Source organism: Leptosomus discolor, chromosome 24 (genome assembly GCF_034619465.1).
Source record: "Leptosomus discolor isolate bLepDis1 chromosome 24, bLepDis1.hap2, whole genome shotgun sequence".
In the NCBI taxonomy this organism is placed as follows: domain Eukaryota; kingdom Metazoa; phylum Chordata; class Aves; order Leptosomiformes; family Leptosomidae; genus Leptosomus; species Leptosomus discolor.
Genome location: NC_141414.1, coordinates 3,235,181 through 3,357,076, shown reverse-complemented (window position 1 = coordinate 3,357,076; position 121,896 = coordinate 3,235,181). Strand labels below are relative to the sequence as shown.

Here is a 121,896-nt window from a genome sequence, read left to right as displayed (position 1 = left end):
CCAAGTCCGACCATGTCCTCTCCAAGACAAGAGGAACAGAGAACTGCCTGCCATCAGTGTCCAAAGCACAGGCAAACCACTGTCATTATACAAAATAGCAGCATGAGGTTTTCTGCCTTCTATTTTTGTTCTTAATGTCTAAGATTTGGTACTGCTCAGCACCATCATAAACTCCAAAATTTTGCTCCTGAGTAGTGGTAGCCAGTGCAGCTCCCCATATTGCAGAAAATCTAGGACAGTTTTCTTCCAAGGTTTATTTTTGTACATTAACTATTCAGTCATGCATAAAGTCTTCCTATAATTCCTCATGTTCTACCCTAAATAACATGAGATTATATCACCTCACTGGTGGTTTTTTTTTTCAAACAATGAATATACTGACCCACACTTCACTCTGCAAAGTTTAAAAACACACGGCGTGACTCCTGCCACACTGTGTTGCCAGTACAGTCTGCTATAATCTGGCAGAAAACATCTCCTTACACAAGAGAAGAATTTCAACATACGACCAAACAGATAACCCCCAAATCTCTTCATCTCCAACCAATTCATTCCAAATTTCACTGCAGTTCTAACTGACAGTAATGAACAGAGACAATTGTGCACTGGATCCCAGCACCTCCTACAGCCAGGAAATTCTGTGAGTGATACAGGTACTCTGAGGAAAAAAAATACATACAATTCTGTTTTCCTAATGGTCCATGAAAACTGTGAGAGCTGCATGGTCTTCGGCATCAGAAGTGACTTCTCCCTGCATGAACCATGCTGTTTATTCCAAGAGCTAATCTGGTGGCCCCCGTAACTCTCACCCTCATCTACAGCAGGTACCTCCAGCATCTCCAACAACCAAAAGCTTGAACACTTCTAGGTTAAAAAGCTTACTGACAATCTCAGTTTGAGGTAAGAATAAAAAAAGCAGCAGTTATGTTCAGGTCTACAGACTTGCTGACACTCGTATTAAACATTGACCAGCAAAAAAGTTGCCACTGTGGGCAAGGAGGGTTTATAATTGCGAAGCTTGCTTATTACGGGAGGTGGATAATGGTCCTGTTCTCCCTCTGTCCCCTGCAGAATGGCTCATCACTTCTGTTACCATGGAGCGTCTAGCAAGGATTATCAGTATTTTCTGCTCAAGCATGAGCATGTCTACGTTTGACTTGAGCTCCCTGGCAGCTCACAAAGACTCCTTCCTCCTTCAAACATCCTGCACCGGGCAGTAATTCGAGATTTGCCCCCACAAATGCATCCTTCGGGTTAGGACAAACGCCTAAACTGTATTTTCCTTTTATTTTACTTCTTGTTATAACTCCACCATGTCATCTTCATGACAAAAGATGAATTAGGTCATAAATAAGTTTATCAGATGCTAATGATGGAACGGGTTGGAGATGCTACTGCACAGTTTGTACTGATGGTCAGTTTAGGAAGTTTTCTACACTCCCAAAGCTTCACAAGTTAACTTTTTTCTTCAAGATGTCAAATCTACTCCTTTATCAGAGCTACCAATCTGCACCCAGTGCAGATCAGTCTCACTTTTTCAGTAGGAGAATAAAACGTTGATGTATCCGTATAGACTAAAAGGTGCTGATGAATCCATTCATCCTTGATGCCAAAGCAGAAGTACACCTATAAAAATAAACAATCAGAAAGGTCCCATGAGCTCCATTGTCTGCTGAAGTGTTCTCAGTGCATAGATTAAAGAAATAAATCAAAGTAACTCCCAAGTTAAGCAAACTCCCAACCAGCCTCTTAGTTCAAAGCCACAAGTCTGAACAAAAAAAAAATGTGCTTTTCCTCGGAAAGCATTAGCGATGTGTCTATAATAAACCACATGAGATGTAAAGACAATGACTCACTTCATTATCTGTAAAGCATGAGAACAGAATACTCTACTGAGACAAAAGTCCCTCGGAAATGCTGATATCAGCTGCACTTTGCTCTCTGGTAGCAGCCTCAGCAAGCAAGGAACAATAAAACGATGCTGACATACCGCAGAAACAGGGCTGCAGAGATTGTATGATCTTAGTCTCAATTTCTGAGTTGTACACGCTCATTTTACAGTTACAAAAAAGCTCCCTTTAAGGAGCAGGCCTGCAAATTCAACCTAAAGTCTCAAAATTAAATACAGTGCAGAGTCAAGGAACAAACATGCCAGCAAAACAAGTTCTGACGGCCAGAAAGAAGGAACCTCCTGGGATGTAGTAATTGTTTCTGTTGACAAATCAGAGTGTTTAGCTCAATATATTCCAACACTGACACTTCTACTACGAGTAATAAAACACTGCAAAATCTACATAACTTGATACTGTGCCAAACTAGGAAATTCCTAATTTAATTCACCCACAGCCCTCACTGCTACAATCCACATCCCTTTTTTTTTCCTGATACAGCCTGAGTCCTTATGGTGGACAGGTCTGTTGTGTCTGCTCTATCAGGCAGACTAATAGCCACAGGTGACTGGAACCAATTTCTCCTAAAATGATCAAAAATCCTGACTCTAATCCAGGCAATAAACATAGCTGATGAACAGTCAGGAACATCATCATAATTCTGTACGCACACGTGCCACATAGCCACTGCCCGAGACGCAGTGCTGCTGGCGAGGCATTCCCTGTCAGGAGTCCTGGAGAATTACTTGCCATAGCCTAGACCAAAAGCTCAGATTTATTAGTCCTGGTGCACTGCCTATTACTTCCGGAGTTACCTGAGGAGGAATATTCAGCAGTAAAATCTACGTTCCATTAAACTGTTGTGTGGCAAAGGAAGCTCCAGAACTGGGTTTTCTTTTCACTATCCCATCACCCGAAATCCACATTTGAATGCCTAAATGAACTGTGTAGGCATGAAGGAAAGCAAAGGTAGTGACGACTGAGTCCTTTCAAGTAAAGATTAGACACACAGATCATAAAGAATCTTACTCATTACTGTCCTGACTGTGCAATTAGCCTAAGCAAACACCATCAATACAGGCTGTCAGCTACAACCTCCCCAGGTATTAATCCATGTCCCCTTCCCGACGGTCGGTGTTAGAACCGGCTGGGGAGTCAGTTCCCACAGCCGAGAGCCACGGCCACAGCCTTGCCCCGACTGCGGCCGACACGGTCCAGAGCAACCGTTCAGCCGTCTGACAGCCCATGCTGCAGGAGATGCTCTGCGGCACAGCTCGCTCCACTGACGGGACATGATGAAAGTGTAGATGGCTGAGTGCTTTAAAAAAAAAAGAAACAACTAAGAAAAAGTTTTATTTTACAGACCCAGCTTCCACGCTGTCACGGTTTGAGCCTACCCAGCTGGCAACAAAAGCCCCCTGCAGCCGGAGAAGAAAATACAACCAAAAGGCTTGAGGGTCAGATACAGGACAGGAGGGCTCACTCACCAGTTACAGTCACAGGCAAAAGACAGACTCAACTTGTGCATAACGACACAAATTTAACACAACCAACCACCCCCATCAAGGATAACGAGAGATACAACCTAGTCTTGAAAACAACCCACCTTCCCCCCACCCCTCCGGGCTCAGCTCTGCTCCCTCTTCCCCCCCAGCAGCGCAGGGACAGGGAATGGGGGTCCCAGCCCGTCCGGCACAAGGGGTCTCTGCTTCTCCTTCCCCCTCACGGAGAGGGGCCCTCGCAGCCGTCCCCTGCCCCACCACGGGGTCCCTCTCCCGGCAGACATTCCCCCACCAACTGCCCCAACACGAGTCCTTCCCGCGGGGCCGCAGCTCCCCAGAACCCCCCAGCGCGGGGCCCTCCCGGGGCTGCCGCCCTCCCATCCAGCACGGGCAGAGTTGTGGCTGCTCCAGGCCCAGGCCCTGCTCCTCCGGCCTGGGGTCCTCCGTGGGCTGCAAGGCCACCGCTGGGCCACCGCTGGGCTCCAGGGGCTGCAAGGGCTCAGCCGCCACCCCACCGCGGGCCGCAGGGGAACCCCTGCTCCGGCACAGCTCCCCCTCTCCTCCCTCACTGACCCGGGTGTCCGCAGGGATGTCTCTCTCCCATCCTCCTCCTCTCTCCCCCTCACCAACACAGACAGACAAAACAACAGCCGAGAATCAACAGGCTCTTTCGTTGTTCAACAGTTATCTGCAGAGGCGCCATTGCCCTGGTCTTGGCCAGAGCCGGGTCCGAAAGTGGAGCCGGGGGAGCTTCTCGATGCCTCTTGCTGGAGCCCCCTCTGCAGCCCCTTGCCCACCACCAAAACCCCGCCGGACACCCCAACCACCATCTGGATGCAGGATTTACTGGGACCACATTTTGGTGTCACCCTGCAGGCCAGCCAGCTTATGAAGACTGACTAATGCAGGTCAAGTTCGTGATATAAAGTTAAGGCCACGACTGATTAAACATGGAACTAAGATAAAGTCACGCAAAAAAAAGCCAGAAAATGCCAATCAATAAAGAAATAGCTGTTGATTTCCTAGTAATTAAGCATTAGTGCTGCTTAAAATTGCTAAAGGGCTTCTGCCCAGTGACAAGCCCAACACTGTTCTCTTAGTATCCTATAAGTTAACAATTAAAGACTGAATTTTTGTAGGTTATTTTAATCACAAAAACGCTGTTCTTTTGTCTATGTGGTCAAAGCAGCAGTAGCTCAGACCCGATGAGATACTATAGCCAATGCTGATCTCTCTTGAAAGAAAATACAAGCCTTTGATTTCTGCCTTGCAAGTTTTATTGCAGACCTGATTTAGAAAGCAAATAAATTATCTTTTCATATGTCCTTAAGCCACCAGCTTACACCCTATTTCTGCACGCAGAAGTTTTAGTTTGCTGTTAGATTTAAGTTAAAGCATGAGCCGTGCACTGCAGATAAGCTAGTTTACTGCAGCAGGGAAGCTTACGCCACAGAGACCCAAAAATGAAGGGAGAAAAAATGTTAAGGTTCATTACTTGCCACAGCTAACAGAACAAGTTCCCTAAATGACACTGTTCAATTGCATGAGGAAAATTGACTGAAGAACTTGCTTTAAAAGCCTTTATCAGATCATACACTTCCTCTCCTTACCAAGGAAGGCAGAAAACTATTAGAGCATTCCTCCTCTTGTTATAGCTCCGTTGCTTGTGCGTTCACCTTGACATCCAAATATAGAACTTTTGTTTTTAAAAAGTCGACATTTGCAAAGATTTTTTTAATAGTTTATAGTGCCACTTGTTGCCACACTTAAGCGAAGTTACTTTTTCCAGCTTCAGAAACTATTAAAATGGAAAGTCACTGGCAACACCTCACATTTAAACTAAAACATTTCAAAATTCAATGCTAGTATTACTTTAATAATTATAAGCATTAGTTTCCATTCAGTGAGAAGAGTCTTGAAGACAGAAGCAAGAACCATCATGCCTTGTAAAGAGACTTCAAAAAGATACCAAAGAATTCCTACACTCAAAAATTCATAAACTCAAAAGCATCGTGCTCAGAAACAGCTTCCCATCCTCACCAGAAGCAGAATTGTGTCATTCAAAAAGAAAGCTGAATCTACATCATGGCCTTGACTTATCAGATTTAGCTCTTCAGATAAACCAAACCTTTGAAGTGTGGGCATCTTCTAGAGAGCAGGTGAACACTTTAAAAAAAAAAGGAAGTAACGCAGAGGTGAACATTTTGGATTTTATCAAAGTCACATTGGCTTTTTTTTTTTATACATAGTACTGTTCTTAAAAGATATTTTAGAGTATTATCTTAGAGGGAGTTAACTAGCAAACATAAAAAGCACTGAGTGCACAAGTTTAACCCATAAAGTAGGGAAAAAATATTCTTTATTGCTATCAGGTAGATCCTAAAGCCTGAAGCATCATGATTTCACAGGAGAGAGACTTACTTTCTTCAAAAGCTTACTGCTCACCCGGTTCAAACTACATTGAGCCTTTTCCCACTATATCATACAGGCAGTAGAAGTAACGCCTACATCTGCTGAACATAAGACGTCACGTTAGAACACGACAGACCGTAGTTACAGGACAACCAATCACCAAGTCATGTAAGACAGCTTAAATGTACACATACTACAGCAAACTCAGCGGGGCTGGGGGAGGGAGGGTAGGAAGAGACCATACTGGGATGGAATGACATCATCTGAAGGCCATGCTTCGTATGCCTGGAGCCATTCTGAACTGGTTTCAGTCATACCTGACTGATTGCTCACACATGACTGTGATGGCTGATAAGCCTGAATTTAAACGCGGTGTGAATTTTCCCCAGGTCAGTTTTGACTCCGGTGCTTTTCAGCACCTCTAAGCCGTTTTTGGGAGGGATTTTTGAAAGACAGTGCTGGGGTGGTTGTTACCATGCTGCTGATATGAATCTCCTGACAGTTTTAACACCGAAGATACCCAGGACTAGATGATTAGAATTTCTGAAGTTAAGCCCTTTAAAAGGCACAGATAACGTGGATCTGCGGGAGCAGACATTCTCATACATCCCACCTATTCAGAAAAGCGTTCAGCATATAAACATACACAAGGTGTAAAGTTGGAAACAGGAAAAAAACCCCAAACAACTGTCAGACATACTGCTGGGCAGCCACAAATCAGCCAGCACTTTGATCAGTTGCCTGGCAGACAATCCCTGAAGACAGATCTTGCACTTCATTGTGTAATGTATTAAGCTAAAGGATTATCTAAAGCACTTACCTTGAAAATGCAAAACTCTACATGTTTGGGGATAAAAACAGATCAAGACTACATGTTGCTTCGCTATTTGCTGCAAACGGCTATGCTTGGCACAGCTTTTCAGCTAGGGTTCTGATCTAATTTGATGCTCAAGCTTTCACTAAACTGTGGTGCCCTGTACAGGCTCATGTTACTACAGCGCAAGACTCACCAGAGCTTTGATGTTTCAAACTTTCAAATATCTTTCGGTACAGTCATGCCTCCCTCCATAAAGCGTGAGGAATTCTTTTTGTTGATGTCAGTGACATTTGTGAAACGAACGTGTATTTTAATGATAATGAGACTTTACAAAGCCTCTTTTCAAATTTTGAAATACATCCTTTAAGTATGAAGACAAAGCCCGATAACGCAGTAATTCCGTAGTGTTTTATGACTTCCAAGGTGGTGATAAGAGACACTTCAGGCTTGTGCAAGTGCCATCAACGTTCAAGCCAACCAATTACTTCCTAACCCCCAGGTGATTCCTTCAGTATTGTGGCGTTCATATGCAACGGGTCTGCACATGGCAAGGTTTTGGTAGCGGGGTGGGGGTGGGGGGGGGGTGGGTGGGGGGGTGTTACAGGGGTGGCTTCTGTACGAAGCTGCTAGAAGTTTCCCCTTTGTCAGATGCAGCCCATGCCAGCCGGCTTTAAGACGGACCCGCCGCTGGCCAAGGCCGAGCCCATCAGCGACAGCGTTTTTCACCTCTGGGATAACGTATTTAAGAAAGTGAAAAAAGTTGTTGCGCAGCGGTAATTGCTGCAAGTGAGAGGAGTGAGAATATGGGAGAGAAACATCCTGCAGACACCCAGGTCAGTGAAGAAGGAGGGGGAGGAGATGCTCCAGGCGCCGGAGCAGCGATTCCCCTGAGGCCTGTGGTGAAGACCACGGTGAGGCAGGCTGTCCCCCTGCAGCCCATGGGCGGTGGAGCAGACGACTGCCTGCACCCCGTGGAGGACCCCACGCCGGAGTAGGTGGATGCCTGAAGGAGGCTGTGACCCCGTGGGAAGCCTGCACCGGAGCAGGCTCCTGGCAGGACCTGTGGCCCGTGGAGAGAGAGAAGCCCACGCTGGAGCAGGTTTGCTGCTGGTGACCCCGTGAGGGGGCTCACGCTAGAGCAGTCGGTTCCTGAAGGACAGCACCCCATGGAGGAGACCCACGCTGGAGCAGTTCATGAAGGACTGAACCCGTGGGAAGACTCACGTTGGAGAAGTCATGGAGGACTTTCTCCCGTGAGGGGGACCCCACATTGGAGCAGGGGAAACGCGTGAGGAGTCCTCCCCCTGAGGAGGAAGAAGCGGCAGAAAACAACAGTGTGATGAACTGACCCCAACCCCCATTCCCTGTTTTCCCCCTGTGCTGCTGGGGGGAAGGAGGGAGGAAAATCGGGATCAAGGTTACGCCCAGGAAAGGAGGGAGGGGTGGGGGGAAGGTGTTTTAAGATTTGGTTTTATTTCTCATTACTCCTCTCTGAGTTAATTGGTACTAAATCACATTTCCTTTCAGTTGAGTCTGTTTTGCCCGTGACGGTAAATGCCGAGTGACCTCCCTGTCCTTATCTCAACCCCACGAGCCTGTTGTTATTTTTTTTTTTCCTCTCCTCTCTCCTGTCCAGTTAAGGAGGGGGAGTGATAGAGTGGCTTTGGTGGGCACCTGGCATTTTGGCCAGGGTCAACCCACCACATCATACCACCGCGTTTTCTGTGTTTAAGACCCTCGCGAACACACGCTCTGGGAACCACACGCCTCCGGCAGCCAGAGCAAACCATTCACACCAAACGCGCGTGCGACTGCCGCCGGCCAAACCAACGCGGTGCCAGGTTGGGCAGCAGCACCCGCGGGCCCGCCGGGCTGCCGCACGCAGCCCGTGCCCACCCCGAGCCCGTTCCGCCCCGCAGCCATCCCCCCCGCCCCCGCACGGGGCCCGGCCCCGCAGCCCAACGCCGCCCCGGCCGGGCCGGGCCGCGCCGCCATCTCAGCCACCCCGGGGCCGCCGGGGAGGAAGCGGAGCGGAGAGGGGCGGGGCTTGCCCGGGGGCGGGGTGGGGACCAGCCGCGCCCCGCCCCCGGCCGGGCCCCGCCCCGCCGCTACCTGCCCCGCGGCTCCCGCCGCCCCTGGCCGCCATTTTACGCGAGCCCCGCGGAGGGGGCGGGTTGGCTGCGGGAGGCCGCTGCTGCGGCCCCGGGAAAGAGAACCCGGTGGTATTGAAAGTAGCGGGGTTTGATAACGGCGGGAACAACCTCAAAACAGGGAGGTTAGGGCTGCTGTCCGGAGGCTCACGGGCGAGCCTGCGGGGGCCTGGAGCCCGCTGGCTGCCGGGGTGTGGGCCTGCCCGGGGTGGCTGCTGCTCCGACGCCCCCTTCCCGCAGCTGCTGTTGGCTGCTGTTACACCGGGAGAGCTCTCCCGAGGTCAGACGGGCTCCTGGAGCCTTCCTGCTGTCCGTGTGCCCTTGGCGCCGTTAGAAAGCCGTGCACAATCCCTCCCTTGGCAACCTGAGGTTTCCAGTTGATGTTTATTCGCGGCCGGTTATAACCCTTTGGCCTTGTAGCAACCGCTTCAGTAATTCGCTTCACGCTGCTCGTTTCCCTGCTCTGTAAGAACCACGGTGACAGTATTGCCCTGTCTGCGGTGAGCTGTTCCCATGTTTCAACATACCTCAAGAAAGAGCGTGACTGAACATACCTGTGAAGAGCCTGATGTCATTTATGTTGCATCATGGCAAGAAAATTTCACCCGGAGACCTAGCTTCACATTTCTAAAATTCCACATTCTCATGAAACCTTCAGACTGATGTGTTTTTGTATTGAACTGAAACACTGCAACAGACAATTAATATATTTCAGCAAAACGAGATAATTTCCTTAAAAACTGACATACAGTTTAATAGGATAATACCTTCTAATTGCCATCACAGTTTAAAATAACATAGTGTTTGTGGTGATAAATGAAATGATGAGATTGCAAATAGCTGTTACAAGATAACGACATCAAAGCTCTGTGCAGTGTTGTCTTGTACCCGTGGCCTCAATTTGTGGAGATCTGAGGCCCATCTTAGGCCCGAGAATGAGATTGCTTAATTAAAACCTGGATGACACAAGGAAAACACAAAATTTACAGGAACAGAAAGCTGCCATTGATGTGAATGACAAAATTGTGATATTGTGGCTGGCATGCATAGCAGCATGAGCAAATAACAGATGCACAAACATCTTTCATGTTTTATGAGGCCTTGAAGGATATTTCCAGACCTGTCAGGCTTGGAGTTTACATGTGAGGATTCCCCATCTGGCACTGGAAGCTATGCTAAAGAAAAAGGAAAATGGGAACATTTTTAACATCTCTCTCCATCATTAAACTCCTCGATAGACTCTTCATTTAATGATGCTGACCGCTATGTTTTCTTTGATACTGTGCTCTTGGGACAGAGGCAGGGCTGTTCCTGGCCATACCATAGAGCAGACTAGGAGCCTGCACATAATGGCCCAGTATAACAGAACCACTGGAAGGGGGTTCTGAAATGGGTCTCTGGGCAGATAACCCAAATATCATCAGTGCAATGATGCTGGGAATTTGCTATACAAGGCCTCGCCAGAGGCCACTTCAAGGTAGAAGAAAGATACTTGCATTTTCATGGTGTGATTTTCCGTGTGTTCCAGTCTAATTATGACCAGGTACAGAGTATTTCCTCACCCACGTGGCAAAGAACACATACTGCTGTGCACGGGTTTGCTGCTACATTGCAAGTTCCTGTCCTTCAGGTGAGAGCTCATGTTCTAGTCTTGAGAAAGGTGCATTCACTTGATTTTCAGTTATGTTACTCAACGAAGTAAAACTCAAATTATGAGTTGTCTGTGAATGAAAAATAACATAATGCAGCAATATTCTGAATTTTGGGGCAATGTTGAGTACCTTGGCAGGTGTAGAGGATTTGTAGACTCGCAAGCTTATGAGTATGTCACACGCTACATGTACTGCTTTGTACCGTGGGTATTATTGCAGAACACAGTGTTAATGACAAAAAGACATTTGTTTCCTGCAGAGTAGTGGAATTTTACATTCACAGATGACTCCTGCGCAGTGGAAATGGGTTCAGGTACAAAGGGGATGCCCTTGGCTACCAAAAAATTCCTGGGAGTGGACAGAGGGAAAACTTGACCAGCAGGTCCCTTAAGGTCATTGCAGCAGGACTTCTTTGAGCACAGAAAAGCGCTGACCACCATGGCTTCTCCTGCAGATCGTCACTTGCATCTCGTTTACCCAGGAACAAGTTCTCTCAACCAGTCACAAGCGTTCCTTTGTGTTCTCGCTCAGGGAGGCTCCCCTGTTTGCCTGAGGTACAGCTGGCACTTGACACCCACAGAAAGCAGACTGCTGCTAACGGGAGGTGCTGACCACAAACACCCCGGAGCCTGGGGCTGTTCTGCTGCACCTTCTGCTCAAGCCTGGCTTTTGCCACAGGGAAAAAACTTGCGTTTCTCTTTCTACGAGAGCAGCGTGGAAGGATTCGGACATATGAGATCCACGCTCGCCTCCCTAGCTCCTTCCCGCGACTGCAGCAGGCCGCCGCAGGGCAGGCCGAGGCTCCGCGCCCGGCCCTTTCTGCAGCCCCGAGCCGTCCCAGGGGGGCCCGCTGGGGTCACGCTGCCTGCCGCCCGCCCGCACCCTCCGCCAACCGCCGCTCCGGGAGCTCCCCTCAGGCCCGCTGACGAAGCAGGCCGGGGCAGGCCCCCTGCTCCCCCGCAGAGGCTGCCTGGAGCCCCCGGCCTCGCCGCCGCGACAGGGGGCGACGGCGACGCCCTCGGCGCCGGGCGGGCTCGGGCGGAGGCCGCGGGCCCGCGCGTAGGGCCCGGCTCCCCGCGCCAGGCCGCCGGCGCCGCACGCGCAGCGCCCCTCCCCCCCCCCGGCGCGCCGCGAGAGGCCGCCCCCGGACGGCCCTTGACGGGCGGGCCGCCGGGCCAACGGGCCGCGGGACACGTGCGCGCGGCAGCCAACGGGGCTCGGCGGGCGGGGCGGGGGCGTGGCCGGCGGCGCTGCGAACGGCTTGTTGTGCGCGCTGCGGAGCCGTTAGCCTCCCGCTGCCCAGGCCCTGCCGAGCCGGCGACAGGTGAGGCCGGGCCGCTGCGGGCTGCGGGGCGGCGCTCGCGGAGCCCCCGGGGGCTCCTGTGAGGCTGGCGCGGGCAGGAGCGGGCGGCGAGGGCCGCGCCAGCGAGGCCGAGGCCTGGGCCTGCAGGGGGAGAGCTGGGGCCTGCGGGGGGGAGGGGCCAGCCGGAGGGGGAGCGCGGGCCTGGGGCGGCCGGGCGGCGAGCCGGGGCCGCGGCCTGCGAGCCGGGGCCTGCGGGCACGCGGCGTGCGGGGCTTTGAGGGCCTGCGTGAGGTGGATGGGGCGCGGGAGGTGGAGGAGGGGCCCGAGGCCTCCGCGCTCGTGGGCGAGAAGGCCGTGGGTCTGGCTCCCGAGTGCTGCCGCGGAGGGGCCGGCCCGGGGTGGCAGATGCGCCGCCTGGGGCCGTGCCTCCTCTTGGGGCCTTTCGTCTTCGGGGTAACGTCGTTGTCTTTCGTATTTATTTTGCCTGCGTCTGCACGGGCGCAGCTTTTGAATCTCCCACCTTCGTTAAGACTGGCGCGTCTTTATTGACTGGCAGTATTTGAGGGTGGGTTTCCTCACGCGGTCAGTACGGGTTAATATTAACGCTAATTTGGGACTTCCACGAACAGGGTTCAGCAATGTTCTGCTGAGTGCTTTTGGCCGGAAGAAATCATGACTAAAGTAGTAGCCCACTATTGTTAGTACTTGTGGGAGGCTTTTCAAAAAAGTAGAGCCCTTACCCTTTTTAGAAGAAACAAGAATGTGCTAGGGGGGCCACTCAGCGGGAGGACGTGGGTGAGAGGAACGTGCATAGAGATAGCCTGGAGAAAGGGCCACTGAGCTCTGGTGGAATAGTTGTGTGGAAGTGTGTGCTGGCTACCATGTCCTGTGGTGCTGGGTAGTGGAGCAGATTATCTGTTGGGCAGAGGCTTACATCTGAGGCTTGCTGAGAAGGGAAGCCCGTTTTGTTGCATGAAGGACTTGTGCTGGGATCCTGTGATCCACTTGATGAGGTGTCTGTGGAAAATAAAGGAGGAAAGAAATGGGAAGGGTAGAGATTCTTTCCCTTTATTAATGCTTGCTGTTGGTGTTTGATCACTTCTTGTGGTCTGTGTTTTTCTGTTCCTTTTTCCTTTTATTCCCTGAATGTGGATGTTGACTGCTCACATCGCTCACCTTTTCCCTCTTTCCAGCCTGCTGTTCCCCAGTACTCATGTTTTAACCATTTTTCTTTCTAGATCCATGTGAACAGAGTTCTTGGACTTGTGTATCCCTCTCTAAAACTGGGGCGATGCATGTGTTCCATAGGCTTTATCGAGGCCATATGATTGCTAATGATTTCTTAGATTTCTGTTGACTCTCCGGTTGTGCCTGTGTCGTGTGATGGATAACAAAGTCTAGATTCCCGAGCTTCTAAGTCTGCGCAGCATGATACATCATGCTGTGACTGTCCTAGTTTTTGTTCTGAAGCAGTGTAACTGTATGTGTATAATGATGCAAATGAGTATGTGGTTTCCTGATTCAAAGTGTCGAGCAGTCCTGAGTTACGGAGCGGCGACCTGCGCTTGCAGGAGGCTCTGCCCTTGGCTTGGCTGGGTTATGGGCAGGAGCACCGTAAGCTGGCGCGGTGGTTGGGTTGTACAGGGAGTTTGTGGCCTTGGTCATTTCACCCTGATGCGAGTGGTTCTGCGGCACAAGATAAATGTGCTTTCCTCTGTGAGTTGTCTCGTGCAGTGCCAGGTTGGTGGGAGCAACAGTAGTAGTAAGCAGAGTTTAAATGGAAATGTGAATATTGCGTATAGCATCTTTCTTCACTTAATCGTGGCTGTTGAATGTGGCCAGTGTCTAATCTGACATTAGCTTACTGTGAAATGTGCCCTGTGCTCCTAATTAAAGCACTCTGTTTTCTGTGTGCTGGTTCTTGCATGTTCTGTCACTTTTTTTACTCTTGGAAAAAACCCTCCTTGTCTTGACCTGTCAGAGACATGTCATTTTATTTTCAGAATGTATTTTTTAAGCTGTCGTGCCAGCCTGCTTTCTGTCCTGAAGCTTTGGACTCTCACTTGTTTCTTGGTTATTTGTTGGGAGCGCTCTGTGACTTGATTGCGGGAAAACGTTACTACGTGTTGCACTGACCACATGTCTTGTGCATAAGGTCCCTCTGAAGCCGGTAGGCTTTTGGTTACAGAAAACTCAAGCTTGCTGTATTTGCAGACTTCAAAAAGTTGTTTAGAGCAGCTGTTCTGTCTGCACTTACAAGTCCTTTAGCAAAAGCATGGGAGGCAGCTGCAGGAGATTCCCTCTGATATAAGCATTTAGGAAGAGTGACGTAGTTCAGTGAAGCAGAGGTGTTAAATTTTGCCTTTTATTGGAAATTGGTTGGGGCACTTCTTTTTGATGTGCAATTCCGTCATCTAGGCACCTGTAAGCTTCAAACCGCTGGCCTGAATGATCCATTTGATTATACAGCCTTGTTACCTGTAGGTGGTGTTTGCAAGAATAGATTTAAAACTACTTTTGTTTTGGTTTTGTTTGGGGGCTGGGGTGGAAATAGCTGTGCTGAGAAGGCAGAGACGTTCTTCATTGCGTGGTTTGGCTGCTTTTTTTTTTTTTAATATTAGTAGTAGTGGCATAGTAAGTAAAAAGTGTAATTTTCCTCTTGCCGACTGCTACCGTGTCCCCCTTGGAGGAGTGCAGTAGCAAGCCGTGGTGTCTCATCAAGCCTTCGGAGATGCATTTCCAGCTGCTTGGTTTGTGCTGGTGAACCAGTAGGATGCCGTCTCCTCCTTTTGCTTCACTTGCCTTCCTGTCCTGTCCAAGTGAAAGTACCAGCTGCTAATCCAAGGATGGATCGATGTGTGGGGCAGCTGTTGGCAGGATGTGTCTGGAATCTGCAGTTCTTATGTCCACTTCTCACCTACTGCAAGTGCGTGGGAAAGGAGTTCATCCCTCACAGCACAGCTCTTTGACTCCAGAGGTGTCTTTGTAGGTGAAAAAAATTGCTGGAAGTGATTACTGGACAATCTGACACTGTCTAGAACAAGGAAGATGATAATGTTTCTTTTTTTTATGTCTGTTTATTGTAAACCTGTAGTTTTTAAAATACCAGTGCAGAAGGTGAGATAATCCTAACTGCAAAAAGTTGCCCAGCTGTCTCTTCTCCGCTGAAGAGCGCTGTTCTGTTAACTGGTGCCATCTTTGACCCAGGGACAAAGCAACTGGGGAAGGTGTTGATGCGAAGCTCGGAGCAGAGCTTTGTAGCCTGCTCTCCGCAAGACTGGCTGTTCCCCTGGAGAGATGGAGAGATCTCGGCTCCAGCTGCAGATGTTCATGTCTTGGCCGCACGGTTTCTGGTTGCCCTTGTTCATCCGTATCCAGCTGGGAAGCTGTTGGGAGGCCCCGATCCCCCCTTGGTGGCAGAGCAGCAGTGCATGGTTGTTATGGCCAGTCTGTATCTGAATTCTGACCGCATCCAAACTGGGATTGGTTTTGTTCCTATGAGTTGAGTGTAGTTCATCAGACTGGTGGTGAAATGAGGTCATTCCTCTGAAGAATGCGGCTTATTTTTTGGCCTCAAATATTTCTGTCTCTGAATGGCAGTATAAGCATTGAGAAAAACATTTACCTTGATGATGTCATTAGATGGACATGAATAAAAACGATGAAGAGAAGCACTAAAAAGCTTTTTAGACTAATGTGATTGTTAAAAAATATGTAAAACTACTTTGTTAAAATATAAAAATTATGGCAGTTGAGATTTGTTAGAGTAGTAATATGCTTAAAACAAAGTTTATGCCCAATGTTATAAAACCAACAAACAAACAAGCTTAAAATACGTTCTATTAGAAATCATTGATTTAGCATCCAGAAATAAAGTTTGTTGAAATGCAGCAGCAGATTTTTAGTAAAAGCCACTTCTGGTGCAGAGATATTTTCATTGTCAGAACTGACAAAAATGTTGGAACCTTAAAGTTAGTGAGGCTAAGGAGAAAAGGGCAGCGTCCTTGTTCCAGGTTTGCCAAGGGGGAGAGCAGTCAGTGCAAAGATGAGATCTATTAACTCTGAAAAATCTGAAGGACTGATAAGCAGAAAGGGTCTGTTTGGTCGCCAGATTTACAGACAGAACTTACACATTAGTGTGGAAGGAACATACATGTATGAGTTAAGCAACTGACGTGGCTTCACACTCAAAGTTTCAGTGTAAGAGAATCTTCCTGTCTAAAGACAGACTTTTTCTTTTAAGTGACCTTCTTTAGCACATTTCAGTAGACAGAGTTGGTTTCATTGAGGAGTGGGAGGGAGAGTACAAATGCAAATAAATCAAAATGAATATTGAATTTAAATGTCTTCTGTTTGCTGATTTGAAATATTGCAGCTGTGAGGGAGAGGAATTCAGATGGGACAGCTATGCGGGAGAGCATACCAACCTTCTTGAGTGCTGTGGGACAATAAAAAGAGAAATAGGGTGACAGTACAGTTTGGAGGAAGGAGCCTGTGATGCCTCACTTGCTGCCTTTAAGTTTTCATATGTACCCAAACATGATGTCTCAAAGTTCAGGATGGCTCTTCCAACAAAACGCCAGATTCATGCTCATGAAATCAGTAGCTGTCAATTAGCCTGAGCACACGTTACAAGCAAGAAAAGGTGAGATCAAGATTCTTCCTTTGCGGTCATGGATTTGCTTTTTGGAAACAGCATCGGGCAACTCTCCAACATAAGCACACTACTTCATATCTAAATTATTTTTATTCGTAAGGAAAGCGTTATTACCTGCCTTTGCAAGTGTACATTGCAATAAAAGCTTGTAGCTCAGATCTGAGTGGAGCTTTTGAAATGTGTGACCTGTACTGTGCATGTATGTACATGCTGGGATAACCCTTTGTGTTAATGTGTTTTCCCCTCATATGCTGTATAAATGTTATTTTTAAATTGAAGAGAATCTGTGGATTTTATGATTTCCCTTTCCCACCCTCTCCCCAGTTGGCTTTTGGTGTTTGGTTGAGGTCAGAATCCTTTGCTACTTGGAGTAATGTACAAATGCACGGCGAGGCAAACAGCAGTGGCTCTGGCGCTGCATTGTCCTTGACCTGAAGTCTGTGGGTGTTCGTGGAGAGGTCTGTGCTCCTGGGGTGCGATGTGGAGAGCTGTTGGGGACATGAAAGGGTTTTTTTTGGAGATTATGGGGAAAGAATCTATGGCATATGTGAAGTAGAGGGGTCTGTATTAAGAAAGATGTATTCTGGCTGTGGAGCACTGGGGAACTTTTTTCTGTTTTTCTGGGAGTCAGGTAGGCCTAGTGGCGGGTTTTCTGCTGCTGTGGCTTCTGTTCTTTACACTCGTTTCTGAGAAGATGTGGTGGTTTTCCCCAGTCTCTGTCCCTTCCTATGTCTTAATTAAACTCTTGCTTCTCAGTCCTGCCTTGACAACTGGCTGCAAAAGCAAGTGTTTGTGTGGCAGTGCTGTGTTGGACCACTCTTGAATACTGGTTTTCTGAAACGGTTAAGACTGGTGAGACTGTCTGCAGGCCCTTCTGTGGGTGTGGCATTGCTTTTGGCGTGTGTTCAAATCCAGACATCTCAGCACCTCCCCATCTGCTTCTTGCAGCTGCCTGGATTGGTTTGGCGCTTCCCTTGATGTAGCGGTGTCGCTTTTGTTCTGCTTCAGGTGTGATCTCCAAGGCAGACTGCTCAGCAGCTTTCAAATCGGGTGGTAGAGCAGTGTCCAAGACAGACAGCCGAACTGATTGTTTGCCTCCGAGTCAGCCATGACATAGGTTTGAGATAGCTCTGACCTTGTGTTCAGCACAGCTCGTGCTAGTGCTCACCTGGGTACCTGCAGGGCCCCGTGGCTTTCTCTGTCTGGGGAACTACAGTGCATGGACGAGGTCACTGCGGGAGCGGTAAGCCCTGTTGCCTAGATTTTTAAGGAAGGTGCTAATTGTTGGCATGAAGGAGCACAGAGCTCATTGCTCCTGGAAGCATTTCCCATCTTAAGTTCTGCAGTAGCTGAAACACTCGCACTATCGTCTGTTGGCTGTTTACGTGTCTACAGGCACGTTTGTGACCCCATTAGTGGTCTAATGCCTTTGCAGACCTGTGAACAGGGTGCAGGTGTACTAAGCCTCTTGCCTGGTCTTGAAAACAGAGTTACCTTTCTTGCCAGTGATCCCGTTTCAGATTATCTCAGATTTGCATAGGTCTGCCTTCTTAGCAAACCTCTCGCAGTGAGAGATGCACTGTATCCTGGAGTTCTGGATGGAGATACTGAGTGTCATTTGGAAAAAGATTTATTGGTCTGTTGCCAGAACCAGTTGTGTCATTTTTCTTTCAGATCTTCTGGGATCTTGTGCACTTCTGTGAGAAGGTCTGTCATGGTCAGTGTAACAGCTCTGGAAAAAAAAAAAAAAAAGCCTTGGAGAGCTTTTCAGTCCAGCCCTGGCTGTTGGTGAAGGAGCAGTCTCTGCAGCAGGTAGCAAAGCGTTGGGCTGTCTGAATTTGAGCACCTCCAGAATTAATGGAAGATTTGGGCGCAGTATGTGTGGTTCCCATTGGTTGCCCTACGCATCCATCCTCGGCATCGTAAGCTTGAGGGCATCTTGCACAAGGAAGGCGGTGGCTGTCTTTTAAAAGAAGCTGTTATAGGGTTTGGGTATTTAAAAAAAAAAATATCTCATTTTAGGAACTGCAGTGCAATGGAACTTAGTCTTAAAATTTCCCTTTTTTTGGGACCTAGAATTGAAGGCCTTTTTTGGAAAGGCTGCAAAGTACCAGTCTCATTACAGGCAGCCTTCCTGGATGGAGCTGTTAGGCCTTCTTTCCATCCTTGACCTGTCTGCTGAGAATGTAAGTTCTGATTTATGTCAACGTGGATTGACAAGTGTCAGTTAATGAAGTTATAGATGCAAGTTAGTTTCTAGGCCTGATTCTCAAGTCTGGAATATTTACTGATATAATTTGATTGTTCCCTCTTTGGTAAGGAAAGATCAGGAGATTCCCTCAACATATTTCAGGGAAAGCAGAACAAAAACTTGGTTTGTTATGTAGCATTTCTCGTTTCATCCATACTGACCGTCTTACACTGCCTTTTCTTTCTCGAATTCCTTTCAGGATGCAAAGGTTGAACAGTTCTTCAGGGGCAGTTTTTATTCCCACTGGCATGAGAACTGGTCACCACCAGTGGAGGAAGTGGTTCCCTACTGACTTCCAGGATGGCCAGAAAGCGTTAGTCTTGCAGTAGATTGTGCAAGTGCTGGATAAAAGATTGGTAGGAAGGAAGCGTCGTCTTTATGAGCACCCGGCTCCTTTTCCCCTTCTCTCCTGTGCCTTTATCGCTTCCGCGTGCTTTGTTCTGGTATCCCTTGGAAATGTTTGCCAGGCTTTTACGCAAGGGCTTCCTGTAGTATGTTTCTAATGTCTGAAGAAAAGCAGATGGAAGGTTTCCTTCACAGTTCTAATTGCTTCTGAATCAACAGTGCCCCAGGCACTCCTTGTTTATCACGGGGAGATAGATACGGATGGTAAGTATTGCAGACAGTGAGATTAGAGGCTGTGGTAAAATGATTTAAAGTTGATACCCACTTGCCAAACTCCTGTCAATTTTGCTTAATGGCAGATAAAAGTCTGGTAACGTGCCATCATGGTGTGCTGGGGAGTTTGCTGTGCTTGGTGTCTAGCTGTGGTGCCTCCTTTTTAGGCAGCAGATACACCTTGGAGAATAAGGAAGATAGGGGTTTTGGGGGGTTTTTAAGTTTTTTTTTTTTGGAAAGTGTTAAAATATACATCAGCTTCTTAAACTTGGCAGGAGAATCTTGGCAGCAGAAAGGATTTGTGTCAGATGTTGGGCAAACTTGGTTAAAGTGAAAGAAATGTGAACTTTTGTCTTGTAAATCTCCGTGTTTCTTCCTTTGCTTACTAAATACTCTAATTGTACTGGACAACTTCCATGTTCGTCAACATTGGAGTGTTGTGCTTGTAAGGCTTGAATTTTATACGGGACAAAGGCAAGTAAAGTTGCCTTCCATGAAAACAATTTTGAAAAGGTAAGTCATCTGGTTTTATAGCTCAGGTATGTTGGACAAAGAAGGTTCAGCTGTTTGGGTGTCAGAACAGGAAACTTCTGAGGTTGTGCTCAGACAGTTCTGACAGAGCTGGAAGGGAACGTGTATTTAATGACATAATTTCACAGTACGATTGAGACAACTTGGCAGCATAAAACGGTCCAATGGGTGATCTTCCCCTGCTTCTAGCTGTGCAGTTTCTCCTGCTCTCCTGTCCTCTGGCACTAGCTCTGGCGCTTACCGTGCTGTAAGGAAAGCAGGTTAAAACAAAAAGTGCTTCACTCCTGGTGTAGTTTTCCATTGCTTTCATGGTACAAATGGGTTATCCTGTGGGCAGAAGGGTGCTGGGGCTTGCTTGTGTTGGCCCTTGAAACGCAGAAGTGGGGAGTAGAAGGCTAATCAGTGGGTGAGGGGGAGCAAGACTCTCGTATAGGCTGCCAGCTGTTAATGCTTCAATACGTTAAGAAAAGGATTCAGTTTAAGTCTTTACCGTGCTAAATCTCACATTAACGTAAGACTAGTCATGGTTTATTCTAAAATGGTGTTCTCTCTTATCGCCATTTCAAAAAACCTGACCTTCACAAGAAGAAAGTGTGAGATAAATGCCAAAGGAGACTTCACAGGAGCTGCTGGTGAAGGGACCGAAAGTCCCTTCCTGCAGGCAGCGTTCCCATTCTAGACTTGAGATTTCCAGTTGCTGTTCCTGACTCTCTGTTACTGAATGGTTGTCAGTAGCGGGGCGGTCCCTGGAGAGGCTCAGCCTTGAGCAGATCCTAACCTGTAAGACAAAGCAGCGTACCTGCCATCGCTGCTCAGCCCTCAGCACAGAGGGCAGCGGTGTCTGTAGCTTCACAAAAATCTACAAGCTGATGCTATGTAGTTGTCTCGTGGTGTTAATGGTTGTAGCTCAAAATCACTTTATTTGAGAAGCAAATGTGCTTCTCAGGGAATGCTCCTGACTCATCTTAATGCAACAATAAATTGGCAAACGTAGCCAGTGTTAACTACGTGGTACTGTAGGGCTTGCTGGCTCGCTCTGCGTTGAGATGAGCTGGAAGCTTTCACATCCTCTGAACACCTGAGCTCATGGTTTACTGGTGGCTGAGAAGCAATAATATCTTCAACTGTTGCAATTCAGCTTGGATTGATTGTCCTCTCGGGCAAGATTTGCACTGTGCTAGTGCTGCCTGCTTCAGATAATGTGCTTGGTTCTCAATCAAACTGCAACGAGAGGAATTTTAATAGTAGTTGCTTGTGTATAGTGTCTTACGTTGTTCTTTTGGCCAAATGAGTGCGTTAGCCAGAAGTTCTATTAAAGTAAACACAAAGTTCATCTCTGAGCCTGTGGTAATTTTTCTGTGGTGGCACTGAGAGATTCCATGAGAGGCAGATTTCACGTTGAAATGGGAAGATTTACATTAAGAGTTGCAAATCTGCTGCTAAATTTCTGGTGCTTGAATTTGTCAGGAGGTGTTTCTCTTGCATCAGGTGAAGCCTTCATTTACCTCTGTTCTGGAAATACAGTGGTGTGGCCCTGACTTTACAGAGTTGGTAAACCCAGTATAGCAAGAACAGATCACTAGCTAAGCAAGCAGTGCTGGTTTGACTATATGCAGCCAAACTTGTGATGGAAATCAGAAGTAGTGAGAACTCTGGATTAAAGAAAAAAACTTGATCCTCTTGGATTAGCCTTAATTTCATCCAAAAATAAAAGTGTTTGGTGTTATGCCTCTTACTGGTGGAATCTGAATTGGGAACACATTCATACTTAAACATTATTGCAACTTTATGATGTAAATTGACATGTCTGTCTGCTGCTTATAGGTTTGGGTTCTGTGGTAAAATATATAAACAGCAGTGATTTAACAGACAGTGAACTGAGTGTCAGGAGACCATGAATTCACTTCAGGTTTTCAGCAGCTTTTCTGCTAATTCTGTGTGCTGCTCAGCTGTTTTTAAGAGCTGTTAAACAAAAATTGTTGGTTTGGAGCTAGAGATGTTTAGTGCTCTCAAACTGAGGAGAACAAAGCAGCAGCAGCAAACAGGCTTGAGACCCAGAGTCTGGAACCATACAAGGCATTAGCTTCTTGTGAATTTGAGTTGTAGATGTCCTCTGCATCCGAAGCATCAGGATTTGGTCCATGCTGGTGACTGACTAAGGCAGAGAGTATCTTCATGTGGTGAGATTTCTGGATGTTTTCTCAAGGCTTTCTTTAAAAAGGTGCGAAACAGAAACTCTCTCAAATACTCGCTAGGCACTGAAGTTAGTGTTCCAGTGCAGATTCATCTGTTTCATATATGCACTTGAGCAGTCGCCCAAAGGCAACCGTTTAACAATAACAGGGCCTTGAGATGCAGCAGGGTAAGCAAGGTGTGAAGGAGAAGACATCTAGAAAACAAATAGTCCCCAGTTGAAATACTGAACTGGGTCTAGTACATCTGGTGCTGCTCTTCTTTCTGTCTTTTGAGAGTTCTGGGCAGAAGGCTGGAATTAAGGGTGAGGTGGCAGTTGCTTCTGGCTAGTCAAGTGCTTGGACACGGGGAACCTGATTCTTAACTCGAGTGTTGTGAATACTTTGGTGTTCACAGGAATGTGTACCAAGTCTGTCTTGGTGCTTTTTTTTTTTTTTAATGTCAAACTCAGCCCTTAAGAGCTCTTTAATGGTACATAGTTTTGTAAAATGCCTTGCTTGTTAGTTTGAAAGAATGAATTGTTCTGGAATTTTCAACAAAAATGTATTGTTTTGTGAGTGGAAAAAATGCATAGTTGAAACAGTTGCTTGTTCTCAGTTTTTTAAAATGAACGTTCAAATTTATTTCAGGTGGAGAAAGTTTGGCCTGTTGAAACGCAAAGATCTAGAACTTATTTTGGATTTTTGTCTTTGCAGATATATTATAAAATGTCTAATGGTTATGAAGATCACATGGCTGAAGATTGCAGGGATGATATTGGTCGAACAAATTTAATTGTGAACTACCTCCCTCAGAACATGACGCAAGATGAGTTACGGAGTCTATTTAGCAGCATTGGTGAAGTTGAATCTGCAAAACTTATTCGGGACAAAGTTGCAGGTATGATCTAGTATATAAGACATTTTTATTTTATGGTGGACTGCTCAAGCAAATACTTAATTGAATGCAGTTTATGTAGAAATATTAAATATCTGTGTGTGTAATCAAATGACTGACAAGTATGCCTATTAGTACAGTAATGTGAAGTCTAGATATTGAGTATTAGGAAGATAGAATACTTAAGGCTAAAATAATGACTATTTTATATGTGCTTAAGAATTCCAAGAAGTACAGTTCCTAAATTTAAACATCAATAGGCATGTCTAAAACTAGTTTTAATTTGGTCCTCAGCTTGCTTATTCTTCCTGCAGTCAGCATTTTTGACTCTACCAGAGCTCTGAATATGCAAACAAACCTTTTGGTCTGATTTTGATCAGTAAAATAAAGGTGTGGCATGTGTCTGAAACGGTTGTGGGCCTTATCACTCTTCAGGAATTTAACTTGTAAGTTCTTTAAATAGGGTTGTTAGTAGCTTTAAAAAATGAGAGAATTGTTCATATTTGTGAAACTTAATGTTTCCTTGAAAACCAAACAAGTGCTGGTAGAGCAACTGGTTCCATAAGCCGTATCTATTTAGTTGCAGGAGCTTTCAGTCTGCTCTGTGAAGATGTTTTAATCATTGCACTATTAATCTTCATTTACAGATTCCAGTTATTCTTGTTAAGAATTCCTGGAATCTTGGATTTTAGTGCGAGAGCTTGGTGGTTTCTATAAATAAAAGTAATTGTGCTGCTCACTAGCTATGTGTGCTTGTTCTCAGCCTGCAGATAGTTGCCTCGTGGAATTTTCTGCTGCACATCCTTAATCTTGTAATTCAGAATCTAGCAATACTAACTTAGATGATAATCTAATCCATAACAAAACAGATCTGAAACTACTTCACTGTCTGTAAAAACTGCATGAAAGCTGGTGAAACACATGAGAATTCTTCGTGTGTTACCTTAACTGTCTTCAATAAGTTTAGATGCTTGAGAATAGACATGAGAACTGAATAATTAAAAACTTTAGAATTTACATTCAGAATGGCTTCTTTGGTTTCCATGTCTAGTTTTCCCAGTTTCTTTCAGATGAAGTTGCAAGTGATAGTTGTCTGTCTAAATCTGTACTTACAGAATGTATATGTAAAATCATCATGTAAAATACTGATTTCTTTGAATATTGTGCTAGCTGAGTATTGAGCCTAGATGTTGGCATGGAGTTTGAGATGCTTCGAAGTAGAGGTTTGCTCTGGAGGCTTTTGCAAGGAAATAAGACCACTTGTTTAACGATCGCAAGCCATTCATCAAATGTCATGGCTGATCCACACCTTAAACTTTCAAATAAGCACAAAATCGTCTGCATGGGAGGTAAGGCTGTTGTAAATGGGAAGCAAGACATGTCATTACCTGAAGCTTGAGAGTCTACTTCACACTGTTCCCTGTAGCATCAAATACTCTGGTAAAGTCTGGTTAACTTTAACTTGGAACTTGACAGTGTTGGGTAGTTTAAAGTACCATAACTTATGCTTGTGTGTGTTAGGTTTTTCTTAACAGCCCTCTGAAGAATCAAAAGTGACATTCCTGTTAGCATTGCATAGAGTCCTTGGGTGCCTGTGGACAAAATGCTTGCTTTTCTTTGAAGTGATCACCAGTGTTTAATTCTGCATGGCTGTGTTGGTCAGGCCACTTTATTTTGTTGCTACCTACTTTTTCATTCGCTTGCAACGCTGTTAGGAGCAATTCCCAGTCTTCTCCGTGCTCACTGATAGCTTTGGGTATCAGTAACTAAGAATTGGCTTCTTCAGGAACCTTCTGAAAGTACCAGGTTTTTTCCTTCCTTTTTGCTTTTCTTTCTGCCCCTTCATGTTTGCATTAAGATTTCTGTATTGTAAAACTCTACTGTAAGCAGATCTGATGTTTGGCTGCCCCTGAGAAGAACAGTCTTGTAGCAGAGTTCTGCTTCCCTGTGCCACCACTTGTTTTTTGACCCCGTGGCAGACTAGCAGGAAACTAGAGCTGCAGAAAAACCTGTTTAGCTGCCTGACCTTGGTTCCTGTGAGGTCAGATAAGTCATAATATTGGCATGTAAGACTTAGTGGGGTTGAGTGGCCTGGACAGGAGGGAGGGAACTTCTTCTGTTGGAATTATTCCCCTCAGTATAGTTCTCTTCAGTGAAATCAGAGCTTTGGTGCCCCCATGGCTTTCTATTAAATCAAAGCATTTTGTATTTGGAGTTGCCTTTATTGCCTGTATTTGCAGAGTTAAGATCAATGTTTGTTTGATAATGCTTATATTTCATAAAGCAATGACTAATATGTATATTTTTCTCAATTAATTCTCTGTTAATGAAACATGTAGGACAGAAAATGTCTTCTGCCTGGAATGCAGTTTTTAATGGCTTATTGAACCAGCCTTAGCTTTTTGGAGATGGATGACTTTGGCTTTCAAATCCATTCTTGGATCAAAGTGTTTTGTTGTGTTTTTTCTGTTTGAGCAAAGTATTTTGTTACGATCAGGGTATATATGTCATTGAGTTTTGTTTCAAATACAGCGTGGTACTGAACAATCTTATGCTCCATGTGTTAGATTTTGTTTGTAAAATTTAGAGAAACTCTTTGAAACCACTAAACTACACATTCTTTATTTTGTTCCTGATGAATGCTATAGGAAGTTGAAAGTAGCAGCGACCTATAGTGTCAGTTTACGCTCCTTGCTATGAATTTTGTGCTTTACGTACGCATGGATTATAGCAGTTGGTAAAAGTGTGACTATGCATTTGTTTTGCTGTTTGAGAGGTGATAACTTCTTTTTCTTTTTTTTTTTCCAGTAACTGTAAAGAGGAGCTTGTGCAGGTGCACAGTAGGTGAACACTAAACAGGGTGCAGCTCTTCCTGATTGTACTGGAAAGACAGGGTGCTGGTCTCTTCCTTCTCCAGTCTGTATTGCATTGCATTCTTAAGTGCTTCCAGACGTGGCTTTGCTTATCACTTGCTGACAAGTCATTGGTACTCGGGGTCAGTGGGAAAATGTTGGATTGTGGCTCTGTTGCTCCCTGTCTTGTGTTTGTGGCGAGTGTCTTGGACATTCAGGATTTCTGTGGGAGAACTACAGAACCCTATTGGATGTGGTTCTTTGTCAGATCTTAAGACTAGCGCTAGCCGTACCTTGGGGCTTGGGGCCCTGGGGAAATGCAAGAAGGTCCCTTCCCAATATAGCGCGGCACAGTGTCAAGTCTGAGATGTAACTTTTCACTGCTGCATCTCCTGTGGTGATTGCCATTGGCCCAAATCAGTTGGCAAAATCCTCTCTTCCTGTGGCTGTGGTTCACAAGGCTGGGAGCGAGTAAGAGCGCTGGGGTTTGATCAATCTGCGCTGATTAGACTGGAGCCCTCTAGCACTGATTTCAGACACAACGGTGCCAAACTTGTGCTCAGTACCGATTTCCCACCGGCAATATGCGTGGTGTAAATGTCCTCTTTCTTGGAGCAACTCCCTCCTACCACAGATGACTCAACAGAAGAGATAGGTCCTGTACCATATTTTTGCATTGGGGGTGCTTGACTTTGCTGAGGAGTCCAGATTTTGGGGTCTGGGTTTCCAGCCAATCTGCTGTGCTGGACTCCTTTTTACAGGTGAACATTTTTAAAGCATTTCTCCTTCTTCGGTGTCTGTTAATGCAGAAATCCAGGCCTTTGTGCCACTCTAGTCTTGATGAATTTCTTGCAGCACGGATGTGGGTGGCTCATCGTGTCAGGGTGTCTGATTGTGCACGGTGTGGATGGTTCTAATCAATAGCTGTAAACTTTCTGAGAGAACCTGGTTGTCTTTAGTCTGCTGTTCTTGCAAATGTACGTAGACTTCTAGTCCTTTTTGTCCAAACGCTAAAGTTGAAAGTCTGCCGGGAGTGTAAGTTGTATTTAGTTTGTGTCTTCCCCTTACCTTGCTGAAGTGTTGGTACTTTCCAATCCGATTGTCCTAAAGCTCTGAAAAGGTTGGGTTAAACTTTTCCCATGGGTTTCAGGTCTTGGACTGCTGTAGGATCTGTTTATTGCTGAGGACACCCATAGCCCTGCTCTGAGTACCTGGTGACAAGTTTGCTGCGTGCACCTCTCTGTGAGTGGTCTGTCTGACGGCAGCTCATTTTGTTAGGGAGGCATCCGACTTCTTGAGGGTTCTTGTTCCCTCCCTCACACCTTCTGTACTGCTTGAGCAGGGAATAAGGTATCCCTGTGCTATTCATGACAAAATACTCATGACTTTCTGCTGCAGGAAATCTAGGATATGGTCCTTCAGACTGTGCCAAGGGCTCTGTCTGTACTTGAGAGCTGCCAAACTACAGCTCTGTCTGCAGGCACTGAAAGGAGGCAGTGGGCTGCTTCTCCACTGTCTGCATTTGCTTATGTAAGTTTGAGCTCTGATGGAGCTTGCCAAGGTTGAACTCCTTGATCAGGACAGCCTTATCGGGGACAAGGGGATTGCTCCACTGTTGCTGAAAAATGTGGAGCAGAATGGACATTTTGGGGTGACTTGTTAAGGTTGTGTGCAGGAATCTGAGGTCCAGCTCAAAAAATACTGTCGTTACGGCTCACTTGCACTGCAAGCCTGCATGTGGCATGTTGCTCACAGGATCAAAAAAATCACTTCTGGGTAGTTGGAATTCCTCAGGAATCAGTATGTGTCTTCACCTTTTCCCTGTCTCTTTCTTTTCATGTCTTCTCTGGAAGACTCTTTCACAGAAATTACGCAGCTGAAAAAAGAAATGAATGGCTGTGTCCTTGTTAGCTTTTAAAGCAAAAAAGGAGGGAAGATTTTCTTGCATCGCTTTCAGCTGCTGAAAGGCAGTAAGTAGCTCTCTAGTGCACGTGACAGGGTAACTATTCATTTCACTGGTGCAGCGGACTCCAGTCTAGAAACAGAATTCTTAAGTGTTTTTGTTTTGTGAAAGTATTTAAGTATGCTCTTTGGCTGAAATTGTTTCCTTTTGCGTGGAGAACAACCATGAAATTGCTTATGCAGTTTTGCTGTTAACTGTGTAATTGGAATGCATCATTACCCCAGGATTTTTCTTCTAGCTTTTTAATCACATTTGGTGGTATGCAGTTTCTTTAAATGTGCATTCAAGAAAGCCTAGCAACAATGGTTAACTTAATGGAAAGTGCAAATGGTTTGCAGGCAAATTGGACAAATACTGAAAAAGTTACCACCTTTCGAGCTTTGCCAGCTTCACTGAGCTTCCTCTGTCATAAGGTTGGCTGTATGAATTACCTCAGAGGTGATAACTGAATTCTAGCAAGGGTATGGGAGCACACTTAATATAAAGGGTGCTGGGGTTCTTTATGGCTTTAGAGCACAGCTAGCAGAAGCAGCAGTTGGTGCAGCAGTTCCTGTGCTCTGCTTCTGAATGGTCTGGGAGCTTCTGGGATTGTCAGAGGTCTTCTGGGAACCCTCTGAGGAACTGGAGTGCTTGCTGCTGCCAGGAGAGGATAGCTGTAGGAGACCTTGCCTTCTAGCAAGTTGCTGTGAGCTCGGTCAGGTGTGCTTCATCGGGGGAGGTTAGAGCTTTTGGTCCAGATGACCCCTGGTTAGGGAGAGTCAGGCACCTGCTAGGACAGGCCTATATACCAGTCTAGCCTAGAGCATAGCTCCCAGGGTGCTGCAGACAGGCATAGCAGTGCAGATGGGGGTCCGTGGGCTGTGGAACTGCGCTCGGGAACGGCGGTGATGTGCTGCAGTCTCCAGCAGTCGTTGTAGCAGCTCTCCCTGTAACATCAGAGGCGTTGACCGAAAAGCAGGGTGGAGCCCTGCAGGTCTTGGGCTGGAGGCAGCGCCTGGGGCCTCTCAGTTAGGCTGGGTAGAGAGAGGTGTTCTTATTGCTGGAGGCGGTGTGCACTGCTGGAGGAGCAGTGTCACCAAGTGAAGGACCTGTGGCCAAACTGCAAACCAGTCTCTGGGGCTGGTGATCTGCACAAAGTCCAGCTGAAGGCAAGGCACTAGTGAAGTACCCAGTAGTTTGATATCGGGGCCGGTTTGGTTTAATATTTTCGTAAATGACCTGGATGATGGGACAGGTTGCACCCTCGGCATATTTGCAGCCGATACCAAACTGGGAGGAGTGGTTGGTATACCAGGTGGTTGTGCTGCCATACAAAGGGATCTCAACACTGTTCTCAGAAAGCTTTAAGGCAGGGCTGCCATACTGGAGGATGACTTCCTACTGTTTTAGAGTTGCGGGTATCCTTTTACTCCATCTGGAGACAGAGAGGGTTAAATATATTCATGCTCAGTATTCCTCCTTGTGATACACAGGCACGTAAAGTCAAAAAGGCGACACACTTGTACTAACCGTTCCATGAAGCACTCTGCCTTATAGAAGCTGACATCTTCACTTCGTTTGCTTTTCTTTTCCCTCATCAAGCCATAAAAATGAGCCATATAGCAATCTTCAGTTGTATTCTAATATTTCTCGACATGTTTTTAGTAGGAGTTACTGTTCCACATCTGCTTAGAATACTTTCATTCTCCTCCAACAGAGCAGCAGTGTGTTTCTGCAGGATAACAGTTTAGTTCAGCTTAGCCTATGACCATGTTGACTCTGAACACTTACTGAAGTTTTGCGTGGTAATGTTTGCAGCTAAAGAAGTGTTATTGTTTGAAAGCTGAGGTTTCTTCCTAAGGAGATGGGGGAGTGGATTTTTCAACTCTCAGTGTCTTGAATAGTCAGGTTTCTGTTCCAACAGCAGATGATCAAAATCTGTCCTAAAGTTTAAAGAAAAGAGATCTTGCAGAAAGTGTGCAAAGCCTTTTCCTCCCAAAGACTTCCTCAAGAAATCAGCCTCTGGTGTTCCTGCACAATTTTGGGCCTGGTATTTTCTGTGTTCACTTTACAAATCCTTTTCACTTCACAGCATCTAGGATGCTGGCAGTTCATCTGGAAAAAAAAGCCCTGGAGCAACCTAAAGTAAATCTCAACAGAAAAAAGTTCTGCAAATGAGAGAAAGGAGAAAAAAAATATAAAGAGAACATATAGAAATGAAAAGCGTGCCGAAGGCCTTCAGTAAATGAAATGAATTACTAAAAGTATTAAACATTTTGTTTTCGGGATTTAAAGCTGTCACTGCAAATGGTTGAATTTTTTAAATGTTGTGGGGATAGTGAGATCTCTGGAAGCTGTCTCTGAGCTGGGGTAAAGAACAGACTTACATCAAGTTAGTGTTGTAGCTTGTGATTTTTTTTTTTCCTGAAGAAGTGTTTGGATTGCTTGTAGTCATCTTTGTTTCAAGGCAAATGCCATTTATTTTGCAAATGGAGGAGAGGCCACTTTATTTGTAATTCGTAATGCTTTCCTGAGTTGTTTGAAGGTCAGGCTTTCCAAACCAGTTAAATACGATTTTGCCCTTAAACTTCCATAAATGAGACCATTCGTTGTTTGGCCACTGAACAGACAGAGGCTTGTGTCCTGGTTTATAAAGCCAAATGAAGCATTCTGTATTTGAAAATCATTATCGGTAAAACTAGATATTATTTTCTTCGTTTTTTTCTAGTTCCTTTCTGTTGCAATCAAAAGTCTTTTCAGTACGACCTGCTGGCTTTAAGTCTTCAGCAGAAGCAGGGGTTGGCTCAGATAACAATCTGTTTTAGTCACAGAAAGCGTAATAAAGCTGAATTCAGTTACTGTGGGAGAAAGATACTGAGCTGTTGCATAGGTGTTTAAAGGACAAATATTGTGGAAATGCTTAAATATAAACCTAAGCTTTTGGCTTTGTACTCTAAAGGGCATGTTTAAAGTGTAAGTGGAGCACAGTGCAGTGATTCCTGGTGTAGTGTCGCTCTGGCTAATCCAGCCTTACAACAGTACAGTGCTTCCCAGGTGTCTTACAGGGTTAGGTGCGAGACCAGACTATCCAGCTAGGCTGAGCTTTACTCCCAGCCTGACACAAACATGAGGATGTGGGATTTCTGCAATGCTCTCCTGGTGTTTGCATGACTAATGAAAGTTTTGAACAGCATTTATGACTAAATGGGAGATGAAGCAGAACTGTAAAAAGTAATTCAGAATGATTAATTGTAGCTTCAGGAAGTTATTCAGGCAAAAAAAAAATGCTTCCATTTTCCGAAATCTGCATAAAAGTCCGTGGAATATTGTTTTGGGTAAAGTGAAAGTGATTTTTGAGATCAACATGCTACTTCAGTACCTGTACTAAGGCTACTGTGCTTAGTTCTATCTCAAGCAACATGTTTTCTAGTTTTCTGGGACTTGCTATGGTCACTGTGGTGGGTAAGAATGGGTGTGTTCCAGAGAAGCAAAGCGACTTCTTGGTATTGCTGATGAAGCCGGGTGTCAGGACATTGCTGAAGAATGGAGGACGGGGGACTTGGGGACTGGATCAGGAGCAAAATTTTGGGTTGGGCTATCGGTTTTAGCTTCCAATTCATGTGTGTTTTTGGAGTAGCTGAGATGCATCATCTCTATCTTTAGTGAAGGACTGAGTGTAGGGGGTGTTTCCTGTATTTACAAAAATAGCTCACAGAATATGTGGTGGACTAGTAATAGATAGAATCACTTCTATGTTGTGACAATACGGTTTGATCACAGTAGACTTGTAATGGAGAATCATGCCCTTCTGGTGTTCATTTTGAAGATTGGTGATTAAATTCTTCAGATGTTTGTTCACATCCAAAAATATGTTTTGACAAAAATCCTTCAAGAAGCTGCTTTCTTTTCTTCTGTTGTAAGGACACCTTGAAAACAAAATCTGCCGAGGGGGTAACAAATAACAACTGCTTTTCTCCAAAGCTGAGCCAAGCAGTGCATATAGAACTTGTCAGGTTCTGAGTTGGCATTTAGCATGTTAAAGTGAAAGAGTGGTTAAAAGTTATGGTGTGGAGCAGATTTAACATTGGGCTGAAGGACAGAAGGTGGAGCTTGAAACCAGCATCATCTCCTGAGACCAGTGGACAAAAAAATAACAGAAGGAAACTAACGGAAACGAGTTTTCACTCAATTAAAAATAGACTGTGAGAGTGGGTGCTTCCAGAAATGTGTGATCCACTAACTAGTCCACTGGAAATTGGCAGAGTCTGTGTTCCAGTTTTGGTAATTCCAGGCTTTGGTTTAAGGACTATACTAGAAGTAAACTTAAAATTTAGAAATGGTTTCATGAATGGGAGAAAATACTGTGAGGGAGAAGAAAAGTGGGATTCTTTCCCTTCTCTAAACCTTTCATTAGTATTTAGTTCTGTTGCATCCTTGCTTAGATGGAGTGTGCGTCTAGGCTGGCCGATACAAGATGACCTTGCTCTGTGGAACTGGAAGAACCTCAGATTAACATAGTCTTGAGTTCCTCGTTCTGTTGCTGGGGATGATAGGATGTGCAGTTTTAAGGGACACTAGTCCAGCCCCCTCCTCAGAGCAGAGTCAGCTGTGAGGTCAGACCAGGCTACTTGGGACTTAATCCCATCTGGTCTTGTAAAATTCCACATGCTCCAGTCTCCTTAGTGTTGTGGTGGCCCTTTGCTTAGCTCACTCCAGTTTATCAATGTCTTTCCTGTATTGAGGGACATAAAAAATTGGATGCAGTAATGTAGGTGTGATCTAGTGAGTGTTGAGTAAAGGGGATAGTCTCTTCCTTCTGTCTTCTGGCTGTGCTCGTGTTAGTACAGCGCAGGATGCTGCTAACCTTCTCTGTCATAGTGCACTGCTGGCTCATGCTCTTCTTGCTCTATACCATGATTTCCAGGTTGTTTTCCATAGAGCTGCTCTCCAGCAGTCTGGTGTTGCCAGGATTTCTTCCTTCCCGTGATCGGGGCTTTGCATTTGTCCTTGCTTTATTTCATAAGGAGCCTGTTGGCCCATTCCTCCAGTGTTTGGGTCCCTCCGGCTGGCAGCCCTGCTCTCCAGTGTATTGACAGGTTCCTTCTCACCTGGTGTCATCTCCAGTCTTGGTGAGAGCACACTGCCGTCACCTCCTCCAGGTCATGGATAAAAAGTTGAACAGCAGGTCCCAGGATCAATCCCTGCAGAACTCCACTAGTTGGAGACATACGTGTAGAGAGTGTGTGTGTGGGCCGTGGGGTTTTTTTTGGACTCTCTTTGAAGACGGATGCGGCATTTGCCTTCCTGCAGTGGTTGGGCACCTCTTCCGATTTCCATAACCATTCAAAGATGGTAGAGAGCAGTTTTGGCAAGGACGTAAACCTGGCGTCTCAGCACACTTACAAAGAGCCCATCTTGCCCCGTGGGCTTGTGTGGGTCAGGTTCTCTCAATCAGTCAGTCCCTGACTTGATCTTCATCCACTTGTCCTTCTTGAACTCTTTCCAAGTGCAGAGGCCTGTAGACTTTGTCAGTGAAGAGTGAGAGAAAGCAGAGCTCATGCACCACTGGCCAAATCACACACCCTGTTCAGCAGCTGTCCCACATCTTCCTCCTTGAGCCTTGTACTGCTGAGACAGCAGGAGAAACTTTTCTTGTTACCCTTGATTTGTTGTTGTTGTTGTTGTTGTTGTTGTTGTTTGCACTCCTTTCAAGTGTCAACTGCAGTTGAGCTCTGGCTTCATGAGGCTGAGGGGATGGTGTTGCTGAATTCCTCCTCTTGTAGGCTGTCACGTCTTCCATCTCCTGCATGCCGCCTGCTTGCGTTGGAGCTCTGCCATGAGTTCCCTGCTTAGCCAGGCTGCTCTGCTGACACATCTGCTTGTTTTCCTGGGTGGTAGGATGTTGGGAAACAAAAGATGCTGTATGCGTAGTGTCGACTTGTCTCAGGGGGTTAGAATGTACCCTCTCGAGCACTTGCTCTGCCAGCCCCACCTTGCTGCACTTCTGCGTTGGCACAACCCGTTTTTTGGAAGTTTAATGCAAGGATGCTGGCACTTTTCTCAGGGTTGGTGTGATCATGTGTCCCCAGCTATACAGTAGTATAACTGTACTAAAGAAAGCCCACATGAGGCACATCTGAGCACTTTTAATCTGTTCTCACCCTCTGAAACTACAAAGTCACTGCTTTGAAGTCTGGTATTTGAATGTGGTGCTTCTTGATGCATTCATACATATTTGAGCTATCTGGTTATCACTTGCAGCACGTTTTGTAAAGCCAAACAAACAAAAGAAACAAACCCAGCTGTCTTTCCAAGACTCCACATCCTCCCCTGAGTGACATCTGGGGAGATCGGTTCCATCCTTCTGTGTTATTTACTTGAGGTTTTAAAATTTAATCTCAAAACACTGTTTCCCAGTTCAGGAAAAAATATTCTAAAGTAAAATGCCTTCATACTGAGGTGCTCTGACATAACAGGAGCCAGGTTTAAGTTTAGGTTTTCTTGGGAAGGATACGATGGGGAGAATCTGTGTTAGCTGCTTTCGGAGAGGCAGCTAGTCTGTAGTGAAGTGGAAAATAAGAACTAGCTCTGGTCTCATATGAGATTCCCCAGTGAAACCAGAGCTGTCCGTCAGTAGCGGGAGGGGAATAAGAAACGAGCTAGTGACTGAAGCAGCGCGTCTTGGGGAGCTGGGAAAGGAAGCAAGGACATGGACAGAAAACCAAGTGATGCACAGAAAGAAAATGAGTGCCCTCTTTCATGAAAGGGCTTTTTATCACGGAAACAAAACCAGATTCTTTCTGCTGAAGGAGTGTAGTAGTTTGCTTAAAACTAGGTTTTATGGTCACTTTGTTAATTATTCATCCAGATAAGGACCTACTTGTTTCTTTTTTTTTTTTATCTCTCTCTTGGGTATGTTTGCATTTATGAATATGCAAACTTTTAAAAAGTGGTTTGGTTTTTTTTTTAGTTTGCATCCACTGAAATAGGTTGAAAACTCTTCATACTGTGTCTTTTGCACGATAGCTTTCTAGCAGGCTCTTAACATCATGATAAAGCAAATAACTTGTTTCCTTGCCTGGGATAAACAGTTGATATCAATCATAGTGCTGTGTAAAAACCGCTTCCTTGTATGTTTTCTGGCATGCCCTAAAAGGAAGGTAGTTTGTATTGTTTAGGAGGAGGAAATACGGAGTAAAATTGTGAAGCGGAGAGTATTCCTGAAGAGTGCCCTGTCAGAGGAGTGGTGGAACATGCCTCTTGCAGTGAGGGGCTGTTGTGTGTTAGATAGCCTAGCCTGGTTAGACATGAAAATTAGTAACTGAAGGGCAGGAGGTGGCTGAGGCTGATGGTATTAAATATTTAGAGCAAGATAAGTTAATATATGTTGTCAATTTTGTGTGGGTTGCCTTTTTTTTTTTTTTTTTTAGCACTTAAGGACTGTAAAATGCACTGCTGTATTTTAAAGGTGGTAAGTACAGGCCAAGAGGGAAGGTCTGTATCCTCGTTCTTTGTAGAGAAAGATAGGCATTTGTTATTATCTTAACTAGTGGCAGGTAAAAGTTAACAGGATTGTAATTTCTGGGTTTTAGTACAAACCTATTGTCAAATGCCTACGGTGAATATGAGAAAAATCTGTTAACCATTGTAATCCTGCCACTTTTCAGACCCTTCCTTTTTTTAACCTGTTTGTTTCTGTAAACCCCATTATGTTCCTGCCCTCTCTTCCCTGGTATTTAAGGGCCTGTTTCTGTAAACTTTATTAGGACCTGGTTCTGTTCAGTAGTTTGCTGGAATATTCACGTTTATGTGGCTTTTGTGACAGACTGGAAATCGCTGTAAAGCAGCTGTACTCTGAACCTTCAGAGCAGGTGCTGGTGTGCTGTACCTGGGAGGGGTGTCAGACTCTTCCCCCACCCTCTTAGGAAGGAAAAAGTCATTGCTTACTGTCTGCATGATATTTGTTCCCTCTTAAAATTATCTTTTTTTTCTTGGTCAGATTCTGCAGAAATAAGCCAGGGTCCAGGCGCTAAACATTTTTCTAACTGTTAAATTATTCATTTTCTTAATCAGGGGAAAAGAATCTCAGTAGGTAAGTGATTGTGGACTGACCAGATTTGATCTAAATGATTGACCATCTCTGACTAATAAAACAGAAAATGAATCTTATAAAGAAATGGACAAACCCCCTGCAGTAGGTGTGTATAAGATAGGCCTGCAAAATCCTGATCCGTGTCATCTGTGGGTCTTTAAAGGATAAAGGTGCAGAAGCTGGTATTTAAGATCTCGCCTTTATTGCATTTATTTTTCCTGTGTAGAGTTAAATCCTCCTTGGCTATCAGAGTGATTCACCAGCATAGGTGTGCAGAAGTCTCGTGGCATGAGAGTTTGATCTGTGCTAATGGAGACGTTTAACACTAGGTCTGTAAGAGAGCAGGCGTGGCTCCTGTACGAGGGCTGAAGGATCTCAGGGGATTGGGCTTCTTTAAGAGCTTTAGCAGACAGCAAAAATTAACTGGGACTGTTTATACACAGAGTCTGTTAGGAAACAGGCAATGACATTATTTGGGTTTAGATGAGTTACGGGGCTATTAAGTTGCGCAACAAAGCAGACAAGTGCAGAGGCCGTGCCAGGGCGCGGTCGTTCTGCAGTCGCTGCCGTGAGTGCTGGCAGTAAGAACGCTTGGGCGTTATTCGCAGCTGCCTTCCATCCCCTTTACTTGTGGCTTTTATTCTTACAGTTCTCGATGCCCTCAGTGAACTGACGATTCCTTTTTCAGTGGGTGGAGTTAATCTGCAGTGTCTGTTACAGCCCTTTTCTTCAGTTTCTCTGACATTTTTTGCTAGGATAATCACCATTTGGCTTTTTTTGGGGGGTGGGGGTATATTTGGTGTTCAGAAATGTCTGGAAAGCATAAGAAAAATTCCTTGCCAGCTAAGCATATTGCAGAGCCGTGCTGTGTGACTAAAAAAGGGCTGTATTTCAGAAGAGAATCCTCTGCTTTAACGATTAGCTGTGTCTTCTAGTCTCCTCAAGCCTAACAACAGAGCTTAATTATAGCTTAAAAATAGTATATTGTATATTGTTAAAGTAAAATAGCACGTTCTGCTACGTGTGCCCACAATTTTCTTTAGAAGATCCCATAGATCTGGTTTGAGACAAGAAGTTGTCTGAAAAAAGTGTATCTCTTATTGAATGGGAGTTAATTTCTTGCACTGAGACAGTCTTGAAAGTATTTTAGTTATTTTTATGACTACAGTGGTAAGAACCTCTAATTGTTAGGAAATTGCAACCTGAAATGATTTTAATATGTAGTGTTATAATTGATAGTGGCATTTGTGGAAGTTGGAGTTAGAAGCAGAACAAATAAGTATGCAAATAAATATCCTTTGCCTTAAACCTTTTAAAGATTTGTAGTATTATTATTATCAAATTATTTTTATAAGTGTTAAGAGTAAACTTGTGTAAAGTAATAATACATGAATTGTCTGCATTAAAGAAGAGTTTTCACTCTTTAGTCCCATCCAGTGTTTGGGAGACTTACTGCTCACCAACTACATGCATGTATGAAGGATTGAAAACTTTTTCCCCTCTTGTTTCCAGGAGTGAAGGTTGGAATAGCTGCGCAGAAATGAGTAGCCTGATGATTTCTTACCGAGCAGTTCATCCCTTGACACTTTCTCTCTTTCTGCTGTTTATCCACAAGAGTTTGTACTAATGAACTTTCTTAAATTCTTGCCTTTGTTCTACATGCATCAAGTTTACAAGACTGTTCAGAGTCAGTATTTTAGTCTTGAATTTCTTCCTGCTGATGGATCACCTGCGGCTGTCTGTCCACATTGTCCTTGAAGACAGAGGGATGGCCAAAGTGGCAAATGAAAGAGCATTGAGTTACTATGATGTATGCCAGCCTTCAGAAACTTCTTTGGCTCATTTAAATGTTTGCTCAGTGGATTACGTTGATGTTGAGTTCACTTTTTCTCACTTGCATTTCCTTTAATTGATGGGGATAACTTTCTTGTGTTAGGATTAATTTAAAAAATGTTCTTCCATGTAGGACACAGCTTAGGCTATGGCTTTGTGAACTACGTTACTGCAAAAGATGCTGAAAGAGCAATAAACACACTGAATGGCCTCAGACTTCAGTCAAAAACTATCAAGGTAGGATGTCTAGATTTTTTCAGTCTTCTATGAAAATGGCATTCTAATAAACTTCATTCTGGTTTTAAGGCTTGTGTGCTCTCCAACTGAAAGAAAGGTGGGATCTGAGGAGAGTAGTGAAGTGAGTTGTTAAGCCTCTTGGGTTTTCTAACAGCTTTGTATTCAAAGATCACTTTTTTTCATTGCCACCATTTTTACAGCAGTAAAAAAAAAAGGTTCCAAATTGTTGCCGGGCTTTTGTACTCACATAAATCTCGGATACTTGATGATCTGTATTTTAAATCGTGTTAATGTACATGTACTGCTTTTCCACAATAACAGCTGGTACTTGGTGTAGGAAATCACACCTGCTTAGGTGGTGTTTGTAACTTTCTGTAGTAGCAGAAATTAAGATAGAAAACTGCACTCCAGCTGGTAATGACAGCACAAGTTCGTGGTGTAATTTGTGGTTACTGACAGGTCCAGCATCCAAGTCAGAATTTCAGACAGGGATTCTCCAATGTAGCAAATGTGTTGGTTGGAAGCATCAGTATCAGTTTACTGCTGTCTCTTCATAGCAATGCCATCTGTTGGATAAGACCAAAATGAATGGAATTATATAGGGACACTTGTTCTGGCAATTTTCCCCTACCTTCTCCCTGTTCTGCTTTTTTGGAATCCAATGAAAAATACCTGTGGTATTTAGTGAGGAACAAGTGAAAGTGACTCATAACAAAATAAATTAATAAATATCCTATTTAGACCCTGAACATACCTTTTTTCTTTTCTTTTTAAAGGTTTCCTATGCTCGTCCGAGTTCTGAAGTTATCAAGGATGCTAACTTATATATTAGTGGACTGCCAAGGTCAATGACACAAAAGGATGTAGAAGATATGTTTTCACGTTTTGGACGCATCATCAACTCGCGTGTGCTTGTGGATCAAACTACAGGTGAGTTCTGCTGCGTTAACTTCATAACCCTATATAGCATCTATATAATGTGTTTATTTTTCTGAGACTGGCAGTTCCTAAACTAATTTAGACTTTCACAGACTAGCCATGACATCTGCTGTCAGCCGCTGATGTAATTGTGACGGGATATCCTTTGCCAGTGACTGGTTTTAAACCACAGAATGACTGACGCTGCCTCCTTTGCTAGCTTACGGTCTGCACCTCGTATCCTATTTTATGCTCTTATTGTCAGTTTTACCAGGCTGAGCTGCTGATTTGCCCAATCTGCTCTCTTGTTCTGACACTTGATATTGCTGCAGTGCAGTGTGCTTCTGGGCAGTGTTTGTAAGCTGGAGTGCTAACGTTACCTTTACTTTACACATACCCAACTATTATCCACAGGTAAATTCCAGGCCATAGTTATAAATTAAACAGAAAAACAGTAACGTGTTTTTGTCTTTTATACCAACTTGGAACTCACTCACATGATTTTCTCATACTTTAAAACATTTGAGGTGTCTTGCAGTCCTCTGTGGTTACTGCTAACCAGGAGAATGAACTTAATACACTTAGTACTACCCTCTTGAATTTTCTGAATTTATTTTGTTTATTAAAAAAATGAAGAAGAAAAGGGAGAAGTTGCTTAGTTAAGCACTCAGCTCGGGAGACACCAAAGTTAAGGGTTTCCTTTATAATGTTCATTCTGACTCCATGCTACGATGTGTTTTCACAGAGTTTTAATTTCTTGCCTAATTATTTCAGGCTGTATGACTGAAGAGTGAGGCTTAACCTGTAACCTTAGGTGTTCTGAGTTTTTTTCCGTAGCCCATATGTCATGTATTAATTTGGAGAGGACTTTTACAAATACTTTCATTGATTATGCACGTGCTGTGATAAAATAGAAGGTACTCTAATTCTAACAGTTCCACATTTAGCACTTATATCCAGTAGTACGTACACTTACACGCAGTAGTTAAGCAGCAACTTTCATGCTTGGTGAGGAATCTACTGTAACTTAGAGCAGGCCATCAGCAGCTCTTGGTGGGATTAATCTGACTAAATGCTAAAGTCTACAATGTAAGTATCTCCACCAGAGCTAGCTCCTCCTGTAGGCATCTGCTTTTCGGTGTTTTAATTTGGTCAGACCGCACTGTGAGTGTGTTTGTGTGTAAGAGAAATTGGAGGTAACTGGATCTGGATACTGACACTGTAGATGCTCCAATGCTGAGTGAGGAAAACTCTATCCTTCCTTTCTTTGAGAGAAGGATTAATTTCCTCCATCTCTGATATCTTTCTGGTTCTGTCTAGAGCTACTTACCGAGGCGGCAACTATAGGTAGAAGCAAGAAAAAAGCTTCTAGAGCACAGAAAACAAGTGTCTGGAGCACTTAATACGAGTGTCCAAAATAGTCATCCTTCTCTAGCTGCCAGTGCAGTCTAGACTAGACAGCTAGCATCTGTCTGGGGCACAGCTCTAAAATGAAATGACAAGAGTTATACAATTAAAATCTCTCCAGGAATAGTATAGTTTTCATTGAGTGCGCTGAGGCATGATGCTGTCTAATTCAGTGTCAGCTCAGAATATACTGCTTGCTTTCAACTAACCTGAATAATGTATTGTTTGAAGGATGTGTTTACATTATGAAGTTTAATGCATGCGTAGCCTAAGTTTCCTTTTGCTTCATGAATGTAGTTATGCCTTGGCCTTAAAACCTGTGTTTCATATCTTGATCTAGTCCCAGTTAAGACAAATTTTAATTTGTGCCTTTAGACATACCTTCTCAGCAGAGGTTGTTCTCTAGCTTTTGAGAATTAGTCTGTTAAAAATATGCCTCCTGCAATATTTATATTTTTAAATGAACACTATGATAGATGAGGTGAGCAGCGCCAAGATGAACAGCATGGAAGTGGAGAAGACATAACAGTGTGGTGGGCTCTGGGATAGTCCTTGCTGACTTCTGGGTGATGCTGCTGTTCTGTGCCTTTCCAGAGTGGGGCATGTGCTTCCTCCTGGCACAGAAAGGCTAATCTCAATGGTACTGGGGCATATAGTGCTGTCAGCTCTCGTTCGATGAGCCAATCTGGTCCAGCCCTCTGTTTTGGAAGTAACTAGTAAGAAATCAAAAATGGAATAACTTTTTCACAGGTTGACTCCTTTCCAGGTCACTCTAGAAACACCAGCTGCACAGTTGGTGGGAGCCATCTCCTGCCGTTGTTCGGCAGTTCTTTTCTTCAAAAAGTGCAGTGATGTAGGAAACGGGCTTTCTGTGTGACTCTGCATACTTAACAACAAGCTGAGTTGTTATTTATGGAACTTCTCCCAGTGCCCCAAATGTGAATACACCTTTCCTAGAGACCGTTCTGTGGGTAGTTGTAGGGGTTGGATTCCCTTTTACTTGTTTGCTGCACGCCCAGGGTTTTGTCATGCTGCATTTCCTTCTGTGAAGTACAGGAAATAATGTTCAGTTGTTACAGACAACTTTGTGATTTATGATGTTTAAACAACTTCTGAAACTGTCTTTGAAGATTTCCCTGTGTGAATATAGAGTAGAGACAACATGAAAGCATTGGATATTCAGAAAGCCAACTGTATCCTGGGCTGCATCAAAAGCAGCATGGCCAGCAGGTTGAGGGGGGCGATTCTGCCCCTCTGCTGTGCTCTGGTGAGATCCTACCTGCAGGGCTGCGTCCAGCTCTGGGGCCCCCAGCGTAAGAAAGACATGGGCCTGCTCGAGTGGGTCCAGAGGAGGCCATGAAGATGCTCAGGGGCTGGAGCACCTCCCCTGTGAGGACAGGCTGAGAGAGTTGGGGTTGTTCAGCCTGGAGAAGAGAAGGCTCCGGGGGACCTTCTAGCAGCCTCCCAGTGCTGAAAGGGGGCTGCAGGAAAGGTGAGGAGGGACTCTTGATCAGGGAGTGTAGTGATAGGTTGAGGGGTGATGGATTCAAACTGAAAGAGGGGAGATTTAGATTAGATGTCAGGAAGAAATTCTTCACTGCAAGGGTGGTGAGGCCCTGGCACAGGCTGCCCAGAGCAGCCGTGGCTGCCCCCTCCCTGGCAGTGCTCAAGGCCAGGCTGGATGGGGCTGGGAGGAACCTGGTCTGGTGGGAGGTGTCCCTGCCCATGGCAGGGAGGTTGGAACTGGGTGATCTTTAAGGTCCCTCCCAACCCAAACCATTCTGTGATTCTATGATATGGCCCATTCTGAGACAGAGCTGGTAAAGTCCTAGAATTAGTCTAGCCATAATATCTGCTTTAGAATGAAATTTTAAACAAAATGTCCCCTTCTAGCTTCACTGAGATAAGCAGCATTTCCAGACTGTGGTCAAGTCACAGATGAGAAGTGGGGTGGGGGAAGAGATCTCCTAAGGCATAATTTTTATCTCAGTCAGAAGGAGAACAGCGTCCAGTGGCTGGGGTCTGGAACTAGGAAAAACGTGTGCTAATGTTTACCAGCAGTGTAATTGTTTCAGTACAGTTACCAAGATGTGATTCTTAATCCGTTTTTAATGAAATAAAAATAAGATGTGACAGCTAGGAATAACGGATGTGCTGTAGATGAAATAGTGATGTCTTCATTACAACAGGTTAACCTGCTTTGTTATAGTTAGACCTCCGTGCCCTCGTCTCTGAACCAGCGGGTGTTTTCAGCATGGAAAACTGAAAACATTTGCAAAAATCTGTGTCAATTTTGTGTTTGCAGATGCATTTTAGTGATAAAGTACTCACAGCTAAGGGGTTTTGTTTTGTTTTTAACCAACTGGAAGTAATTTTTTGTGTGTGTGGAATTCATTTCAAGTGTTGGGAGGTTGTTTTTTTTTAAAGTGTTTTAGTGACTGTGGTTGTTAAAGCTGAAATGAATGTGTTAATTTGTCTTTTGTTTCTTAATTTTGTACTTTGTCCTCTAGCTGCTGAAGAAATATTAGTAAATGTAGAGAACTTGAAAGCTGTGACCATAGAAATATTTAACTTTTTGTTTTTTGCTTTCAAAGTTATTTTGAGTTTATCCTGAACTTCAATTTTTTTTATTTTTTTTTTTTATTGGTTTGGTTAAAAGGTTTGTCCAGAGGGGTCGCATTTATCCGGTTTGACAAAAGGTCAGAAGCAGAAGAGGCAATTACAAATTTCAATGGTCACAAACCCCCAGGTTCCTCCGAACCCATTACAGTGAAGTTTGCAGCCAATCCTAACCAGAACAAAAATGTGGCACTGTTATCGCAGCTGTGTCATTCACCAGCTAGACGGTTTGGAGGGCCAGTGCATCACCAGGCGCAAAGATTCAGGTAGGTTAGGAAGAATAATGCATTTAAGGCTGTACTGCTATTCCCGTGTCCGTCTGGGAAACTGTACTCTTGCAGCTGTGCAGTAATATCTTCATTGCAGCATGTGTGAATGAATACATAGTGCACTGTATGTCCTGCAGTGTTATGTAAATAAACTGTTGAATTAAAATATGTTTAAAGTAAAATCTTACTTGTAAAATTTATGTTTAAGTTAATTATGTAAAGGTACATACACTATGGTGTCCATTTCTACAAATGAGTGTATAGTGAGTTGGTAGAAAGTAGCAGATTCCAGGTGGGTATTGGTAGATGCCTGTCTCAACAGATCCCCATTCTGTAGTATCTGAATGCAGCTATAATTTGGCAACTTAATTAAAGCTCTGAACCATTGGTTCCAGCAGGGAGGTGTCACAGTAAAATAGAAAAACCTTGTTTCTGATTAAGAGGTTCTGTGGGATTTCTGCCCACATCTTGCTGTGCAATGTTGTGTCTTTCCTGAAGTCCCCGTCAGTTCAGTAAGTTGAGTAATTGGGACGTTGTCTGCTTCCAGGGCTGTGGAAGATAACGTGTGTTTTGCTGTTGAGAATTGCCTCAGTTCCTTTGAATACGAGTTGCTTGAATTTGAATTGCCTTAGTTGCTTAAAGGAGGATGTTGATAGTTGGATTGTGCTCTGGAAAATGCATTATATTTACTGTCTTGTAGATAAGGAATTGGCTTTGTTATGAGATGCGTTCATGAGAATTTGAGAGCAGTGTTTCCTTGTTGAGATTTTTTTTTTTCCCCCTTCCTCTGAGGTATCCAGTTAGCTCAGTAAAATTGGACTGAAAACTGAGAGCTTTTTGCAGTACTCGTGTTCCAGTAGTGCTGTGACCTTTCCATAATGCTTTAGTTCAGCGCTTTAAGAACAGCTAGGTGTAATGTATCTCCAGTGAGAATTAGTGCTTTATAGTTATCTCTTGTTTTACACTAAGGGGGATTGAACAGGCTGCCCGCAGGGACTGGGGAGTGTCCATCCTTGGAGGGGCTCAAAACTTGGCTGGAATGGGCCTGAGCAACCTGCTCTAGGTGCCCCTGCTTTGAGCAGGGAGGTTTACTAGAGGATTTCCAGAGGTCCCTGCCAGCCTCAGCTGTTACCCGGTTCTTTTCAGCTGTAGCCTAGGCCAGTTGGATGGAGGCAGCTCCTCAAACAAAGCTTCATTTCCCTGAAGCACTCATCCAGATCTCCACACCCGAACCTTGTGAGCCGCACCGAGGAATGAAATTTTACCTTGTGGCAGTGTTACAAAACTTGCACGTCTGTCTTTGCATCAGCCAGGGCTTTGGCGCGTCCTGGTCCTAGTAAAGTCCTAAGGCTTGTGTCTCATGTTCTCATTCTTAATGTAGTTGGACATTTTCATCATCATTCTTCCCCTTAAAATTTGTAACAGAACTTAGATGCATCAGAATAAGCAGTACAAATAATATTCATATCAATAAATAAGATGCCAAATAACTTTAATTCTGTCCTGTAGTGATCACTCAGTAACACTAAAAATTATTAATGTATTTCTGTTAATAATTGCAGGTGGAACTAAATTTTAATGCCCAGTTTGTTCTTTGTTCTTTTGTTGTCCCGTTAAGAGCAGCATTAATGTTATCTGCGTGCATTTCCTATGCTTCCCTAGGTGTAGGTTTTCACAAGTGGGGATAAGATGAAAGAAAATGTTCTGTCTTTTTCTGTTCCATTCCTGCTCCTGTGGTAACTGTGTCCACTCCTGTTGTCTGTGCCCAGTGCTCATTTGTCAACACATTCTGGCCACCTTCTGTTCCCAGTTATAGCCTTGCTGATGGACCAAGGGCCGAAGGCTTTTAGGGACTACCAGTTGGCAGAGGTAGTAACAGAGCAGTGCTGGGCTAAGCCATGCTGTTATGAATATGCTCTGGAGACAAGATTCACCAGTTGCCTTGAAGACAAGAACTGTCCATTTCCCTTGCTAGAACTTTAACCCTTACTATAAAACTAACTTCCCTCCATCACACGTGCATGCATGCACGTATGTACACACATCATCCCACAGCCCTTCTTATTTTCTTCCCACCTTTGGTGTTAACTGCAGGTTTTTCTAGTGAGTCTTCCTTAAAGGATGCTGAACTTTGAGTTATAGTTATCCATACTGTGGTAAAGCTTAGGAACCTTAGTTTGGACTGGGTGTTCTTTGTTTTGTAGTAAACAAAACATGATGAAAGGATAAGCTGCTTCCAAAGAGCTCACGGGCTGTATAAATACAGTTGTAGCCTCTGCTATATAGAGGTTGACTTCTTAAACCGACATTTTGATTACACATCATCTTGTTCCATCATATCCCTGTAAATCCAGGATTAAACCTTTAGTATCTCTAATTTGTAATTATTAATTTCCTACAGATATCACTCAGACCCTTTGTTTAATGTTCTTTTAATCCTTTGTAGTTTCTGTGGTATCTGTGGCCATCAGGCACTGGACCTAATGTCCTGTCCCACTGGAGTGCTGGGTTGGCCTGCTAATTCCGAGACACGGTCCAAAGTGTGCTCTGTTTCTATCCAGAGGGAATGATGCTGCAGTGTGGGATTGCATTTGGAGGATAGATAGAACATCTTGGGCAAGGGTTTCTCTGGACTATAAATTTGTTTACTCAAACAGAATAGCAGGCCTTTAGGTGTCAAAGGGATGAAATGAAGGAGTTTAGCTCCTAGAACTTGAGAGGGCTGGCCAAAGCCTCGGGAAGTCCTGTGCTTCTACAGTTCACCAGAGCTTTATACTGGAAGAATGTTCTTTCAAATCTGGAAAATATTCCCAGTTCAGCTGGTTTTGCTTTCAGATTTATTCAGAGTTTGAGCCAGTTCCCACTTATTTTTTTAATGGGCATACTGCTATTGATACCAGAGTCCGTGAGTTAAGCCTAAAATGCCTGAAGGGGAGTTGTCATTTCTTGATAATGCTTTGATTGAGGGGAAATGCGAGAAGACTCTGGAGTGTTTAATCCTGTTGCTGATATTATTGTTTGGACAGCTTCCATGCATCAGTTTTGTTTCACTCCAGTGAAATTGTTTAAATTTTCAATTTTTAAGCCAATTTGTAATTTGGATGCAAGTTGTCTGTGTTGATAATGCCACAGAAGAACACATTTCATCCAGAGTAGTACTTCATCAAAGTTCTGGAAGAATATGGTGCTGAAACCCTTTATTTTGATGGCTGCTGCTCTCTGATGTGTGGCTGTTTGATTTAATGCCATATTATTTCAAGCGTAAAGCTTGTATCAGTGAATTCTCAACAAGAGTTGTTTGGTGCACAGTAGATTGTTCCTATCTATATTATGGTATAGGAGACAAGGTTGCTTGTGGGGAAAACAGTGGACGTGACCAGGGTCAGTGTAGTTGAACTCCTGCTCTTTGTGGAACTATTCAAAACTAAAAAGATGCCAAGCTCATGTGCAAAGGCGACAAGCTAATATTAAAATAAGATTCCTGCTTATTACCACTGCGTAAGCTGTGGGATTGCTCTTACCTGTGACGCTGTATGTAGCTGCTCAGGACTATGTTCTCAGAATTCAGTAAAAAGATTTTATAGGGCTTCCATAGAACTAAAAATAAATTGTTTTCATTTAGGAGTGTCATTTCTGATATTATGTCCTCTAGTGTGTTAAAATAATCCCAGAATCTATTAAATGAAGCGGTCTGTCTCATAACAGCAGAACAAAAGGTTGCTTATATAAATGAGAAGCTTATAAAGTGAAAAATTACAATTAAAAATATACTGTGTAGATACTTAATGTCACAAGATGTTAGAGTTTTGAGGTCAGCATGACTTAAAAGACCCATCTATGGTAGATGGTAACATCATCTACAGATGTTGAGGGAGGATTGAAAAAGAAATGTGGAGAAGACAGTATAAAAATAAATACAACAAAAATGAGGACACCAGCAGTGTGATAAGACTGAGATCGTTCAAGTTACAATATTAATGGAGTTTTTAAAACATTTTCTCTGAAGTGTCTTGGATCTCTGTGGGCTTTAGTGTTGTTTGCCCCAGTCATAGTCCTTTAAACATCTTTAATAAATAGAACTTCTAGAGTTATATTAAATTCATGTGGTCAAAAAAATCTTTTCCTGTAGGACAAAGAGGTATTATGTGTCAGCTGCTCTGTGCCCGGCTGCGTGCAGGCCGTTGTCCCAAGCTAACCGGGAGATCTCCCGGCCCTCTTGGGCAGGCCTCCAGGCCAGGATACATGTAGAGGTGTCTCGGCTCAGGTGAATTGCCGTGGGAGCCCCCTGCACTCCTCCTGAGCGCTCTCCCTCATGCCAGGTGGCCTGTGTGATGCTTCCACGTGGATGCAAGTCTAAATGTAAATCTGGCCTTCCACATAGGTCTAACCCTGTACCACGTTTACTGCCACTTTGGCAAATTTCTGTTTCAATGGTTGCTTTTTAACCAACCAGACACTCTTGTGAAAGGTTTCTTTTTCATGTGACCTTGCCAAGTATAGCTCCAGGATCATGTTAGAGCTGTACAAGAGGAATGTTGTGTGTGAGGTGATAGTTCCTACAGTAGTTTTTTTGAAATGACTTTTCAAGTCTTTTAGGGGTGTGTTTACCCTGGGGGTGTGTTTTTTGTAAACCTGTAACATTTCTATGAGTCAAAGCAGGAAGAGAGGAGAATCTGTTTGAAAATTAGTGTATCCGAAGAACAGAGGTGCTTGCTCTTTTAAATTATTTTGCCTGGAATGTGCATTTAGACTTGTTGTCTTCCTGTGTTCAACCCCCAGCTGCTCTTCTACAAGTGTTTCCAATCCTTGATGTGCTGTTGATCTGGGCTTGTGGGCAGAGCCTGAGGCTTTATAGCAGGCAGGTTCAGAGCTACACTGACTGCTGGAACCAACATCATGCAATTCTGAGCTTAGTGATTTTCTGCTCCCCATACACGTGAGCAGGAACCCAAGACTGGTGATCTGTTGAGATGAAACCTTTCCAGATATTAAGGTAAACACATCCTACCAATAATTTCCATTACTGGAATGGAAAGAAGCTACAGAGCTGAAGGTGTCTGTCAGAAAAAGTAAGTGTATAAAGCATGCAAACACAGGAACACTTTCATACAAAGGAAAATAAGTAGTGGGGGTGTCACATAACCGTCAGATCACATGGATTAGCGCGTCTCACTCATATTCTGATCCTCTTAACTGCTTTTTCAGTTTTACTGTAGTACAAGGATTCCCAAACTTGGATTTGCTTGGGGCTGGCCAACAGTGGCAGCGGCAGTGAGTATGTGCAGCGTGAGCTCAGGGGTGTCCGCACTGTGCTCCAGAAGCACCAGTGTCAGGTAGCCAGCTGGGCTGCAGCCCGGCCCAGCCAGGTCGCCTCTGGCCGCCTCCAGGCAGTCAGCAGCAGCTAGGGTGGGATGGAGGGGAAGGGGTCTGTGCCACCAAGATTCCCTCTGCCCTGGGTACAGGAGGGTCTGATAGCTCAGGTGTCCGAGGAAATGAAGTACGGGAGAGCCTGGGGCGGGGGAGATGGTGGCTGAGTGGTTCTCTTGTGTGAGTGCATCAGCTGCAGTGCCGCCCTGGCCGTGGGCTGCCTCCCCTGTGTGTGCGTGTGCTGCTGCAGCTCTGCTCCCCTCCTGCTGACACGTTGCCCTGAGCTCTCCCCTCTGCACAGACAGCAGCAGCTCCTATCTATGCAGGGCGAGAAAGGCAGTGGGGAAGTGTTTGGCACTTAATGCAGCGTTCACTGCCCAGACATCCATTCCCTGTTTTCTCCAGGTCAGCAGAGAATCAGGAACTGCCACCGCCATGTTCTTGGCAGAGAGCAGCACGTGTACCGCTTTTAAGTGGTTTGCATATCACCAGTGGTACACCACAGTTTGGGAACCCCTGGTATAGTATAATTATATTTCTACAATCACATGACCTCACATTTTTAAATAATACATAAGCACGAGGGATCAAATTGAGTTTTTATTTAACCTTAACTTTCACATTTCCTGACCTTTGAGTGCTTAGCTGTGCAACCGTAATATTGCTTTAAAATGCTGTGAAGCTTTGAATTTCTAGGATGGAGACCAGAAGTAGAGTAAAGGGGAATTACAGATGTGGGTTATAGGAGAAAAGAAAATAATACGAAGCCAGACATAAAAAGGAGAAGGTTTTTGCTTTTTGTTATGCATAAATACTGCTGGGGGCAGGGTTTAGGAAGAGTGGGTAGGTGATTTAAAAAACGCAGTTCAGTAAAGTCAGATGAGTTTTTTTCAGTCAGAAGTTGTTGTAAAGCTATGTGAACAAAGCCATACATGCGTACTGAAATTGTAAAACTGCATATTTAAATGTCGCTTGCTATTTTGATGTTTGAAAGCTACTGCAGTTAGAATATCTGCATAACTGGTATCAAGGAATAAAAACCTGAGATTTAAATTCTGTGGGTAGAAACGGGGGGCATCCAGCTACTGAGAACTGACTGAGGGAGTGCTAATATTTCCTTAGTTGCCAAATAGCTGCAAGTATGCATGACTGTGGCTTATGTAGTAGCCTGCTCATATTGGGAGTGTTTGCCTGCACCTGCTGCCTCATGGTGGAAAAGGGAGTATGTTTTGTTCCACAAAAAAAGAAATTTAAATGAATACACACAGCCTCTGCTCTAAAAACAGAACACCTCCTCCCTCCACCGCCCCAGCAAAACCCAGAGAAACCCTTTGACTTAAGAGTTGCCAAGGTGCTATTTTAGAGGCAAGAAAAGGAGGCTATGGGGTGCAAACTCCTCGAGTGAAACAAGTGGGAGGTGCCTGAGCGTGGCTTGAAGCAAGCTGGGGCCTCTGGGGAGGTGATGCCTGTTACCCACACTCGTGCAGTTCTGCACTGATGCCACGGAGCGCTCCAACAGCCTAGCTGAGTTTGAGATCCGTCCAGGTCCCCTGTGAAGGCAATCACCTAATCTTGCCTTGCAACCGTTCTGTTGCCTACCTGTTTCTAAGGGTAGCTCCCTATTGATAAAGCAGTTGGAATACTTAACTTTTTTTTTCCTTGGCAGCTGTCAATTTGATTGTCAATTTGAATGGGAAAACATTTCTTTCTGGCAGTTTTGATGTCCATGTAGAAAATATTCATTCTCAGTTGCTTCCCATTCAAGTTAATTTGCTTAATTGAATTGAACTTTTACATGAAATATTGTGCTTTTTATTTGCTAGGTTCTCTCCTATGGGTGTAGATCACATGAGTGGGCTTTCTGGTGTAAATGTTCCAGGAAACGCATCTTCTGGCTGGTGTATCTTCATCTACAACCTTGGTCAAGATGCTGATGAGGGAATCCTCTGGCAGATGTTTGGCCCCTTTGGTGCGGTTACCAATGTGAAAGTTATTCGAGATTTCAACACCAACAAGTGCAAAGGTTTTGGTTTTGTGACCATGACAAACTATGAAGAAGCTGCAATGGCCATAGCAAGTCTTAATGGCTACCGCCTGGGGGACAAAATCTTACAGGTTTCCTTCAAAACCAACAAGTCCCACAAATAACTTGCTCGTGCTTTTTGTATGGAATAGATAATTGAGTGACAGAAGTTGAAACATTTTTGTTAGTGTAAAACTCATTTTGCGCCAATTTTCACAAGTGTTTGTCTTAGTCTAAATGAGAAGTGAAAAAGGTTTTATATTCTGGGATGCAACTGACATGTTCAAATGTTTGAAATCCCACAATGTTAGACCAATTTTAAGTTCCTTTAAGTTATTTCATTTAAAACATGTTAAAAATCCCCTGAAATCTTAAGTAGATTGCATTAACTAGACCCTCTGGATGGTGGTAAAATTGAAGCATGCTTTCACTTATGAGACTAACATTTGTTCATTTGAATGTTGTCTGCAAAAACTGGAATTTTCTGAAAAATATCAGGCTGAATTAATTTTCTTGTTTTTTATGTTGTTGTTTTTTCTACCCATATTCCCCTGACCTTCTCTACCCCAGACTCAGTAGTATGGAAGAAAAGTTGAGAAATACTAATGTTTTAGTTGACAGTAAATTGTTTGATCAATTTATATTCATTACTACGTATGTAGCTGAGGATTAGGCTTTTTAAAGTCAAGGTCTTGTAAGTAGTAGCATGCCAGCATAACTTTTAACACCATTGATGAGGTAAGTTGCACACTGAGCAGTGGCCAAGCTGTCAAATTCAAAGGTTTTAGAAACATTACTTTTAAAGCCCACTTTCTAATAGGAATGGACCAAAGAGTTTCAAAGAAACTCCGGGAAGATTTCAGAGTCAAAATGAAACTCCAAAAAGAGAGTGTGAATATATGTTGCTACTTTATCTCTTCTGTCCAAATATTTAATGCATGGTGCACTACTTACTGGTACATTATAATGCAGCAAGATACTTTACTCATTTTCAAAGATCATTATAGTTTGAATTCCTTTGGTAGTTCTATTTTGTAAAGAAAAAAGTTATAAACATTTGAGCATTGTATTTCTCGCATCCCTTCTAATGAGTGCTAGATTTTTCTATTTTAATAGGATTTTGTTTTGACAACTAGCTTTACTTATTGAACACTCAGCAGAAAAGTACTTACTACTTGCAAGTTAGATATTAACAAAAAACCCCTTTGATTTGTAGATTTAAAGATTAATCCCCCAAGTTTTCTGCAGACTGCCTTGAAACTTTGAGTTGTTCTGTTTCTGTTAATTTTCTTTTGCTTTTTTGTGTTTTTTGTTTGTTTTTACTTTTGCATTTAAGAACATTAAATTTGATTTTGTTTTGCTCAAATTTTGTTTTGTTTTTTATTTTCTGTTATTTTTTTGCTAAGTATTGCACAAAGTGTCCAGCTTTCCAAGAGTGTTGTTTTCAAGAACTGTAGCTCCTCCTAAAGAGTTTTAAGTTACTCCTTTGACAGACAAGTAGAAGAAAAAGGGTTGTGAAACAAGAGCACTACAATAAATCTGTGACATAGAAGCCATGTGCCGCAGACTGAGGTAACCCTGCAGGAGTTCTTTGATAGGAAACCTGAAAAGGACGACTCTGTCTGGTAAAGGCTGTGCAAGGATACTGAGCACAACTAGAGACTTGCCCTGGGCAACTCTCGGGTCTAGTGTCGGTGTTCTGTTGCAGAAGGTAGAGCAAACACGACATGGGGTCGGTGGCAGTTTTATTGCAGTGTCTCCTTTTTTTGAATGAACCTCTACCAGTCCCAGAGTTTATTTTCAAATTCCAGAGGCCATTCCATGCTGCCTGCTCCTATCACGCCATCCCTGGCTGACCTTGCTTTCTGTTGGCAATCGTTTCTCTTCCTGCAATAGGATCTGCAGTCTTGCACAGCCCGAAGGAGTCTGCATCAGCATCTCTGCCTGCTGCTGCTGAAGAGCAGCTGGACGAGCTGCCCTTCTCACCGAATTACCTTCTGCACTGTCTAGGAAATGCTGTGCTGATCTGTCTGGAGCTGCCGATGGCGTACGTAAAGCCATGTATATAGACCTTGGCACAGTGAGCAGCCTCCCACTGGTTTTGAGCTTGTGTGCAGTGAACGTAAGTGGGATTTTTGCTGTTAATATGTTCTGCCTTGCCCTTCCTGCTGGTCCTGTTCACTCTACCGTCTTTTGAGAAGCACGATGGTCTGTAAAATGGTGGCTGGAACAGAGCGACCACCAACTTCCACCCCGCAAAGTGTGCTTCCTGGCAGTCTGTTCCGGATGTTTCTACCAATTTATCATCATTCATTTATAATTTCAACAAATACTTCTTTTCTGTGTGCGAGGAGTGATTCAGAAGCGTGCAGGGGATCTTTTTGACGTTAAAACTGCGTAGTATGGAGAAGTCCCCTTACTGTATCCTGTCACCTCTTAGCCTCCCACTGTGCTGTTCCACAGGAGTGGGTCTGCAGTTGTTTCCAATTTCCCATCATTCTCTCCTGCCTTATTTCATGTAAGGATAATTTTCAAACTAAATGGGAGTTGCTGTTTTATCACAGCGTTTAGATGGAGGTTCAGACTTCCAGCGAGTGACACCCTGAACACGACTCAGCATCAGTAATCATTACACGCGTGCCGGCTCTTGCAGCCGTGTCGGCAGTGCGCTGCTGGGAGCTCACCTACCAGCTGTCGCTTTTCTTTTTTAAAAACAAACTTTCCTTGGAGGCGTTTTGGCATCCCTGTCATCTGACTGCTTCCCTATTTCTTCATCTCACTCTTCGATAAATAAGAAGGAAATGCAGGATATTGTTTCAGTAGTGGTAGGAAAACATCTCTCTTGGGAAACATCTGATCCCAACTTCCTCTGATACTTGCTCTGAAAATAGTTACCACGCAATTGATGTGAGCAAAGCGCTGCTGCTTGAGTCAGGAGAAGAGGCGGGGAGAAATCCTGCTAAAATACCAGGAACTGATACCAGAAAAAGTGTATGGTCTGCACCATTCTAACAGTCAATAATACTTGGCATAAATAGCTGAAGTCAAGAAAAAATTATGTATGTATTCTTGATGCTTTGCGTCCTAAACAATAGCCAATGAACGCATCCTCCTAGTAAAGGCCAAAAGGAAACTCTGGAAGTGGAAACGGCAAGTAATCTGCTGGGTAGGAGCAACTGGTTTCCTTACCATGTCATCCAGCGTACCCTCCTTTGAAGCTCTCCCTTGAACATACCTGTCTCAAGAGGTTTTGGCCTTGTAATCCTCAGGGAGTTTAGAACAACTGTGGGTACATTCTGCTCTTTCATCCTTTGATTTGATGAAATACAGACATTTCTGTCAGCGCTTACAGGATCTCTAGAACCAAAGGCCTGTCTCAGTCCAGAGGTCTCTTACATTCCTTGGGAGATGCAGTAGGCTCAGTAAGGTGGAGAGCACTAGAGTGTCTTGGTTTTGCTGGATTAGGATGCGATGATCAGATTTTAAAGACCTGGATTTGGTGGCCCATACTGGAGGTGTGCTACAGGGAACAGCTGTGATGGGAATGCTTTGGGGTCCTTTAGAATAGCTTTGAAGCCTTGCAGGACACCCGCAGGATCAGGTATCATTCCTGATGAAAACACATAGTTATGGCCCTGCTGCTATCGCAGGGTCTCGCGTGTAGATGTCAAAGACAGTTACAAGGTCTTGGGGGACAGGGCATGGGGGTTTTTGTGCCAGCATTTTGGAAGGGGTCAGTCTGGCTTTCATGAACCTGCAATCTGGGTGACGCCATTTACTTTTTTACACTTATTTGATCAGACAGATAAATAGGGTGACCGAAGGAGAAGTTTATCTGCCTGTGTTTAAAAAGAAAAGGGGAGAGAAGGCTTTTTGCTTGATCTTGCGGTCAGGGTAGCTGGCCTCAGAGCTGAAGATCTGCCAGTTGGGAATTAAACGGCAAGACCAGCACTCCTGTTGTCAGGCTTCAGCTGGGCTCTGGTTCCAAACGGACCTGTCTGCTTTGTGTTCCCAAAGAGAGAACTTGTTTGCATGTGAATGCTGAGCGCTTGGGCAGAAACTGGCCTTTGCTTCTGTAGCCTTTTCCCCGCAGTGAGTCACCCTGGATTGTCCCTGTGCTGGCTGGGAGCCATCTGGTTTGGAAGGCAGGCTGCAGCTTGGTCACCTTTGAGCCTGGCTTCTGTAGCAATAAAAAGGCTTAGTGTGCGAGGGCAGGATCGTGTGTCAGGGCTTGATCAGCCTTCAGGACTTTGAATGTTAAGCCAATTATCTTTTTCAGGAAAATTTACCAGCTGCTGAATGTCTGGTGTTACTCTAATTACTGCTTTGTCACTTTTAGCTTTAGAATCACTTTGGTTTATCTTGGTATTTCTTTTGAAAGAGAAGCTCTGCTGCCCTTACTTGTACCTATCCTTTTCTTCCCTTTTTTTCCAAATAGTTGTTGCATCTGGCACTCCAAGAAGGCTCTTACCAGGCCAAGGCATGGCTGCTAAACACACTGGTTATGGGGCTGCTTCCAAAATTGCAAATGAGCAGTCTTGGTTCTTTGCAAGACTGTGGAGTTTCACTCTAAAATGAGACAATGCCGGGTTAAGAGCAAAACTGTCCTGATTGTGGTTGAAGACCACCTCCAAACTTCGCCGAAGATGTTCGAGCTTTAGTTGTGTTGTACAGAATAAAAATAAAATAAATTAAAAAATCAGGTTTTCTTAGTATGTTAAAAATAAAAAAATAAAATCTGAGTTTTGTCAAAATTAAAATGCCTTGAAGGCTTTGTTCAGACTTGGTCTTTTCCAGTCTGTTGATGATTTAATAAGGTTTTTTCCTGCTCAGTAACTGACATTTGCTTCCCAGATTTCCACTATGACTGGAATTCACTCCTGTGCAGAAAGCTAGCCACAAGCCTAATAACAGTATAAACCTTCTGTTAACCATTTGCAGAGAGGGAGATTTCACAGTCAATCCAGAGAAGGAAACTCTGTTGCCATGTACTGTGTATAAGCTGGCAGAGGCAAGTGCAGTTCCTTCCGATGAGGAGATGGCATCATCGGGAAAGCTGTGAACATGAGCATAATCCAAAGCAGCTTAGCGTGGTTAGTTCTGTGATTCCATTTTAGGTGGTCTCTGTATACTAAAGCGTTGAATTTATTTTGTTCTTCAAGCTACATCATCGTAAGTTTGGTTTACTTGAGATGCTGTGCTCCACTCTTCTGTCTCGAGGGAGGGGAACTGAGCCCATGCAGTTCATGTGGCTTCCTGGGCAGAGCTTGTGCCCATCCCTTCGCTTCTGCTCTAGAGCTGTGGCTGAGAAGGACTTGAGGATCCATCTGTTAAGGTGGAAGGAGAAGGCAGAAACACCACTGTCCAGAACAGCATCCCCATAGTGGTGTGTGTCCACATATTTTTCCTTCCCTTTGGTTGGTTGTGTTTGTTTCATACATCTGTATCATGATAGCATGGAAACCACTGAAAATTCAGATACACAAGTCACTAAAGTAGGATCCATGTCTCGCTGCAGTGAGTACTAGTTGGTCGGTTTATAGTCACTTAACTTTGTCCGGACGACCAAAGGGTGTCAGTAGGGAGACGACACCTAGTTTTGTAGGGGCGTTGAACGTTGTAGTAATGTTGTTTATACAAAGAAATTAAAAAAGCTTTTAAAAAAAATAAAATTGGCATAGCTACATTTATAGAAAGAATGTTCAGCAATTAAAACCAAAATGACTGTAAAGGTGATCCATTATTTTGGATGCTAAGTTTTGGAAATGAATAGTCCCTAAGGTCCTTAAACATTTATTATAATTTTATTTTACTTTAATGTTCTGGGTAAGGTCGATAAAGTAGAGATTCTTCAAATATTTCAGGAGAGATTTTTTTCGGTGTATTCTAAACTTGTGATAACTAAAGTTACTTTTTTGGATAGTTTATAGTTATGTATGTACTTTAAAAAAGAAACAACTTGGAGAATGTCCCCACATTTACTTTTTTAACAAAATAAACAGGTCTTCTAATAAAACAAACTGTTTATTGAAAGTAGGTCCTCTGATCTGTCTACCTGCAAAACGTTAGGGTTTCTGGGAGGTTTTTTAACATACAGCTTTTGTGAACTGCTGACGGTGGTCTCCTGGTTCAATCACAAAAGTCAAATGCAGAGCAATTTGTCCTGATGCTACCTCTGTCGTAAGGTTACTGTGGTTTTGACTTCCATGAGGAGGAAATTTGTCCTTTGTAACACTGTCAGTGAAGCACCTTATTGTGACATTTCTACTTCTAGGCTCCTAAGAGTAGCTTTAGAGTGAAGGGACCAAATTCACATTTAGCATAAGAAAACACAGCTCCCTTTGAGCTTCCTTGGTGGAGCTGCGCTTGGGGGTTTGGGTTTTGGTTTCTTTTGTTGTTGTTTGGTTGGTTTCTTCCCCCCAAGAACTGAATTTGTCACCCTAGGTACTTTCATCTCTGTATTTGGAAGCAGAAGAGTCTTTCTGTGCCATAGGCAAGGTCTTCTGATGTAGCTCTGCACATCTCTCTGTTGGATACGCAGCACAATAGAACTGATAAATACGAAGGTCAAAAGGCTAGTGTTTATTTTCTGTGTTTGTTGTACCTTCTTGGTTTTTTACTTATTAATTTTAAAAATGTGAAGTTCATCAAAAGGGTCACAGTTACCTCCCTCTTGCTTGTAAGAGGTGGTACCTGCGGATTGTAACGCTTCTCCATGACACAGCCGGCAGAACTGAAAATTGCAGTGAATTTCTAAAAGTGACCACTCGTAGGTTGATCAGGTACAGCAGCATTTTTGTGATTTGCTTTTTTTTGTAGTAGGCTTATGTAGTAAAACTGAACAAAACTCTGAGTGTTGCTTTCTCCATCTGCATGATTTTAAAACCACTTGAAGACTTTATGATCTCTAAAGCGAAACACAACACCCAGTGAGTGGATTTGCCTTTAAATCCTGTTACTGTTTCCTTCGGTCTTGCTGCGGTTATCTGTTAGCTGTCACACCTGGTGAAACATTTACGAAGGTTGAACTAGAAATATTTTTCTGTTGAGTGGAATTTTCAGCACTTAAGTTCTTTTTGTTGATAACGATGGAAAATCGGTAATAGTAAACTGCCACCTGAAACCTCGAAAAATTGCTACTGTGTTCACGTTTTAGAATCTTGATTCTCATGCTGTTGTTCCTTATTTTTAAACATTTTTGAGCAACTTTTCAGTGGTACAGCTGAACTTTTTCACTTGGTCATTGAGAAGAAAATGACTTGAGACATTTGAAACATAAGTTGGGATAAACCTTTATTTGACCAGTAATTTTGAATAATACTGTACTTCTAGTCTTTTTATTGATTTAATTTCCCTTAACTTATGTAATCTTTTGTTTATAAATTAATCTGTTTGTGGGACAGAAGGTTTTATCAATTGTTTTCCATACTGTACAGTATATGGTTAAACATTTTGTATATTTAGTGTGTTTTTAAGTTATTGATTTGTTTTATATCAAATAATTTATTTTTCAGGTACCATTTTCATTTAAACTTTGTTTTTACATGGGTTTATTTTAAATAAAGTATGACACTGCTTTCCAAATGTCTAAAATGAAGTTGAATCCCATTGTGTTATTTTGAGACTACTTATGTAAATTAACTTATTTTAGAAATATCTGCAAAAATGTACCAAGTTCATACTTTGGTTGTGCTTCAGTTCAAGTGCTTGGAAATTTTCTGCAATGATTTTTGAGCAGTTTGAAAAATTGGAATTTTCATATTGAAACAGTTCAAAGATTTGTTGAACGAAGCAGCAGCTTTGTAGAATCCTGTGGATGGAATTATGAGCATTGTGTTTTCTATATGGTATTTTCAAAATTAAATGAAACAACACCTAGATATTTTACACTAGTGTTAATACTTAAATGAAATGATCTGTTAATAGTGCAAAGGAGTTTTGTACTTTTGCCACATGTTCATTACTGTTTTTGTTGAGTACTTGTTTGGAACATGCTCATGATGTTTTTAAATGATCCATGATGAAAGGTGATGTACTTCAAAATAGAATTAGGCTTTTACTTAATTGTTCATATTTTGTCTTTTTTTTCCTGCAGGAATTGGATTATTATTGTGCAATTTGGAATTTGACGTTTTTTCAGAAGAATCTGAACTGTGTTCATGAGTAGGCTAACCAAGCTTACGCCACTAAAGATTTTGTTGCTTGTAGCCTTATTAGAAAGATAGAATTAAAAGAAGGTGCATGATTTCCTCTTTATTTTTCAGGAAAAAAAAGTTGTTCTCTCCATCTTACGGTGTTGATCCTGATTAAACCAAAACCAAAGCCCAGCTGCATGGTTACTCAGAAACGTGTGTTGAAACTTTTGAAGAGAGCTCTTGAGAACAAGGGATCCGTCAGTCTCCAGGTCAGGCAGGGTGCTCTGGTTCCTCTTGTCCAGCTGCGGCTCAGAGGCAGGGTAGGCGCCCTGGTGTAACGGCCGCGGGGAGGTTGTGTGAGTGACCTTCTCCAGAAACGCTCGTGAGACGGAAGGAACCCCTGGGCTGCTGCGGGCGCTGAACAGGCTCCATTCAGGTGTTGGTGCGTTTCACCAGGTGCCCTGCTGCCGCCTTTAGTCGCAGGAATTATCCGTCTCTTTCAGAGCTGGGCTGCTTATCACACCTTTGAGGCGTCGGCTCTGATTGTTCTCTTGCCGTAGTGACTTACCTGTGGAAGGGGATTACAACAAGAAAAAATAGTGTTCCATGTGTGATAACATGGAACGGGTGGCGATGCTGCATCAGCTCAGGCATCTCGATGCAGTGGAAAACTAGATTTCCAGTTATTTTTTCTTGTTACGGGAATTTCTCAGTCCAGCACTGTTCACCAAGTTGGAATTATTCTTTGTGCTAAACTGGTAAAGAGCAGAAATGAGCATTTTCTGGTACTGCTGGTGTAACGACGGATTCTGGAATGTGCAGCATCGATCGTAATCAGGAGTCCTTAACCACCAGCACAGAATTTTAGCCCTTTCCTGGGTTTGCCTTTGGTTGGAGCTGGGGCACCTGCTACGTTGGTACTCCCACCAGATGCTAGTCCTGTGTGATTTGCTTCATGCAGGTTCATTCTGACCATTGTATTTTCCAAGTTTTTCTTCTATGAAAAATCATGAGAGAAAACATGTATTAACCACCAAAAAGCTTAATAACAAACTATGGGCCCCTCTCAGAAATGGCTGTTTCCTCAAAAGCAGAACAAAAAACTTAGACCCGTTAACCTCCAAGTGGAGATTCTGGTTTTGCAGAATTCCCAACAGACTCCCTGGCTTCAGCCTCTTCCCCCGCTTGCTCTGCTGGGGGGACTGTTGGGCTAGCCTGCTGTTAAATTTCACCCCTTTGTTTCCAGGGTACTTGGGGGGGGCGTGGCGGGGGGGAACAGGGGAACTGGGACGTGTTAAGGTGATTTCCACCTTGCTGGCATGTCAGGAAAAAAGAAAGGTGGAAGAATATTAGTATAAGGAACATCCTCCTGGGTCTTGTTAATGTTGCCTTTAGCTCAGGGTTTTGTCCCCAGCGTGGCAATAAGAGAAGCTGTTTAGGGACAGCACGTTAAGCCTGGCCACTGTCCCACCGTCCCTCTTCATTCCCCTCGTGCTTCCCCAGCACGCACAGCAGCTGGGTGTCAGAGGGGCTCTGCCTGTTCCTGTAACAGCTCTCCTTTTGCTTCTTGGTTTTGTTGAAACTACCTTTCTTTTCCTTAAACAGTCTTCTGCTTTTTCACCACTTGCTGGCAGCAGGAGACTGGAACGTTTCGGGAAACTGTTTTATGTGTGCGTGTGTTTCCCCTGCAGCTGAGTGAAGGCGCATAAGTAGCGATGTTTCGCTCTTTGCACTGTGACATACTTACTTTTTTTCTTTGAGTATTTATTTATAGAAGCAAAGAATTGAGCAAAATGGGAACCTGAACCTGGTTTGTCAGAACATGACTTCCTCTGACATCTCACTGGCAGATGTTTTTTCTTGGCAACAAAATCGATTTAAACAAAATTTGTCACAGTTAAAATACAGATTGTTTGAATGGTAATTGCTGTAAATGTGAAACTTTTCAAGATGGATTGACTTCTTTCTGCAGAGATGTAGCTGGAGGGCTTGTCAAAGAGCATGTTCTCAATTTGAACTTGAAGGAACTTTACTGAGTTTAATAAAAATGAGTTTGGGGCTTCCTGTAGTCTTTGAGTAGGTATCAGTGGACCTGTTCAACTTACTTTAACTGAAACTCTGCTTGAATGTGTTGGAACAGATTCTGCCCCCAAGTCCAGCCCGTGCATGCTCCAAAGAAAGAACATAAAGGAGAGCAAAGCCGAAATTTTTGCCTTAGGAGCAGTGTTGAGTCAGTATAAGCAGTGCTGAGCTGCTTCCTCCTCATAGACCAGTAGGCTCCAGCTCAGGTACCCTGGAAGGAGCGTGCGCTCGCACTGTCAGGATTTCAAGGCTGCGTTGCAGCCTGCGAGTGGCTGTGGTAAGTAAGCTTGTGTGCTGCTCTCGAGTCGGGGGACAAATGGTTTTGGCCTCAGTCTAACCAGACTTTGGGATGAAACATTTTTGTGACCATGTATTCTGCTTCACCTTTCTGTCCCAGATTGTTCCTTCTGCTTTGCATCTTTCAAGGGACACAGTATACGTATGTGTAGTATCTGTCTGTGTATTAAAATGGATGTAGACGGTATTTATAGATAGCTTGGTTGGTCCAGGTATGTATCTGTTAGTTGTATGTATTAGTGTTGTGTATCTGCTGTGTATGCACCCGCTGCTCCCATGCCTACACAGTACAGAAATAATTCATACAAAGATGTATATCCTTAAAAATCCAAGTTTATGTAAAACTTCATAGTTATAAGGTATTGTTAACTATAGTACAGTAATGTGATGAGTAAGCTATGGAAGCTTAAGAAAATTTAATCTCCAGCTGGGTAGAAATTTAACATCCAAATTTTTCTAAAGTTTCTCTTGAAATAACTCTAGAAAATGGCCACATCTGTTTGTTGTATCTTAATATTTCTCAGCAGTGGTCCTGTAATGCACAATAGCACTTGTCAGGGAGAAGCTCCCCTTCACTTCTCCCTGTGAGACAATGCTGTCACTTCTTTGGGAGTCCATGACTTCTGAAATTACTTCCATTTTGTTTTAAGCCAGCTTCACTACGTTTCTTTTTTCCCCTGTCTGTTTTTACCATATGTCATGGGCCTTAATGTTTTAATCCTTTCTTACTGCAGGAATGGAGGAAGGAAGACAATTCAGCCTCAAGAAGGACTGTGATTCTAGTGAAATGGCAGTGACCGACGGCGTATGCCTTGGCACATGGCACGATTGCCTGGGGTGCAGCGCCGGGCCCTGCTCCCCCCACCCCTGGCACTGGATTCCAGGACAGACATCCTGGCTGCTTGTGTTAGCTTAGATAAAACATGATGAAGCCTTGTCTGAGTGTCTTAAGTGCTTCTTTTCTGAACAAGGCAGGCTCAGGTCTGAGGTACAACATGCTGCAATGGCTCTGCCTTGCTCAGTCACTCAGCGGGCTGGTATGGACTTGGGCCAGTTGCCTCGTCCCTGGGCAGCCGTGTCGCCAGCCTTGTGATCGTTCCTAGGGAGCGTTCTGCCTGGGCTGGTTTGTATCTTCTGTTACTTAACCACAGTCATTCCCAAAGGCAGCGCAAGGCACGCAGCGCCAGATGGAGTCTTGTTCTGGAGCTTTGCCCCTTCCTCCTGGTCTCGGCCTCGCGTGGCGTTGGAGTGCCGGTGGCCTTGACAAAGGAATGTTGGCCCTGAATTCGGCCTCTCCGCGTTCGTATCACAAATACTGACCTTACAGAAGAGCAGCTCTAATATCCACTGCATGGCATCCCCTTTCCCAGTTCCTCTGTCAAGATACCTTCTGGGGTTGGGTGAGGGGGTAGCACAAGCTGGTCGTATCCAAGAAGGCATAAAAAGGGAAAAGGACAGACTTTTTGTTGAATTGGGGAGATTTAAGACATAACTTGTGAAGCCCTCCTTCTGCAGAGAATAACTCAGTGACAGTCTCCTAGCTGCTGGGTGTTCAACACAGCGAAAGGAAGGTGCCTGCATAGGGGCGTTGGTGGCGGGGGGGCGGGGGGAGTCGTTTGAATGGGAGAGCTGAGCCGTTTCACCCCTTTGCTCGGTGAGGAAGGTGAGCATCGACTAATCTAAGCGACCTTTTTGTTGCACAAACCGGAGGAGGAAAGAGGAGGTGTGACGCCCTAATATGAACAGGGATGAAATGGTTTTGCTCAGAAATGTTTTGGTCGACTGTGGTATATGTGCTGGAGTGGGATCGCGGTGCCTGCTGGCCAGTGCTGCTGCTGCTGGAGCTGTGCTGTCAGCTGAGGCCTGTCCATCTCCTGCTCTGTACTGGCGCTGGCTGGATGAGGAGTTCCTCACAGCGGCTGCGCTTTGACTCATACCTGTGTGAAAGCTTAACAGATTATAACAATGACATAATGTCATACGGCTTCAAAAATGGTTTTGGATGATGAGAGGATTTTAGATATTGAGGTCCTAAAACCAATAGGTAGTAATTAATAATCAGATGTCATTGTAGAGATAAATAAGACTCCAAAGGGAATTGCTGGATGTGGTTGCAGGTGATGGTGTTGCTCTAAGTGCTCCAATCACCTGCATCTTCTGCCAGCCCTCCACTGTCATCTTATTTGTGCTGACAGAACTGCTGGAAGGACTGACTTAAATGAAAGACAAACCTCCCCAGTGGTTACTTTAAACCTGGATCAGTTCTTGGACCAGTTTCCCATGTTGTCCCATGGGGATATACATACCAGCACTGCTGAAGGGGCGGTTAAAAGGTGGGATCAAACAGCTCAGCTGGGGGCTGCTTAACGCGGCACTGCCATCGAAAGATGCGCTCAAACACGCTCTGAGTGCTTGGTGGCAGCTGGGTGGCTTGATGGAACTGGAGGAACTACTCAGGGCAACCAGCTAGGCTAGAAGGTGGACTGTGCGGGTGTGAAGGACACTTGGAGTTGCTTCTTAGTCCAAACTGCTGGTGTGATCATCAGTCTCTGTTCCTGGCAAAAGCAAAAAAAAGCTGCACTGGAAAAATCCAACCCAAACATTGAAGGAAAATAAGAGTAAATGCAGGTGGGGAGGAGTGGTTAGCAGCAAGAGATACGTGTGGAAGATCAGGACGTGATGGAGCTGTTTATGATGCTGTGCGGTGGGATAGAGAGAGACTTCATTTTCAGTGAAAGTGGGAATGTGGTGGTGTTTGGCAAAAGAAGGCTGGGCAGTAAGAGTAAGCCTGCCCACAAGGAAATGACTGTGCTAGTGGATGCAAACCAGAAGAGAATGATGTGTTAAGTGCATCGTTAGCGCTGGTAGTAAAATACTAATTTGTCAGTCCTGCTGGCACCTTGTGGGTGGAAAATGGCAAATAACAAGCCAATGTGTATTAGGGGAGTGTGGCATGGGTACAACCCCGTTAATCTGATCTCTGTACTGCGCTGAGATGGGACACTTGTCTCTGCAAAATGTTAAACCTCAGAAACAAAGGCTGTGGCAGCTTCTTTCGAGGGGCTGTGCACCGAGGAGGCTTGGTCCTGCCCAGGCATAGCCTAAAACATTATTCTAAAGCTGTATACTTCAAATTTTGAATAACAAATTTAAAGATACAGAGGTAAATGAAACTGTTCAGATACATTTTGTCACTGTCACAGGTTTTATCACAGAATCATTGATTTTGTGGTTTTCTTTGGTAAGTTCTTTATAAATAAATTTTATATATAAAATGCAGTAACTCCCATTTACCTGGACTTTTATAAGGTATTTGGTATGGATTGCATAACACTAAATAAACTTGAGTAATTACAAATACAGGAAATTTAAGGTGGGAGTTGCTTTAAAGACAGTGGCAGGGAAAGTTAAGCAAGAGATTTTCAGCTGGGGGGACACTGAATTTCTCAGCTTTTTGGGATGCATTTTTGGCATTTACTTATGCTTAAATATCACTTGTGTGCTATGAAATCCTCAGCTGGAAGTTGCTGAGAGGTGCTGTAGCTCTCCCCAGCCTTCCCCCTCACTAACTCTTCTCCTGGTCTTTTGTGAGTATGAGGAGAGGTTTTGGAGAGGCACGAGATGTATAAACATTCCTGCACAGAGCGTGGGTCTGACATCGTGGAAGGGGAGGGTGCAGACATGCCTGTTCAGGAACCGGGTGCGCAGAACTATGGCCGGTGATACCGCGGATGTGGAACACTGCTGTGAGGAGGAGGCTTTGGGTGTAAATTGTCCAGGGCCTGCAGGAGCAGGAGGGTTCGTGTGAGAGTCGTGGGCTCAACCCTGTGCTTCATGACAGCTTGACACAGGACCGAAGCTCTCAACGAGATGTTGATGTGACGGGGTCCATGTAGAGCTGCTATGTGTGCCTTTAGTCTGTATCCTTTGGCTAGAAGATGCTAAGGCAGGCTTTGGCAACCTGCTGTTGCCCTTATCACACATTCTTTTATGAAAACGTGGTGGAAGGCTGTTGAGGTCTCGATGCATCTGGTTGTTCAGAGGTTTGTCACGCGGGTGGCATGGAGGGAGGGAGGCTCAGAAGGGCCAGTTAATGATGTCTCTCTTCCAAACAGGCTCGAGTGAGCACTTTTGGAGAAGCTTTTTGGCTGTCCTGTTCCCAGGTGCAGTGCATGACAGTGCTGTTGAGCGCTTCTTGCTGATGAAGGAATAGAATCATAGAAGCTGGAAGGGACTGTTAAAGCCCACCTAGCCCAACCCCCCTGCAGCAAGCAGGGACCTCTTCAGCTGGATCAGGTTGCTCAGAGCCCCGTCCAGCCTGACCTTGAATGTTCCCAGGGATGGGGCGTCGACCACCTCTCTGGGCAGCCTGTGCCAGTGTCTCACCACCCTCATCGTAACAAACTTCTTCCTTATATCTAGTCTGAATCCGCCCTCTTTTAGTTTAAAACCATTGCTCCTTGTCCTATCGCAACAGGCCCTGCTAGAAAGATTTGCCCTCACCTTTCCTGCAGCCCCCTTTCAGCACTGGGAGGCCGCTAGAAGGTCTCCCTGGAGCCTTCTCTTCTCCAGGCTGAACACCCCCAACTCTGTCTGTCCTCACAGGGGAGCTGCTCCAGCCCCTTGAGCATCTTCGTGACCCTCCTCTGGACCTGTTCAAGCAGGTCCATGTCGTTCTTACGCTGAGGGCCCCAGAGCTGGACGCAGCACTGCAGGTGGGGTCTCACCAGAGCACAGCAGAGGGGCAGAATTCCCTCTCTCGACCTGCTGGCCACACTGCTCTGGATGCAGCCCAGGATGCCATTGGCTTTTTGGGCTGTGAGCACATGTCAGTCAGGAAGGCCTGAGCCTGTTGACAGACTTCATTTTGAACTGAACCATCCTGCTTTTATTATTCTGACAATGAACCTGTTGAGCAGTTTGGTGGTTTTCTGTTTGGGGATGTGACGTGAGTGGAAGTGAGGATGTAGTGTAGGTTGAGGGTTCAGTGAAATGAATTCATCTTGCACACACACAGATCTGTTGAACTGCCAATATTTTATATTTCAGACAGCTTTCTGCCTCTCCAGTAAGGTTAGTGATGGCATTGCAGGGATAATGGACAGTTACTTGCTGTCCAGAGCCAGCCAAGGCGTTGTGATGCTCATCGTTGAATTAACATCCTTCTCGGAATTGTAATTCTGGGTTCAAGCAGTGTGTTCCTAATTGAGCTGCAGATTAAAACCGGCCGGAGGCTGTATTGGGTGAGGAACGTGGAGGCTTGCTTAGCTGAACTGTCTGGGGCTGCCAGGGAGCGTCAGGCCTTCGTTCGTACAGCCTGAGACCTGCTTACCCAAGGTGGCTTTTTCTCTGCCTGTGGCTCTCCCATAGCTGTGTCAGTGAGGGCACCTAAACCTGGATTCTTCACTGCAAAACAGGGTGTCCTTAGGAGACCGTTTGCTTTGTTCGGGCACCAGGATGCTGTCGTTTCTTGTCCCCAGCCCGGTTCGCAGCAGCTGGAGTCGCGCGGCGGTTTGTGCTGGCAGCGACGTCCGTTCTTGATGGGTTTGAAGACGCCTGCAGCACTCTTAAGGCTTCCCAGTTTGTTGGTGGTGATGTTTTTCCCCCTCCTCTTACTGTGATCCTGGCTAAAATACGTTATTTTTTTTGACATTTGATTCTTTTGTCTGATGACTATCACTGTTAATCTCTCTGTAATGACAGTGAGTGGTAGGTGTAAATCCAGCTGTCAGGGCATTCCCAGCCCTTTGCGTCTGCGCTCTTTTTAAAGTAGAAATGTTTTCTACAGACGTGTGAAGGCTGTGCCATTCCAGTTCCTCATTCAGCTGCACCTCCTTACGCTAGCAAGAGTGGGGAGAAACTCTCAGAACAGTCAGAACTTCAGAGCGCGCTGAAGTTTGTTCTTTGGTTTGCGCTATTTCTTAAAGAGATTGCCAAAGTTTTACCTGTTTTTGTAAAAGAAGGCTGCTTCTGCATGCTTTGCTTCGATTTTCATTAGGCCCCTTTCTCAGCTTCCAAAAGTTGATGCCGTAGATTTGAAAGCCTGGAGCATAAGATTTAAGGGGTGGGCTGGGTGTTTAACATTTTTATTAAAACAAGAACGCGTGCAAATGAAGGAATAATTGTAAGTTAGGAAGATATCATGTAAATTAAGAAATGTAGAACTTGACACCATGCATGACTGAAATGCTGAGCACTTGCATCGTGCGTTTTGAGTAATTATACCTGTTCATAGGTAGTTTTGGTTTGTTTGTGGGGTTTTTTTTACTTTGCATCGCTTTAATTCTGTTCTGAAGAACTCTGGGTCAGTAAGGAGGTTATATGCTTAAATCGGTGACGTCTAAGAGCCGTAAGGAACGGGTCAACTAAAGCGCATACTTGGCTTTGATTCTGGGCTTTAGAGTACCAGAGAGCAGTGTTCTTTTTACACCAGTGAGTTTGAGTTGTGAAGTAACGACACCAGGCTCTTACCATCTGAATTTTACTTGTTCCACTAGGGTCTCCTTATGCAGACAAGCCACTTGATTCTTCTGATTTTCTCCTCTTCTGACCCATTAGATGTTACCATCTGATTTTTTTCCTATTTTCCAGAGTTGGGGTGTGGGTTAATTGATAACGGTCTCTTTAATGCTTTGAACTTAATATTTTAGTTCACGTAGCTAGTAGTTGGTAATTAGAATAACAAACAGTTGGAGAAGGGAAGCTTGTCCCAAGCTAACCCCAGACGGCCAAGGCAGTGTGTGCAACGCTACATACCTGCCTGCGTGCCTCCCGTTCCTGGCTGGGGGCTTCTGTGGGCAGGGGGAGCAAATGCCTCTGCGGTTTCTCCAATAACATGTTATTTTTACTAGCTGCCTCCTGAGATGGAGAGCAGCGCGCTGCAGCTCAGCCACGTTGGTCTCACAAGTGCACTGGATATTTCACGTGGGGATGTGCTAAAGAGAAGTAGTCAGCAGCCCAGAGCTGCTGCCTGTGTGCTGGGAGGTGAGAAGAGAGAAGGTCTTGGGAAAGCACCTCCTCTGCATGAAGAGCTGCGTGTTTGGATGCTTTGAGGAAGGGGTGGGGCAAGGAGGGGAGGACCTGGTTGTTTCATATCTGCCTATTTATGGGGTTTTGGTGTCTTTCTCTGGTCATTTTGTATCTGCCTTTTGGGAGGGGGGGGTTGCACCTTTGAACGTTGCTCTGGCACCGGTGAGGCAAGAGCTGGCAGACTGAAAATGCCCCAGTACAGCTGCTTGGGGAGCTCATGGTGCTGGACCCTGAGCAGTGTGACCCGGCCGGTTGTGTCTGTTGTCTGCTGCCCAGCCACGTCACAGCTGTGGGACGTGGCTCCTGCTTACTGAGCTGCTGCTTTTGCTGGATCGTGAGGTGAAAGTGGAAAGGGAGGTTTTGGGATTGCAGATTCGGAAGGTGAAATTACTCCGGTCCATAGGTGGACAGACATACTTACCTGTTCCCCGTACGTATTTTTTATACCTGATTGAAAAAGCAAGGGTGTGAATGAGTACAAAGAGAGATTTCTGCTTTGGTCAGTCTAGTTATAAGCAAGTGAGTAATTGTTACTTGCAAAGGACATGTATGAATACTTCGTTTCCTGATTAAGACTTCGTGGATAGGCAATGTAAATTGGTGCTCAGGTTGGAAGAAAGCACGATCTTGAAGAGCAGTTAAAAACTTTGAATAACAGATGACTGAGTAATACATGCAGGTATTCTCTCGGGAAGAATCACCAATATATGAGCAGTAAAAACTAATTAAAGGTCAGGATTTGTTTGCATTGGGAGGAGAATCATGAGGAGTTTAGCCTGGCTAGAGCTGTGAAATCAGCAGCAGATGTCTGTCAGGCTGTAAGTGCAAAGAGCATTCAACCTGTCTGCAGTGATTGCAGCCTGTCAAAGCAGATAACTTTGGGATTTGGCATTCGGAGGGCAGAGAAAAAGACCACAAAATGGAGCTGAGTGTCAGAATACTGTCTTGTCTTCAGACACATGGGGGTCACGATGCTGCTGTTATTAATACTTTAGCACGGTTTAAGGTAATGCTTTGCAGATGATTGAAGACTTCAGGAGTATTGAAAGGGAAACGAGGAGGAGAATGGCCAAATATCCATTCTGTTGTGGTTCTGCTCAAGTGAAGGACAGTGAGTAGAAGATCTGAGGTGAGATGGCCAGGTAAGTGAAGCTGCAAGTTTTGGGTTGGGTGCGATGTTTCTGTCACTCTTTCCTCTCTGCGTCGAGCGATGATTTGGGTAGTCTGTGTCTCAAGATCAAAGCCAAAATCTGGTCTTACAGGGTCTGAAGGCTCAGCGTTCTAAAAATAAGTATCTCTGCTCAGACATGTAATTTAGAATGGGATTCATCCTACTGACTCAAGCAATTAAAAATCTTAATGCCCAGTCCAAGCCCATCAGTAGGAGATCTCCGACAACGACTCATCTGCTCCTAAAATACACGAGACTTACTGCTCATAAAGACACCTGCCTCTCCCTGCTGACTGCAGGGGACTTCACTGGTGTAGTTTAAATGAGCTGTGTAACTTCTGGAAAACTCAGGTAAGTGTCCGTGGCACACCTGGGCACCAGGGTGTCGGCACTTGCACGGACCAGCGGACTCCTGATGTGGATTTTGGAGCATCTTACCCAGGGATGTTCCGGCCTCCTCCCGACGCTGAAAGCCTAGGAGGTTTGCAAATGGAGTATGTCAAACCCAGTGAGATGCAAGAGGGTGCAGGATTGCCCAGGCTTGTCGAGACCCAAGCTGATGAGTCCGTAAGGCGTCTCTGCCCCGTGTCCTGCAGGGTGGCTGCTTTGCTCTGCCTGGCAGTGGTGTGTCCGAACATAAACCTGGGTGCCCAGCAGAGTTGCAGATGCATATGAACACTAGAGAATTTGTGAAGTAGATCTGAGCTTTCGTTGTGGAACAGTTTGCAAGTGATACTATGAACACAGGCGGTGCCGTGCGGTGCCTTTGCTGTCATACCACTCCCTCTTCAGCAGGATCTGCTGGGTTATACGGGGGGGTCACTGCTGGGCAGCGTGAGGAGCACCGGCCTGCAGTAAGGACTGAAGTGATGTGTTCAGACGTTCTAGAGAATTTTGTTGTCACAACAGACAAAATGAGAAATTCCTTAAGGAAATAACAGTGGATCAGAAGGGAAGAGGCAAAGACGGACAACTCCCAGTGCACATTCACTGGGCAGGCATTTACTTCTTAAGGAGCATTTAGTGTAGGTTACGTGCTGCTAATTTAAATTTAAAAAAAAAAAAAAAGGTAGGTAAGCCATTTGTATCACTTATAGCTGATTTGGAAATCTGATTCTACAGAGAAACCTGGTGTTTTAACAGATTTAAATAAAGACTTTCGAAACTTCTTGTGGAATGGAATTTTCAGAAAGTTGTAGAAAACTTGCACAGAGTAATTTTTAAACTGATAGTATCTTAAAAAACGGGAGGTTTGGGCTGTTTGTCACATCTATTTTTGATTTTGCTTTGTCATGTGCTACATTGAGTTATTTTGCTTTTTTTTTTCAGTTTCAGTAAAACACAAAGTACATTTTGATCTAAAAGGAAGATAGCAGCGCTCTCTGCTGACTGCATGTACCGTGTCAGACGTCACAGTGCTATGCTGCTACTGTGGTCACTATAAATCCTAAAAAAGAAGTAAAAATAGTGTAAGTCCCTGGTCAAAACTCATCACTTCTATAAATTCTGATATGTGAGAATAACTCATGCTCTGAAAGACGCCTAATGGCACAGAAAAGGACCTGTTCTTTAAGATCAAGGCAGCTGTAGGAACAAGCTGGTGTCTCTTGTGTAAAGCTTACGCCTGAGCTGAAGCGTCAGTTTGATGCAAATTTGTTTAAGCTTAGTGCCTGTAGTGAACCTCATCCTCAAATTCACCAGAACCACTGGTGAGATGTCACTCCCTAATAAAACTTGTATGACCAAATAGTGGGTTTTCTGCCAGTGTTTGGGAGGTGTCAGAAAGCCAAGGGCTGTGTCTGCTTTTCCTTTTGTTTTAGTCACAAACCCATAAATACCTTTCACAGGGATTTTAGTTTATGGAAGTAGCTTTCTGTGTTGGTTGTTTTTTTCCCCTCAGTGGAAATAAGACTTTTATAACAACCAAATTCCTTTCCCCAGTTGCTCTCCAGCTTTATTACAAATTATACACAAGCTGTAATCTGGGGAACAGCTATATCAGAATGTCAGCTGAGATTTTTATGTTTGTAAGGAAAACAAGGATTTCCAAGGAAGAAACTTAGGTTTGGAGCTTGTGTTCTTTCTGTACACCAGCTTTCAGTGTCTGTAGTATGTGCACCTTGCGCTGCCGCTGCATCTCCAATTGCATGGAAATACAACAGAAATGGATTTGTGTTTGCATCACTAGACCAGAGAGTGGCGCCCTGTTTTCTTGCAGGTATCTGGGAAAACAGACTAAAACACTATGAAGGTGCAGTGTATCACCCAGTAGGATTTAACCATACTTGACCTTTTTTGAGGCTGAATAGGTAGTTTTCAGTTTGTTAAGCAAGATGCCTTGGTTTGCCTGGTCTGGAGCACACGTTGCTTTGCCTCCCTCCGGTCCTGGTGCTCCTGAATACAGTCGGGACAGAACGAAACATCTGCCAGATGCTGCCCAGTCACTTTGACCAGACTCTGTGCTACTTCCTTGTCTTCTGGAAATCTCTGGTTCCTCAACCACTGACAAGTTGTCGTTCGCTCTGTATACGTCAGGTCGTGCTGACGTTTTGGAGTTAGGTGGGTGCCTGCCTGCTTTCAGTTTTGGCAAATGGAGGCTGCTGTTCCCTGCTGAGCCGCAGCTCCACACGGGTGTAAATGTTCCCCCTGGCAGCAGATAATTGCCAATACAAGTGGGGTTGGGATGGTGCCATCCCAAGGACATCAGCTGAGACCATGGATGCCTTACTTGCCTCTTAACTCAGGCATTCAGTAAATCTGCTGCTTTCGCTTTCCACAATTTCTTTTTCAGCTGCCTCTTCTGTGCCTGTTTGCAGCGCTGAAGAGGATGGGTTGTCCTTGCTGCCTTTGGCTTTTTCACATCAATAATGGTGGCTTTGCTTTTTACCAGACCATAAACAGACTCTTAGAACCATTTGAATTAATTTTTTTTTCCCCTTGTTTTACCCTGTTAGAGGGGCAAAGTGATTACAGCCCTGTTTTGTGACTGCTGAGTGCTTCAAGCTCTCTCTTACTGCCTTTGTCATAAGGTACATGTCTGGGAGGTGACACTTTTTTGGGGTTTTGTGTGTTTTGTTTGGGTTTTTTTAACCTTAACAGAACCACATCCTTGCTGCTGATTTCACAAATCAAAACTTCTCTGCTAAAACAGATCTCACCAGATACCAGATGTTACCAGCACTTGGTAAACCATAGTACTTGCAACCCCCGAGGCAAGCTGCATGGCTCTGTGTTTACTTCACCAGCTCTAGATTTATTCCCGAGATACAATATTCAGTTTTGTCAGTAATGGTTTGTTCTTCCAGTTGCAGTGAGCTTGCGGAGGCAGTGTTTTGAGTGGTTACTAGCAGGACTGCAGCCTTTGGAGGCAGGGGAGAAATCCTGGCTGCTCCGTAGAAGGCAGAGCCCTGTGACGTGAGTATTTGCCCAGAGACTCATCCTGCATCCCCACCACTGACCTGAGAAACGTGTCATGGACATTCACTCCTGTCCTTTCTTGCAGGACTCAGATGCTGTGTTGTGATGTCTAGAGCTGATTAATGAGAGGGGAAGCTGTGTGAAAAGCAGGATTCACCTCGGCTGCCTTTTGATGCTGGTTGGCTGGACTCCCCTTGGGCAGCCAGCGAGGGACCGGGATGCTTCCAGGCAGCAGTTACTGCCCCGTAAAGCAGGCATCTAAACATCTAAATTATCCTTTTAATCTTGCCTGTTTTAAATGACTGCCTTGGAACAACGTGCTTCCAAAGCATCCATTTCTCTGTCTGTAGTGCGGGGCATGTGGGTAACTGGGGCAGGCAGACTGCACAGGAGCGAGCAGCACTCGGGTCCCTGCCCCAGAGCTCTGCCTGGAGCCTCCCTGGCGTTCACCAGCATCTCCCCATGCGGGTTTTTGCATGCCCCAGCTCGCTCCGGGTGTTGAGGAGCAGCCTGTCGTTGTTAAGTTTGCAAAGCACCTCACAGAGAGCGATGCAAGACCCCGTTGTGCATGATGCAGCCAGCTGGTGGTAAATACTGAGGGGAGGGAGGGATAACCTGGGATGCTGCAGGGATCTCTTCCTTTGAAATGTGATTATTCTTGCAAACAACGTAACCGCTCCTATTGAAGTTGGACAGTAACGGTTAAGAAGATGTAAACAAACTAGGAGGAAAGGGCAAGACAGGCCAAAGGTAACAGCAGTACCTCAAGCTTACCGTGACTGTGATTCTGCTTCTTTGAAGGCTTTTTGAAGTTAGCAGGGAGAAGACGACTCTGTTTTGTGCAAAAGCTGGTTTATGATATTTAATAACTTCTGCTTTTCATTTGGCAAAAGTTGAATTAATATTTCTTTTAAATTAGAAAACATTTCAGCACCCCTGACTCCAGCATGAGGGATTATGCACAGGGAATTTTTTCTTAATGTGCAAAGGGAGACTAGTGAAGTGATGGTAGTGGGAGTTGGAGCTGCTTCCACGAGTCTTAATGATGTGGCAGCAAAGACAAAGCAAGAGGGAGAAGGGGGATGAGATGGCAATTGGAGAGAGAAATTAATTCAGTGACATGGATCGTTGGTGTAAAAGGCTTCTGTGGAGAAGGCTACCCTGGGAAGCCTGGGTTTTAAGGCTGTAATTGGAATTTGAACTTAGGGACAGATCCTCAGCTGGGAAAATCAACATGGTTGCAGTTGGGCCGGGTCAGTTAGTTTCCCTGTGATAAAACAGCCGATAAAACCCGTGTACAGCTGGTCCTTCCGTCCCTGTGGTTATAGTGAATCTCGCTGTCCAGGCGGAGAGCGGAACACTTCAGCCAGCTGTCCTGTCTGTGGGTAACGGCTGGAACATCCACTTATGTCCAACGTGGATTTTGAGCTCTAGACAAAAAATCGCTTAATCTTTCTTTTTAGATGAGAACCTAGTAATAAAAAAAGCAACAATTTTAAAAAAGAAAATCTCTGTAATAAAATTAAATCTTCTAGAGTGCAGCCTGGCCAGCAGATAAGAGTTGCCAACCTACGGTGTCGGATTTTTGTCCGATCTCTGCTTTCTCGTCTGGTCCAGTTCCAGTTTTCTAATGCCTGCTCACCTCCCTAACCTTGAAATGAACTGGGCTTGAGAAAATATGAGGCATAAAACCTTCAGATCCCAGCTGCTCGGACAGTCGGGGCAGCAAGCTCCCAGCCGCAGCCTCAGCTGCTCGGAGGGGTTGGCTCCCTTCCCCTGAGCAGTGGAGCTGGGCTGTTTGGGTGCTTGCTGGAGAGTCCCACAGTCCTCAAAGGATGGAGGGTTTTTCCTCTTCCTGTGCCAAGTAAGGCCTTTATCTTGCAGAGCATCCATAGATGACATTCACAATGTCAGTGTTTAGCACCAAGATCCCTTTCCTGGGAGGGGGAATGCTGTGATCTACACCTGACAGATGTTATAATGGACCCCGGTCTGATCGATCAAAGTTTCTTCAATCATTTCAATCACATTGTCTTTGGGATGCAGATGTGAGGTCACTCCAGAAGGAAACTTGTCTGTGTTGCTTACTGGATCTTGCTGCAAAAAGAAAAAATACAATTGGAATTTCTGAAGCGAGCTCATGTGTTGTGTCTGTGCAGAGTCATTGCATCTCCTGCGTTCCCCTGCTCTCCCAGACAAGCTATACATACCGTGGGGGGCTTTGGGGCAAAGTCTTTCTTGCAGACATGTGCTATGATGCCAGCAGCCAGAGCATCACCAAGAACATTGGTCATAGTTCGAAATCGATCCCTAGATGAGAGAGAGCCGTGAGGATGCAGTTGGTGGCCACAGCCAATGCGCCCTGGGGTCTTTTATGGCTTTGAAACATGTCACCCTCCATCCCTAATGTCTCTTACCACTGGTTTGCTAATGACAAGTTGAGACAAGTGCAGTGTTGCTCTTGCAAACACAGGAGAAGATGGTACCTGCAACGTCTGTGCGAGCACGGTACCGTGAAGGTGACAGGGCTTCGTCTGTTTAGAGCATTGCCCTGCCTGTGCTGCGTTGTCATCGTTTCTGCTCAATGTGGGGGTGAGACTCGCTGCCTCAGCCAGTCATAGAACTCCTCGAGATGCCTCTCGGGGAGGGAATCTTGTTTATCCAGCCACAGCACCTCTTGTTTATCCAAGCACCGCTCACCCCAGTAGAAAGTGCCAGCGCTTTGTGGCAGCTGAAGGTGCTGGCTGCCCTGTGACGCTCTACGACTGAACTCACATTGTGTTCTGGTGTTACAACTTTCACCTGAAACGTTAAACTTCCCCTTATGGGAAAGAAAGAGAAAAGCAGCCAGGGTGCTTGGTGCTGTTTCCTCTCTGCCCAGGGTGGCCATGAAGTACAAATTGGCAACCCACGTGTTGGTTATGGAGAAGTCAATGCCTACTCTGCGTGGTTTTTCACCTAGCGAATTCGCTTCATTTTATCTTCTACTTTAAAAAGGCACACTTCACAAACTGTGTGTTTTGTCTTCTGTTTGTCTGTGACAAATGCAATCGAGCATCAGTTTTTGTCTCAACATCAGTCTGGTCTTCATCAAGATGAAGACGGCCTTTTGGGAGGATAGACTTCCTCCGTGTTGGATGCAGTCCTTTGAAATTGTCATCCTTGCTTTTAGAAACTCAGTGGTGTTTTAGTCCTGGTGACAAGTGGTTTTGAGAGACAAGTTGCCCATTAAACGTGAGAGGGGTTTTTGCTGCACCTGTGCAGGAGATGACTGTCACTTTCTGCTATGATTCGGTGCACAACCATCTCGTACTGTACCTTGCTACTCTTTTGATGTGACATCTATTTCTCTCTTCTACTTTTTAATTTTGAAAATGCCGCTATTCTGGAAATAGAAACAGCAAACTGCATGCGCATGTATTGTAAATAATTACCAATGGTTTACAGTTTATTATTGGTTTGTCTGATTTTTTTTTTTTTTTTTCCCTTGGAGATCATGCTTTTTTCCTCAACAGTTGCATTTTTTCCACCCCTTTTGTCACTCTCTTGTGTTGTTAGCATCTTTCTGGCTAATTTTCTCCCTATATGAAGCCAGATGCCTTTCACCCTGCCTGACCAACCTTGTTTGTCTTTTGGGGATAATATTCCACCAGACCGAACACTGTACCATCACCACTTCACTTGGACTCTTGTGCCATCCATCCTCCTTTGTTCACAGAGTGGACAGCTTGGAGAAGACTAGGACTTGAGTTATTTCTAGGGAATACGTTAACTAGCTGCCTTACCCAGTAGTGCCTCATGGAGACAAGACTACGCACCTGCTTTCCTCCTTTTCTGCCTCTTGCTATGGAGGAAAGTAGCACCCCTTTGATCTCTTCAAAGTATAAATGTATATAAGTTTCTGCAAGATAGATTTCATTACCTATTTGAGACCTCCAACAAAGATGTGTTGTACTACCAACAGGAATTTAGATAGAAGTTCAGGACAGGCTGGTATTTCAAACTGGGGGCCTTACTTGAGAGAGTGGCTCAATACCATCACCGCTGCTTCCACAAGGCACTAGACCGTGATGGGCACCTTGGAACAGAAACACCTGAAGTCAAACACTCCCTCAGGAGACAGTTTGCCTGTAGTTATCTGGGTATTTCCAGAAAACAATCGGAAAATGAAAAATCTCACATTTGGCTCCTGGCCTTGTTCTGTGATCCCTTAATCTCCATTTGCCTCTGTGAGAGCTGCTTCAAAGACATCACTGAGAACTGGCACTTAGCGCCCGCCTGCCACATCGCATCTGAAAAATACTTACAGAGCCCAGTCAACTGCAATGATGAGGGTGATGTCGTCGGTCGGCAGCCCGACAGAAGTCAGCACGATGACCATGGTAACGAGCCCGGACTGGGGGATCCCAGCCGCCCCTATGCTTGCTGCTGTTGCTGTTATGCTGCAAAGAGAAGGCAGCTGCACAATTATTGTGGGGTTTTGTAAGGAAAAACCAACACCAAAACAAGCAAGCATGTTTGCATGGCAAAGTAAGTTATTGCTGTATGGAAGGATTGGTTTGGGTCTGGCTTCCTCCACCTTCTTGCTGTCTGATGCTATCCCGCACCCCTGCCTGTGCACAGCATGGCCCAGGGCTTGCAGCAGGTACCCGTGGCTTTGTGCTTACACAGATCCCCTCTGTGTTCCAGTCCCAGCCACTGCATAAAATTGCTAAATACTTGCAACTGTACTTACTTATTTTTATCTAGATAGTTGTTTTATCTCCCTGCTTATAGAATGAGGATGTTCCATTCCTGAAGGGGAGTAAATTAGACCTGCACAAACCCTTCTGTGGGAAGATAATTCCTCTGTACTGTGGGTGTTGATCTGCTCTAGCCATGCTGTCAGTTTGCAGCCTGGCTTTTACCTACAGGCAAAGTCTTTGATTCTGCAGCAAATTCTGTGGGGGCTGAGCCTGAGCTTTCCCTGGCACGTGCTGCACCTTTCCCTACTCCTCAGCTTTCCAGCAAAGTTCACTCTCTGCAGGAGCAAGATCTCTGCCAAGCAGGAAAAGTGTGAGAGATTGTTATAATGTCCATAAATACAAATAGAAATAATTCAGCTGTTGCAAAACCCATTTACCTTATCGTTATAATTTGTCCCAAGTCCAAGTCATATTCATTGACCTGGGCGATGAAGATAGCAGCGACGGCTTCGTACAGCGCGGTGCCGTCCATATTGATGGTGGCACCGACGGGGAGGACGAATCGTGCCACACGTCGGTCTATCCCGTTGTTTTCCAGGAGACACTTCAGGGTGATGGGCAAGGTTGCTGAACTGCAGAACAAGAAATGATCGGTAACTCTGTCTGTCGGTTGTCTTGAGCTTTATAAATCAGAGTCACTATAATGGTACAGAAATGCAAGCCCTCCCGAGGCTAAATGCAGCAGCGGTATATTATGGGAATTGTTATAGCAGTGATCATCTTGCACTGCCTGGGGAGTACACGTCACTAGCCAAGTAGTCAGTCAGCTGCTGGCTACAAGATGCACCGCTCTTTGTGAACAGCTCTGTGTGATGGTTACAGCTTTGTTGTTCATCCCTGGTCCCCCCGTTAGTCCTGCAGCACCTCAGATGTTGGTATGGGGCAGCATCTGCCAGCACTGGCTGTGCCGGGGTCCAGCCAGACCCCTTGTTCCTCGGCCATTTCCCCATGCCGCGCGCACGAGGAGCAGCTGCCTCAGCTCTAGCACCCCCCTGACCCTTCTCTCTTGTTTCTGTCTAGCATGAAGACGGGAGCTGTCACACAGGAGGCAGGATAAGGATGTGGAAGAAGACGACCAAGCAGAAGAAGGGAACCGAGCGTGGAAAAGTCGGTTGGATTGTGATAGACCCTTGGAGGCAGGGACTGCTTTTCTGCAGGGAGCTGGATGCAGCACATGGCGTGATGGCCCTCAGCCCCTGGCACAGACCGCAGAGCTGGGACAAGGAGCAGAGCGCTCCCACTGTCCTCTGCATGACAGCTCTCCAGCTTGCTTAGCTGGCTGCGGAGCAGAGAGGAAGGAGAAAGCCTGATGGTGACAGAACTGGCGACCCCAGTTCAGGAGGTGGTGGGGTCATTTGGAGTAGCAGAAGAGACCTGCGGCAGTGGGCACTGTGGGAGAGAGGCACAGTCCTGGATGGTTTTATTTGGATTGTGTGAGGAAGTGACATTAGGGAGGCCAGAAAACCCTTTGCCTAGTCAAATGTTTTCTAAGAAAATGTTTTAATTTGTGTTTTTTCCAGAAAGGACGGTAGTTCCTAATGTAAAGTTTCTTCATTGATATAAAGAATGTTTTTCGGTGAAAATAAAATAGGTAAAAATAAGCTAAAATTATAAAATGTTGTCAAGGTAGACAACACTTTTCTTTGGAGGAGCTTGGGATACACAGGGGTTGAGTTAAGATTTTCAGTAAAGTGTTCAGAAGAGCTTTTGGTGTTTTCAATTAAAACCAAGGATCACAACCCCGCGCTGTTTTATAAAGCACCTACAACAGTCTTATTTTGAATTCTTCGGAAGAAAACTAACTGCAGCAATTGACAGAAGCACAGACATGCACAAACATTGCTGCTTTGCTCTGGGAAAATCCCAGGAGAGGGCAAGCAGAAGAGCGATGCGAGCTGGCCGGGCCTGAAGACGCACTGCGGCTCTTCCCGCTGAGGACCAGGGCAGTGCCAGGCATCCCACTGACTGCAACTGGAAGCAACCTCGTTGTGCTGGAGCATAATTTTTCTTGTCTGAGTTATACCTGTTCTCCCACAGCTTGCCTGGCTCTACACACAGCCATGTCTCCCTTGACCAAACCAGATGTTTTCTCAGCTCTATCAGCATGTTTCAGTCACGTTTCGTACCTGGAAGATGTGGCTAAGGCGATCAGCAAGGCTTGCAGTATCCCCTGAATGAAAGTGAAGGGGTTTTTCTTGGTGATGAGCATAAAGAGTAGAGGTAAGAGAACGAGTCCATGGATGACTAGCCCTGACACTACTGTAATGGCATATAGTCCCAGCTTCTGTCCTATAACTGATGGATCTTCCATCTCCAGGATCTTTCCAGCAATGAGAAAGACAATGCCAAAGGGGAAGTACCTGCAAAGAATAAGCATAAAAAAAGTGATGAGGATGCAGCAATCATTGAAGCACTACATGACAGTTGTGACAGTATTTCGTACCGTGTGATACCATGAAAATAAATCTAGTGCTCACAATAGATACTTGTAGACATATGACCAGCATTACCCTTAGGTAGCAGGTAAGAAAACAACTGAATTAATCAAAAACATTTACCAAACTGCCATCGAGACAATTTTCATGACTGCTTCATTCAGACACTGGCACACGTTCACCAGCGGAGTTCCTCGCTCGCCCATTTTTCCCAGGAGAAGTCCTGCAACCAAGCACATTGGTTTGTGTTACTCAGCAGTACCACAGGAGCAGCTTGTGTCATGCTGAGCGTCTGGAGGCTCTGGTGGTCACAGAATGGGTTTCACTGGGCAAACTCACAGCAGGTCAGACGTAAAACAGATTTGCCCAAGCTCTTACAGGTCATGGTAATTCCCTGCTCCAAGCAAATACAAGCATCTGGCCTTTTCTCAGAAAAAACCCACCAAACCCAAATCCAGGATTTGGACTGTTCCTTGCGTGGATAACTGATAAACTCTTCACTGCCGCTCAGGACTGGGAGAGTCACTTCTTGAGGTGGATAAGCTGTCTTTTCGCCACGTTGTAATACAAGAATAATGTGGCTCTAGAAACAAAAGTTGATTTTTTTTCTGAAGGACAAAGCTCAGTGGGGTGATACATAGCTGAGGATGTGATGATACGTTGCAGCCCTGCCTGCTCTCCTGTGTGAAAAGAGCTGCACGCCCCGTCTGCCACTGGGAAGAACTTCTTCAGAGGGGCTCAGATTTGCCCAGTCCCTGCGGGCAGTGGTGGTTCTCGGTTCCCCCGTGGGACGGGCTGTGCTGGCTGCAGATGGCTTTATTGGTGGCCCACAGGCTGTACCGTGGCGGTGACAACACAGCAGCTGTGCAGTAATACATCAGGAAGGATCCAGCTGAGTTACTTAGATACAGGCATTAAGCCTTCTGTTTTTTCTTTTGATGTTGTTGTATTAACCTAATTCCAGTCTAATTTTCTGTTGAAGGAATACTTAGAGCAGAAATACATGCATGGTTAGAGAAGTTATGGTGTTTTTTGGTCTGCCAGCACACAACTGCTGAGTGCTAAATCCCATTGCTTTCACTGGTGAGGAGGTTTCCCAGGTACCCCCTGAGCAAAAGAAAAATGAGTCTTTTGAAGTATTTGCTCATCTAGTTTCCAGCCCGGTGCATGTACTTTCTGTGCGGTCCCATCAGCTAAAATGACTTCTGAAGGACTGTACAAGTATCTGCTTTAGCTTGGAAAAGAAGACTATAGTCAGGGTCTTGTCTCATCCCTCTTGTCCTTCTCCAGTCTCTAGGGCTGAGGACTCCTAGAGACCCTTGGCAGGTAGTTGGATCTCTTGGCTTGCTCAGAAGAGAGGTGAGATAGGGTCACCTTTCAGAAATGAGACAAGGCTCAGCATTTTTAAATCTCAGCTCTGTGGATGTTCATCCAGTATTTGGTGGCCTTAACGGCTGGTTTGAAAGAATTCCATTTCTCTTCAGATCCTACAGACAGCTGGAAAAGATGGCCCTAGCAAATGCACAGCTTGCTTCAAATTAACTTTAGATCTCTGCCCTTTTCTGGATTTCAAAAGCAACAGAGATGACTGGAGCTGCTGGGTCTCAGCAAGGAGCTCGCTGGAGCTGTGTGGGGTTACCATCCACAGCAAAGACACTCCAGGGAGCCAGCGGGCACTGCATGGATGCCTTGGTCCCGGTCTCACAAACTGTCTAATTTTGGTATTGGGCACAAACACCCTTTGCTGAGATCTCAACCGGCTTCCACTGCCTTGCTGCAAGGAGGGCAGATCCCCGTTTCCTACGGCACAGAGCTGTCTTGCCTGGCCTTCCCTGTCCCTCTCCTGTTTTCTGCCAGGCAAACCCCATTAATTAACCTCTCCCCGCAGGCAAAGCTTCCTGCAGATGTACAAATGTCCTTTTCCAAGCCGCCCGTCCCCGATGCAGGTGATGCTCTGCCCGTCTGCGGCTTCGTGGAGCTCTAATCCATCCCGCGCAAAACCCGGGGAGTGCAGCTGGGTGTCCGGGGCTGGTTCCGGTGATCTCCTGCTGCATCCTAACTCAGTGCTGATCCTCACTCCCACGCTGGCAGGGTGGTGGTGTGGTAATCTCCGAAGAGAAAAGCAGCTTCTCCTTGCTTGTTTGGCTGGGCTGGAGGAGGGCACGTGTCCTGTGAGCAGGCGCTCGGCGCGTTCCGTCAGCGTCCGTGGTCGGCAGATGGTGTTGGTCGCTGGGACAGGAGTCTGCCATGGACATCTTTTGTCTGTAAGGATCTTTAAGTGGGTCTGTCTCCACCTGGTCTCACTGTGGCCACCTCCTCCAGGAACTCACTCGATCGTAGCCTTTAAAACTGTTTGCTTTCCCCTGGCTCTGACGGCGGTCTGGTGAGCTCCAGTGCTGTGCTGGCTACACTGCTTCCACTCCTCAAATCCTCTAATTGGCTTTTTGGTTCCTTATACACTAAGTTCAAGCTCCTTGCCCTCACCTTTAAATCTACATGTAATCCTGCCCCCATGCTCATCTCATCGCCTCCTACTCTTTTTCCCTCCTGATTCCTCCTTTCCTCCCTTTCTCTCAACCTTGCACCCAGCGTCCTTCTGTCTTACATGTTGAGTCAGCTCCAGGTTCCTCCTTCCCTTGACTTTCTCCCCTTTAAATCTTCTTCCTCCCTGTCCCTTGCACATTCTCTCCATCCAACCTCGGCTCCTTCTTCCTGCAATTGCTGCCGAGCACCTTGCCCACGTGGGATTGCAAGCTCTTCAATGCAGGAAGCTTTCTTACCTTCAGAAAGTCCTGGTACAAATACCTGTACGTTTGACACAGGCACTAAGTCTGACCCAGCTTTCACCTGCTGCCTGCTCACGGAGTCTGAACACTGCCAGCATGAAGGGTTTGGACTGTTTGTAACGAGCTGCGTCCCAGGTAGCCTCTGCAAACGTTACAACTCACTGCAGCAGGCTTCATAAAAAGGACCTTCTGGCTTATGTCAGAAAACCCTCAGGACCTGTGCTTGGGCTGTGAAGGCTCATATGGAAAATCTGGGGAGAAAACAGCCTTCTTTGTGCCTGACACCTTTTTTGAGCACTGCTATGGACGGTACTGACGAAGGTGTTGGTACAAGCTCTGAGCTGTGCCCAGTTCCCCAGGGACTTGAGCAGTTACAGCTAAAATACCCTCATCGCTCTGAGCATCCCTGCCTCCACGTGCAGCACAGCGGCCACAGCAGTTCCCACCCGGGCTGCAGCTGCCACCAAACAGCCTTGTGAGCTGGGTCAGGGCGCAGCGCGGAGCCCTGTTCTCTACCGAGCAGGTACCTATTGTTGCTGAAAAGATGACGATTCCCAAGACGTTCATCTCGTTGCTGGTCCCAGGCAGAGTCCTGTAGGTCATCTCAGGTGATGGCGTCAGGTCGAGGAACACAGGCCGATGAATTTCAGGGTTTTCATCGTCAGGTGCAAAATAAATAAAACTGAGAGATTTTCCTGGGATCTTTGGAAAGCCGGGAGACTTCACCACCGGGACAAGAACAGTTCGATACTGGAACAAAAGCAAAGCAGGGAGGTTAGTGTCCTGTTGGCAATGGACTCCATCCCGCTCTGAACACAGAGGCAAAGCCATCGCTGGGCAAGGTGGTCCTGGAGGTTCAAAGTTTCTTTTTCAGGCAGTGAAAGGCTGGTGAAAAGAAGAGAAGCAAGAAGGAGGCAAGGGGAACTGTGGTTGTTCCCTGCAGACCTGAGCACAGCCAGCCTCGAGCAAGGCTGCGCTTCTCTGGGCAGGTGCATGGTGTTTGTGAGTCGGGTCCCTGCGGGATCCCAGTGCAGCACTGGGTAGTGGTGTGGTCCCCACAGAGAGGCCCCGTCACCCCCCATCCCTCTCCTTCTGGGGGCTTTACAGATGCTTTCCCAATCCTGTGAGTTTGTTCATTTTCCCTTTTCCCCTTCATCCACCCCAAGCTTTCATTCAAGCTTTCCTTCCCCACGCCTGCTGCCTGCCCACCCGTCCGCCTCTGCTTCCTGACCCCCAGGGACTGAGAAGCCACGGCACAAGAGCAGGGTCCGGGGGAAGAGGCATTGTGCTGCCTTCATCCAGGAGCCCTCCCAGGCAGAGCTCAGGCAGGGGTGTCCCTGTGAGTCCCTGCCCCCCCCAGCACCCTCCCACCTTCAGGTGCCCACTGTGGGGTGAACAGAAAGCAGCCGGGGAGAAGGCAGGGTGGGGAGGGGGGAAGAGGGAAGAGAAGGGGCTCGTGTGGGTGGGGAAGAGCCCCCACATGGGCAGAGCAGCCTTGTCTGGAGCTGAGCTCCAGAACAGCTGCCTGTGGCGGTGGAGCCGGGTGAACTCACCTGCTGGAATGAAGCTTCGATCAGGTTAGAAGGAAACATGTTCCTGTAAGAGAGCAATTGTGCAGGGGTTAAAGCGCGTGGTGAGAGCACAAGGAACAAGGTGGGAAGCACCTCTGGTGGACACGAGGCCAAGAGGAGCGTTACAGCCCACACCAGTTTGATGTCTTCTGTGCAAGCTGAGGGCAAAGACGGGCTGGAAAGTGAACGAAGAGCAAGACTGTGAACCACACGTAAACTGGACTCATAGAAAGCCAGAGGTTGGGATGGATATCCCATCTCCAGCCTCCTGCTTAGAGCAGGACCATCTGCAAAGCTGGAGCAGGATGCTCAAAGCCTTGTCCAGCTGATTGAACACCTCCAGAAATGGAGGTTTGCCCCCAGCCCCTGCGTCTGTGCTGCATCCCCTCCCCAGTTAACCCTCAACCACTGCTTTAATCCAGCCCTGGGCCAACTCCTGCTCATTTGTGCCTTGCAAAGCTCAAGGAACTGCAGGGGCTTGGCAAGTCTCAGCTGGGGCTGCGGAAGGAGAACCGCTGAGCTTTGCAGGGAATTTAAATCCGCCCGTTCTCTGCTGCCGCACCCCTCTGTGCTGGTGGCTCTGGGAGGAGGGTGGTGGGGGCGACAGAGCGGCCGGAGGGACGTGCCTGGGGAGAGATGAACCCCATATTGCTGGGCTCGGAGGTACTGGTGGCTGGTCAGCGTGGCCAACCTGAGATCTCAAAACCTCCTGGGAACTCGGTGCCTTGTGGTAAGATCTTGTCAGTGAAAGGCCATCATGAACTTGGCTCCTCCTGAAATCTTGCGACGTACCTGATTAGATCCAGTAACGCGTCGGCAGAGCTGAGCACCACTTTCCCCACAGAGTAGTCATCCTTCTGGGCAGCTGCACCAGGGTGGATGCTGACCACAAGGATGATCCCGACGGTCACTGCCATGAAGGTTGTCCAAAGGTAGTAGGTGATGGTGATCACCCCCATCTTCCCGCAGGCCTTGGAGTCCATGGTGGCCAGCCCGGACATGAGGCTGCAGCAGAAAAGACTGCAGTCAGTGGCTGCTCCCGAAACTCCCAAGGTGGGAGAAGTTTCCATAGATATCTTTTTTTTAAACAATGCTTAAGGGCATCACCAAGCTCTTTCATGTACCTGCGCCCGCAGGATCTCATGCCCAGGAGAGGCTTGTGGCAACCCAGGCTGAGCTGCAAAGAGCAGGAGACACCTCTCTGAGTACCTTTTCAAGGTCTGGCCATGCTTTCTGTTTTCTTCAAGGGATAAGAAGTAAATATTCTTAGTGTATTTTGATGGTGAATAAATAACACGGCTCTTTTTTTGTGTGATGCTGTTCTCTTGAATCTCCAACGCCCTGTGCTGCTGCTGCGTGTCACTGTGAACAGCGAAGAAAGGTGTTGGCAAGGTTTATAAAATCCTGGTGGGGACAGACCCCACTCTGAAGGAGAGAGCTGCTGGTTCATGCTTCACATCCATGTAAGCTTTCCTAAGAAGTAGCCCATAAGCTACTTTTAAACAAAATTGGACTAAAAATAGAGAAGGTATTACAGGCTGCACCAGCAGGGAGAGCTGGCTGGTGGCAGTGCCAGCACTGGGGAGCAAATGGGAGCATTTTGGGGCTGCAGCGTGCCCCATGTGAACGCAGACCCACATCGAGCTCCTGGCTGCTGGATTTCACTGCTCCAGCTCCCCTGGGGCCCCGCAGAGCCCTGGCCGTGCCTGCCGGCAGTGTTCGGTGGTGGCCCAATGGTCCCCGGGTGGGATGTGATGGAAGCAGAGGCTGCGAGGGTTAATGCCACTCTTGGGGACACACAAGGGATGGGTGGTTGAGGTGGTGGCCAGCCCACAGATCCTCCAGCAGCCACGTGTCTGGGAGAAGAGAGAGCCCGGGAAGCTCGAGAGGGGCCACAAAAGCAACGCCAAGGTGGGTGATGCTTTCCACCATGAGGCTTGAGGAGCTCCAGAGCTCACCCCCAACCTGGAAAAATCCATCCCCAGAGCATGCCTGGTCCCCTCTGGGATGGTGCATAGACGGGAGGCACCACTTCACCATCATTTGGTAATTAAATAAGAAAAAAAAATGGTTCAATTCGATGTGCAAGAAAAATCCTGGGAGGCCTGTGCAGACCCTGTGCCCGCAGGCAGGAGAGCAGTTGGCTGGGACGACCCAGCATCACTGAGCTGTGAGGAGGGCTGGGGGAAGCCCAAGAATGAAGGAAAACCCAGTCAGCACATCTGGGAAAGGGGTGTGAAACGCTGGAGGGGAAAAGAAAGCAACTCTATGAGGGCCAACAATAGGCAGACCAAGTGCGGCCAGGATAGAGACCACCCTGCTCCCAAACCACAGGCAGAGGGGACAGCAAGCAAACTCTGAAAAGCAATAGAGAAGTGACGCATCCTCAAGGGAATGTAGAGCTAATTGCTAGAGTATTTCTAGTGAGCATGTGCCAGCAATTGTTTAAAATATATAAATCCATATAAGCTTTTCAAGACCTTGCTTAGACCCGAGTATGGCTCTATCAGCTCTTTTTTCTTATTTCTAGCTCTGGATGGGCTGATAAAAGTGGTGTTTGCAAACATAGGTGCAACATTGAGGAATGCTTGTGGTTTCTACCTGAACTCTCCCAAAACCCTCTAAATAAGGAGATTTGCGTTTAAAGAGCTGCCCATCATCAACCACCCATGGATGGTCCTGGCATCATCAGCTGGCTGGGCCCAAAAAGAAGGGAAACACCCCAGCCAGGGCAGGTGTCTGACCTGGGTGCCGGTGTCTGCCAAATCCAGGTGAGGATTTGTCCCAGACTGTTGCTGGGAAACCATGGGGTTTGATGGACACCAAGCCAGGGGATGCTGCTTGGTTGTGGGCTGCTTGGTGCCAGGGTTATTCTTACCCCAGGCAGTTCTGGGGTGATACCCTCAATGGGGGATTCATGGGGTGATCTCGACGTGATGGAGAGATGGTACTTCAGAAGCAGAAATTGATGTCTTACCTGGAGGTGATCAAGGGCAGGATCAGCATCTTCAACATCCTCATGAGGAGCTCTCCAGGAAAGGAAAAGTACTGTTTCTCCTGCACATAGAGCAGAGCCGTTGTGTCAGATGAGAGCTGAGAAGCAGACGCTGGTTGCAGATTAAGGGCTCAAACCTGATAAATTTGCCTTTTTCCCAAACAGACCCAGCTCTGAGCTCAGTCCCCAGCCAGCAGCTGGTCCTTGCGGCACTCAGAGACGCTCTTTCTCTGGTTGTCGCTTACTGGGAGCTGGGTCAGGGATGGGAATTACTGGCCATGTGGGAAACCTGGCTGTGAACCACAGAGGGGCATGTGGGGCTCCCCTCCCAAAAACATCCTTGAGTCCATTGTTCTCGAGGGAATGATCCCCACGGCCGCACTGCTGGCTTCTCCCGAGTGTCGTCACGCTTGTTATTGGGAAGCAGCGGCTCGACTGTGGGTGCAAAAGTGCCCCAAAGCTGCCGGGTGCAGCCCGGTGCCAGTGGCGAAAAGTGAAAATACCTTGTGGCCGCAAATGGGGAAGCTCAGCTCAGGGAGAGCCCAGGTGTCCAGCCCACCCATGGGGCAGCCTCGCGGTGCACCGAGGGATGTTTCCACCCCGTGGCATCTGTCCACCCCCTACGCTCCTCACATGGCGTGAGGAAGGGCTGCGTGGAGAGAGACTCCCAAAGCCCAGATCCCACAGCTGTGACCAAGGGAAGAGTGAGGGGTCTGCAAGACCAGCAGCCACCTGGCCGGCATCCCTACCTCCACCATCCATCCATCCATCCATCCATACCTCCACCATCCATCCATCCCTCGCTCCATCCACCATCCCTCAACCCATCTCTCCATCCACCATCCCTCAACCCATCTCTCCATCCACCATCCTCCTGGCTGCTGAGTTCCTTCCATGCCTCCATCTCTCCCTCCCTTCCTCCATCAATGCATCCACCCACCTTCCCTCCCTCCCTGCCCCCCCCAGTCTTCCACTGTGCCACTGTAGAGCTTGGGGACAGATCTGGGACGGCCCGAAGCCAAGCAGCTGCTTTTGGTTACTCCAAAGTAACCAACACCACCAGGCTTCAAGGGATGCCAAGGCAAACTGTTAAAATAAACACTCCACGGGGCTGTCCCTGCACTAACCCTCCACGTGGCCGATTTCCCTGGGGAGCCCGTGTAGAGCAGAGCTGCGATGCGTCCAGCCGGGTGCAAGGAGTAACAGCCGGTGTGAACAGCAGCTCTTCTGAGCGCACGTTTCATGACACTTTCCCATCATGGGGAGGATGGCAGGGACCAGCTGCTTCCCCAGCCCCTCCTCTGCGGCGTGGATTTTGGGAGAAAAGTCTCTAATGGGGAGAAGTAGCTGCTGGGGACCACGTGCAGGGCTGTGGCGACAGGGCAGCACAGGACTGGGGCAGAGGATGGGCAAACTCAGTGCACGGCAGGGCAAGGGGCAGGAGTCCCCAGGCTCTACCGGCCTCGAGCCCGGTGTGGGCGGCTGCCAGGCTCTCACGGGTGTGTGCACAGGGGTGCAGGGAGATTACAGCCGGCTTCAATTAAGTAACGAGATCATCCCTGCTGCGGGCGGTGATGCCAAAGGGCGTAATTGAAGTGACAAGACTTTGCTAAATCCCAGCGGGTGACATGGGGATGTTCCAGCACCAGCCGAGCTCTCCCCGAAGCAGCATCCCCCCTCCCGGGCTCAGCCAGCGCGGCCAAAGATCAGGGCTGAGCCGCAGCCAAGATGCCCGATGCCGTTAAAGCCACGTGGATTTTAGCACGGAGACATTTATCAGCACAATGCTCCTAGAAAGCGCTGAGCGGGTGCGCGTTTTAGATGCGTTTTCTTCAACGCGTTTGTCTCCAGGGGTCCTTGGAGAAAGCAACGCCTGGAAGCCCCCCAGGCTCTCCACCAGCCCCGTATTTATTTGTTGGGCCTTCTCCAGTGGAAATGTTCTTGGATCGAGCATCTGCTCAGCCTTTGGGTGCAGTAACAGGAGGAGCTCATCCCTCTGAGCCCAGTACTGCTGTTTGTGTTGGGAGGAGCCTGTTACTGAGCATCCAGCAACTCAGCATCCATTCCCTCCTTTCCCATCCTCATCCCACCTGGAGTCTCTTGCAGCCCCCCAGGGTCTGTTCCAAAGCCCCCCACTCCCAGTGGAGGGAGGTAGGATTTGTTCTGCAGCTTTGGCATCTGTTGACAGCTTTTTGGTCAAAAAAAAAAAAATAAAAAAGAAAAGCCATGGGGAGAAACCTGCCCTGAGAGGTGGTTTTTTGGGGCAGGAACCTTTGCTTTTGGGGCTGTGCCCATCTGGGGTGTGTTGCCAGCACCCGGGCTGGTCGCCCTGCCTGCCCCACGCCATCCCCCTTGCTCCCGTCCCCGTCCCCCCCCAGGCTTACCAGCTCTGTCAGCTCCAGCGCCCGCAGCAGGAACCCGAGGAGGCAGCCGGTGGCAACGGACAGCATTGATAGGGTCAGGAGGCCATTTTTACGCCAGAAAGCCCGTACCCACTTCCAGACACACAGGCAGGTTGCGGGCAGCGAGTTCAGCAAAGCTCTCCTGACCCGCTCCCACATGGTCATCCTCAGCCGCCCAGGCGGTGCCCCTTGGAGCAGCTCCCGGTCCCGCTCATCGCCCCGGGCACCGCCGTGCCGACGGAGCCCTGCCCTTTGCTGGGAGCCGAGCATGCCAATGGCTAATCCCCCGCACCAAAAGCTTCGGGGCTATTTGGGAGCTTTTCCCATAATGGAAAGTGACGTCTTCAACTGGTTAAGCTGGGCTTGGCATCCTGCCGGTGCTGGTGCCGAAGGCTTCCAGGTTAACCCTCCACCCCCCAGGGTCGCTGCAGGCTGAGGGCAGGGATTCAGCCCCAGAACTCCCTTCCTCTCGTGGTTCCTAAGCCAACAGGATCTGGGTCCTGCCATCGGAGGTTGCCACAGGATTTGTGCTCCCACCGGCTGTGTGCACACCCCCTTCCTACCCTGCATCTGTAAGGGCTTCGTGAGGGCAAAGGAAGAGTTCTTCCCAGTGAGTCGAAGAGTTTTCCACGGTAATCTGCACAGACCATCAGCCCAAGGCACCGACAGACAATGCTGAATGTACCCACAGGAACACCTACCCCAACAGATCTGAACCCCCACCAGCCCTGCAGGGAAGCTGCTCCAAGGCCACGGGACGCTGCTGGATGCCTGGTCAATAATTGTTGCTGCCCACTGTATTTGAGAGTATTTCTAGGTCCAGTTTGACTCTGGCTCAGGCCAGGAGTCTCACTGGGGCAGGACAGTGGTGCAGAAGGCAGCCAAAGGACGCAGTGGATGGGTTTAGGGGTACAGCGCTGTTCCCAGGGAATGGGGGAATGCTAAAACCTCCCCAAATTAAAACCTTTCTGGCCCAGATTTTAAACCCCCTACCCACAAATAAGACCACAAACCCCTCTCAAAACCTTTGCCATATTTTACATGGACAAAAGAAAGCCACAGAGAAGGTTTGACTTGAGGACCTCATTGAACCTCCTGCCTCTGTGGGACAGGATCCTCGCAGCCCCACAGCATGCTGAACAGCCTCACTGCTCTTTCAGCAGGGACACGGTGGCTTTTGCAGATATTTCAGAGGAAGCAGAGCTCCTTCCAAAGCAGGAGCGTGGCATATAGTACTTTTCATGTTTCGGCCCTCGGGGAGATCTGTTTGGTGCTGTCTTTTGCCTTTGACCCTTTAGCACGGATCGCTCAACCTGCCAGGCAGAATTAAATAAAATGTTTGCTCATCAGCGCAGCTAAAATACAACTGTCTCTATTCAGAGCTGTCTGCAAGCCAGGGGATGGAGTTTGAACACTGGGAGTGAGCAACTGCTTGGGAAGGGGCTTCCTGAGCTGTCTGGGGGACCAGGAACATCTCAAAGGACATAAAAGGGTCCCTGGGGCTGGCAGCAAGCGGAGGGAGTAAGCTGAGAAGGGAAAGGGTGTGGGGAAGTCCAAATAACTAGAAATAGAGGAACATGAGGACCTGTGGGGAACTGAGAGAAAGGAAGGGATGTCCCAGGGAGAGGGAGAGGAATCACAGAGGGAGGCGAGGGAGGGAAGGTGGAGAAATGGCAAGGGGGCAGGAGAGGAGGCTCTGGGCCCAGCGTGGGGATCGCTGCTGCCAGCTCATGCCAGGGAGCAGCGCCTGGTGCTTGGCGAAGGGGCTACGGCAGCTGTTCCCTCTGCACCTACCGTAAATCTCAACATCATCATAGATGTCAGTGTCCCTGCAAGGAAAAAAGACGAGGCGCTGTGAGCAATCTGGTCTCCGGTGTCCGCGCCGCCTCCTGACGCTGAGGCAAGGGCCAGCTCCTGCTGCTGCATCTGTCCCATCTCTCCTAACACGTCTCCAGGCTCTGATGTCCACCATGCAGCCCCGTTCACCTCCTCCCAGCCTCTCCCCACAGAGACAGGATCCTCTAGCTGTCTCAGACTGGCCGCGTGGAGGGGCAGCGCTGGCCCGTTGTGCCGTGCCACCGGCAACGTCTGAGCAGTGTCTGGGCAGGTCCCACGTGAGGGACCACAGCTTGAGGAGTGCTCACAGCGTCCTGGGAAGTTGCTCCCAGTGCCAGAACCTCTCGTGACACCAGAAATGGCAGACTCCAGCCCCAGGGCAACTAGGCGGTGTCATGCTTATGGTCACTGCCCGGGTTGGGGGGTTTTGAGGTGGCTCTCAACGGCCAGGGCTGGTTTGGTGCCGGGCACTTGCTCGGCAATCACTACAGCTCATGGAGTGGGGAGGAAGGGCCGGGGAAAGGGTACTCACAGGTGTAGCATGGCAGCCCGGGGCACGTAGCCATCTGCAACAGAGCGAGGAAAAGCCTGTCAGGTTGTGCCAGGAGCCGGGGCATGAGCAGGTCTCACCCCAGCACCTGCCCCTGCCCAGGCCAGGCAGGGTTAGCAACGTGTCATATCCCCATGGAGAGCTCGGGGCAAGGAGGAGCCTGGCTCTGGGGAGCCGAGCTGGACCCGTGGGAGGAACCTGCTCAGGGCAATGCAGGGAAGGAGCCTGCCGGGCTGGGTGGCAGCTGGCTGGGAAGAGCCTGATCCCTGTCTCTCTGCCGGGGGGATCTGCAGCCCAGTTCACCTGAGCATCCTCCGGTGCAAACACGGCTTGTGGAGTCTGTGCCTACGGCCAAGCCTGATGTGCCGGGCTGGGGGCCGAGAGGCTCCGGGAACTGCAGAGGCTTTTGGCAGAGGGGAATGACGCCCGGCTGACAGCAGAAATGCTGCTGCCGAGCGGGAGGAAGAGCAGGATGTTTGTGCAAAGAGAAGTGGAAGTGTTTGAGACCCGGGGTACATGTCAGGTCTGTCTAACGGCAAGGGGGTGTCTCCTGCTGCCTACCGGTGTCTGTGCGCATGAAGAAAGTTGTTCCCAAAACTTTGTGATCCCCACTGCAGGCAAAGCTTCAGCCCTCCCCCCCGCCCCCAGGCTTACACCTCCTCTGGCTGTTTCGGCAGAGGATTTGCTCCTGATTTGTAAACTGAATGACATCAAGAATTTCTCCTCGTCTCAGTGGCAGGTTCTTCCCTCCGCCCCTCTTCTCTGTCGCTGCAGGGTCGACCATCATCTGAGTCAGGACTTTGATGTTTCCTTCGAACTGAAACACAAACAGCAGCGCTGCAGCTCAGCAGCTGCCCCAGGGAAGCGTAGGCCCGGCAGCTCCGACCGCTCTCCCTTCCTGGAAAAAGCAGATCCCCCTCCAGCCAAATGGTCTGTGGGACTGGTCTGATCTGGGGATGTTTTGGTGGGGAACAGGGCAGGTGTGACCTGGGTATCAGCTGGTCTCTGCGGAGCACAGCTCCTCTCTGCCATTGTGTTGTGCCCTTCCCAGGAGGTGAGAGGGGAGCTTAGAGGAATAAGCCATCGCTCACTGCTGCTCACCTTGAATTTCTTCTGGAACTCCCTGTCCGCCTTCTCTTCCTTCTTGCACTCCTTGAGTGTCATTGGCTTCATCTTCAGGGAGACCTGGGCTTCTCTGCAGAGTCATTGCAAGTCACTGAAAAGCTCAGGTGACCCCACACACTGCTCCCTCCCTTCCCCCTTCCCCCCACCGGCTGCCGCCCCACGGCATTTCCCTGCACCAGCTCTGGGGCTGCTGGGGCTCTTGGGCCAGGTTTAAACCTGCCGCTTGTGCTCTTCACCAGGGACATTTCTATCACATCCCAGAAGAGACCATTAAACCACCAGCTTTGTCAAAGCAGCAAGGAGCCCTGGCTATTTTGGGACCCTTGGAAAGAGTAAAAACTCTGTTACCTCTGTGCAGCTGCCACCGAGGCAACCCTGTCAGAGGCTCGACCGGCATCTCCACCTGTAAAACCAAAGCCCAGGAGAGACGCTGCCACGGGGCTGCTGTAAGGTGTAGCCACCCGCTGAGACAGGATCAGACCCTGAGTTTGCCCCCTGAGCGTGGGGGGATCAGGGTTTTCCGTGCCCATTTACAAAGCAGCAGAGAAACCCATCACCCTCCCGTGCATGGGAGCAGCAGGCTCAGCGTGGGCTCTGCTGCTGCCCGTGGCTCGTCGGGGCCTCGAGGCTCTCTGAGCTGCAGCTCTCACCCCAACCAGCATCCCAGCCCCTCCTGTACCCACCTCCTCTGGGGCGGGGATACGCTGGCGGCCGGGACACAGTGGGCAGCAGAAAGCCTTGGCCTCTCCTGAGCCCCCCAACGGGCTCTACATCATCATATACCTCTTCTTCATCCCTGCGACGGGGCAGAGGGCAGTTAGGAAGCCCTGTTGCAGCGACAGCACCGGGCGCCAAGGGCAGGATCGAGGCTGCCAAGAGGCGGGTGGGCAACAGGCAGTTGGAGATGGGGTTGCCCGGGGCTGGGCCCCAGGGCTGGGGCAGAGCGGGACCCCTGTGCCACGTGCTCCAGCTCCTCACGGGGCCCAGCAACGTGGCACAGCCCCCGGGGGTGCAGGAGCTGGGCAGCGGGGTGCAATGGCAGCAGCCGCGGGAGCAGCTGGCGCAAGGTGCTGTCCCACGCTGGGCTCCAGGAGGAGGCAAGAAAACCCAAGGACCCTCCTGCTGTTCCCTCTCATGCCCTTCTCGTGGGGTTGGGACAGCCTGGAAGCCACCCAGAATAAAAGTGCTGCCCTGGTCCTTACCCCATTACACTCGGAGCATCCTGTGGTGGGAACTGCAGCAGGGCTGATGCAACGTGGCCTGGTTTTGGGTAACCTAGGGCAAAAAGAGGAACGGGAGGGGGCAGCGAGGGGTTACTTCACATTTTCTCCTCGACTCTATCACCCACCCTGAGGTCAGAGCTGCCCTGGGCTAGATTTAGTGCAGAAGGATGCAGGGAGACAAAACTGACAGCACATCTGGATCAGCAAGGAGTTTTTACTCCGTGGCCCATCTGGGGATTTTCTTTCCTCCCAGCACACTGGAGCACAGCTCATCAGGGAGCTCACTGAGGAGTTTTAATATATATTCCCCCATTCCTATGTCCCTAATGTTACTTTCTCCCTGGACCAGTGATGAAAGGGGACGGAAGGAGGCCAAAATGGGTATTTTGAATGTGGTGAAAACCCTAAACTCCAGATCTGTACCAGAGCCAGGGCAAATCCTGGATACCTCCACGTGCTCAGGAGCATCATCAGCCAGAACGTACTCCTGCACCCTGCACAGCCGCCAGCGTGCCCACATCCCTGCTGAGGTCCCATTATTTTTATCACCAGCCTCGTAGCTGCCACCTGGTCAACCAGACCAACCAACACTGGCACGAAGATCTGCTGTACAACATCTGCTGGGTTATTACACCAAGTAATGCGCAATCATATACCAGGCCCTAAAAATCGTAAGATTGCCCTAAAAATTAACAAAAATAACCAAATCAGGGCGGGGGTCTAATTCTAGATGTTCAAACTTGCCTCAGGACCCGTGAGACAAATGAACACTTGAAAACTGCAGGTTTGTAGGACACAGGGAGAGCAGATCGCTCCCTCCTCTGCCAGGGCCAGTCTCAGCATCTCGAGCACGGCCGGGCCTGAGGGAGGCCTCTGAGAGCCAACACAACGACGACATCTTACAGCAGTAACATAAACCCACCAGGTTTTGCAGTTCTCGGAAGGAAAGGAAGAGAGCCTCTACTCTCACGGTTGCCCTCCACCCCGCAGCTATGGCATGGGCCATCCTTTAATCAGGGTGGTGAACAAGAACTTAGAGGAGTTGAGCAAAAAATGGGATTTGAAACAGGGTTTGTGGAGTGTGGATCCAGAGTGTGGATGAGCAGAGTGGGACCTGTCAGAAACCAACAAACCTGCCCAGATCTGGAAGGCCACTGTGGAGTGTGGCAGGGCTCGTGCCAACCACAGAACCACCACGTCCAAGAGGCACCAGGCCCTGCGTCCCGTAGACAGCCGGTAAGGAGGGCACACCAAGCCAGCACCATGGCCCCGTGGCTCCAGCTGTGCCTGGGAAGTCTGAGCGGCTCCCTCAGACTTGGAGGTGGACGGTGTTGCAGGCAATGTGCTGCCAGCTTCAGAGGGCCTCTGCCCCTTGGCCAAGGGGGGTGTGTAAGTGCTTCTTGCCCATGGGGTGGAGACCAGCTCTGCTTCCCACCAGTCAGGCTCATCGGCTCTTACAAGCCACAACAAGGTGGACTGCTTGGAAAGGACCTCTGGAGTCTCTCGTCCAACCTCCTGCTCAGAGCAGGGCTGGCCTCAGAGCTGGCACAGGTTGTTTAGGGCCTCAGCCAGGTGCCGACTGAATATCTCCAAGAATGGAGATACCCATCTCCGTGGTGCCTGCCGCAGGGCCGCGCCACTCTCCCAGGAAAGAGGCTTCTCCTAATACCTAACTGGAATGTCCCCTCCTGCAGCTCATGCTCATCGCCCCCAGTCCTGCTCCCAGGCACCTCTGGGAAGAGTCTGGCTCCATCTTCTCTTCCCGTGAGGCAGCTGTGGGCAGCGAGAGGATCCCCCCTGCGCGCTCTCTCTCCTCCCGGCTCAACGAGCCTGGGGCTCAGACTCTCTTTCCCCATGTGCTCCATCCCCCAACCATCTTAGTGCCCTGCACTGGCCTCACTCCAGTTTGTCAGCATCCTTCACATCACGTACTCCAACCCTTCTCCCCACAAGCACCCCAGAGCCTGATACCTGTCCCCAGCCAGGGACAGGCACTTAGTCCCCTTCGCTTCCTTCTCTTTCATTCCTTTCCACATGCTATGCCTAAAACAGCCCCTTTGGCATTACCAGCCCCACCTCTGCGTCATCCCACCCGATATTTCCATCTCCCAGGAGTTCCAAACTCTAACTGGGGAGATTTTCCTTCCTGAACAAGTGTCATCCTTCTTTGGGGGACTTGCAGGTCCTGGCCATACCCAGCTGAGCGCTCCTCGGTGGCTCCATGGCAGGGCGGACGAGCATGGCAGGACACGCAGCCGCACAGAACTTTTCCAGATCCACGACAGGAGGGCGCCTGGGCTTTGCTGGCCTCGCTCCCAGTGCCTTGACGTGTGGCAAAGGCTTCTTCCGAGGCAGAGCTGGGTGCCCTGTCCCGTGGGGCCTTCCCGCAGTGTCCAGGGAGGCTGCAGCAGCTGCGCCTTTGGCAGGAACCACTGGAGCACCCTTGTCTTTGGTGAGCGGCCATGTCTGCTGGGCTGGGTTTCTTTGGGGAGGATCAGAGGTGGCTCCCACCTCCTTGTTCAACCCTTCTCCTCCTCCTGGCTTTGCGGGGGCTGGGTGGAAGCTGGTGTCTTGGGCGATCCCCTTCTTCAGTCGCACCATCCATCCTGGGGTCTCACAGGCGGGATGAGGAGGCAAACGCTGTCCCACACTCTGACCTCTACCGTGAGGCGGAGGAGCCCTGCTGAAGTCCACCCTCCTGCTCTGGGGGGGCTCCGGAGGTGGCTCGCCCTTGGAGCCTGGCGCAAGGCTCTGTCCCGGCTCCTTTGCAGGGGATGCTGCAGAGCGACTCTCCAACCAGCCGCCCGCTTCGGGAGGGTCTTTCCTGTTCCCTTGGAGCTTTGCCCGTAGGTGCCTCACCACAGCCTCTTTCCCCTCCAGATGGGTCTGCGACCATTAAGAAAAGCTCTGGTTAAAACACGACGGAGGAAAATGAGTCAAAGCCCACCCCGGGGAATGCAACAACACTAAGCCTCCTCCATTAAATGGGGTCTTTGCTCAAAGTGGTCCTGAAACATGTCTGAGAAATCAACACTGGGCTGCACCAGGTCAGGAACAGGTCCCAGCACCATGAGGGCATCCAGGAGGCATTTCATGGAGTCTTTTGGTCTGATCCACCCTTCATCCACTACCAGCGACCAACAAAACAGACGGCTTGGGTGGGGGATTATACCCTCCTGGTAGCAAAGCTCCTGAGGGAAGAATTTGAGATCTACAGATTGCCCAGGACTCAGATGGGAGCAACCTGCCTTGCCCTGATCCTGGTTCTCATGAAGTCCTTGGTGGACCTGGGGCAGCCGGGCAGGAGTTGGTGGGGGAGACCACACAGAGCCCTCAGCTGCCCTCCCTGGAAGAAAACCCAGGATGGCGCTGCTGAAACCCATCCTGCCAAAGCCTGTGTGCAAAAAAAAAAAGGCCAAGAGGCAGCAGGTCTGCCCTACTTTTCTGACCAGCGCGTTTCCTGTGGTGCTCACACCACGCACACGTGAACTGGGACACACGGCCCCAGTGCAGAGCTGCCCCCTGCTTCCAAAATGACCAAAAAGAACCTTTTTCTGGACCTTCCAGAGACAGGCTGCCAGGAGGAGGCTCAGTAACTTTTGGAAGAAGAGTGCCCGGTCCAAGGGATGGCACACAGCTCAGATGCAACAGGGTTACATTTTTCCTAAGCTTTTCAGATGGACCTTATGGGAGAGATTATCTCACCATCCCCTATCTTTCTCCCACCCCCTTGTCCCCGAACCACAGTGTCCCTTTGCACCAGAGCTGGCTGCTCCGCTTGCCCTCAGCAAGCCGTAGGCTTTGGTTTTGAAGTTTTCCTCCCTCTGGGATTTCAGTCTGGGTTTGTGCTTGCGTCATTTTTTCTTTCACAACAGAAGGGCTAGAATGTAAAGAAGCTAGTGCAATATTTTTAGACATTATATATATATATATATATGTATATATATACACCTGAGCAAGTGCAAGTTCCCCTTGCATCCTGGGACAGTCACCCCAATTTCCCTGGTAAATGCTGCAAATGCAGCACTATGAGCCTGTGGTAAAGTAGCACAAATTTGCTGTTTCCTGCGCACCAGGCAGTGAGGATTTCACTCGAACTAGTGAAAAAACCCAGCTTTTTTCAGATTCCCAAACATGCCACTGGGATTTTTGGCGCTTGAACGATTCAGAGGTTTGTAACCAACAATTTTGGAGCTGTTCCATGAGCTGGGACTTGCACGGAGCCCTTAGGTGTACCTGTGGGATACAGCACCGCTGTCACCGTGATCAGTTCCAGGGTTTTCAACACATTTTGCACCAGTGGGTGCTTTCCTGGACTCAGCAGCAGAGTGTGGCCTCCTCCTCACTCACAGATTTTCATATCCAGCCCAACATCACCCAGCAAATCTTGCACCGAGCCCAGGAACCGGTCAGAGACCTTTGAAGCTCTGACCTGCTCACACATACAGGAGGACTTGGTCCTCCAGGAGAAGCGAGGGTCTCGGCAGGCTCCAGCCTCTCGCTAGGACACCACCAAAGCCTTTCCAAGCAGGAGACACAGCTTCGCTCCCCACGCCCCATCCCCAGGTCCAGCACAGCCCAGGTCCAGTTCTTACTCACCATTTTCCATCAGCAGATGCTTTCCTGCGTGCTCACCTCCTTTCTAAAGACCACTGGAGGCAAGGACTTGTGCAAGGCGAGCCTCTCTGAAGCCCTGAAACCAGCAGCTCTTTCCTAACGGTTGGTGAGAAGTCGTGTGCAACGCCAGGAAGTCGCTGTAGTTTGACTGTGAAACAGCACAAGGAGGAGGAGAAGGAGGAGGAGGAGGAGGAGGAAGAGGAGGAGGAACAGCTCTTGGTGCACCACTAGCTTGGACACCGCTGCTGTTGGGAAGCTTGAAGCCCACCAAGCCCTGCTGCCTATAGACAGCTTCATCCAGAAAAGAGCCTGGGGTTCAGGGAGCGACCCCAGGATGCGAGGGCTGGGCTGCCACGAGGACCAGGAGGGTGGGTTATGTCCTCATCCAACGGCGGCCGACGTGAACCCACTGCAGGTCAGGTCTTCCGAGCCCCACGGGACCCGCAGAGGGTGGAGGTGATTTGCAGGCGTCGCATGGCAAAGCCAGCATGGCCCCACGCAGCCGAGCTCTGCAGGAGCATGGGAGGGCTGAGGAGAGGGCTACAGCTTTCCGGCATGTCCAAAATCGCGGGACATTTGCTCCGTTGAAGAGCCAACCTCCGCTAGGAAGCAGGGGAAGCACTCTGCACGGCGTGGTGCCAAGTTGGGCTGTCTCTGTGTTGAAACGTCCTGGTTTCACCATCTGTTGCTTCAGAGGCAGGAAAGGTCTGAGAGGTTGAGTCAAGCCCCGTGGCAGGGATGCTCTGGCAGCTGCGGGCAGGTGCTGATGTCCCTGCGCCGGGGTGGCATGTCCCACCAGGAGCGCCCATGGTGGCTCCTGCCACATGGGGGAGGCTGGGACGGGTGCAGGTTGCCCAAGGGTGGCAGCCCCAGGGGTCCTGTGGAGGGTAGTGGGTGCGCAGGGAGGGCACTGGAGGGTTTGATCCCACCAGCCAGAGGTGGGATGGAAAGAGAGTGTCAGGAGGTCCCATGGGGAGGGCAGCCAGGGGTGACAGCCACCTCCTCGGAGCGGTGGGTCCCCGTTGGCACCTGCTCCACTCTCTGCTGCCGCTGGGATGGCAGAGCCCTGTTTGGGGGGAGAGGGAGAGCTGTATTTGGGGGACAAAGGGTGACACGGAGGCCCCAAAGGCCATCTTTGAGGAGGACAAGGACGATGGGGAGCTCAAGGCCTGTGTTTGGGGGGGATGGGGGTGACAGGGAGGCAGAAGGGCCGTGTGGAGGGGTGAATGAGGGAAGCTCAAGGTCCATTTTCGCGGGGATGGGGATGAAGGGGCGGAGGAAGGGCCGTATTTGGGGGTGGCGGGGAGGTTCAAGGCCCGTGTTGGGAGGTGATGGGGAGCTCAAGAGCCGCGCTCGGAGCACGGGGGGGGGGGGGGGGTGGCCCACCGCCCTCTGCGGGCAGCCCCGCGGCCGGCACAGCCGCTCCGCTGGCTCCGGGCCCCGCCGGGCGGAGACTCCGCCACGGCCGCCCGCTCCGCGGGGCCGGGCCGGGTCCTCCCGTCCCGTCGCCCCCTCCTTTCCCCCGTCCCCTCCCCGCAGCGGCCCCGCGCAGGCGCGGCCCTGGGCGCGGGATGGCGGCGGCGGCGGGGGCCGTGCCGGTGCCGGTGCCGGTGCCGGTGGCGGTGGCGGGCGCGGAGGCGGCGGGGCCGGGGGAGGAGGCGGCAGGCGCGGGGCCGCCGGGGCCGGCCCGCCTGGCCCGGCTGCCGCTGGCGCGGGTGAAGGCGCTGGTGAAGGCGGACCCGGACGTCAGCCTGGCCAGCCAGGAGGCCGTCTTCGTCCTGGCGCGGGCCACGGTGAGGGGCGGCGGCGCCCAGTTGGCGCGGGAGGCCCGGCGGCCTGTGGGGCGGCCCTGCGGCGGCTGCCGCGGGCTGGGAGGTCGCTCCCCCACCCCCCCCCATCCACGGCGCTGCCGCCGGGCCCGGGCCCCCGGGCTGAGGGAGCCGGTCGGGCTGCGCCAGGCCGGTGCTGGAGGGCCCGGGAGCCGCAGCCGCCGGCGGGGGGCGGGGGGGATGTGGAGCCGCTCGCTCGGCTGTTGCTGTTGGGTTTTTTTTTTTTTTTTTGAGGGTTTGGGGGGTTTCCTCGCCCCGCGCCGTGTCCTGACAGCAGGCGGAGCCGCCGCGGGCCCTCCCGGCTGGGAGCGGGACGGCAGCCCCTGCCCTCGCCCCGCCGCCCGCCGGGTCTGGGGCCGCTGGGCCCCGCGTTGAGCGGCGCCGCGGGCAGGAGCGGGGGAGGCCGCGGGAGGAGGCGGGCTGGGCCGGGCCGGGCCGGGCCGGGCTGGGCTGCCGCGGCGGCGGGGCGGGGGTGGCCGCTGTCTCCGCCGTGGGGTCGTGGCAGCCTGCGCGGGCCGGGCTCCCTCTGCCCGGCGAGGCAGCGGGGCTTTGCGTCCGCCGGACGGGCCGGTGCCCGCTCGGGGCGGGGAGGGGGCTGCTCCAGCTCGCCCCGGTTCCACGTCGGGGGTTTGCGATGGGCAAGTCAGAGCAGCGTGTAGCAGCGGAGTTTTCCCTCCTTCGGGAAGTGTCTCCCATCGCCCGGGCGGGGTGCGTTTGGTGGCATGGCTGTGGCACCCTCTGAAAGCTTTGGTGGAGGCTTTGGCACCCTCTGGAAGCATCGCTGCGTCGGCTCGGCCGTGCCTCCCGCAGCCGAGGTACCCGCTGGGTGGCACGGGGGGACAGCCGTGCTCCCTCCCTCCACCTCATCGGCTGAGCAGGACGCCTTTCCTTCTCCAGAACGTGCTCTGGGAGCAGCTGGTGTGTTCAGAGGAACCAGCTCTGTCCAATACCCTCTCGGCCGTCTCTCCTCCCTTGTTATTCCTCGTGTGCATCACTGTCCCAACGCTTTCGTTTGTCAGATTCAGAGCTGTTTATTGGAAAGGGGGAATTTTAAGATGGACATTCTGTTTTCTTCCTGAAGTCTTGTAGGACCTTTCCTTTCCTCAGGGTATTGTCTCTTCCGTCACACTTTCCCTGTGTGAAACTCTTATTTTTCCATTGCAGGAGTTGTTTGTTGAAACAATAGCCAAAGACGCTTACGTGTACGCCCAGCAAGGGAAAAGGAAGACTCTGCAGAGAAAAGACCTGGGTATGAGACCATATTCTGTGCTATCCTTAGCAAGGGGTTGCTAGAACAGAGGATTTTTCCACCTGTCCCAGTGTGACGAAGCAGCCATAAGGTGCTTCTCGTTCTTTCTCTGAAGATGGGAAAGAAAAACTTCTCTTCTACCAAATATTGTGCTAATAATTTCACACACCAGCTCCAAAATAAGTAGACCTCTCTGAAATTTGCCACTGGACTGTGATGTAATTTCAAATGCTGTTTGAAGCAGATGCAAATATGGAGTCGATTTATCTGTGTTAATTGTTTTCAATTTGCTTTGCAGATAATGCCATCGAAGCTATTGATGAGTTTGCGTTTTTGGAAGGTGAGTTTCTACTTGGCTTCACTTGGTTTCAGTATTTTGTGTAATCTCATTCTTGGGAGAAAAAGAATCGTTTGCAGAGCCCTCTGTTTCCACATCTTTAATAATTAATGGTGTAACTTGTTATGCCCCTGTCTGAGAGGCGAAACACAAATCGAGTGGACCCTGAGACACGTTCAGTACTTTTTAGCCAGATTTGGTTTTACCCATGTGAGATTTGCTTAAATTTTACAAAGTTACTGCATATTCCTGTGGCAGCTTGTAAGCACGTTTCTTTTGTTCACATAACCGCATTTCTGATTCCTGAGGCTATATATTTTGGGATTTTTTTCATTTTCAGGTACTTTGGACTGAGCTGGACAGAGATGGAGCTCTCTGGAGAAAGAGACTTCAGGGATGGACATGGGGTGGAAACCAGGATGTTGAGAGTTCAAAAATAGTTCCTAGAATCGAGACACTGAAATGGCAACCATAATATTTTGTATAAAGTTTAAGTTGTTGTAAGTTCTTTATTTAAAATGCGTATTTTTTCATAAGTATTTTGTACGTCACTTGCCTGTGCCCTGCCGCCGTGGTGCAGACTGGTCTCCAGCGTGGGCTAGCGGTCCCTGCCCCCCCAGGTACCCCGCAGCACCACAGAGCTGTGAATGGAGATGCTCAAATGCCCAGGCATGGTGAACTTTTTTTATGGAAGTGTATTTTTCTTTGTATATGTTTGTTTCTTGGCTGAACACAATTAAATTTTTATTTTTTTTTGTTGAATAGCTGTCCTGATTTCTGCTCTGCGCTGCTGGGGTGAAGGGGCTGGTGTTCTGTAGCCTGCGGTAGATGGCATAGTTTGGAACGGACGCCTTCTAACAGCGTTTTGCTTTTGCTGGTTGTTTCTTCAAGCATCTATCCCAGTGAAGCCCAGCTATCCTCCAGGAACTATGTATGAGCTCCAGGCAGACTCAGCTTGTTCCTGGGGGCTTAACAGCTTCCATAAATTTCCGTGATTGCTGCACCTGTAAGTAATTGCAGCCAAAAACCCCCCAAGCCCCCCCCCCAACCCTATTTTGAATGCCAGAGTGGTGTCAGATGCCTTGTGCTGCCATCACTGTTCCCTTGGGCGCTCTCATTCCTGAGTCTGGCCAAAAAAACCTTCCTGGGAACTGGATCTGTTCCCTGCTGCCTGCGCTTGGCCAAGTGGGCGCAGAGACCCTGACTCCTGTGATGAGGAGCCCCGGGCAGCGGGCGTTCAGGCCGTACGGCTGCCCCCCGCCACCGCGCCCATGAGAGGCCCTCGCAGCGCACAAGCACCATCTGTGCCTCTGCTGTTTCCAGGACTTGGGAGACTAATACTTTCCTACATGTATTTAACAAGCTGGGAAGAAAGACGCCTCCTCTTGGCTCCAGGGCTCGGTCGTGCTGAAAAGAGGCAAAAGCGGAGCTGCCGGCCTCTCCGTGGGGTCGTGCCGATGCGGCCGAGTCCCACTGTGTTGCCATCTTTGATAAAGAGCCAGCTTTGTCTCGGTTTTGGTGGTGGGGAGGAACAGAAGGGGGTTGTCCCTAGATAAAAAGGCCATTGAATGCAATGAGTGAGGATGAGGGATGCACGTTCCTTTCAAATGAGGGGACTTGAAAGTGACTCCACAAACTTAATTAGTTTGAAAGTGGTGGTGAGAACAAAGACCCCCAAGGGAGCTTCCCCAGACTGGGAGCAAAACCAGTTGCTCTCGAGAAACGCTTTGAAGTTTGCTCGAAGCCTGATGCCCGTAGACATGTTGTGGGAGAGATGCCGTCGCTGCCCAGGCTGCTTCGGTGTTGGCTCAGATCACAATCTGGAGACATTTGCCGGCGATATGCGAACCCGTTTGTCTCTGAGCTCTTCGCCCTCTCGCCTGCTGAGGGAGGGCCCGGTATAAGTACCAGAGGCACTGAGGACCTTTGTGTTTCCCGAGGTGCAGTATGCAGGACCCGCTCGCTGTAGCCCTCTTCGCAGGGCTCTTGCATGCTCACGTCTGTGCCAGTAAGTTCCTTTTTCCTTCTTGCTGCGTTGGCCTCTTGCACAGGAGAGAAAAGGGCGTGTGTGGGTGCGCGGCGGGAGGCCGTGCGGGGGTTTCGTTCGGGTCTGATGCTTCTGCGTGGGCGCAGAGCGTGTTTTCTGTGGTGCTTCGCTGTGAGCGGCACAGAGGGTTGCACTTGGGAAGTAATTCGGGGTTGGTCTCGGAGGAAGCTGCTGTGCAGAAATCTCTGGGGTGTTTAGTGCCTGTGAGCTGCTCTGTGCTGTGTGAGCTTGCTCCTACCCGAGCTCGCATTGTGGTGACATGGAAGTAGAAGAGAGCAGGGGACTGACATCCGAAGGTAAAACACTGCTAAGCACAGCACTGCCTTGGGGTAATTAAAGAGGGGCTTGGCCCAAGCAGCCAGGTCTGAGGGGTCAAATGGGTCACGTCCGTTTGTGACTGCTCTGAACATCTGCCTTACGCTGCAGCCGCCTGGCTCGGGTGGCTGGAGACCCGTGCTCGGTCCTCAGTGCCTCCTCCCAGCTCGAGCAGGAGAAGGGCTGAGTTCTAGCTGGGGTAATGCTGGGCTTGGTGGTTTGTGTCTGCAGGTGCCGGAGCCGTTGGCAGAGAGGCCGAGCAAGGGAACCTGTTTGCAGAGCGGGGCTGCTGCAGGAGGCAGAGCCACTTCATCTACGTCGGGCGTGGTGAGTTCCCCCTTTGCCTGCAGGAAACCTGGATCCTTTAAGCTTCCCCACTCGTGTCCCAACTCATCCCTTGGATGTTCCTTTGTGTTGAAATTACCCTTGTGGCTTTTCCCTCGGGGGATTAAGGACAGAAATACGCTGGGGACTCCTCGCCCAGATAATCCAACGCTTCAAACATGTTTTGTAGAACAGGAGCTGATGAGTAGCCTGGCCCTTAGGTCTGTTCATGTGCACGAAGGAGGCTTCCTTTTCTGTACCAGTGGGCTGCAACGTGGCTGAGTTCTGTGGTTGAGTTCTGTGTTTGCCTCTGGTACTGCATGAGTTGCAGGCTTTTGCGTCCCAGGTTTAGTGTTGGAAGGGCTGTCAGCAAGACCACAGGGTGTCCTGACTTTACTGGGCAGAGAAAGGAGGAAATAACTCCCATTTATTCACCAGAAAAAAAAGTCTGTGGCCTTCAGGAGCAGCCTTTGGTCTCAGTTCCCCTTGCAGTGGCAGTAAGGCTGCATCAAATGAGTCTGCTGATTTTAGCACAGAGAGGTGAAAATGGCTTTAACTGTGTGGCCAAATGTCTGAGATCTCTTAGGGTTTTTTTCAGTGCAGGAGAGCAGTACTTGAACAAATTTAGCCTTTAGTGTTCACAAAATACCAGGTTCTCATGTGAAAAGTGATCATACCTGGATTAATAACTTGTCATCTCCAGAGGAAACAAGTTTAGAAGAGTAAATAAATGATGAAAATAGTAAAAATACTACTAGATAGTGATAAAAATAATAAGCATGTGCTGTATCGCTGCAGGGGTGGGAGAGCAGGGGTTAACAGTGTCCTCAGCTGGCAAAGTGTCCTTTGCAAAGTGACCAGCTCTCTGTGCCCTTGCTGTGAGTGAGGAGCATCCAGGATCACTTCAGGATCACCACCGGGGAGTGGCTAATACACCGCAAATTGCTGCCTGGCTTGCTGCTCGCTTGCTTCCCTGGGCAAAGAAAGCCTCAGGCAGCTTGCAGCAGCTAATGCCCAAATGTGAGTTTAAAATGTCCCTGCACATCTCCTGGTGTCCTGCAGCGTGGTGATGGTGGCTGTGTCTTGCACTGACACTGAAAAGCAGTTTTTAAATCAATTGAAAATCAAAGTTTTGCAGCACACCCTGGGTCTGCCGCTCCAGCAGCTCAAAGCAAATGAATTATAGTGGTGTTGGACAACTCAGTGGGCATTTTTAAGGCCAGTTTTGTTCCCTATTATATGATGAAATGAGGATTTGCATCGATCAACCCTGACCTTTTGCAAACTCAAAATACAGCAGATTAAACAGATTAAACCTGGGTGCTGTGGTCCCAGGTCTCCCGCTCCCACCTTCCCATCCTCTGCCTGTAGTGCTAACGTGGCGATGCGACGGGTTTGGGGAGCTGTGAAATGGGGATTTGGGGGGCAGGCAGATTTGTTTTCAGCTCGGGCAGCTCCATGAGCCGGCTCTCGGCAAGGAGAGCTGGGTTTCGCTTTCTGCCCTGAATCCGCCGGGTGCTCAGACTTGTTCGGTCTGTCCGTCCGAGGTCCGCAGTTCAGCAGCAGCTGAGCATTCACATTCGCCCTTTGCTGATCAATGTATTCACCTGTTCTTACCCTGTCCTTCGTGAGCTCACTAAAGAAAATAAACCCTGCTGTTTCCTAGTGAATTTTTAATCACATTCCTTTTGTTCTGCAGCGCACGTCCCAGTCTGTTATGAAATGTTCTACTCCTGGTCTGCAAACACAGTGGACGTGTCTGCAGCGCTGCCGAAGGACCTGCTTTCTCTCTGGGATTTCTGCAGGTGCTCAGGCGGAAGGAATCTCTCTCCCAGGCGTGGGCCATGTCTTTTTGTTCAGTCTTTGTGTGTTGTGCTTGGCCCTGGTTTGAGCTCGGGACTCCCCAGCATCGCGCAAATAGGGAGGAATGATCCTTTTGTCCATCTTGTGCTCCTCAGATGCCTCTGGCAGTCCTGTCAGCATGGACGTTGGAAAGTGCCGCTCCAGCTGCCTGTCCCAGCGGATCAGCTCCCCCCCCCACACCCTTCTGGGGCTCTCCAGACACTCCTCCATGCTCGATTTCCTTAGAAGCAAGAAGGTGAGAAAGGAGCGTTCGTGTCATCCCCGTGGCAGGAGTGGTTGGGTCTGGGTGAAGGTCATACATGGGTGCCTGGGGCTGTGACATTATACATGTTTTAAAATACCTGGGTTTGGCTTCTGCGTTGCAGAAAACCTGTCACTGGGCCTCTTGTCCTCCCCTAGCCAGCAAGCAGTGGATTATGCTGGCTAGGCAGATGGAAACCATCCGGCAATGCTGGCAGAGGAGGGGCCAGAGCTCAGCTGAAGGGCTGTCACGGCACCTACCCAGCCGCTCCAGGCAGCACCCAAGCGCGTTTCTGTCCTCCCCCAGCCCAGCAGCAAGACCAGCCCTTTCAGCCACATCTGCTCTCCTGTACGTGGAGGGGTTGGGGGCCTTTTTGTGCCTGGTTGAGCCAAACTGGCGGGACCTGTGATTTCATGATGAATGTCTGACCTCTGGGGTGCTCATGTCCTTCCCTTACCACGTGCCATGGTCACTCCTAGGAGGGCCTAGAAGGAGCCTGTGCGTTTGGGGACACAGTTGTGCACAGGCTGCGATGCTGCTCTCATCCCAGGAGAGCTGGTGTTGCCCAAAGTCCCATCTCCACCAGGATAACTAACCCTGGAGAGGGAATGGAAACAAGCTCTGCGGGGTGCTGCACGTGTGTCCTGTGAGCATCCACCTGGGAGGCTGTAACTGTGGAAAATCTTGTTGCCCCTTGTCCCGCTGTTGTCCCCACTGTGGCACTGCTGGTGCAACATCCTCCGGGCGGGTAGGTCCGGATTCGTTCCCCAGAGCTGTCGTCACGTTGACCCTCCAGGTCAGGAGCCTGGGGTGAAACGAGGATGGCTTTAGCCGGTACAGTTCAGCTGATTGTAGCAGGGGTTTGGGGGATAACCAGTTTCACTGCCAGCGTGTCACTGGGAAGGGCAGCACCGCAGCGCTGCCGTGCTGGGAGAACGCAGCGGAAGCTGAGTCGGTTCGAGGTCAGAAGAGGTTTTTAGCAGGGAGCTGCCGCTGGCCGTTGCCCTCTGTGACGTGTTTGCACCAGCGTGTGTGTGACCTGCCCTGCTCTGTGCAGCTGCAGGTGAGGCGCCCCGACTCGCCGCTGCGGCCGGGCGCCCCCCGTTCCTGCCCTGCGGGTTCCTGCTGCGAGCCGGCCCGCCTGCACGTGGAGCGGCTCCTGCTCTTGGACGGCATTGGGGAGGTGGAGGTGGTCGATGGCTGCCACTGCAGCGCCTGCCCCGAGGAATGTCTCCGTCTCCCAGCTCTGAAAACCTTCTTTCCAGACTCTCCCTGGGAGGTCACGGTCGATGTGGGGAAGTGCTCTGAGCCAACCTCCAGTGCAGGTATGGGAACGATGGGGGCTCTCCTCCCTCCAGGAGGACGGGGCCAAGCCCTTCCGCGTGACCAGCACCAACGCCAGAGCTCAGAGCGTGATCTAACAGGGCTCTGCTCTCCCACGCAAACCTTTCTCTTTGCCTTAGGTGGGAATGGGGCTGTATTTTGTACTGGCGGGGTTTGGGTTTTCTTTTCCCTTCTGTGGCTGGGCCCTTACAGCCCGGGGCTGCAGGTGAAATGGTAGTTCTCTGCCCCTGGGCATGGGGTGAGGGTGGAAATACAACCACCTCGTGTTACAGGGAAGTGTCCCCTAACCAGAGCTCACAGAATCGGAGTAACCCAGGCTGGGAGGGACCTCGGGGGTCTCTGCTCCAACCCCCCCACTCAAAGCAAGAAAACCAGCCTGATGATAAAAGCTCTCCTGAAAACAGACCAGTTAGCCACCGCTAAGAAATGGAGTTTCCTTTCTGACGGTCTGAGATGCCCTTTCCTCTCAGCACCAGTGAACTGCGCTGATGTTTTAAAAATCACCCAGAAATGGAAACTCCAAACTAAATCATTTCAGACAGCTCAAAACCTTCCACTGGGATAGAGCTGAACTGGTTTGTCCTGAACTGGTGTGCTGTCTTGTGAGTTCACACATAAAATAACCTGAGAGTCACGTCAGTGGCAATGAACTGATCTGTTTTTATCAGAATGGCAAGTCGTGTTGAAGTGATTTTCCACAACTGCTGGATAAAATCAGTTCCCCTGGAATTTGTTGATGTCATTTTATTGGCATTTCTGCATCTAAACCCGTCGCGTTAAAACCTTCCTGGCAGCTCCGGGACACGGCTGTACAACAGCCACTAGAGAGGGACAGAGACCAGTGCGAGTCCTAGCGTGAGCCTGGAAAGCCGCCAAGGGGCCTGAGCTGGAGGGGCTGGGGATGCCGGATGGGTGGCAGAGAAACCCAAACCCCAAGGGGTCCTGCTCGTGGGTGCGTGTCCCACCCTCCAAGAGCCTCAGGAGGGTCCACACACGGGCAGCGGTGCCCCCACAGCCCGGCGGCTTGGGTCACCCGCCTGCGAGACGCAGCGAGCGGGGAGGAAAATCAGGCAGTGGGAAGTGCTGTTTTCCAGAGGTGGGAGAATCACCATTTACTGCCCAGATGTGTGACTGGAAGGTGCTGGACGATGCTGTTGGCCTCAGGGTGGCTAATGGAAGGTGGCTTATTCAGCGCTAATGGCCCAGGGCTGGGAAATGTGGACTCGCCCCCAGCTTTGCCCCTGCCCTAGGGCAGGTCTCCTTCTGGAGAAGGCACTTTCCTTCTGGGTTTTCCCCTGTAAAGTCAGGCTGACACTTGCAGTGTCGTGTTAAAGACTGGCAGCATCAGAGGAGCTGGGGTGGGGGGGAGGAGCTGGAGAAGGATGTTAAAATCTCACCCAGAAATACTGGATCCCAGAAATCAGTTGTCATTTTGCGTCCCCCCTCTTGAGACATTCCAGGGAGATTTGCTTTCAGAAAATGCTTTTCCTTCCCCTGAAAACACAGCCCCATCCTGGAACAAAGAAATCTGTGATGAAGTAGCTGGGAGGGGGCAGGAAGCTCTCACAGCCGTTTTAAAGCCAGGAAACAAACACAAACTCTGAAGGCCCCGCACCCAAGGGCTGGAACAGGGCAAGACGAGGTCCTGTTTGGAGCCAAACCCCAAGACTAACTTAGCCATCCTTCTTCCTCTTCTCTAGCTTGTGCAATGGAGATTTTAATTGTGATTTGCTTGGTGAGGGAGAGAAAAGCTGGGAGATTCAGCAGATAAACTGTCTCTTTGTACACAGAACATAGTTCAAACTGAGCCAGGCAGGACAGTCTCTGCCTGTTTCCTTCCAACTGGACGTGAGTTATCGCTGGAGGAGCCTCTGTCTCTCCTCTCCAGCTGCTGAGCCCCTGCCTGGGCCAGCCAGGACCTGCCACGGAGGTGGCGAGTCCTGGCCTGGAGGTGACACGGCAGCAAAGATGCAGGATTCGGCACGTCCACCCAAAGCCCCCCTTCGCGGTGCTCTCTGCCTGGCTTCCTTAACGGTCAGACTAGGTATGTCAGGTCCAAACAGAACGTTTTTTTTTGGCCCTGGGTATTTTTCGTTGAGTTAAAGCTTGAACAGGGATGGAAAAGACAAAGCAGGACTCAGTCCTGCATCCCCAGAACCAGACCATTGCCTGCCTTCCCTTTCCTCCCCTCTCGTACCAGCCTTCCAAAGTCCCACGACGCGGGCAGGGCAGAGGTAATAACTTGTGCCGACGCGGCGACGTGCTGCCTCTGTTGCCCCAGCCCTGGCCAGCTTGTCTGCTTGCACGGAGAGCTGAGAGCCCGGCCCAAAGCAAATCCCTTGGGGGTAACTGGGGGAAGGTGTCTCTAGGAGAGCTGGTGACACCAGCTCCAGCATCCGAGGTGCAGGGCACAGCCCCTTGGCAAATCCCGAGAGAGATGCTGAACCAGTAAATGTTAAATAATGTTTCCCAGCAACCTGGTGTGAGAGCGTGTCTGCGGAAAAAGCGCTGCCATGAATATTTTAAGTTCAAAGACCTTTTTTTCTCAAAGATCATGTGTAATAGCTCGGGCTGTCTCCCCAGAGATGGGACTTGCACAGGGCCGGGTGCAGGATTCACAGTTTGCACCCGCAATAACCGTCTTTGCCCCGTGGTCTGAAACTGAGATGGAGGAACAACACCTACTGCTGCGGCCTGAGCTGGCGAAAGAACGAGCCCCAGACCCTCAGCTGGGGACCCTGACGCAGAAACCGGCACTTTGCACGCCGGGTGCTGGGTGCCGGAGCCTGATGCTGCGTCTGTGCCGCACGACGGCCCCCCGGTGAGGGTGCTGCGGGCACAGTGGCCTCAGATGCAGCCCCAGATTGAATTTCCTTCTTGTTTCCTTGCAGATGGACTTTTCTGCGTGCCTACAAAGTTCAGCACTGCTCTAGTCAAAAACCCTCAAGGCGGGGAAGTGGTTCAGATGCTGGAGAACTGTGAAATGAAGGAAAAATGCTATCGCGTTTCCCAGGTGGAATATTATTATGAAATCGTGCACAGCTCTGCGGGACACAGGGAGGAGCGGCTCAAGGTTGGTTTCCCTGGGGCTTGGCCTCCTCTCGTGCTGCTGGGCCCACCCGTGGGGTTTGAACAGCCGGGTGGATGCTCTGGCACGGGCAGCTTCACCCTGGTAAGGCGAAGCACAGCCTGGCAACAAACTAGGATGGTGAAAATCTCACGTTTATATTATGTTATAAAATCTATTTCACTGCCACTAATCTGTGTATACATCAGTGCCACAAAGTAACAAATGGCCTTTTCTTTGGGATGAGGATTTCTTTAAAAAATAATCAAGGGAGCAGTGAGATATTTATTTTAAAAAGTGATGAATCGTTAAGTATGTCTTAAGATCAGCTCAACAGAGAGTCCACTTCAACATGCCTTTGTGCACAGGCACCTCGGACGCAAAAAAACACTGATGTGCCCCCCAAAATACTTCTCCTTACAAGCTCTGCCTTGCTGCTGCCCTTTCCCAGGGGTGTGCATTCAGCCTGAGGGCGGAGGGGGCAGTGCCTTTGGCCGGTCCCCTGGGGTGTCCCCGGTGAGGTGCTGCAGGGGATTTTCATGCCTTTGTTTTGCAAATCTTTGCAGGAAATTGATGTGGGAAGGTGCTTGGGCAGCTGCTCCTCGGGGGATCCCCGCTTGCTTAGGTAAGCACAGCTGCCAGGAGCCGGCCCTTCTCCTTCCCGGGCACATCCCGCACATTCAGAGGCGGGTTTGAGCTGTTCCCCTTCCTCTCAAGCATCTGCTGCTCCCGGGGCAGGACTGGGGGGGTGACACAGGGGTGGATTTTGGGTAGCACCCACAGCTCATGCCCTGTGTCTCGCCGTGTGGGGCCGGAGCTGACGCAGAGCGGTGCTGGCAGCGGTGCCACAGCAGCACAACCCTCTGCTTCAAGGGGTAAAGAATCACCTGCTGCTGCTGCTGCCGATGATGATGAATTCGGCCCCTTGGGCAGCAGGTTATGGAGCTCGTGGTCCCTCATGATAGTGGCTTTCTCCAGCCTGGGAGGTGCCATTGCTGCCGCCCGCCTGCTGGCCATGCCGTGGGGCAGGAGGAGGGGGACACCGTGGGGCAGGAGGAGGGGGACGCCGTGGGGCAGGAGGAGGGGGACGCCGTGGGGCAGGAGGAGGGGGACGCCGTGGGGCAGGAGGAGGGGGATGCTGTGGGGCAGGGTGGGTCCAGACAGTTGTTTCACATCGGGGGGGGGGGGGGGGGGGCAGCACTTTGTGTTCCTTGCAGACGCAAAAAATGTGGCGAATGCAAAGGGAAGCAAATCAAACCACCAAGAACGAACGAAGCCCTGCACAGGCAGAGAGGGAGGAGGGGGTTACCCCAGGAGTAAGGAGCAGAGGCTGCTGGAACCCCGCTGCCTCCCTTCGCCCCCACCCTGGTCCGGGGGGCATCTGCCCTTTCTGCAGGCGATGAAACGCGGGGCCAGGGGCTGTACTGGGTTTATCTCCAACCGCAGGGAGTCACAAGGTGGAGAGAAGTGTCTGGTTTGGGCAGGAGCTGCCTCCAGCCGCTGTGCCCCTCACCGGTACGACGTGCACACGTTCAGGAGCCGCCGGGACCGCGTCCGCACCGTCCTTGCCATCCAGCAGTGCAAGTGCAAGGGGTAGCAGGGCTGGGGAGCTGCAGGGGGGGCTCCTGCAAGACCCCCGCCAGACTGTCTGTAGTATATGTAAATGAGAGAAAGCTATTTTTTTGAATAAAAGCTATTTTAAACAGCACTCTTATAAAAGAACCCGCTACAAAATGTTTCGCAGCTTGTAAAATAAACATCGGGGGCCATTCGCAGCTCCTTGGGGCTCGGCTGTGCAGCTCCAGGGCCCCTCCATCTGCCCAAGCACCCCGGGAAGAGCTGCTGCTGTCTGCCTTGGGGGGGTTGCACGGCTCTGGCTGGTCCCCTTTACAAAATGGGGGAGTCTGAGAGGAGAGGGGAACAGGCAGGTGTTGGGGCAGAGGCAGCCCCTCTGCAGGCAGCCCCCGTTATCCTGCAGGACACGCCGCTGCTGCTGGGGAGCCGGGAAGAGGAAGGGAAGGATCCAGAGGATACGAATAGTTTGTCAATTAACTCCAGCCTGTCATTGCCTCCCTGCCCGCTCTGGATAATTAACAGCCCTTTCACCCACCAAGCCCGGGGTTAGAACAAATTGTAGGCACCAACGGGGCCAGTAGCCTTTGGCTTGTCGCCTGTCGCCTTGGCCTGGAAGCGCTCCGGCCGGGTGGCTGCAGGGCCGGGGAGTGACCCTCGGTCCCTGCCGGCGGACGGATGGTGCTGGCCCCGCTCCTGCACCTTCACCTCTCCAGGCGAAGCCTCTCGCAGCGCCTGCACCTGTGGGCCTCCTTCGCCGGGGCTTTCCCTGTTCCCTGTAGGACCCGACAGGCTTTTCTAGTCCCGCTCTTGTTATCTGGTGCGCAGGTGGGTAGCGTATAATGCTAATGCTTCCCCTTCAGTCACACGGTGTTAGAACAAATGGCAAATGGAAAGAGTCTGCTGAGTGGACTGTGTCAACACGTCCACTTCACCAACCCGTTTTCTCTGTGATTGGGGAATAAGAGCAGAAGAATTTGATTTTATCCCATCACCCGGAGTCCATAGGGTTCTTGTGATACTTCATTAATATCGAGCATTCAGGAGCTAGCAGCAAATGCTTTTTAATCCCCAGGAAGACAATTGGCTATTGTTTTGGGTTTTTTTTTTAAAAAAAAAGCTTATTTTCAGTGTGGTTCCTCCTGCCTCTGAGTTGCAGGCACAGCTCAGGGCCCGGCAGCGCCGTGGACAGAAGCTGCAGCTCCCGGGGCTGCCGGTTCTCCTCTGGACACCCACATCGCGCCGTGCCGTGGGCTCGCCGCTTTCCTCCGTGCGGGTGCTGCCCTGGGGAGCGTCGGGGGCTGCTGGGCTGCCCCTGCTTCATGAGGGGTCCCCGGGCACCCCACCCTGCACGCTTGGTGGGGACATGGGATGGGGACACTGGTGCGACACCGAGCACCCCTGATGTGCCTGGCTGTGGCCACGGCGCAGGGCAGCAGGCAGGAGCAGGGATGCAGCAGGACAGGGTTGGGAAGGGGGGTGCTTGTCCGGGGCTGGGGGGGGGGGGGCTGCATTCCTCCACACAAAGGTCCTCCTGTTTGTCCCATTAGTGCCATCATTACAAACCAGTCAGTCTCCTACGGAGAGCAAACGCCACCCAGCCAGGGCCCTGCCGAGGGGCTGCGCTGCCCCGGACCCCCGTGTCCCCACCAGCCCCGGGGAGTGCTGGGGTGAGCCGGCCTCCCCTCCTGCTTGTGTACTGGGGCTAATTGGTGCAGGGTGCCCAGGAGCCCAGCTTTGCACCTTGTTAGCATGGCAATTAGCTCTCTTCACCCTCCTGATGGCTCTTGTGCATATTTGACTCCAATCCACCTTTGCAGCCAGTTATAAATGCAGCGCTGGGGAGGCAGAGGGCGAGTCGAGCTGCGGCGGGGACAGCAAAGCCATGCTGGGGACCATCCTGCTGCTGCTGGCCCTGGCCAAGCCGGCATGCCCCAGTCCGGCCAGTGCAGTGAGCCGGCGGGCTGAGGCGCTGAAGAGGCTCCTGGAAGTCTTTGGCATGGAAGACCCTCCGCCCCCCCCGGCTCCCTTCAAGCAGCCGCCCCAGTACATGGTGGATCTGTTCAACACCGTGGCCAATGCCGATGGTGTCACCAAGAACCCGGACATCCTGGAGGGCAACACGGTCCGCAGCTTCTTGGATAAAAGTAAGGGGTGGGGGGGGGGACCGTGAGGTGCTGGGGAGGGGGCTGTGGGAAGGGGCCAAGCGCGGGGGGGGTGGAGGTGCCGCCTCTGGTTTGGCTCCACTTCTCAACCCGTCCTTCCCTCCAGCTCATGGCGAGGAGATGCGGTTCCTCTTTGTCCTCTCCAGTGTGGCCAAGAGCGAGAAGATCCTGACGGCAGAGCTGCATCTCTTCCGCCTCTGGCCAAAGGCCACCGATGGGCCAAAAAGGCACCACTTCTGCCAGGTGAGGAGGGGGAACAGGGAGGGGGGACAGGATGGGTGTGGGGTGGGGCCAAGATGGGGATGGGGATGTGTCCCAGGGATGCCACGGGCACACTGCGGTCACTCGCCTGCAGCAGGAGCACGGCCCAGCCCTGTGAAAATTCGTGTGACCAAATATTGCCCTGTTGCACAGGAATCACGATGGTTTCACCATGGCGCGTTCTTTAATATCGTTCTGGCTTGTGCACGCACCAGCCAAGGCACCCACGGGTTGTGACAAATCCAAGCTGATGACTCCTGCGTCTCCCATTTTCTTTTTCTCCCCAGTACCTACGTCCGTCCGGGGTCTTTCCCCTCGGGCGGGACACGCTGGTGGTAACCGCCCTTTGCTGCATTCCCCAGGTCAGCGTCTACCAAGTGCTGGAGAAGAGCGAGCCGGATGCCCCCGGAGGGAAGAAGCTGCTGGCAGCCAGGCTGGTCTCGCTGCAGGGCTCGGGCTGGGAGGTCTTTGCCATCACACAGGCTGTGAGTTGCTTTTCCTCTGGTTCAGGGGGCACAGAGGGAACCCTGGGGGGTCTGTGTGCGGGAGCTTGTTTTAACCCCTTTCACCCCCAGCGGCCTTTTGGGCTCTAATGCAATTTCCTATCGGTAGTGTCTGCAGCAAAGGGGGGGAGGATACAGCGCCTGGGAGGGGGGATGAGAGCCCTGCCAAGAGCCCCGGGGGCTGCTCCATCCTGCCTCAGCCCAGTCCCACTGCTCCACAGGTGCTGGCTCCTACTGCAACGTCCCCTGCGCCACAGCCCCAGAGGAGCACAGCCTCTTCCCATGGCTGGGAGGTGGAGTGTGGCCAAGGGGGTCCCAGCCCACTCTGCCCTGCTGCTGACAGGGCGCTGGGGCTGCTGACCTGGCGTCTGCTGTGGGGACACCAGCACAGTGCCTTTGCAGGCCTGCGGTGCTGTGGTGACACCAGTTTGGTTCCTCAGGTTCGTGACTGGACCGAAGACGAAAGCAGCAACCAGGGTTTGCTGGTGACAGTCCAGGGCCTGGGCGGGAGCCCACTTGACCCCCCACCGCTGCAGTTCGCATCCAGCAGGGACCACCACGAGAGCAAGAAGCCCATGTTGGTCCTGTTCACGGACGATGGGCGCCGGGGAGCGTCCCTGCCCATGGCTGGCTTCCCAGGTGGGTCTCACGTGCCCTGGCACAGCTCCCTTGGTGCTGCCATCCCTTTGCCTACAGGAGACCCGGGTGCTCCCCATACATGGGCTTCCAAATCCAAAGCTCCTTCTCTGGCCAAAGGGAGAGGCCGTCTCCTTTCTGGTTTAGCCTGTGCAGAGGTGGAAGCTTGCAGATGTAAATCTGGATTTTGCTTGCCCTGGCGAGTGTGGCCGTGGAGCTGTGAGGGTGTCATCTCCTGGTGGCACTGCCTGGGCTGGTGATGGGCTGTGACCGACGGGCTCGCTGCACCAGATGGCTGCAGACAAAACCTGGGGGGGGGGGGGGGGGGTTGCACCACGTTCCCTCCCAGGCTCGTGCACTGGTTAATGGCATCGGGTGTTCCTTTCTGGCAGATTTACAGCCTCAGGCTCCCCTCCTCCCCGCTAAGATGTCAGTGCCCAAGCCGGCTGGGCCACGCAGCACACGCTCACTGGACCGGCTCCAGCCCTGCCAGAGGCATCCCTTGTCTGTGGACTTCGAGGAGATCGGCTGGTCCGGCTGGATCATCTCACCGCGGGGATACAACGCCTACCACTGCAAGGGCTCCTGCCCCTTCCCGCTGGGTGAGAACATGCGGCCGACGAACCATGCCACGGTGCAGTCCATCATCAACGCCCTCAAGCTGAGCGATGGCGTCAGCAGCCCCTGCTGCGTGCCCGACAAGCTCTACTCCATCAACCTCCTCTACTTTGATGATGATGAGAACGTGGTCCTCAAGCAGTACGATGACATGGTGGCCGGGAGCTGCGGCTGCCACTGAGGCAGGAGGAGCAGGAAGGTGGAAACGCTGCCGCGGTGGAGGCTGCTCCTGCTCCCTCCAGAGTATCTCTGCAGGGGTCTCTCTCCCAGAAAACCCTCTAAAAGAGACTGGGGTGAGCAAAGCAAGAGGGTGCCCAGCTCTGCCCTGGGTGGTGGCACCCCCCAGTAGTGCCTGGGAAGGCTCAGGGCTGAGCTCTGGTTAAATCGACCTGAATGAGCCCGTGTGGCTCGGCAGCCCCGGGGCAACAGCTCCATTTTGGGGTGCCCTGCACGGGGGTGCAGGTTTCGTTGCCCGTGCAGAGGCTTCCCGCAGGCTGTACTATATGTATATAGCAAGAGCACTAATATATGACAGAAACCACCTGTACAGTGTCCTGTAAATGTCTGTACATTTCTGCATTGCTGTGACTTGTAAAAAGAATTCAGAGCAGAGATTAAAAGTGCTGTTCTCTGAGGGGCTGCTCTTGGGCCCACTGCCTGGGATGGGGCTGGCCGAGGGCGAGCAAACACCCCACGGGCACAGGGAGGGCTGGTGCAAGCAGAGAGGTGACGTTGCTGGGGGGGGGGGAGGTTCGTTCCTGGGCCCGGTCCTTGGAAGCTGGAGGATCTCAGGATCCATCAGCCAGCCCGCAATGGGGGGGGGATCCCCAAGCAGGTGATGGGGGTGCATGCGGTGACAGGGTCTGGGATTGAGGGGGGATGGAGATGTGTCCAGAGACGATGCTGCTGGGTGGAGATGGCTGGAGGAGGCTGCACCATGCCCAGAGAGAAGGTTATTCTTGGAAGAGAAACGGGGTGGAAGCCAGAGCTGAGCAATGCTCTGGAGTCAGGTCGGTGCTGGGGAGATGTACAGAGGGTGGTGCTGGGGGGTCAGGGCAGGGGTCCCCATCTCACACCTGCTGGCACAGCCCCCTTGTCCCCCGCAGTCCAGGACTCAGTGGGAGTGTGGCTGTCCCTGCCAGAGAACTCAGACACACCCCCCCCCCCCCCACCCCCCCCCCCGCTGCCCAAGTCTCTTTCCAACAGTTTCCAACAGCAGCAGCTTAACCGTGGCCCCAGGCTGACACCAAGAACCAAGACACCCTCCCCACCCCACCCCCCCTGGCAGCTCTTCATCTCCAAGCCCAGCTTCCAGGTGACCAAATCCCACCCTGGCCTGGTGAGCATCAGCTTCCTCCCACCACTCACCCGAAAGCAGCAGCAGCAGCAGCAGCTGTTGGCCCTTCCCCACCACTGCCTGCCCCACGGCCTGGGGTCCCTCTCCCCATCCCACCCAGGGGAAGGGTGAATCCTCCCCTGGGAGCCCCCGGACTAGATACGGTCCCACACTGGAGGGCAAATCCTTCCCCTGTGCCCCCCAGACATGTCCCCCAGTTCCCCCCCCCCCCGCACTGTCCCCAGCATGTGAACAGAGGGCAGAGCCATCCGCTGCATCCCCAGCACATGCAGATCCCAGCTCCTCTTCCAGTGCACCCAGGGCCAGGCACCTCCCCCCAAACCAACACGCAGACGGCCTCACTTGTATCCCACGAGAGCCCCATCCTCCCACTGATGGGCAGGAGAGGTCGTTGTGAGCCCTGGGGAGACGTCCCCTCCTCACCCCCGAATTATCATAGAATGAAGCACTGAACGGTTTGGGTTGGAAGGGACCTTACAGATCCTGCAGTTCCAACCCCCTGCCATGGGCAGGGACACCTCCCACCAGACCAGGTTGCTCCCAGCCCCATCCAGCCTGGCCTTGAGCACTGCCAGGGAGGGGGCAGCCACGGCTGCTCTGGGCAGCCTGTGCCAGGGCCTCACCACCCTCACAGGGAAGAATTTCTTCCTGACATGTAATCTAAATCTCCCCCCTTTCAGTTTGAATCCATCACCCCTCAACCTATCACTACACCCTCTGATCAAGAGTCCCTCCCCACCTTTCCTGTAGGCCCCCTTGAAGCACTGGGAGGCCGCTAGAAGGTCCCCCGGAGCCTTCTCTTCTCCAGGCTGAACAAGCCCACCTCTCTCAGCCTGTCCTCACAGGGGAGCTGCTCCAGCCCCTGAGCATCTTCATGGCCTCCTCTGGACTCGCTCAAGCAGGTCCACGTCTTTCCTATGTTGAGGGCCCCAGAGCTGGACACAGCACTGCAGGTGGGGTCTCACCAGGGCAGAGTAGATGGGCAGAATCCCCTCCCCCAACCTGCTGGCCACGCTGCTCTGGATGCAGCCTGGGATGTGACTGGCTTTCCGGGCTGTGAGCGCACATTGCTGGCTCATGTCCAGTTTTTCATCCGCCAACACGCCCAAGTCCTCATCAGGGCTGGTCTCAATCCACCCATGGCCCAGCCTGTACCTGTGCTTGGGATTGCCCCGACCCAGGTGCCCTTGACCTTACAAGCAGTTCACTGAATTATACAAAGTGGCTGGGCAATAATCCAGGACAATGAATGGTTTTGGTCTGATTTATTAAATGCCTGCTCCTGGGGATGTTCTGGCTACCAGCTCTGCACCCCCAGGATGCCTGTGGGTCCCACCACAGCAGCATCCCGAGCCAGGACCGTGCCCCCAGGCTCCCAGGGCAGCGGGAAGGAAAGTGGGTTTGGCTGGAAGGACACACAGCTGCAGTGTTTGCTGTGGGCTTTCACCCAAATCCCTACCCTGGACTCAGCCCGGGCTGAACGTCTGCTCAGCTGGGAAGGAGTCGTGGGGTCGCGGGCCACTGCCTGGCAGGGGAAGGCAGTGTCTGTCCTGCTCAACCCGGGAGCAGAGCAGCGCCTGCGCAGGTGTCACACTGGGCTTCAGCTCACCATGGGGCTCCACTTCTACCATCCTCAGAAAGGTGAAGGATTTCAGCTCCGTGTGTCCCACCACTCGCTCCCTGTGTCCTCGGGGCGCCCCACGCCCCAGACCACCACAGACAGACGTCCTGCCTTGGCTGCACAGCGCGCTCTTTAGCTGGTCCTTTACTGACCGCCCTGCAGGAGAGCAGGGTCCAGCACACAGCACGGAGGAAGGTCACCACAGTCATGGGCATGTTTCATCCCTCCAACCAGCCCGAGGTGGCAGCAGCACCTGTACAACAGCAGAACCCCCCCAGACACTGCTGTGACCTGCTGCTCGGTGCCCAAGTTGTGGAGCCTCCCGAGGGGACAGGACCTGCTAGCAGGACGCCCAGGGAGGGCAGGATGAATCACGGTGGAGGGGGTGTCCGGGGGGGGGTGAAGGGCCGGTGGTCAGTGGCGACAGCGGGGGTCGGCTCTGCAGCACTCCGACACCTTCCGCAGGACTCGCTCCTTCAAGCGGATCCTCCTGGAGAGCTTGAGCGAGTGGCTGGTCTCGTTCTCGTGGGCCTTCAGCTTGGCATAGTAGTCAGAAAACTTGTTGTAGAGGATGGAGATGGGCATGCCGTTGAGGATGATGCCAAAGGAGATGCAGGCAAACGCCACCATCCTGCCGAGCACTGTGTCGGGCACAGTGTCTCCGTAGCCCACAGTGGAGAGGCTGACCTGGGCGAGGGAGGGAAAAGATAAAATCCTACATGAGCAAGCCCAGCAGACCCCACCTGCCGGTGCTGGGACCCACCTCCCTCTGCCCCTGTGTGGGAGCTGGGTGTCACCCGGGAACAGCACCGCACCGTGGCTGCAGCCAGCTCGGCTGTCCCTGCTCCGGCAGCCTGCACGGCCAGCGCTCAGCTCCCCGGGCCGCACCCGGCAGGCTTGGGGAGCCCAGGGAAATGGCTGGATGAGGCCCCAGCAGGAGACCAGAGGCAAGCCTCCCTGCTCCCTCCTCATCTTCGCGTGTGTCTCTTCAAAAGCAGCCGGACATCACCGAGTGGAGCTTTCCCCAGCAGCCAGACTGTCTGCAGGAGCTTCCTGCCCCCGCGGAGCGGTGGCTCCAATGTTTCCTGGCCATAAACTGACTGGTCACACAGGAACGAAGCTTCCCAGACCCCCTCCGAGGGCCACAGAGGCGCTGCGCAGTGACGCACCCGGAGGAGCCGCGTTTGGATGGCAGGGAAGCAGGGCTACAGGGCCGGGGCGAGAGCTGAGGCAGAGATGTTTGGGCTTTGTGTGGAGCCATGCTGACCAGGGCCAGGATCAGCCTGTGGCATTTAAACACCCAAATCTGGTGATTTTGCTAAGTGATTTTGCACTTCCTTGAGGAGGGATGAACTTGAAGCAGGTGGCCTGTGGTGGCCAAAGGGGATTATAAGAGCAGAAATGAGCTGTGGGATCATTTCCTATGTAAATCAAAATGCCCTCGTAACCCCCGGCTTTCCAGTGCTTTAGCTGCCTCTCCTCTCGGAGGTAATCCCGGGTTTATTACAGCGCTCGGCTCAGCAGCGCTGCACGCTCCCAGCATGAGCAGGGCAGCAAACAAGGGCTCCTGCACACCCCCATCTGTGTCCCCTCTCAGGACACGGGCTGAGGCATGGCGGGATCGCATTCCCTCGGCTCCCACATGCAGCCCTGGATCCCCTGGCTCAGCCCTACAAGCTCGGACGCCCTCACGCCTCCTGAGCCCATCGGGACTGCGGCGC

At 49.1% G+C, this 121,896-nt stretch overlaps 7 protein-coding genes across 8 annotated transcripts in view; 4 read left to right on the top strand and 3 right to left on the bottom strand.

Annotated features, from left to right (window-relative positions):
* The first annotated feature begins 11,686 nt into the window (after positions 1–11,686).
* ELAVL1 (ELAV like RNA binding protein 1) lies at positions 11,687–51,776 on the top strand. Of its 2 annotated transcripts, XM_086477678.1 has the most exons (7): positions 11,687–11,746; positions 22,671–22,854; positions 37,704–37,807; positions 38,584–38,737; positions 42,792–43,017; positions 48,793–48,906; positions 50,211–51,776. In XM_086477678.1, exons 2-7 carry the CDS (start codon positions 22,683–22,685, stop codon positions 50,533–50,535), a joined length of 1,095 nt encoding a protein of 364 aa, XP_086333804.1. In that variant the 5' UTR covers positions 11,687–11,746; positions 22,671–22,682; the 3' UTR covers positions 50,536–51,776. The 2 variants fall into 2 exon arrangements, with proteins under 2 accessions (XP_086333804.1, XP_086333805.1); XM_086477679.1 differs by lacking the exon at positions 48,793–48,906.
* Positions 51,777–74,500: 22,724 nt separating this feature from the next.
* On the bottom strand, positions 74,501–89,634 carry LOC104353326 (excitatory amino acid transporter 5). Its single transcript, XM_009959876.1, has 11 exons — positions 89,458–89,634; positions 87,056–87,135; positions 84,871–85,083; positions 84,061–84,103; positions 83,035–83,257; positions 79,845–79,944; positions 79,413–79,646; positions 77,664–77,858; positions 76,849–76,983; positions 74,752–74,851; positions 74,501–74,638 (listed from the first exon to the last, which is right to left on the bottom strand). The coding sequence occupies exons 1-11, from the start codon at positions 89,632–89,634 to the stop codon at positions 74,501–74,503; spliced, it is 1,638 nt and encodes a 545-aa protein (XP_009958178.1).
* Positions 89,635–90,667: 1,033 nt separating this feature from the next.
* PRAM1 (PML-RARA regulated adaptor molecule 1) lies at positions 90,668–99,635 on the bottom strand. Its single transcript, XM_086477731.1, has 11 exons — positions 99,623–99,635; positions 97,254–97,336; positions 96,405–97,095; positions 94,189–94,261; positions 93,670–93,782; positions 93,335–93,389; positions 92,963–93,056; positions 92,516–92,678; positions 91,844–91,877; positions 91,270–91,304; positions 90,668–90,788 (listed from the first exon to the last, which is right to left on the bottom strand). Exons 1-11 carry the CDS (start codon positions 99,633–99,635, stop codon positions 90,784–90,786), a joined length of 1,359 nt encoding a protein of 452 aa, XP_086333857.1. The 3' UTR covers positions 90,668–90,783.
* Positions 99,636–100,376: 741 nt separating this feature from the next.
* Positions 100,377–103,236, top strand: LOC147413762 (DNA polymerase epsilon subunit 4-like). Its single transcript, XM_086477729.1, has 4 exons — positions 100,377–100,619; positions 101,820–101,904; positions 102,203–102,244; positions 103,133–103,236. Exons 1-4 carry the CDS (start codon positions 100,398–100,400, stop codon positions 103,234–103,236), a joined length of 453 nt encoding a protein of 150 aa, XP_086333855.1. The 5' UTR covers positions 100,377–100,397.
* A 1,311-nt stretch (positions 103,237–104,547) lies between these two features.
* On the top strand, positions 104,548–113,039 carry LOC104346446 (DNA polymerase epsilon 4, accessory subunit). Its single transcript, XM_086477728.1, has 7 exons — positions 104,548–104,584; positions 104,835–104,930; positions 106,886–107,025; positions 108,089–108,350; positions 111,267–111,448; positions 112,009–112,067; positions 112,889–113,039. Exons 1-7 carry the CDS (start codon positions 104,548–104,550, stop codon positions 113,037–113,039), a joined length of 927 nt encoding a protein of 308 aa, XP_086333854.1.
* A 1,860-nt stretch (positions 113,040–114,899) lies between these two features.
* On the top strand, positions 114,900–117,378 carry LOC104348552 (bone morphogenetic protein 2). The gene is made up of 5 exons (XM_086477763.1): positions 114,900–115,161; positions 115,286–115,422; positions 115,803–115,925; positions 116,384–116,582; positions 116,972–117,378. The coding sequence occupies exons 1-5, from the start codon at positions 114,900–114,902 to the stop codon at positions 117,376–117,378; spliced, it is 1,128 nt and encodes a 375-aa protein (XP_086333889.1).
* A 3,211-nt stretch (positions 117,379–120,589) lies between these two features.
* The window catches only part of LOC104350859 (potassium voltage-gated channel subfamily V member 2-like), a 2,929-nt gene continuing 1,622 nt past the window's right edge, over positions 120,590–121,896 (bottom strand). Inside the window, exon 2 of the mRNA XM_009956806.2 lies at positions 120,590–120,862. Coding sequence (XP_009955108.1) covers positions 120,590–120,862 — 273 coding nt within the window. The remainder of the gene's footprint in view (positions 120,863–121,896) is intronic.

Coding starts and splice junctions, on each gene's coding strand:
- ELAVL1 (XM_086477678.1), top strand. CDS start 22,683: ATGTCTAATGGTTATGAAGATCACATGGCTGAAGATTGCAGGGATGAT. Junction 38,738..42,791: donor GCTTGTGGATCAAACTACAG/GTGAGTTCTGCT, acceptor TTTGGTTAAAAG/GTTTGTCCAGAGGGGTCGCA. Junction 43,018..48,792: donor CACCAGGCGCAAAGATTCAG/GTAGGTTAGGAA, acceptor TGTTTTCTCCAG/GTCAGCAGAGAATCAGGAAC.
- LOC104353326 (XM_009959876.1), bottom strand. CDS start 89,634: ATGTGGGAGCGGGTCAGGAGAGCTTTGCTGAACTCGCTGCCCGCAACC. Junction 83,258..84,060: donor TCGAAGCTTCATTCCAGCAG/GTGAGTTCACCC, acceptor CTTTTGTTCCAG/TATCGAACTGTTCTTGTCCC. Junction 77,859..79,412: donor GCCTTAGCCACATCTTCCAG/GTACGAAACGTG, acceptor CTTGTTCTGCAG/TTCAGCAACCTTGCCCATCA.
- PRAM1 (XM_086477731.1), bottom strand. Junction 93,783..94,188: donor GATGCTCCGAGTGTAATGGG/GTAAGGACCAGG, acceptor GCCCCGTCGCAG/GGATGAAGAAGAGGTATATG. Junction 91,305..91,843: donor CGGGCTGCCATGCTACACCT/GTGAGTACCCTT, acceptor TTTTCCTTGCAG/GGACACTGACATCTATGATG.
- LOC147413762 (XM_086477729.1), top strand. CDS start 100,398: ATGGCGGCGGCGGCGGGGGCCGTGCCGGTGCCGGTGCCGGTGCCGGTG. Junction 101,905..102,202: donor TCTGCAGAGAAAAGACCTGG/GTATGAGACCAT, acceptor TTTGCTTTGCAG/ATAATGCCATCGAAGCTATT. Junction 102,245..103,132: donor TGAGTTTGCGTTTTTGGAAG/GTGAGTTTCTAC, acceptor TGTTTCTTCAAG/CATCTATCCCAGTGAAGCCC.
- LOC104346446 (XM_086477728.1), top strand. CDS start 104,548: ATGGAAGTAGAAGAGAGCAGGGGACTGACATCCGAAG. Junction 104,931..106,885: donor CTTCATCTACGTCGGGCGTG/GTGAGTTCCCCC, acceptor TGTGCTCCTCAG/ATGCCTCTGGCAGTCCTGTC. Junction 108,351..111,266: donor GTGCTCTGAGCCAACCTCCA/GTGCAGGTATGG, acceptor GTTTCCTTGCAG/ATGGACTTTTCTGCGTGCCT.
- LOC104348552 (XM_086477763.1), top strand. CDS start 114,900: ATGCTGGGGACCATCCTGCTGCTGCTGGCCCTGGCCAAGCCGGCATGC. Junction 115,162..115,285: donor CCGCAGCTTCTTGGATAAAA/GTAAGGGGTGGG, acceptor CCTTCCCTCCAG/CTCATGGCGAGGAGATGCGG. Junction 115,926..116,383: donor TCTTTGCCATCACACAGGCT/GTGAGTTGCTTT, acceptor TTGGTTCCTCAG/GTTCGTGACTGGACCGAAGA.